Source organism: Leucopleurus acutus (assembly GCF_964270905.1).
Source record: "Leucopleurus acutus genome assembly, chromosome: 2".
Taxonomy (NCBI): Eukaryota; Metazoa; Chordata; class Mammalia; order Artiodactyla; family Delphinidae; genus Leucopleurus; species Leucopleurus acutus.
Window position 1 is genome coordinate 58411837 of NC_139143.1, and position 109441 is coordinate 58521277.

General features: G+C 39.3%; 2 protein-coding genes across 4 annotated transcripts; one reads left to right on the plus strand and one right to left on the minus strand.

Moving 5' to 3' along the window:
* Positions 1 to 434: 434 nt before the first annotated feature.
* Positions 435 to 60326, minus strand: SOAT1 (sterol O-acyltransferase 1). 3 transcript variants are annotated; one of them, XM_082857188.1, is made up of 18 exons: positions 57488 to 57651; positions 45734 to 46027; positions 45258 to 45386; positions 44751 to 44806; positions 31196 to 31255; positions 14419 to 14567; positions 13192 to 13251; positions 12365 to 12472; positions 11213 to 11495; positions 10185 to 10263; positions 9545 to 9626; positions 8965 to 9010; positions 7814 to 7943; positions 6114 to 6211; positions 4920 to 5018; positions 3759 to 3894; positions 3010 to 3155; positions 435 to 1485 (listed from the first exon to the last, which is right to left on the minus strand). In XM_082857188.1, the coding sequence occupies exons 3-18, from the start codon at positions 45376 to 45378 to the stop codon at positions 1429 to 1431; spliced, it is 1710 nt and encodes a 569-aa protein (XP_082713314.1). In that variant the 5' UTR covers positions 45379 to 45386; positions 45734 to 46027; positions 57488 to 57651; the 3' UTR covers positions 435 to 1428. The 3 variants fall into 3 exon arrangements, with proteins under 3 accessions (XP_082713314.1, XP_082713312.1, XP_082713313.1); XM_082857186.1 differs by lacking the exons at positions 44751 to 44806; positions 45734 to 46027; positions 57488 to 57651 and adding an exon at positions 60165 to 60326 and having other exon boundaries at positions 31196 to 31254; XM_082857187.1 differs by lacking the exons at positions 44751 to 44806; positions 45734 to 46027 and having other exon boundaries at positions 31196 to 31254.
* An 11759-nt stretch (positions 60327 to 72085) lies between these two features.
* Positions 72086 to 72789, plus strand: LOC309957392 (transcription elongation factor A protein-like 8). Its single transcript, XM_082832602.1, has one exon. It carries the CDS (start codon positions 72198 to 72200, stop codon positions 72549 to 72551), a length of 354 nt encoding a protein of 117 aa, XP_082688728.1. The 5' UTR covers positions 72086 to 72197; the 3' UTR covers positions 72552 to 72789.
* The last annotated feature ends 36652 nt before the right edge of the window (positions 72790 to 109441 follow it).

Here is a 109441-nt window from a genome sequence, read left to right on the forward strand (position 1 = left end):
TTAAGAAACTTTACTTACCTTCTTGTGAGATTCAAACTAACTTTTTGAAAACAATTTGAAAAAGATTTCTCAAAACTTTCTGGATAGCAGTAGGGCTGCTAAAATACCAAGATAGTTTCTCAAGTTGGCTGCTTCTCAAATTTTGGGTAATTCATAAGCCTCCCTTCTTTGGGTTGAACCTACATGGTCTTCAAAAACGCTTCCAAAGCTCAGTCTTTACCAACATAATCATATGTCATTCAAACAACCAAAATAATTCCTACACACCACACTGTATTAGCTATAGGCATCTGATAACATGGAACATCACACAATAAAGTACATTTTCTTGAAAATGATCACCTATTAATTTATTACAACTAAAGTACACTACCATTAGAAGTATAATAATTGAAAAAAAAGTATAATAATTGAGCAAATGCAGAAGCCAGCTTCTGTATCTTTAATATTCCCTTTAATATTAATGGTGGTGATTAATACTTATGTAACAGACTTACTAGTCTGAAAAATAATTCATGTCAGTATTTATTAGATAAAATAACTGTACCAAAGGTTACTTCTAAATAACTTCAAAGAAGTTATTACCTGAAAGTTTAAACAACAAAAGTTATCTTCCACATAAGTTCCACAATAAAATAATTTAAACACATTATTGACTCTGCAAGTTCTTTTAAAAATTACTTTAGAAATTAAAAGAGGAAATATTTTTCTTTGTCCTGTGCCACTTCTTTTTCCCTTCCTACTTCTGTCTCCCTCAATATATAATATTATGGATGCAAACTCAAGAATTCAAGGTGAAAGGGATAATTTTGCTTCACAGATATCACGACCTACACTGTATAGCAAAAACAAGGTAAAAATAGAACTGAACTTTAAAAAAAAATACAAATTAGGATATATAACAAGATTATCTTTGGAAAAATAGATATTTTCTCTTTACTAGAAATAGCAAAACATTCCACATTATTTTCTTTCCCAATTGCATGGTTAATGAGCATACATTCCAACAATGCACATGAAAAAATTTCTAAGCCAGGGGTACTTAAATGATTTCTTCATCAATGTTTTGGCTAATTCAGTGGCCAAGAAAGCATGATGTTTAGTCTCAAATTAGATGCAATCAAGAAACAAAACAGAATTTCTGAGGTTTAAGCTGATATGACCCAGCAAAAATCTGTCATTATATCAGCTACAAGTCTCCCTTCTCCCAAAAAGGAAAAAATTAAGAACTGCTCAAAAGTGTACAAGCTTCCAGGAAACTTCTAACAGCTCAGCTTCAGGTGACCTAGTAATGGAGTGAGCCATCTGTAAAGCCTGGAGTGGTCCAAATAACACAGATAACTTCAGTAACGGCTGGAAACAGATGCTGGCCCCAAATCAGGTAGAATACCCAATCTTCAGTCAAGGAAGGAAACAAAGTCCAAGCTTCTAAAACACATAACGACAAGTCCAGGAACGTGGCCGGATGTAATCCAGAAATGTGGGCTTTGAGGGGAAAAAAAAGAATGGAAGAGTAGTTTATTTCTGTGCACTGTACGTATGAGATATGGGGTAGATAGGGGGTGTTGATGTTACACATGGCACGTCTCTAAAATGCCTCCCAGCATTTCAGTAACCTTCAAGCTATAAGCAGCTCACTAATTCAAAAGATGTTCATCATTTTTATCTATAGCACAGATTTACTTGATTTAGAAGCTTTACATGAAGCTAAGTCCAGTAAACTCTGCACAACTGCATGGACTCCTGACCAAATTCTAAAGAGGCACTACCTTTTTTCTGTATCTTGCATTTTGTTTTAGCACAGTCCTATTTTTAGTAGCCCTAAATCTAAATGGTGGTAGGTTAAGGATGATAATATACACAAATTACTATAATACAAAGCTTAAATTACTGAATTATCTAAACGAGGAACAGATGAAATACTATGAAAGTTCAGAAACAGAAAAGAGACTAGAGCAGGAATTTTAAAAAGCTTCACGGGGACTTCCCTGGTGGTGCAGTGGTTAAGACTCCACGCAGGGGGCCTGGGTTCGATCCCTGGTCAGGGAACTAGATCCCACATGCATGCCGCAACTAAGAGTTCGCATGCCACAAGCAAGGAGCCCATGTGCCACAACTAAGGAGCCGGAGAGCCGCAACTAAGACCCAGCGCAACCAAGCAACCAACCAACCAAATAAATAAATAAATAAGCTTCCTGGATGACACTGCATCCTAATCAGATCTTGATAAAATCTGACAGGTGAAATCTGAATGCAAAGAGCAGAGTGACCAGAGACAGAGTCCAGAGTCCAGAGCAGGTAGTTCAAATGCACAAAGGGGACTCACAGGAAATAAGGAGGGGATGCGAGGGCAGCATAGCAAAATCAGGGTGGACAGAAGCTTTGGGAGAGAAACTGATTAATTTGATTTTAAACATCTTCAGTTATAGGTATCCGTGAGAAATACCCAAGCAGATGTATCAAGAAGCCCCCCACCCCAAATATTTGGGAGTTTTCTACAAGCAGCCGAAAACTAAAGCTCTAAGAATGAGACTCTTACAAAATTACAAACAAGAAAAATACAACAAAAAAAAGGGAAATGGGCTCCTAGGCATATGAGTCTAGCTGGACATTTTTATAGAGTTTATTACTTCGGGAAGGAAGAGGTAAAAGATGCATATTTGGGGGTGGGGGTGGATACACATGCCACTGGGAAAACCTTGGAGAAGACCTACATTTTCAGGGCACAGGAAGAATATTAGAAGGAGCTACAGAAAAATCAGATAAAGAGAAAAAAAAGAGAGAGAGAACCAAGAACTAGGAGAGTTCAATGGGAAGAAAACCAAAGAAAAGAAAAAGTTCAAGGACAGTGCAGTAAGATAAGTTACTGCTTTTACTCCACATTTCCCTCCCCTTAACATTAATTTATCACCATCTCCACTACTCCCTTCCCCTTAACACTGCCCACCAACCCTCACAATCAGGGGACAAATAGGTTACTTCACCACTCCAGCCTGATGGATGACTCACATTTTTCAAGGGGCAGTGTTGACGTGCATACCACTCTTGAGAATAAAAGCACAGGAGGACTCCATTGCCCGCGAAAAGGGAAGTCCACATCAGAACATTCCAAATTGGCCTTTTCCGACTATCATTGGCAATGAAGTTGAAAGCCACTGAAGTTAGGAAAACAACAAAAAATATATATAGTCATCAAAACAAAATCTACCAGATGAGGGGCCTCAGATATCTGCTACAATCATTTAGTTATCATAAACAGCATCAACTGTGTATATACACGTTCTGTGCTGGCCATTGGTCCCATAAGTACAAATGAAGCTTCACTGTTTAAATTTATTAATCAGTGATTATTTGGGAAGCAATCAGTATTCAGAACAGGTGAAAACATATTTCATGGACGCATTCCTATTCTAACTTGTCCCTCTCCACCCCACCCAAAAAAGGGTTAGTTTTTTTCAGAGAGTGAACACTGAACAGAGTTTAAGAATGGCGAGGTTGTTTATCGTTTTTATGAGCTACCAAGTCAGTGTTATCAACAGTCTTCAAGAGCTTATTTAGTTCATTTCTCTACATCAAAGTGTAAGCATCCTGCAACAGAGTTGTACATAATTACTCAAAATTAATGTTCTTACCATCTGATAAACAAACATTGCCTTGAAATGGTATTACTATCTAGTTTTCTACTTTGATTTTATATTTTATTTTCTGAATTTCTTTTAGCATAATACTCAGTACTCAGGAGATGCCAAGATACTTACTTCCAAAGAACATGAAGAGCACGAAAAGCACTGGATAGAAAAAGTTCAAGCAAACAGCCAAGGCATATTCGTGCACTACAGCAGACACAGCAAAGACAGCTAACATGGCAGCTGACTTGAACTTCTTTGTGAAAAACTAGGGTAAAAGGAAAATATTAGAGGCAATTTTCAGAAAGTAATTAAACATGAAGTACATAAGACTTATAATTAACACACACTAAAAGCACCTATTATATTCATATTTGATTTTCTAAGTCTACTTGGAGTAATCCAATGTACTAAAATAATGACAAAAACATCTACGCTTAAAAATCCTTACTTTACTAAATGACATATTTTCAAAACCATTAATGTTGAAAGATCGAGCATATTTTCAAAAACATTAATAACTTATACTTGTAACTCACTATGGTTGACAAAACATAGTTTTCATTGCTAAACGACACATCAAATCTAGAGTAGCATTGTACGGTAGATTGGGCAGGTACCATTTTTACAGGTAACAAAACTAAGATTTAGAAACAAGGGACTTGCCTCCATAAGTCAAATTACATTTATGAAAGAACATTCGAATACTGTGCTATTTGCACCACAACACACTGTCATTTAACCAAATAGTGCCCTTATTTAACAATTCAAACCTGCAATCCAGAGATACCAACGTTAATCAACCATGAGACTCAAGACTACGTTTCTTCAGTCTAAATAAGTGATGCTCTAAAGAATGTCTCAAAGACATATATTAATAATCTATATCGGAGAGCTGTAAATCCGAACATAGGTGGTTTCTCCACTTCTAACAAAGGAAGAAAAACAAAAAAACAAATGGAAAAAGCTAGGGGAGATTATTTGCTGGCAATGAGACTCCAACAAAATGATCCATTACTGGTGGATCATTTCAACTTCTCCAAATGCCTGCACGCATTCTTACTTTGTAGTCATGTAAAATCAAAATCCAGAGCAAAAACATGGTCTTAGTCCTAGTAACTGTGGATACTGGTCTCTAAGCAGTGCTATTCAAAGCAGGTTTCTTAAGACATTAACGGCTCATAAGAGAATTGAAGACAACTAAGTATAACTTCCTCCAGCTGCACAATAGTAATACTTTCTGGAAAAGAATCTCTATTTCTTAAACAACATTAACTAAATCTCGCTGCTTACCCAGAGAAAGTCCTTGTAAGCATAGTAATATAGCCAGTCATGGACCACCACATTCCAGGTCCTGTAATAGTTAGAGTATGATGTGGAGTTCCACCAGTCCTAAGGAAAAAAGCAAAGGTATACATATACACAGAACCAAAGCAAAACCTACTCCCAGGGAATATACACACATAATATAACACCTAGAGTGTGTTATGATAAATTGTTAGTCCATACACTGATGTCAGAAAAATCTTCAAAGGCATTTTGGTTATTAGTGTCCAATGTGACATTAATCCTAGTTCTATGGATGATTAAGTTCCCAGGTTCACTATCTCTTTATCACACAAGTTATGATGGAAGATACACAACATAATCATTAAATCTAATGTTCATCTAAATAACAATCAGTAAATCCCCCTTACCTTGCTAAAACACAATGAGAGAATTCTAAGGTCACACAGACTTAGATAGGGTGATAACCCTCAAGAGCAGTTTGCTGGTATCATAGACAGCAAAATTTAAGTGAGATGGTGGCTACCTCCAAGTCCTGGTGCTCCTTTATATATATCCTGTTTTTACTCTAAGATCAGACCAATGGAATAAGACATAAAATTTGCAACACACACTCGCTGCTTCTTTGAGAAAGGAGGGGTAGGCTTGGAGTGTTGCCAAAACGTGAACAGACAAAATTCTAGAGGGCTTCAGGTGGGATTACAGAACACTGAGAACCACTCTGCCTCTACTCTACAACTTAATTCCAACTTTGGAAGTGTAAGAATACTATCTGAAGCAGAATTAATGCCTTTCAAAATAAAGGAGGGAAAAGTTACTTCCTTCATGAACTGTTCAACAATCTTAAATAGAATAATTTGCTGAGATCACTCCTACAGCACCAGACAGCCGATTTCAAATGAATAAAAAGTCAGCAAAGTCTCAGAATGCCCTCTGGACACCTGCTTTCCCACTGTAATCACCAATACAGGATCCAGCAGGAACCAAATGCGGTACTAAGGGAGATTTAGAGGTAGAAGAAAAGACAAGACTATGTCACTTAAATCAGTAATAGAATTTCAGACTTAATATTGGTAAAACCTGTGGAAGAAAATGATTTCACAACATTTATGTTAAAAAGCTAGTAGCTAACAATGCTCAAATACTTAACGAGTACACAAATAAAATGTGAAAAGGAAGATGAGTCCAAGTACACATTACCTTATAAAACATCCTGTCACCAAAGCGTAACATCTCAGCAAAGGCATTGAGCCAGCAGTGCAAAAAGGCAAAAAAACTAAGGAACAGTATCAGCACAGCTAAAAATAAGATGAACAATATTAAGACTCTTTCCAAACAGCTCACATACCAATCAGTTAATTATATGTCGTCATTTGCTTAGCTGGAATTATTTTGTAAAATAAAAGCTATTATTCCAGCTTACCCATTCCAGAAATGATACAGTGTATTTTGAAAGTTAATTATTTTAACCTAATAAAGAAATAACTTTCTTCCAAGTGGGTTTTATAGACAAAAATGACCCAGCCTGTTTTTAATGGAAATGCCTAGATGTATGGCTTAACTTGGTGGTAAAAGCCCTTTAAAATCTGGCCGTGTATTCCTCTAAACCAGCTGTTTAAAACTGGGAGAGATTTTGCCCCCAGGAGATGGCTGGCAATTCTGGAGACATTTTTGGTTATCACAATTCAAGAAGCGGGCCTTGTGCTATGATATCCAGTTGTTAGAGGCCAGGATGTGGCTAATATCCTACAATGCACGTGACAGCCCCCCAAAGAAAGAATTATCCAGCCCAAAATGTCAATAGTGACAAGGTTAACTTATCTCTGCCTCTACTCCCAATGTAGCAAACATCATCTGCAACTGAACTTCTGCCATTCCAAAATACTCCATGCCTTTGAATCCACCCCACTACCTGGAAGCAACTTTCCACCACCCCTCTGCCCGGCAAATGCCTATTTATTTTTCAATACCCAATGTTAAATGTCATCTCCACTATGAGACAAAGTTCAACAGCACCTTAGTATATTATATATTACACTATATTTTAAAATACCCATTTACATGCCCATCCTTTTCATTCACTTGTTTTTTCAAAAAATATTAGCCTACTATGTATAAGACAATGTAGGAGAGACTATGACTGGCTATAAGATACAATGCTTAAGCTTATGGAATTTGCAGCTTAGTGAGGAAGACACACATATGTAACACATATCCCATCAGAGGGACAGATAAAATAATTTATTGGAGTAAATCTTGAGGGGCAATCAGGGAGGATTACTAGCAGATGTCTGGGAGAGAGGGAGAGGAAGAAAGAACGTGATGGCAGAAAACAATACCAACATATAATGGGTAGAGGAAAGAGAAAGAGTAAGTAAAGGAAACTGTAAATATAACTAAACTGCAAGCTTCCAGAGAATAAAGAGTATGTATGTCTGGTTCACTGCTATGTATGGTATGGCCAGAAAGACAGGAGAATAAGTGGCAAGACAGACTTCAAAATGTGGTCAACAGCACCCAATGCTTCATGGAGATCAAACAGAATAAGAGCTAAGCCAACTACTGGAGGAGATTAGAGATTTTAATAAAGGTCATTTCAATGGCCTGGTCAGATTAGGAGCAAGATTACAGTGAATAGTGAACGGGAAGATAAAGCATGAATACAGACTATCCACAGTCAGAGAAAGCAAAACTTGAGTGAAAGAAGACAAATGGAAAGACTGGCCAGGGACTGGAAGGATGCTTCGTCTGTCAGATAGATGGAAAGAGGTTAAAGATGGGTATAGATGCATAGATGAGTTTATAGCGAAAAGCAGGTAAATCAAAGGTGCTCACACGCAATGGCTTTCTATTTTCCTTGCAACTTTATGAACAGCCAAATTAACCAGTACCCATGTTACCTGGCAAGATGGAGTTAAATATACATAAGACCAGAACACGAGCGCTGAAGGGCTCCTGTTTGATATTCCGAAACAAGGGGGTGCAGAGCCTTTCAAAGACGTAGTACACATAAAAAAAGCAACCAAAAACCTGGAACACAACAAAGGTAATTATAATAAAGACAGCTTGATCGGGAACGATAAAAAGTGATTTTTTTCCTTCAAAAGAACATATGTATGTGACCTGTAAACTAACGTTTACACACATATTCCATTTAACACTAGTATATAAGATTGCCGAACTGTAATCCTTCAGAGATAGTACTCAAGCCTAATTTCTACCATACCTATTCCCAACCCTTTACCAGATGGCATTTTTAAAAGATCAGACTCTGGAATCTCTTTTTCCTGCTACATGAAACTCATAACAAAAGAACCTATTTCATAAATGGGTATTTGATTGACACAAGATTTTAAAATGGGATCTTCTGGGATTTATGATTCTGATAAGGGGTTGAGGGAGTGTCATACCACATCCACACAGATATACATCCAAAAATAAAATAAAAAACAGAACGGGAGGGGGAATTTAATGTAGATGCATACTGAAGTAACCAGATGGAATTATTTTACTTAAAAAAATTTTTTTTTAATTGTAGAAAATTAGTTTTGATGTATTGGCAAAGCAAACACCATTTACTGAACTGGGAATAGTTTAAAGACTTCAGTAAGAGTTCTAGGGCTTCCCTGGTGGTGCAGTGGTTGAGGATCTGCCTACCAATGCAGGGGACACGGGTTCGAGCCCTGGTCTGGGAAGATCCCACATGCTGCGATCCCACTACATCCCTAGTAGCAATTAGGCCCATGAGCCACAACTACTGAGCCTGTGCGTCTGGAGCCTGTGCTCGCAACAAGAGAGGCCGCGATAGTGAGACGCCCGCACATCGCGATGAAAAAGCGGCCCCCGCTCGCCGCAACTAGAGAAAGCCCTCGCACAGAAACGAAGACCCAACACAGCCAAAAATAAATAATAAATAAATTTTTTAAAAAAAGAGTTCTAGAGCTCCCAGGAGACATGAATTAAACAACACTTTAAATATATTAAATTATTATTATATTCAAATCCCCGTCTCCCACCAGCCAACAAACCTTAGGCACAAAAAAAAATTTACCTGTGCAAACTGCATAGCCACATAACCCCATCTTACAGTGGGAGTCCTAAAACGGAAGAAACAAAATTACTTTCTAAATAAAGTAAATAAGTGAACTTTTAAAAAGGTCCTCACAGTATCTTCCCACACAGAATATCTTTTTTTTTTTTTTCTGTTATTTTTTTTGCGGTACGTGGGCCTCTCACTGCTGTGGCCTCTCCCGTTGCGGAGCACAGGCTCCGGACGCGCAGGCTCAGGGGCCATGGCTCACGGGCCCAGCCGCTCCGCGGCATGTGGGATCTTCCCAGACCGGGGCACGAACCCATGTCCCCTGCATCGGCAGGTGGACTCTCAACCACTGCGCCACCAGGGAAGACCCCAGAACATCATTTTTGACATAGGAAATACTTGTACAATTCTGTCAAGAATGACTGAAATAAAATCAGATTGCTAGAATCACGATTTGGGGTTTCCCATGCCAGCAAGAAAACTAAAACCCATCCCAACTGCTCTGTAGCCCTACATGAACTGGTCTACCTACCCCACCTCCTTCCTGGCACACTCCTGGTGCCACCCCATTTCTGCTTCATAACGCCATTACCTGGGATAGTTGTCACGGTAGATGAGGGTAGGAGCAAATAAGAAGTACAAGTACTGGTTGACTGTGGGTACTGGAACAGTGCCTGGAAAAGGAAAACTATGCTTAGACTGGAGGCTCTTCAATTTCTTTCAGCAAAACTGAAAGAGGAAAATAAGCACAGAATAGGGAAGACAAAAAGCTACCTCTCCTTAGCTCATGTTGTTTCTTCCTGCTCTCCCAAAATGATGACTTCTTATTCCTAAATTAATTGAATATTACCAATCCCTCTAAACTAAGTTACTCCTGTGACTTAGACATAACTTCTAGAGTTTGAAGCAGCAATTCAAGAAAAGTAAGCACACGGGGTGTAATGACTCTATTAACATTCTACACAAATAACGCAGAAGTTGCAAGAGTCTAATGATCAATGTTTTAAATTTGGGGAACCAAAGGTAAAACAGGAACAATCAGGAAACAGTGAGAAGGTCTTTCAGATCATATATACATTTTTTTCCTCCCCTCCCAACAGGTTTCTTTTTTTTTTTGGATCCTTGTATTTAAAATCAAACATAAATGTCTACAGAATGTAATATGCCATCCCAGTAAACACCAAAGGTTGAAATACCCTGTGAATAATCCTTTGACTTATGGAATTACATACTTGATTTCTCCTTGGCTGAATTGAGTACCCGAGGCACATTCTCTCTGACAAATGAGTGGGCCTTCATTATCAAACGAATCTACAAAGCAGGGGGGGAAAAAGATGAATTTTCTTTCACTGTCTTGTCTCTTATAAGCAACCACAGAACAGCACTAGATTATAAACAAAGAACTTAATTTTGTATATACCAACTCAAACTCACTTTTATGGACTAAAACAAATGAAAAACAAACTCTAAAGAGAGACATGTTATTACTCAAATTATTTTGCAACTAACAGCACCATCTGTTACAGGTATATTACAAATTAAGAAATTAAAAGCCTGTTCAAAGAAAGTCTCCTGAAAGGGTCCTTTCCATCAGTCAAAAAGAGCATTACAGACAGCCAAACCGAGCATTACAGATAGCCAATAAAAGTCAGAAAATTCTGAAGGGCGTACAAACAAAATAAATCTTTTAGATGGCTATATGACAAAACAATGAATCTGACACTTCAAAAGTAGAGTTTTTAATTACAAAAATATTTTATACTTTAGATGGCTTCTACAAAAAGTGTTCAAGAACAAAATTTGAATTCATCCAGAACAGTTCAGTGTAATTTATTTCAATTATCAAGAATCAGAGAACACTGAAGGTAGAACGAATTTTAAAAGACAAGGTGATGGAGCTTCCCTAGTGGCGCAGTGGTTGAGAGTCCGCCTGCCGATGCAGGGGACACAGGTTTGTGCCCCGGTCCGGGAGGATCCCACATGCCGCGGAGCGGCTAGGCCCGTGAGCCATGGCCGCTGAGCCTGCGCGTCCGGAGCCTGTGCTCCGCAGCGGGAGAGGCCACAACAGTGAGAGGCCCGCGTACCGCAAAAAAAAAAAAAAAAAAAAAGAGAAGATGATGTAGTTTAACACTTTAATTTTATAGATAATAGCACAAAGAACCAGATATGAAAATTTATCCAACTAATACAACAAAAAATAACAATTATTATTATTATTAACTAAGCATAGCATTGTACTGAGCAACACTCAAAACCTTACCTGTTCGAGTATAACAATGAATCGGGAAGCTGGTGGTAGTGTATACACTAATACAACATAAAGTGGTCCCAAACCTAGAACTCCAATCTGGAAGACCACGAAAAGGAAGCAATGCAAGACAGAATGGACTACTGGATGAGAACTCCTGTGATAGCCTCTGGCCCAGCGTTGAAACAGGAAATAGGGAACTGTAAGTGTACATAAGAACATGGTGCACCACGTCCACATAGCAACAGTAAGTTTGCCAAAAGCGTAAGACATGAGATTGAACTCAAGCACTAGCCTGGGGGAAAAAAGCACAGAGAAAGAACACATAAGTGGATTTTTAATAAGCACTGATTTATAAAATTAAAAACTTTCAGACCCAAAACTTTCAACTTTAGGAGACACAACAACGCTAATAAACAGAAGTCATGAATGTAACACATGTGCTCCTAAGCCTCAGCTTCACAACTTATTTATCTATTTTCTAAAAGCTCTAGGATAATATGGTCTTTGAACATAAGATACCTAAACTACTAACCTAAGGTAACAAGACTCTGAATTTCTCAAAGATTAGATTCTCACATTAATACATTTTAAACTCTAAAATACGCTATGGCAAAGTAAATACTTAAAATATTTAAATAGCAATAATTTATGTACAAAAGATGATTTTCCAGAATGAAATAGTACAATTCGAAAATCCAATATACTATTATGATTATCTCAAATTTTAATTTACTAATAAAGCACATAATTCAATGTATGATTATCACAGTCATTTTTAGTTATAATTTGATTTTTATATTAAAAAAATCACGTTTTTCAAACGTTAAATTCCAATAACTACCTATTTTTAGAAACAATCTAAAATGCATACCATAGCAGAAAAATTGGTAAGTCGTATATACAATATTCTCTCATTTAGGAAAACTACCTAGAAACTACTAAGATGGTCTATTAAAATAGACCATTTTAAAAATAAAAGTCATAAAACTTCTAATATTCTTTATAGTTGTACTTTTCAGGAGGGAGAACTCTCACCCTCAAATCAGCTGCTTTGGGATTTTCTGAAGCAATTTAACCAAATCATCTTTTTTCAAAATTTAAATATAGTGAAAACTCCCAACACCCCATGCATCAACTAAGCAAACAGATACACTGTCTTACCTTCCTTCATCAATGTAATCTACTACAAGTGTGCTGAGAATGAAGAGAATGAGGAGGGCAATGAACATGTGATATATCGTTCTGATGTGGTCCACCTCAAACAGCTCACTGTAAATGTAGTTCCAATAAAATTAATCGATATTTAATTTTAAAACACCATATATTAAAGACTTTACTTCAAAGCAGTTCAGAAGATGCTTAATCCACACTCCAAAAACATCTCAAACAGTAATCACAGAACATTACTCATGAATATCAGTATTCTAATGAAGAAATCAATGGTAAATAATCAACTCAGACAACATTTCAAAAGACACATTCATTACCTACTCAAAATGCACCTTTAATTTTCAATTCACAAATGAAGTTGCCACAATTAATTTACACTTCCTATTTTTTCCCCCATAAAATCTACACAATCGGGGTTCTAAAATAAGTAAATCTGAGAAAACTATCAAGTCTCAAAGTTGGCTAGCCAAAGAAGAGATGAAAAAAATTTATGTATCAAGAAGACAGCACCACCGAAACTCTCTTGAAGTGGTTTACCTAATTAGAAAATTTCTGTTCTAGCAGCACAACTTCAAGGAATTTATCAGAGGACCAATAACCATTCTTACCTCCAACTCCTCCTTTGAAACTAGATACAGAACCAAAAGTTCAGAAAGGAGGAGCAAGAGATGGCAAATGTGCAAGAAGAAGTATCAAAACCAATGTATTACATGAACAAACCTATTAAACATTCATAGAGTACTCAGTGATTCTAACCATCAGAATAGTTTGATTTTTTTTAATGCAAATAATTAACAAAAGCAACTAAAAATACTCACTCTAAGAGAGATCGCCTTATAACAAAAATCTTTCCATGTTCTGGAGGTGCTCTCAGATCTCTGGGAAGAGCAAAAAATTAAAATATGAGTACTTCAAGTATTACAAGAAATTTAAACCTATGGATAAGAAAAGCAATATTACCAACTACAGCTTATAATATTAACTGCCTTCTCACTATGACCCAGGTACTGTGTTAGGGTTTTATGCATGTTTTGTCATTTGCTTCTTCTGAACAATGCTGTGAGGTAGGTGCAGACATATCTGATTAGGAAGGAAGAGATGTTAGACAAACCTAACTAGAGCAGCACTCAAAAGACCCCACAGCCCAGCCCCTATGGAGATGCATTCCTGGCATCACAGGCTGACAACCACTCTTCCTTCTCCTAAACACCCCTAAGGACAAGCCTCCAGCCATACTTTCCTCAGTTCACATACTATTTTGGTCTGTCCTCCAAAACTGCACTGATGTTTATGATACCCTCCCCTAAGGTCTTCCAACAATCCCTAACAGCCTCCTGATCTAAAAGGTTACCTCCAGTTACTAAAACCTCACATTTTAACATCTAACATTATCACCTTCTTTAGGGCTTCTTGCAGTACCATTAGCACTTCTGCTATGGTTAGCTATTCTGGTCAAAACAGTTCTCCAGAACAAGACAGAGACCAAAGAGGCATAAAACCAAGGAAAGTACACAATGGCAAATTAGCACACACTGGCCTTTGATAGCCTTCCCTCTACTGCTCTGGATGACTGACCAATTAAAATAACGTATACTAATTGCACTGTACTTTATTACAAGTACTGTACAGGGTACAATAGAGAGGCAGTATGAGACATAGTGAAGAGCACAGACACTGGGTTCAAATCCCCACTGTGTAATCTTGGACAACATTTAACTGCTTCGCGCTTCAGTTTCCTAACCTGTAATATGCAGTTATATTATGTGCCTCACAGGGTCATTGTTTGGTTTAAATGTAAAGCATTCAACAAGCGTTAGCTATGTTATTTTATAAGTCAGCATGGTCTTAAATGCGGTATGCATGTTTGTTATAATCCACGTATTCAGATGAAGAAACCCAGCCTTCAACTGTTTAAAATAGCAATACATGGCTAATAAAAGGTAGTGCGGTGTGAATCCAGGCTTCTTTAGTGCAATCCACATTGAGACCACTGAGCTGTGCTAGAGTAGACTTGTGCATTAAAAGAAACTATTACTCGTACTTACTTAGCTCTGTGGCTGTTCTCTCCTTCAAGAACAGAAAAGGATGTGAGGGTACAACCACCATTGTCTAATGATGCGGATTTTTCAATGAGATTGGTCACAAAATCATCAAAGTGACTGCCAACTTCCTTCATAAAAAAGGGCTTCAATTCCTAGAATTTTAAGACAAATAAAGGAAAGCATTAGGAGCTAACTAGCTTATGAGTTGTTGACATTTTTTAAAGGGTTCTCCTAAATAGAGCTGGATCAAAAGGAATCCATGATAAGTGAATTCACAGGAATAAAAACAGAAAAGTGATTTCTACAGCTGACCTGTAGTTTCAGAAACTGCTACTGAAAAAGCAACATGATGATTTATCTTTTTAAGAATGTATACCCTTTGGACTTCCCTGGTGGCACAGTGGTTAAGAATCTGCCTGCCAATACAGGGGACACGGATTCGAACCCTGGTCCGGGAAGATCCCACGTGCCACGGAGCAACTAAGCCCGTGTGCCACAGCTGCTGAGCCTGCACTCTAGAGCCCACAAGCCACAACTACTGAAGCCCATGCACCTGAAGCCCATGCTCCGCAACAAGAGAAGCCACTATAATGAGAAGCCCACGCACCGCAACGAAGAGTAGCCCCCACTTGCCACAACTAGAGAAAGCCCACACGCAGCAACGAAGACCCAGCGCAGCCACAAAAATTAAAATAAATAAAATAAAAAATTTAAAAAAGCATGTATACCCTTTTAGGCATAAATCAAAGTAATCACCTACTAAATGAACTCCTACGAATGATATACAAAAACAAAATAACAGAAATGCTAAAAATGACAGTATTTTTCTCTCTTCAAATTTTTGTATGGAAAACAATAATCAATATTATGTCACCATTATATAATCTTAAGTCCCCTTTCTTCTCAAGCAACTCCTTCAGTGCCAAGTGTCCAGTGTTTATATTGAATATTTTAAGTCATGCCATTTCTCTGTGATACCAACATTTATACAATAATGTATACTCCTACCTCCACAGCTGCATATTTATCTAACTATAATACACACTTTTATAACAGATTATACATTTTAACACTTTAAAACTTAGTTTTTGAAAAGTATGAGGCAAAAAAAAATTTTTTCTTCGAATTATAATGGGCTACCTACTGTGGATGCTCAAATTGTAAATTGTGGTATTTTAAAATTGGCAGGGGCTTCCCTGGTGGCGCAGTGGTTGAGAGTCCTCCTGCTGATGCAGGGGACACGGGTTCGTGCCCCGGTCCGGGAAGATCCCACATGCCGCGGAGCGGCTGGGCCCGTGAGCCAAGGCCGCTCCGCAACGGGAGAGGCCACAACAGTGAGAGGCCCGCGTACCGCAAAAAAAAAAAAAATTGGCAGGACTCATCTACACAAAGGAAAACAAAGTGTTACTTACCAATTTTTCAAGAAAAGAAAATGCTCTCTCCTCTAACTATATTATTTAGGTTGAACCTAAAATATCTGAAGTAGCCTTTTTTCTGGATTCTGTTTTTGTTTTTGTTTTTCTGGACTGTTTTAACAAGAGCTTGGCCAAGTCTTTTAAAAGTAAAGCCTGAAAATATTAATGTATCTAATGGAACTATATGAAGGCTTTTCAAACTACTTCCTTCCAGAGTTCCCAAATGTTTTTGGGGTCCCGGGCAGTGAGAACTGGGCACAAAAGGCTTTCTGTGTTCCCCATTTCTTGTTTGTAGGAAATAGGCTTCATTCAGCCTCCTTGACCTTCCCTGAGTTCCAAAGGGAAGGTTCAAACAGCTGCTTATCAGGGAAGGGAGGGGATGCAGAAACAAGGGCGGAGCAGTCAAGGAACAATAGTGCAAGCCTTGGGACAGGGTCCTGGCTCCTCCTCAAGGAATATACTGTATCTTTGAGCTCTTCTGCAGAACAAAGGCCCCCACCCAGATGGAGGATGGCAACCTTAGGCTGAGTGCAAGATTCCTGGAGCACTGCCCTGTTACCTCACCACCAACCAATCAGAAGGAAGCCATACACCCTACAGCCCTCACCCCAAATTTTGCTTATAAAAACTTCTACCTCCAAACTGTAACAAGGAAGAGCCAATTCTGACTCCAAGTTGTATCTGTTTCTTTTACTTTAACCTTTGCGTTTCGTTGCTTCTGTTATTATAATCACTGTCTATAGCTGTAAGCATACATAATGGCCGGCCACAGGGAACCCTGTCCCTCTGTCTGTTAAACTACAAGGCCTTCGTTCAGCTCACAGAGAGACATTCTGACCCTGCCCACCTTCATTCTGAAATTTTTCAATAGGCATGATGCTGTTACCGAGTCCAAGCTCGCTCTGCTCGCCGCACAACAGGCCAGTAAATCGGGAGATGAGGTGTTGAGGCAAAGAATATGACTTTATTCGGAAAGCCGGCAGACCGAGAAGATGGAGGACTGGGGTCTCCATCTTATCGGGGTCTGGATGCCAGTTTCTTTTATAGAAGAGATGGGGAGGAGGTGAGGAAGTAAAGTAAAAAGGCCATTCATCTTGCAAAATATGAGGGGTTGTGTTAATTTCTTCTTTTCGGTAGCCATTCACAGGTGGGCAGGGTCAGATTGTCTCCCTATGAACTGAACAGAGGAACTTTAGTTTAACATTCAGGCAGAGGGGCAGGGTTCCCTGAGTCAGTCCATTATGTATAATAACAAAAGCAACGGAAAGCAAAAGTTAAAGTAAAAGAAACAGATCCAATGTGGAGTCAAAATTGGCTCTTCCCTGTTAAAATGCTTCCCTAACCAAAAACAAAACAAACACCCAAAAAAGTGGCACTCGGAAAAAAAGGAGCGGGAGGTGGTGGTGGTGGTGGTTGTTATTTTCTCATTAAGCTCTAGCACTGGACTGCTTAATAGATGAAGGTTTTCTTCAGGTACAAAAATGCTGTCTCGCGTAGAAATATACTAAAAGAGAAGAAGGGAAAGAATTTGTTCATTCCACTAAGTGCTAGGTGTAGTTCAGGGCACTGCTGCAGGCACTGGAAATACAACAATGAACAAAACCTAGTGCCTGTCCTCATGGAACTTAAAATCCCAGTCGGGGTAAACAGGACATACAGTATGCCAGATGGTGTTAGGGAAAGAAATAAAGAGAAGGGTCTGGGGGAAAGAGGGTGCTATTTTTCATAGAGAGGTCAGAGAAAGCCTCAAAAATAAGATGACATTTGATAAGATGTGAAGAAAGTTAAGAGGGCAAGTTAGTCGATAACTGTGGGAAAAGTACCAGAAGAAGCATAAGGGTAAAAAGCCCTGAGGCAGGAACACCCCTGACGTGTTTGAGTAATAGCAAGGAAATAGGACATTATAGTTGAAGCAAAAGAGTGATAAGAGTTGAGGTCAGAAAAGATGGGGGAGGGTGGCAGGAGAGGGGCTAAACCATGTAAGGTCTTAACACTTTACCCCCTATTCACATTAGTCCACTGAAATTTTATTCAACACTAAAAAAGGAGCTTGGAATCTTTTAACGAGGATTCCTCATACTCTGGATCTAGCACCCTTCCCAATTAAGTATCGGGTCAAGTAGACCAGAGCATGGGGAAAAAAAACAAGCCATAATGATTGTTATAAAAAAATCAGTAAAAGCTGATATTTATCTACCCAACTCAAATTAAAAATACTCAACTTCTCACGGCACAAGTTCTTGTGCTTTACTCACTACTCGCCCACAGATGAGCTGCTGCCATACATGCCCCAACACTTGCAATTTCCAAAGCCTACAGCAACCTCCTTATCCTCACCCTCCTCATCAATTGAACCATTCTCTTTTCCCCTTTTTTTTCTCCCCATATTCCAAAACTCCTACTGTAAGCAAAGAATGTTGCCCACCATTCCAGTTCTACAAGGATCAAGCCACTGCTACTGCAGTCACCCACCCTTGAGGGGAATTCAGGATGGAGAAAACAAGGAAGCATTCTGTGCTTTGGATATACTGACCCCTAGACAGTAAATTGCACACTAAGGAAAATTTTCAAATGGCCCCAGATTCTTGCATCTTCCTATACATAGAAAAGCACTAAAATCATTAATTTGAGATGTCTATTCTTTGTGATTAGCAGTAATCCTTCTATGCTTGACTACATGTTTTTCCCAGGCAAAAATCTCATATATATCCTGGCTCCTCTACTGCCTCTTTTGAACAGTCTCCTCAGAGCCACTAAGAGGCTATTTCTTGGGCTATGAGGTCCCTGAATAAGGTTCCTGAATAAAACTTAACTCACAACTTTTCCCTTTTGAGCTGTTCTTTCAGTGGACAGTGAAACTGAGCAGGAACCTGCGGGGCCCTCCCAGGTATAAAAGCCTTCGTGTTTCCTGTTTCTTGTTTGTAGGAAAAAAGCTTGAGCCTCCTAGACCTTCCCAGAGTTCTAAAGGGCAGATTCATAGAGTTACTAATTAGGGAATGCAGAAACAAAGGAAAAGCAGTCAAGAAAGATAGTTCAACAATAAAACAGAGTCCTAGATCCTCCTCAAGGGATATACATGACAATCTGATACATATCTTCAAATTGTTCTAAAGGAACAATTCCAGGTGGAAGATGGTAACTGCAGGCTCGGACCCCAGACTGGTCTCAACCAGAAGGGTGATTTGAGATTCCTGGAACAGCACCCTGTTACCTCACCACCAACCAATCAGAAGAAAGTCATACACCCTACAGCCGCCACCCCAAATGTTGCCTTTAAAAACTCTTCCCTGAAAACCACCCGGAGTTCATGTCTTCTGAGCATGAGCCACCCATTCTCCTTGTGTAAGCAGATAGGGTAGGGGGTCCCCGGAGAAAGAAAACTAGGCATGGCTTTCTTGACATATGAGAAGCCATTTTTGGCCTGAGTAATATTGTGATCTAAGCCTGGTCACAATGCTTGCCCTTGAACAGATCTCATAATTCATGATCTTAAGGGAAGTAAGGGAATGCAGAACAAAGGAAAAGGAGTCAAGAAACAATAGTCCTAGTTCCTCCTCAAGGGATATACATAGTATCTTTGAGTTCAGCAGAAACTAAGGCCCTCACTTGGGTGGAGGATGGAATAATGACGTTGACCCTCATGACTTCAACTAAAGCTTAGACTCTGTGGACCTTTGGCCCAATTCTATGCTTCTCAGCTCAAGCCCCTTCATGAATATGCATGTACACTTAGCTTAAAAATTCCCCAATTTTGCTGTTGGGGAGACACTGCTTTGGGAAAGATCCCCAGTGTTCTCAAAGGAATAAATCCTTCTCCCACTCTCTGCCTTGGTTGTGTCTTTTGGCTTGACACCCACCAAGCAGTGAACCCAGTTTTTCACGTAACACTTGCTTGGTCCTTGCAATAAACTTTTCTCTGCTCCAAACTCTGATGTTTTGGTTTGGTTTCACACTGCACCAGGCACACAAAGTTGGGTTTGACGACAACAGCATGAAGGCACTTCTTAATGCTGATGATATAAAATTCACATTTTATGGCAAGACGAGAAAGATTTAAACATAATATTTTTCTTTGCCTGTTTGGACCTCCTCCCTCCCCTTTAGTGTGTATTGTGCATGTGCATTAACCAGACCTCCTTAGGAGATAACATTCCCTCTTAATCTCATCAAGGGTCACAACTCCTTAGGAGATAACCTTCCTTCTTAATCTTGTAAGGGGCCCCAAAGACCATGACCTACTACCTGCTTTGTACCTCTAGATCTGGATTGCGTAAACTGTCAATAATCTGTCATTTAAAGTACAGTCCTCTATCTCAAAAACTTAATATAACTGACTATGACCTCTCACAGGCAGACAGTTCTTGGAGCTTTCTGAGAGGCTGTTCCCAGGTTATAATCCTCAATTTGGTGCGAATAAAATTTTCCACTTCTTTCTTAGAAGGACTTACTAATTTTTTTCGTCAACGATGCCTTTGTCTTCTTTCTCTGTTAGGAATTAAAGTTGATTGAAGCTGCTGCCACTGGGACGCAAGGAAGAACTCTATTGTAGACACTATTAAGTTTCCTTAGCCTCCTCCTTTCATGTATCCAAGTACTGATAGAAATAAATAGTGACTGCTTATTACTGTCATTTCCTTTGTAAGAGGGAAACACAGTACAAGAAGTGCTCCACTTCTGCCTTCTAATGAGTTCTTCTATTGCATGAAACTCGTGTTAATTAGAACTTCAAAATGTGACAATAAATCTGTCTAAAAATTCCTATCAGTAACCTGAAAAGGAGACAAGCTTATAGGCTTTCTAATTTACTTATCTTCTCAATCTCATCTCTATTAACATTAATTTCATCCAGCCCATGGACTATATGATTGTCCCAGCACAACAAATAGACAGAAGGACAACAGAAGGAAGGAGGCAGGCAGTTAACTAGAAACTAGAAAAGCAAGGTGCTTAGATAATCTATCAAAGAACCTCATAAAACAAGCAGCTAAAGGAGACAACCTCTAAGATTCTAAGAATGGGGAACAACCACCAAGAAGCAAAGATTCTATGGGTGGAACGCAGTGAAGGCACCACGAGTGATCAGAGACGAGGCTGGAGAAGCAAACAGGGTCTACAGTTCATGCAGGTCTTTTAAGGTTTTTTTTTTTGGTTTTTTTTGCCATGTCACTCGGCTTGTGGGATCTTAGTTCCCCAATCGGGGATTGATTGATTAATTGATTGATTGATTTAGGCCACACCGTGCCTTAGTTGCGGCACATGGGATCTTCAATTGCAGCATGCGGACTCCTTAGCTATGGCATGCATGTGGGATCTAGTTCCCCGACCAGGGATTGAACCTGGGACCCCTGCATTGGGAGCATGGAGTCTTACCCATCTGACCACCAGGGAAGTTCCCCCAACCGGGGATTGAACCTGGGCCCTCGGCAGTGAAAGCAAGGAGGAGTCCTAACCACTGGACCGCCAGGGAATTCCCCCATTTTAAGAATTTTTCATTTTATCCTAAGGGCAACTGAAAACCAATAATGTTTTAAGCACAAGGTTTATAAACATATTCAGATTTGCACTTCAGAAATCGAACACTTCTAAAAAGCCTTCCAAACAGAGGTTGCTTTGGACTGAGTCTTAAAATGTGAAAAGAGCAGGGTCGTTTATGGATAAAGTAACCCTTACAGAGGCATGAAAAAATTATAAAGTAGGCTGAGAGAAAGAAACACAAAATAAACATGTATACTCTGAGTAGAGAGTATAAAATATTATACTCTGGAACTTCCGGGTTGGTGAACCCATGGTGACGCAGGGAGAATGGCTCACTCAGAGAGCATGGAACCTCCGCACCCTTTCCCCATACTTGCCCTGTGCATCTCTTCCACCTGGCTGTTCCTGAGCTATTATATCCTTTTATAATAAACTGGTGATCTAGTAAGTAAAAAAAAATTTTTAATTTTTGTTTTTTAAACAAAAGCATCACCTGCTTCCCTTGTGGCACAGTGGTTAAGAATCCGCCTGCTGGGGCTTCCCTGGTGGTGCAGTGGTTGAGAGTCTGTCTGCCAATGCAGGGGACATGGGTTCGTGCCCCGGTCCGGGAAGATCCCACATGCCACGGAGTGGCTGGGCCCGTGACCATGGCTGCAGAGCCTGTGCTCCGCAACGGGAGAGGTCCACGTACCGCAAAAAAAAAAAAAAAGAAAAAAAAGAATCTGCCTGCCAATGCAGGGCGACACGGGTTTGAGCCCTGGTCTGGGAAGATCCCACATGCCGCGGAGCAACTAAGCCCGTAAGCCACAACTACTGAGCCCTCGAGCCACAACTACTGAAGCCCGCGTGCCTAGAGCCTGTGCTCCACAACAAGAGAAGCCACCGCAATGAGAAGCCCGAGCACTGCAACGAAAAGTAGCCCCCGCTTGCCGCAACTTGAGAAAGCCCACGTGCAGCAACGAAGACCCAACGCAGCCAAAAATAAATAAATAAAATAAATTTAAAAAATATATATATATTATACTCTGACTCCACAAGGTCATATCACTAGTTCATGAATTACTTGTTTCTCTGATTTACCATCTGGCTTTGCACAGAGAATCTTTTAACCTCACAGTGGCATGGAACCAGAAACCTGACCTTTTTGGGCAAAGCAAGTAACACAACAGAACAGGTAATACAGTGTTTAAATTGAATCCCCAAGAGAGGGCTCCCCTAACAATTCACTCTAACGTATACGGCATCTTATTCTTTTCCATCATTGTACTTAATACAATCTAAAATGCTTTATATTTCTATTTTTTGGTGTCTTAATGTCTATCTCCCCCACCTGACTTTAAAACCATGTCTATTTGTTAACCACTCTACAGTCACCTCTCAGCAAAACAACTGCCAAGACTGTAGGTGTTAAATATATTTCCAAACAGCTTTTGATATCAACTCCTGCCCCCGAAACCCCTACTCATACCACTGCTTGCTTTATTCAGTATCTATTATAGAGCAGAAAGTAGATATCTAAAACAAAACAAAACTACATAGCCCTGATTTCTCTGTGGAAAATATAAAGGGAAAGGGACTAAAAATCACTACTGTTCTTATTGTTGATAATGGCTGTTAATAATTGAATGACTGCTTTATGCTAGATACTCTCTTAGGGCCTTTTAAATATTATTTCTAGTCTTAAAACTGTCTTTGAAGTAGGCAATAGAATTCCTATTTTACATATGACAAATCTAAGTGTGAACAAGTCAAGTGACGTGACTTACCCAAGGTCACCACTTGTAGGCTATAGAACTAGGATCAGAACTCCAGTCTATCGGACCTCAGAGTTCGCATTACATTATATTGCTTTCCACTGTACTTTATATAAAATAGTTTCTATATGATTAGCACCATAAGCCAAAAAAGTAAAACCTAAAAAGTCAATGATGTACATACATGTAGCCTGAAAATGGCAGGTCATCTAGTAAAAAGGTGTTGTTTGGCTTAGTTCTATTACAAACATTTCACTTGCAGGCATCAATGTAGAAGAGGTTTAAAGTCCTAAACAGTGCACTGTAATAAATTCCTCCTACATAGTCAAAAAAAGTCTTGAGTATAACTGTTACGTAATCCTTAATACAGGAAGCCAAAGGTTCAAGATAAACCAGGAACTAATCAAATTAGAGCTCTGAATTTTAATCCCTTTTAATTTAAAATAAAATTCATCCTGGGCTATTTCCCAATTTAAGTTAGACTACAATATTCTTGGTATCATATTGTTATCAGTCTAAACTGAGCTGAAACACATTTATTTACCTTAATCTACTTAGGTAGCTCCTGCATCTTAACTATCCAAATGGTATATATTACAGTTTCTCATCATCACTGCCTACCTCCTTCACTTCATTAGCCATTATTAAATGCTAGAAAACCAGAAAGGAGTAAAAATATTACATTCCCAGTAGTTACCATATGATACATCTGTACAAATGACTATCATGAAATAATTTTTTAAAAATCACATTTTCAAAGAATATTTAACACAAAAATGTCACAAAATGATGTTAAGAAAAATATACAACTGAATAGATAAATGGATGCTGATTTTGCTAATGTATCTGACACACATGCCTGCATGTGTCTACTTGGATCTGTGCATACGATATAAGAAGGAAAACAAATTACAGGAGAAAATAAACCAAAATATTATCTCCAAGTGGTGGGCATATGGGTGGTGAGTGTTTCCTTTTTATACTTTGTCTCATAAATTTTCTGCAATGAGCCTATATTACTCCTATAATCAGAAAAAAAAACTACATTAATTAAGAAAATATATTCCTCCTGTTCTTGAAACAATCCTCCTGTTGTGATATGGTATCATAACATTAAAATAAAATCTTTTAAACCTTGCACTTTTTTCCTAAAAGAAAGTACCTTATCTAAGATGCCACTGATCTTTGTTTGGCACTATGGAAAAAAAAAGCTGCCAAGTGAATTACACTACACAGCACAGTGTTTTCTTGTTTCCAGAGACATTACAAAACAGAGAGTAACCATCACCTGTAAGATCTTCAACAGAGCTCTAAAATCATGTAATTTCTTACCAAGAATACCAACTTACAGTGACATCACCTTGTAGCTTTCAATGAACCTTTTAAAGGTATCTAACTCAACTGCTGTTCCTCTTGCTTATCCATTTTATACATAGTACTCTCGGCTAGCACGAGAACAGAAACGACGTCTTCAAAATCTCAGCACCTAATGTAGTGCCTGACAGACAAAGGAACCAAGTAAGTGTTGTTCATGCAACTAAATTACTGAACGTTCCTAAGGGGCAATGCGGCAGGTACATTTCTTCATTTTGTAAATAAGTGATGAAATCATAAAGAACAATGAACTGACTTTCCCAAGGTTCATCAAAGCAGACTAGAGACTAATACATTTATTTATGTATTTAAGTACAATGAGAAAAGGCAGAAAGGGAAATAGAAGAATGCAGTCACACTTACACAGCCAAAAGAAGGTAAGATTTGACCAGAAGATCAGGGGTAGTAAACTACAATGGATAGTTATTATAGTGACTGTTAATTGTCAACCTATCGTTTCTCATCCCCTTCCTTAGTACTAGAACCCCTAATTTTTACCTGGGCACCTAAATGCCCAGAATCAATAAATTTCCCAGTCTCCCTTTGCACCTAGGTGTGGCCAGGTGACTAAGTTCTTGCCAATGAGGTACAAGCAGAATCGGTTTGACAAAACCTCCAGAAAAACTTCCTTAAAAGACAGCTGGGGGGCTTCCCTGGTGGCGCAGTGGTTGAGAGTCCGCCTGCCGATGCAGGGGACACGGGTTCGTGCCCCAGTCCGGGAAGATCCCACATGCCGCGGAGCGGCTGGGCCCGTGAGCCATGGCCGCTGAGCCTGCGTGTCCGGAGCCTGTGCTCCGCAACGGGAGAGGCCACAACGGTGAGAGGCCCGCATACCGCAAAAACAAAAAAAGACAGCTGGTACCTGTTCCTTGCCCCCTTTCGTCCCCTACATCAATTCTGCTCTTTGAAACTCAGATGAAATGGCTGAAGCCACCTGGACAATGAGAAGACAAATCACAGCCTACAAATGGTGAGGCAGGGAGGTAGAAGGAGGAGTCGCTGAGGACCAGAGTCACCATACCAGCTGTGGACCTCTCACCTCTAGATCATTTATACAAGAGGAAAATGCACTTCTATCTTGTTTAAGCCACAATTACTTGTGTTCATCTTGTGTTGCTATTACGGCACAAGCTAATCTCAACTTATACAAATGAAAGAATTTCTGGGCAGAAAATCCTTCGACTTGTCTTTCCAGCAGTCTGCCAACAAATCAAATAAGTTGGCACTATCCAAAAACTTCTTACTTTACTTGAACAAGTGATAAGCCATGAAGAGGAGGCCTCGTTTGCAGACATGCCATTTGAGTCGTACTCATTACAGATTGCTCATTTAATGGTCAGGCAGCTGCACTAGATACTAATATGAAAAACAACACTAGAAATGCTATATAAGAAGCAAGCGAAATATAAATACTTATTTTTAAGAAGAATAGAAAGTAATTTTTCATCCCTTCAATTTTCACACTAGACCTAACATTTCCTCTATAAAATTGTATACATTAATAAAAGTTCTACAAACATCGATAGTAAAGATATCCTCTTTTCTCTTCTCAACATACTCACTTTCCTCTGGAAACTGTCCTCAAAGGTGAGGACAGGCACCCCATGTCCAGGTTGGGGCTGCACTATATGGCCCTGCCCTTCTGAACAAAATTCAATTCTCTCTCTCATAGACCTGAAACTCTGAGCTTAGAAAGCATGACTGGAAACCTTATTAACTGAAAAATTCAGAAATAGCTGAACTCTTGCCATTAAAATAAATATCCTTTCCAAAGCCTGAGTGTGTTCGACTTCTCCTAGGATTCTGTGAGAAACATTAATCTTTCAAATACACTTCCTTTTATGCTTAAATAAGGCAAAGTAGGTTCCTGTTATCTGCAACCAACAGAAAAAATATAAAACAATGTTAAACAAAGCTAATTTCTCTACTAATGTAGAGAATGTAGCTCTGATGCAGCTGGTTGGAACCTAATCATTTGAATCTCCCTCGGACTGTTCCAAGATCTTTAAAGGCTTGTTACAACACAATTCTAAGGATTTCAAAAGGTCATGATTCAGAGTTACACAGTGCTCTATGACCCCACTAGCACCATATTTTTTTTTAATTAAGTACTTCAAAGTTTTTTTTATGACAGCATTTAGACCTAGAAGTGACCTTAAAAAATTCAATCAGTTCAACCCACTAATGTCATCACCTCTCTCATTTCTCTTCCCTTAGGACTAAAGAGCTTGCTCAGTACTGACAACCTTCTTCACACCTTTCCTTAATAGGAGCTCCTCTATCTGTACATATAAATTTTCACTGAATTCTTTGTAAGTTGCCATATTTAGCAAATAAAAATATAGGAGACACCCCCCCCCAATATATATATTTAGGACAGTTGGTTAAATTTGAATTTGATAAACAACTAACTTTTTTAGTCTAGGTATGTCCTGAATATTGCATGATGACCAACAAACTATCTGTGGTTTGCCTGAAATTCAAATTTAACTAGGCATACTGTATTTTATCTAACAACTCTAGTGCCATGGAGCCGAAAGAGTTGCCCAGTAAGAGCTATAGGTTATCTATTCCCTTTACAACAGGAAGTAGAGAATTAGGAGCAAAAGTTTAAGTTAGCTACACAATGATGACACAGATTGTTAGAGCTGAAGGGGACCCCGGAGATAACTAGTCCAGTGTTCTTACTTTAAACATTAGGGTAAGAGTGGCCAGCTGGGTTGGAACATGACACCAAATTACAAATGACTAGAAAGATTGTTCATTTTCATTTGTCTCTAAAATTATTTCTAAAAACCCACAAGGGAAAAGAACAAGTAAATTTCATGGCTCTGAACAATATTCACATACCTGCCACCTCAATGGTCATTGCATATTAGTTAATGTTACTAACAAAGCAAAACAACAAAAGAACATAACCAGTTAGACATCACTGTTATGAATGGGATCATTTAAGTAAATAAGATTACATACATAAAGCACCTACCTAATATAAGGCCTAGCCCATAACAGGACTTCTAAATGCAGTTCCCTTCTCCTCCCTGTCCCTATTTACTCAGTCTAGAATACTAAAATATTACAGTAGCTTCCAATCTGGTCTCAGTGTTTCCAAACTCTATAGAGTATCTTCAACTTTGATATCAGTATAGCATTCCTAATGTATCTCCCTCAAAAACGCTGCAATTAATAATGGCAAGATGTTCAATCTCTTCAGATACCAAATTGCCAATTAAAACACTCCTAAGTCAAATCGTCCATAAGTTCCCCAAAGGAATTTTGGTGATTCACTCAGAACGAGCAGTGTATAAAAAATAGAGTACATGCTAAGACCTTAGAAGTATAAAAGGGAGGACATCATTTCAAGCTGGGGTATTTAGAAAACTTTAAAATTTTTAAATTTAATTAATTAATTAATTTATTTATTTATAGCTGTGTTGGGTCTTTGTTTCTGTGTGAGGGCTTTCTCTAGTTGCGGCGAGCAGGGGCCACTCTTCATCCCGGTGCGCGGGCCTCTCACTATCATGGCCTCCCTTGTTGCGGAGCACAGGCTCCAGACGCGCAGGCTCAGTAGTTGTGGCCCACGGGCCCAGCCGCTCTGCGGCATGTGGGATCTTTCCAGACCAGGGTTCGAACCCGTGTCCCCTGCATTGGCAGGCAGATTCTCAACCACTGCGCCACCAGGGAAGCCCTAGAAAACTTTAGAAGCAGCAGCATTTGAGTGAGAATTTGAAGGATATACAGTATTTTGATTGGTGAAGGTAGGAAGTTAAAGGAAATTTCAAGTAGGAAGAGCTTCATGAACAAGGGCATGAAGATAGGGAAAAAAAGGCTTACAATCTAGCCCAAATTTTATTTTTCTTTCTGTCATGCTCCACCAGGGGCACAGATGCTAATCAAGTGTAATTTCCAAGACACAGTTTAAGTTTCTTTCCTCCATACCTCTGTTCAAGCCATGCCCTCCTTCAATGACCGGGAACAAGTCTTGCACAACACAGAGTAATAAATAATACTAGCTAAACCAACCTCTACCTTTCCCTCCGCTTCTATTCCTTCATCCATTTCTTTCTCTCTCCTTCAAATCTTTCCAACTGACCTAACTAAAGAATAATATTATTCACTGATTCATATATAAAGTAGAGAAGTAGAATATTCTCTTTAAAAACAAAGTTTCAACTTAAATCCTTGAAACATTCCCTCCATTCCCCCTCTCCCCTCCCCTTTTTCTTCTCACTCTACATTCCCTTTCCTCTTTGGGTTACTGATGCTATATTTTTTTTAAATTCCCCTCCCACCTCAGATTTTTAAAATAAATAGCAATGACAGCAGGGATGGACTGCGCTTTCACGAATGTGAAAACGTTCCCTCACAAGCAGAGCACAATAAGGGCTTTGTGTTCTTTCTGGGAAGGGGACAAGGAGCAGAAGAGGAACAGAAGGGGAATCTGAAAAGGAATGGAAGGTGTCCAGCCCGTCTAGAGGAATAAAGGTCAGGAATACTCTGGTAAGCCATAAAAACAAAATTTCTTCATTGTAATGACTAAATTTGCAAAAATGGGCCCTTAAAAATAGCACATATGCCTACAAACTAAAGAGTTTTCTTTTGTTAGCCAAAATTATAAATTAGCCCTCAGAGAAGTGCAAGTGACCAAATCATCAAGTCTTCAATCTCTTATAATGGGACAACAAATTTTTAACTGGAAAAGACATTAACCAGAAATGGCCTTGATCACTGTAGTTTTAAAGGCTTACACAGGTAACCTAATGGAATCAGGAAAAATAAAATGTAACACACTATTAACTAGAAGTCTAGACTCTCAGTTTCAAGTATAGTCAATATACCTTTTGAATACCACTTTATAAAGCAATGTAAAGTGCTTATATTGTAGAAAACACATATATACCTCCGGAACTGGGGTGGGGGGGGGAGCAGGGAGATATCACAATGTTAAGCAAATAGGTACTTGTAGTAAAAGGTCTAGTGAGAGCACCATCCCTGGACTCAAAAAGTGCTGGATCTCCAACAAATGAGATGACAGTGAAAATACCCCAGAACTGGAAATAACTGAAAAACTAGCTCTCACAATTACAAAGACACTAATATCAAAGTGAATGCAAACAATCTTGCATATACTGTTTTATGAAACAGGATAAAAATATCTAAATTTACAGTATTCTATATAAATGCATATATGCATGCATGCATATGTAACTAAATTAATAAAAACAGGGCTATTTCATCCACATCATTGGATGTTTATATATTCAAGTTGGCCAATAATTTTTTTTCTTTTGCTGAGCACTTATGTATTTTTGTACCATATAAGTCATTTGCTTTTCAGGTTTATTATTTATTGACTAATCTCCTGTGTTAGAATGTGAGCTTCCTGAAGAAAGGGCCCTTTATTTTGATTAGTTATGTATCCCAGGGCTAATAACAGAGCCTGACATGTAGAAGGTGTTCAAAACAGTGTCAGGGAATGAATAAACTGATAAGCAAATTGCCTAAGTTCACAAGGTAGGTTATAGAGGTGGGTCCGTCTGACTCCAAAACCCAAGCATTTCCACTAAGCCTATGTTAGTACAAGTTATTCACATGCTTGGAGGAAACCATTCACTGAAATAAATTTTTAAAAAGAATAACAGACATGTTGTATTTCAAAGGACTCTTAAAAACCTTAGAAATTTTGGAAGTGATCTTATTGGGAAAACGAGAGGCTGCCTTGGATTTGAAGTCAACTTACCTTTGGCACACAGAGTATTAGATTGTTTTTATATAAAATTATTTATTTTTTAAATTTATTTTTGGCTGCATTGGGTCCTCGTCACTGCGTGTGGGCTCTCTCTAGTTGCGGCAAGTGGGGGTCACTCCTCACTGCAGTGTGCGGGCCTCTCACTGTGGTGGCCTCTCCCACTGCAGAGCACGGGCTCTAGGCGTGCAGGCTCAGTAGTTGTGGCTCGCGGGCGGTAGAGCACAGGCTCAGTAGCTGAGGCGCACGGGCTTAGTTGCTCCATGGCATGTGGGATCTTCCAGATGAGGGCGCGAACCCGTGTCCCCTGCATTGGCAGGAGGACTCCTAACCACTGTGCCACCAGGGAAGTCCCAGTTTTTTTTGCTGTTCTTTTAAAAGTGTTCTTTGTCCTCCAGAATTTCCTGAGGTCACTGCTGAATTCTAACTTGTAGAACTGTTTGCCCTGCTTGAAACGTCTGTTATTTAGTTATTTTTTGGCTGTGCCGCACAGCTTCCGGGATCTTAGTTTCCCAACCAGGGACTGGACTCGGGCCACCACAGTGAAAGCGTCAAGTCCTAACTGCTGGACCGCCAGGAATTCCCTGAAATGTCTTGATGTTGTTTGTGAGTTGATATTTCTATTTCTTCTACATCCATAACAGGGAATCTACTTCTAAATTCAGATTCAATGTTTATTGAAGGCCTATTATTTACTATGAAACATGACAGATACTTTCATAAAGCACCCACACAAGCACTTACACAAGCATTCAACTGTATCATGTTTGCTAAAATTGAGTTTTACTGGTAAAAGCCAGAAAATGAGAGTGACGGATGATAGTACAGAAAAAAACCAAAAAACAATCTGGTTCTTATGTAGGAAGACGAGATGGCAGACCTTATTTTCCTGTTTCATGTCGACTGCTAAGAAAGGTAAATAACTCTTTACACAGTTTAGCATTAAAAATTGTACTGAATAAAACTCTTTACCCTAAAACTCTACATTTTTGTTTCTGGAAGAGGGAGTTACTTACCTCTGCCTCTGCTGTCAACTGTATCTTCTTTGCTATCAGCTGTTTTAAATCAATCCGACCTAAGGAAAGAAAAAAATATAACTCTTAAGTTGATGGAGATAGTTACCTATCAGCATTATTTAAATCGTGAAGTTGAAAAACAAGCAAAAAATAACGACTACGTAAACTGTGGTACAACCACAAAACATGACACAACTCTTAAAAATGAAACATGGGCAATATAAATAGAAGGAAATTTATACATAAAAATGCTAAGTTGAAAAAAAACAAAACTACTATATGTACACACAGTACTTACAACTATATTAATCATAGGATGCTGACAGTATAGGAAATTCTGACAGGAGAGGAAATTAGTTTCTGTGAATGGATCCTGCAACTATGAGTAGTAAAATGTACAAGCAACAATAGAAAAACTAAGTAAATCGGACTTGGTCAAAAATTAAAAAAAAAAAGTTTCTGCTCCAAAGAAGTAAAAAGACGCAAAACGGGGAAAAACACTTGCAAATCTGATCTGGAACCTGCATCCAGAATATGTAAAGAACTCCTACAACTCAATGGTAAAGACGAATAGTCCAACTTAAGCATCTGAAAAGACATGTCTCCAAAAAAGATATACAAATGGTCAATACCATCTGAAAAGATGCTCAATATCACTGGCCATCAGGGAAATGCAAATCAAAACCACAAAGAAATATCATTTCATACCCACTAGGATGGTTATAATCAAAACACATAAGTGTTGGCCATTGTACACCTTAAGCTAATACAATGTTATGTGTCAACTATCTCAATAAAGCTAGAAAAAGAGTTGCACAAGCAGGAAATTTTGAGAAGAGCATTATATCAGGGATTGGATGTGATAGCTTTTCTGTAATACAATTAGAGAGTGTTAATAAACACTTGTAACAATGATGTTTATAAGTTTGGTACAAATAAAACAGAGTTTATTATTTACTATTTTAAAAATGTTTTTGTTTGTGTTGGGTCTTCGTTGCTGTGTGTGGGCTTTCTCCAGTTGTGGTGAGTAGGAGGTACCCTTCGTTGTGGTGCACAGGCTTCTCATTGCGGTGGCTCCTCTTGCTGCAGAGCACAGGCTGTAGGCGCACGGGCTTCAGTAGTTGTGGCACACGGGCCCTAGAGTGCACAGGCTTCAGCAGTTGCAGCACATGGGCTCAGTAGTTGTGGCTCATAGGCTCTAGAGCACAGTCTCAGTAGTTGTGGCCCACGGGCTCAGTTGCTCCAGAGACCTGGAAGCAACTGAGAAGTTGTGGGATCTTCCTGGACCAGGGATCAAACCCACGTCCCCTGCATTGGCAGGAGGATTCTTAACCACTGCGCCACCAGGGAAGTCCCAAAACAGTTTTTTAAGTGAGGAGAAAAAAGCTTTGACCAGAACATGGAGAAATTAAAACCCTCCTACATTGCTGGTGAGAATGTAAAATGACACAATGCTTTTGAAAAAGTCTGGAAGTTCCTCAAAAGGTAAACACAGAGGTACCATTTAACCTAGAAATTCCACCCCTAGGTAAATACACAAGAGAAATGAAAACCTCCCTCCCATTTATAGAAAATTAAAAATCCAAGCCTCCAAAAACCGATCTAATAAGATCGCTCATTATCCTACGATATTCAAGCAACTAATTTTAACATTTTGGTAAATATTATTTGTCCTTTTACTTTGGCAAAAATTAAATAATAATATTAAATATAATATTATAAATATACATACTATAAAAACAGAGTCATTATGAATACTGTTTGGTAACCTGTTTTCATTTAACATATTGTTAGTATCTTTGCATATCATTATATATTCTTCCACATCATTTTTATTGGTCTACTATTCTATTTTTATGGCTGAAATAGAATTTATTTAATCCTCTATTGGACATTTTGATTCTTTATATCGTTTCACAATATTCCACTTGGAAAAAAGGCATGGAGAATGTGAGGGTCCAAAATGCACCTAATGAAAGCTCTATAAGGAGAGGAAAAATTTGAAGTAATAATGGCCGAGAACTTCCTGGAAGTGTTAAAAAAAGAGCCAATCCTCAAAGGAAGATCAAAGAATCCCAAGCAGGGTAAAGAATCATCAGAGTGAAACTGTGTAACACAGAGGTTTACTTAAAAACAAAACACAAAACAAAAGGACTCTTAAAAGCACCCAGGAAGAAAATATCACCTTCAAGAGAACTGCCATTATGCTGAGTGTCCGACTCATCAACACCAACAACAGAAGCCGGCAAACAGTGAAATAATATCTTCAACTGTTGATAATAGTGAAGTTTATGGCTGGGAAGGAGGCTAGAGGTCATATCACGGAGAGCCTGTGCGTATCACAACAAGGGCTTTGAGGAAACTAAGAATTTTAAGCAGAAGAGTAACTGATCTGATATTGGAAAACCCCACTCTCTGGCAGGAGAGGAAGAAAGGACCACATAAGAGAAATGCAATAAATCCTGACAAGAAATGATGTCGCCATAAGCCAAAACAATAGCGCTGAGAATGGACAGGAGAGGATAAATTTTGAAAATATTCCCAAATTGGTAACTTCTTAGGTAAGAAATATGAAGGTAAAACAAATATCCATTTGATTTTTCCATCAACTGTAAAAATACTTTTATTTAGTTCTCTACCATCTATGATCAGACCATGGATTCATAAATAAGCTATTTACTTCATAAATAAATGAATACAGAAACTTCCTCCCTTCAACTAATTACCATAGGGAGATGGGGAAGAAGACGCCAAAGATTAATTCTCACTACCTGTGCATCATTCCCAAAAGGAATCTGTCTATCCATAAATAACCTAACCACCATTCAAACTGGCTTTGAGGAGTCAGGGTCTGGAAAGCAGGGAAAGAGTTTTTTCTCACTGAGACTAGAATCTCTAAAGGCCCCACTCCAAGTGACATAAAGTTATATAAAGTCAAAGAAAAATATATTAAAAATCCAATTCAATTCATTTTCTTTCACCTTAAAACTAACCTCACACAATATTCAAAATTACTTTCTTGCTACCCACCCAAACTTAAATGTCATAAAAATCAAAAGAATAATACTCTAAAAGCTAACATCCAGTGATTTAAAGAACTATATACAGGGACTTCCCTGGTGGCACAATGGTTAAGAATCCACCTGCCAATGCAGGGGACATGGGTTCCATCCCTGGTCTGGGAAGATCCCACAAGCCGCAGAGCAACTAAGCCCCTGCGCCACAACTACTGAGCCCGCGTGCCACAAATACTGAAGCCCGTGCACCTAGAGCCCATGCTCCACAACAAGAGAAGCCACTGCAATGAGAAGCCCGTGCACAGCAATGAAGAGTAGCCCCCACTGGCCGCAGCTAGAGAAAGCCCGCACACAGCAACAAAGACCCAACACAGCCATAAATAAATAAATAAATGTTTAAAATATATAAAAATAAAATAAAAATAAAAAAATAAAGAACTATGTACAGACACCCAACCACATAAGTCAATTCAAGGTTTCTAAATTTCTAAAACATTGACCATGAAATAGGGATAAGCCAGGACTGAGGGTCATGCAATTTCTGAAATACCTACCTAGATCTATTAATATCACTAACTGATAACTGATCATTAACTGATAATACCTATTAGTCAACCCAAAGATAAATCCTTAAAGAAAGCTCCTCTAGATTTTGTTTTTTTCCTAACCCTCTTATCTCTAAGAAGTCAGGCTTGCGACATTTATCTTCATGAACACTACCTCACACTTGTAAAGTCTACAACATTGAATTGAGTATTTAAAAATTTACTCCTTGAAGTATCAAAAATCTAATTTGAACCAGTTTTGACAAAGACCTTCCTAAAATTACTACATGCTTTACTACCTTAAATAAAAAAGAGAGACTGTACATAATCTTTATGTCGAATTAAAGATCATTTATTGCACTGTGCTATTATAGTGACACCTTTAGTAGGACTGAAATGAGAGCAACGGAGCCCACACTAAACAGCTCCAGAAAGTTGTGCCTTTCTACTAGGGTTGCTTCTTCACGGCTCTTCACCAAATCTGATTCCTGTAACAATCCTATACTTACGCTACTATGCCAAATTTACTGCCAATGTTACCCAGAAGGAAAAGATAAATAACCAAGCTTATTAAATTAGTAATGCACTTATTCATTCAATTATATACTCACTCACTAAATAGAAACCCTCTGAGAACCCAATACATACGGGGTACTAGGCATGTATTCCAAACCCCTCCTTTAGGATCGCAATAGAAGTATGCAAACATAGATAATTACAATACACAGAAGGGCTGTGGGATCATCAGGGTGGAGAGAGCTTTTGCAGAGCAAGTCAATATTTGAGCTGACTCAACTGATAAAGAAAAATCACAGTGCACAAGGTATTAGAAAGATTATTTCAGGCAATGGAAACAGCATGAAGACTTGTAAGGACTTGGGTTTTCTGGGACTTGACCCTGAGTCAAATGCCTTTAAGTGCCAAGCTCTCTTTGCTTTACAATACTGTACTTAATATAGGCTTTTGCCTAAGGGCAGCTTTTAACTCCTTACCTTCTAGGTTACCAGTTACTTTCTAGATCAGTGCTGCCCAACAGAAACATAATGTGAACCACATTCTCTAATTTAAAATTTCCTGGGAACCACATGAAAAACTAAAAACAGGTGCAAAGTGAGTCTTTGAAATGTGGTATGTATTTTACAACTTTGGTATTATCTCAATTCAGACTAGTCACAGTTCGAGTGCTCAACCGGACCAGACTGAACAGTGTAGTTCTAAATCAGAGGTCAGCAATTTTTTTCTGTAATGGGCCAGAGAGTAAGTATTTCAGGCTTTGGGGGCCATATGGTCCAAAAGCACTATACAGCCATAAATGAATGAAAGTGGCTGTGTATGACAACTCCTGTTCTAGATGGCTGAATTTACTGTGAGTCTGGCTGACAAAACTGACAGGTATGCACAGTTATTTTTTATAATCTCACCTGACTGTGGTGAACAACGCTGGTTGCTTCCGCCACAAGGGCATGTGTTTCATTCCCCTTGCCAGAGACTGATTTAAGAATGGGCACGAGCACCAGTCAGATATGGCCCACTCAGGTTTAACTGAGAAGAGTGTAAAGGAACTATTTTATAAATGTGTGGGCAAATTTAAGAAAAGCAGCAAAGGATGGTGTAGCATTCTAGGGCTAGTAACAAGCAACAGGAAAGCTGTTACTATCCTGAAAGGGCAAAGGAGGGAAATGGTTTAGGAAACCCAAAGAGAACTCCCTGGAGAGAACTATTAGATAGAAGAGATGGTTACTCAGCCCAGAGGGAACCTATGTTATAAACACACACCTTACTCTCTGCCCTTGGACCTCCTATCAATGCCACCCACCCCAACCATGACCGAACCCTACCAGAAACCAGAGGGCATGGAAGCCATTTGATTGTGCCCGTGGAGGCTGATGCTCTGGACTCTGAGTAGGGTAGAAAAGAGTAAAGAGGTAAAAGGAAGACAGCATAACTTGTAATCTAGTTCTGGCCAGTGAGACATGAGAAGTCTGTTGGGCAATTTCTAGGAAAGATTTCATTGCTCTAAAGAGAGGCACAGGGAAACGGGGTTCCTTCTGATGGAAATTATTCTTTGGCTTTCCCAGTTTTCTTACCCAGCCTACAGTCACTAACCCTCTGTCATTATTTCTATCCTTCCCTCATCAACGCCACTAATTTCTTGGACCCACCTAGCCACATCCCAATCCCAGATATTGCCTGCTATCTGCTTTCTCTGATTTCAAACTGCCATGCACTGCAGAAATATAATACAGAAAATGGGCCCACTATAAACTGTTGCTGTCTAGCGTTAACCAGGCCTGCAATAAAAATGAAATCTTTGTCTCTGCCTCTTGATGAATTTCTATAACATTCCTCCCAAGCGTAGTTCCAAACATTTTCCACCTTCAAGTCCCAGCCTTACAAAGCAAACTTCAGTTGATCATTTTGGGGACCAACTCCTGAAATGTCTTCTATCTTAATTTTCACTATCTTTAATCCTCTTCTCCACTGTTCCTTTGTCAGAGGAAGGGGTAGCCCACCTCTTTTTCAAGACTACCCCTTTAAACTATATTGCCTTGATCCTTTATATGTCCTTTGAGAAACTGTTCAAATCATTCAACACACTGAGCCATTTATTTTGTCCACATTTCATTCAGCACCAAAGTAGTCTTTAAAAATTTTCTGAAATTATGATATTGATGTCATAAGTGGTACTCAAAATTTATCTGTGAAGTATTACATATTTACTTAACGTTTTGGAAACAAATATGTAACTGAAACAAACTATCACTTCATAGAATTTACTGCTTAGGATGAAGATTCTTCTTTTTAGTGAAATTTTCTTTAAATTACATAATAATAAATATGGTACAGAGATAATGGCAAAATTATAAATAACTGAAATTTTGGAAACAATGTCCTTTGGAAACAAACAACAGCCCTTTCCAATGAACCTCTTATCTTTCAAGACCCAACTCGTGCTGTCTTTTCCTTTTAATATAAAATGTCCTGGAAAAGTGGTTTGTACTTCCTATCTTCACTGTCTCACTAGCAATTCATCCCCAACATGTTTCTGCAACTCTTCCTTTTCTGGAGTCACTATGGCCTCCAAATTTCTAAATTCTCATCCTCATTAAACTTGCTACAAGGAGTTCCCTTGGTGGCCTAGTGGTTAGGATTCCAGGCTTTCAATGACAGGCCCCCAGTTCAATCCCTGGTCAGGGAACTGAGATCCCGCAAGCCGTGCGGGATGATATCATATATCGCTTATATGTAGAATCTAAAATGTGATACAAAGGAACTTATTTACAAAACAGAAACAGACTCACAGACATAGAGAACAAACTTTTGGTTACCAAAGGGAAAAGGGGGTTAGGGAGGGATAAATCAGGAGTTTGCGATTAGCAGATACAAACAATTATATATAAAATAGATAGGGAATTCCCTGGAGGTCCAGTGGTTAGGACTCGGGGCTTTCACTGGTGTAGGCCCAGGTTCGATCAGTGGTTGGGGAACTAAGATTCTGAAAGCTGTGCAGTGCAGCCAAGAATTTTTTAAAAATAAGAAAAAAAAAAAGATAAACAAGGTCCTACTGTATACCAAAGGGAACTATATTCAATATCCTGTAATAAATCATAATAGAAAAGAATATGAAAAAGAATATACATATATATAACTGAACCACTTTGCTGTACACCAGAAACACAACATTGTAAATCAACTGTACTTCAATAAAAGATTTAAAAATTAATTAATTTATTAAATTTTAAAAATCAAGGCCTACTTATAGTGACTAAATTCCTAACGATGACTAAGGCCTACTAGGCAGTGATGAATCACCATTTTTCAAGTTCCACTTCTTTTAGTTTCACTTCTTTTAACTAGCATTTTCTTTGTCTCCTTGTGGTAAGTACAGAATTAGCTAATGTGTAGGCACTGACTAGCAGGTTTTTACTGCCTAGAGAAGTTCAAACTCATTTTAAAATCCTGATAATTTTCTAAAAAACTCTCATTGACCATGCCTTAGAAGATCTTCACCCCAGCTTCACCTTGCTCTCCATAGAGATATAAGTAATCTAAAAGAGTCATGTGAAAGCCATCTTTATGTCTAAGGATGGTTGGGTTTAGGAGTAGTCCTTGAAAGAACCAATCATTTATCAATCTTAGAAGCAAAAGGGGAGATACAAAAAAAAAAAAAAGTATAATCCATCTATAGGGACTTCCCTAGGGGTGCAGTGGTTAAGAATCTGCCTGCCGGGCTTCCCTGGTGGTGCAGTGGTTGAGAGTCTGCCTGCCGCTGCAGGGGACATGGGTTCGTGCCCCGGTCTGGGAAAATCCCACATGCCGCGGAGCCGCTGGGCCCGTGAGCCAGGGCCGCTGAGCCTGCGCGTCCGGAGCCTGTGCTCCGCAACGGAAGAGGCCGCAACAGAGAGAGGCCCGTGTACTGCAAAAAAAAAAGAAGAAGAAGAAGAAGAATCTGCCTGCCAATGCAGGGGACACAGGTTCGATCTCTGGTCCAGGAAGATCCCATGTGCCACTGAGCAACTAAGCCCATGTGCCACAACTACTGAAGCCCGCGCGCCTAAAGCTCATGCTCCGCAACAAGAGAAGCCACTGCAATGTGAAGCCTGTGCACAGCAACGAGGAGTAGCCCCTGCTCGCCGCAACTAGAGGAAGCCCGTGCACAGCAACGAAGACCTGACACAGTCAAAAATAAATTTTTTTAAAAAAGGTATAATACATCTAAATCCTCTATTGCTCCATCGACCTCAAAAACCTTTCAAAATTGTCTACTAATCACATGTCTACACTGCTACAGAGAAAGGAACCTGAACTAGAAATGAGGGTCAGTATATAAATATCATACAGAAAATGAGATTTAATAGATAATGTTGAAACAACTGGCTGGCTATTTTGAAAACCTGTCAAATTAGATCCCTAGCTCACTTATTATTCAAAATAAATTTCAGATGGATCAAATATTTGAATCTTAAAAAACCCAGGGCTTCCCTGGTGGCGCAGTGGTTAAGAATCCACCTGCCAATGCAGGCGACATGGGTTCGATCCCTGGTCCAGGAAGATCTCACATGCCGCAGAGCAACTAAGCCCGTGCGCCACAACTACTGAGCCTGAGCTCTAGAGCCCATGTGCCACAACTACTCAAGCCCACGAGCCACAACTACTGAAGCCCACGCACCTAGATCCCATGCACCGCAACAAGAGAAGCCACTGCAATGAGAAGCATGTGCACTGCAAGGAAGAGTAGCTCCCGCTTGCCACAACTAGAGAAAGCCTGCATGCAGCAACAAGGACCCAACACAGCCAAAAATAAAATAAATAAAATAAAATAAATAAAATAAAATAAATTAATTAAAAATTTTTTTTTAAGTTATCAAATTATCAGCTAGTAACTCCCATTTCTTTTAACTAATCTTCCTAAAATGAACCAAGATATCCAAACTCATTCTTTTGACCTTAAAAAGTACAAAAGGTACTAATTAATATTCAATAACTTTACTGCTGCTTTTAACTATGTCTCATTGTACAAAACCTTTTTCAAGCAAAGTGGAATCTGTCATCTCTCAAAATGCCATAGAGTTTATTTAAAAGGTCACATCATCCATGACTGAAGAAGGTTGAAGAAACAGGCACTCTCATATGACTACTGGGAGTGCAATATTTCCAGACAGCAATTTGGCAATACCCACCCAATAAATCTTATGACCTAAAAACAATTTCTTGGAATGTAGCCAAGGAAAAATCATAAACACTTGAACGTTTGCTTATCTGCACTTTCTAAAACAAATATGTTTTGCTTTTATTCTAAGGGGAAAAAAATGTGTTCTCAACCTACTCAGTTGATCAAAGCTCTATGTGGACTGGCCAGTTTTATGATTAGATGCATAAATTGGATGAAGGGGCTAAATTATAGAACAACAATGATATTAACTTTTTTTCATATATTTTTTCCAAGGGACTCTCAATCTTTACAAAAGGCAGGTTGTTCTCTCTGTTCAAATACTTATGTACATATCTCAAAGAACACTGAAATTGAATAGAATTAGAAGTATATTAACCAAGTTAATATTTGTTAAACACTTAAAACAGTGCCTGGCACATGATAAACTGTTAGCGGTCATTATCATATTTACTCATTAATTAGCTATCAAATGAACAATGCAGCAAAAAAATGGTAGTCAAGAATAGGCATTACCTGTAAATTAAGAGAAAGGTAGAGAATGTCCCCAACCTGATAAAGGGCACCTACAAAAATCCACAGCTAACATAATTAACAGAAAAACTTAAAATTTTCTCCCTAAGATCAGAAACAACACAAGAATGCCTAATGTCCACTCTTGCCAATTCTGTTCAACATTTTACTGGAAATTCTAGCAAGGGCATTAGGCAAGACAATGAAATAAAAGGCATGTTGATTGAAAATGAAGAAATAAAACGAATTCTTATGTGCAGATGGCATGATTTTGTACATAGAAAATACTACAAAACACACACACAAAAAACTCTTAGAGCTAATAAATGAGCTCAGCAAGGTTGCAGGATACAATATCAATATACAAAAACCAGCTGCATTTCTACACATTAGCAACAAATGATTGGAAAATGAAATTAAGAAAATTCCACTTACGACAGCAGCAAAAGGAACAAAATATTTAGAAATAAATTTAACAAAAAAAGTGTAAAACTTATCAACTTAAAACTATAAAACATTGTTGAAAGAAATCAAAGACCTAAATACAGGCATACCTCGTTTTATTGCACTTTGAAGATATTGCAGGATTTTTTGGTTTTTGTTTTTACAAATTGAAGGTTTGTAGCAACCATGCACTGAGCAAGGCTATCGACACCATTTTTCAAACAGCATTTGCTCACTTCATGTCTCTGTCATATTTTGGTAATTCTCACAGTATTTCAAACTTTTCATTATTATATTTGTTATGGTGATCTGTGATCAGTGATCTCTGATGTTACTACTGCAAAAAGATTACAACTTGAGGAAGACTCAGATGATGGTCAGCACTCTTTTAACAATAAAGTATTTTTTAATTAAGGTATGTACACTGTCTTTTTTTAGACATAATGCACACTTAATAGTTTACAGTAGTAGCATAAACATAATTTTTATGTGCACTGGGAGACCAAAACATTCATGTGGACTCACTTTATCGTGATACTCATTTTATTGCGGTGGTCTCGAACCGAACCCACAATATCTCCGAGGTATGTCTGTAAATAGAAAGACATCCCATGTTCATGGGTTGAAAGACTTAATATTGTTAAGATAGTGTATTAGTTTCTTGCACCTGCTGTAACAAATTACCACGAACTTGGTGGATTAAAACAACCGAAATTCTCTCAGTTCTGGAGGCCAAGCTGAAATCAAGGTGTCACGGCAGGGCCCCACTCCCTTTGGAGGCTCTAGACTCCAGTCCTGGCTCTGCAGCTTGTGGTAGCTAGCAGCATTCCTTGGCTTCTGGCCATTGCACTCCAATCTTCAAAGCCAGCATCTACAAATCTCTCTCTGCTCCATCTTCAAATCACCTTCTCCTCTGTGTGTCATCAACTCTCCCTCTGCCTCCCACTTATAATATACAGGACTGCATTCAGGGCCCAGGTGGCTATTCAAGATAATCTCAAGATTCCCAACTTAATTATATCAAAGACCCCTCTGCCCCCTTTTCCTGCCATGTAAAGCAGCATTCACAGGTTCCAGGTTTTAGGGCCTTTTGGGAGAGGGGGCATTTTCCAGCCTACCACATATGGCAATACTCCCGAAACTGATGTGGATATCCACATGCCCAAGAAAGAAGTTGAACCCTTAACTTATACAATATAAAAAATAACTCGAAATGGATTATTGACCTAAATGTAAGACCCAAAACTCTAAAACTAGAAGAAAACATAGGAAAAAACCTTCATGACACTGGCCTTAGCAAAGATTCCTGGATATGATACCAGAAGCACAGGCAATAAACACAAAAATAGACAAATGGAATCATATCAAACTTAAAAACTTCTGTGCAAAGAACACAGTCAACAAAGTGAAAAAACAACCTATGGAATGGCAGAAAATATCTGCAAATCGTATCTGATGAAGGGTTAATATTCAGAATATTATAATATTATAAAACTCCTACAACTCAACAACAAAAAAGCATATAACCCAACAAAACAAAATGGCCAAAGGATATGAATAGATATTTCTCCAAGGAAGATATACAAATGGCCAACAGGTATGTGAAAAAGTGCTCAATACCACTAATCATTAGGGAAACGCAAATCAAAACCACAGTGAGGTATCACCCTACACCCATTAGGATGGCTACTATTAAAAAGACAAACCAACCACCACCAACAAAAACAGAAAATAACAAGCACTGGTGAGGATGTGGTTAAATTGGAACCCTTGTGTGCCACTGGTGAAACTGTAAAATGGTGCAGCCGCAATCAAAAACATTATGTCAGTTCCTCAAAAAATTAAAAATAGAACTACCACAGAATCCAGCAATCCTACTTCTGGGTATAGATCCAGAAGAATGGAAAGCAGAGTCTTGAAGAGATATTTGAGTACCTGTGTTCATAGCAGCAGCAGTATTCACAGTAGCCAAGAGGTGAAAGCCAAGGTACTCAGAAGTACGTGGGCCTCCAGCAGAGAAACAGTAAAACTGTGGGACTTCTCGGCCTCCATCTGAGCCAACCCTTCATAATAAATCTTTTTATATATCTATATATATATCCTATTGGTTCTGCTTCTCTGGAGAACTCTGACTAATACACATCCCAAATGAGAACTGTCACTCTAAGAGCTGTGTCTCAAACTTTAACCTGCATATGAATCCCCCAAGAACTTATTAAAATGAAATTTTTATTCAATAAAGTGTGAGGTGGGCCATTTCTAACAGGCCCCCAAGAGGTGCAGATGCCCCTGGGCCTGGCTGGTAGGCCACGATGACTGGCATGGCGTGGTGTCCTTTAAGCCCTCACTACTCAAAGGTCACATTTTACCCATCTGCTTACTCCCCCAAAGTGAACCAATGTTAAAGTAAGTGGAGAAACACATGCAATTTTCAGATCAGCGTTAGTTACATTAAACCAAGGAGGAGGTCAGACTTCTTGTTTTAGGCTAAACAATTCAATTTTTATTATCTGCATTAAAACCTGGAATGATTAAAACTTAATGAACTGAGGCTATAAGGAGTACTGAAAACATGTGGAAATTAGAATAGTCTAAAAGCTTTTCTTTAAAAAATGGGACATAGTGAGAAAATCATACTGGTAACAGAAAGTTTCAATAAAAAGACAATGTGAATTAGCACCCAGTCCCTAAATCAAGGAAGGGGAAAGTTTCTACCCAATGTTGGCGTACCCTTTTGCACAAATTTCACATTTTATATCACACCGAAACTAGTCCATATGACAATATAAATATTTCATAAATAGCTAATTAAGAGTCCAACAATCAATAAACTACATTATGCAAACTTAAGCAGCAACATTTATATTCCTGGATCCAGCTGCTGTATTTAATTTACAATTAAATTTAAGTAGGAAAAGCAAAAGCTTTTCTTTATGAAAGAAGTCTCAGGATGCCAAAGACAACCTGCCTCAGAAAGTTCCACACCTATTTGTTAATCAAACAAGCCTCAAATTTCAAATCCTCATTGAAATCAAACCTATACAAATGTCACCGCAAAAATAAATAGCCTGATTCAATAGATGACATCAGTTGAAGTTGTGTTTACAGGTCTATCAATCTTAAGCACAAACCTTGACCTTAACAAGTACTGTGTCATAGTCTTCTTTGTATTCATATTAAGCAAACTTGGACATGAGGACTAACAAAACTCCCCCAAGATTTATAACCTAGTATTGAACTAAGTTAGGTACCCTTCTAATTACTCTCATTATGCTCATTACACCTATTAAAAGAGTAATTAGTAGCACTTATTTATAATAATCTAATTATGCTAACGGCAGGAGAGGGGTTCTCATTCACTTAACTTGGAGCTCCATGAGGGCAAACACATCTGTATCAATCACTGCTGTAGCCCCAACACCTAGCAGGACACCAATAATTATTGACAGGTTAGGTAGTTGAAGGAATGAATAAATGAATGAATGATGTCGAAAACATAGTAGATACCCCAAAAATGTTCAATGAGTTAATTTAAAAGGGTTTACTTTCTAGTTTATTCGTTACCAGATATATAAAACTAAATTAAAGCATACATTGCAAACTCCACTTACATCAGTACAGCTCACCTCTATGAGAGGTGCAGCAATTTACACACCGGTGTCACCAGCAGTATCTAAAGCAGCTGTGACTGGCAACTAAACCAATTTGTTCCTTTCTATTCTTTTAATCAGTTTATTTTTCTCCCCTGCACTTTACAGTGCCTACCAGCATATCCATTTATAAGAGAGCTAAAGAGGTGGCAATCCTTGCTCTAGAACACTGAATTTGTTGCCTATTTCATCAATTCACCTCAGAAACAGTAAAAGCCTCACCGTTACTAGGTGTCTCTTGGCACTCCTCTGTACAGTCTCTCTGGCCTTCTTCCTTTTCCTCAGCATGTTTACTGGACTTCGACAGCCGTTTTCTTACAGACATCTTCTCTTCGCCCAACATCGTGTTGTCTAGGAAAGAAGATATAAAAAGCTTTAAGTATCCGGCTTAGGCAAATTTCACAGTATCACCATATTTTTAGGGGAGGCAACAAATGATATAGTCTCTTCCTTTTGTTTTACTTTAATCACATTTAAGCATTTTCCGAGTACCAGATACTATAACAAATACGAAGAAATTGGTCTTTATAAAGTAATTGGCTGGTTTCAAAACACAGCCCCCATTCTTAAAGAAAATTTAGTTGAACAAACAAGGCGTAAGTACATGAAAAATTAAGAATTAAATAAAAGTTAAGTACAAAGATGCCACAAGGTAGAGCACAATCAATAGTCAAGTCAATGGTAAAAACAATACATACCTGAAGTGCAGAGACAGAAGAGATCATTAAGAGGTGCAAAGGTTTCACAGAACAGAAGGTATGTAACCTGAGTCTTGAAGGACGAGAATGGAGCACTTCATGGGTGAGAAAGGATGAAAACAAGGTCCTTGTAAGCCCTGTTCAGGGGACCATGACTCATCAGACTACTTCACTAGAGGACAAGAAACAAGCTTTCGTCGAGTAATTACTAACTACCAGGACTCTGCTAGGTGCTTTAAGTTTTCTCATCTAATCTTCAAAACTCTGCAGAAAACTTGTTATTACTCCTTGTTCCTATATGAGGAAAAATAAGGTTCCAGGTAGTTACTGCCAATGCCTTCCACCCACACACCAGGAGCATACCAATGGCTGAACAAGCTGAGTTTGAACAAGCACATCATGGGAAACTGCGGGGCATCTTGGTAAGAGAATATTAGAAAGGACTTATTTAGGATTTGGATTTGACTACGTGATTCTGGGGGGGAGCCCAAAGAAGCGGGGGTTCACTCTGGCTTGAGTGCTGGCCGAAAGCGAGGACAATGTGATGACTGGGTAGACCAACAAATCTCTAGGGAGGCAGACCAGAGGGAGGCTAAAGCTGTAATTGGTAAAGCATCAACAATCATTCCCAGTAGCCTGGAGAGGGGAATGTTGGATATTTTGTGACTTGGGCAACATGCATGTCTTTACCTGTGTTAAGACATGATTATAACATGGTCTTCTGCTTGTCTTGACCCATCATATTCAAAGAATGGCTTTGTGTGATGCTGATGTTCAGTGAAACCATTTGTGTTCAACAGAACACCCAGAAGGCCTAGCTCTCAAGTTCCAGGCTAGGTCACAGCAACACCACGGCCTAGCTGACTGCACCAGGGCAGCTCCAGGACACCAAGGGCTGTTGGCTTCTTCTCATTACAGTAACTTGCCCAAGTCCACAAAGCTAATGGCAGGGTCAGATTTGAACCTGGGTCAGATCCAAACTACAAACACCACCCACTATTTGGATTTTTTTTTTTTTAAGTTGGTAACAGAAAAGTGGTGAGGGAAAAAGACTTGAAAAAAAGAACTGGGGTCAAACTGTAAAGGCCTAAAAATTAGGACTTTTTTTCAGTTAGGCAGTAGTGAGACATTTTAAAGCCCTGAAAAATATGATCAAAATCAAATTTTAGGCAGATCAATATCGGGACAGTACAAGGTTTACTCCAAAGCAGTGTTTTACTATGTAGAAGTTTTCAGCCGTCTGAAAGCAAAACACAATGAAGTACTCACTACATTACTTTTAAAATTCTAAGATTATGGTCTTTTAAAACGGTTATGTTTAAATGTCCTTTTCTGTATATAATGGAGTACACGGTGAGCTTGATTGTTTTCTTAAATATCACTGCTTGGCAAAGTAAAAATCTGACAAATCTAGATCAGTTTCCTTCTATTTTTTTCCGAAATCAAATGAAACAGAATTATGGAATAGTAAATGAATATATCAAGTAGAAATTTTAGGAGACCAATAAGATCCAGTTAAAAAGAGGAACCTAGGAAAGAGGTCAGGGCAACTGGTAAATTTTAAAATCATTTGTGTAACAGTGACAGAGGAAGCCAGAAGAACATCTAATTCTCCAACAGAAAAGATTAGAGAAGTGAGAACTGACAACTCAACTCTGAGGGATGCCCTCAAGTAAGACAAAAAGAAGTAGACATCAGGGACAAAAACAGAAAAATAAAAGATGCAAAAAGAGCAAAGATGTTTCAAAAAGGAATTATACAGGAGTTAATAGTGTGGAATTAAAAATAGGGACTCCACTTCTGAGCGCTTATGTGCTTTACGTGTATGATTATTTTAATCTCTACATAATCTTTAAAGTAGGTACTACTACTTTATTCCCCCAATATTGTCTTTGGTCACCATGTCTTCCCATACACTCTTTCCTGTCTCTAGAAAGCTGTTTCTCCTCTGCCCTTTCTAGCTAATCTTACTCACCATTCAAAGTAACAGTCCCAGCAGCAGCAGTAACAACAACAGTTTTGACTTAATGAGCAGCTGTTTTGTCCCTACCAGGCACTGTGCTGCTAAATCCTTTAAATTTTCTTATTCAAACTTTACAATTTTAGAGGTAGGCATTAGCTCATTTTACAAGTGAGAAAAATACAGGTTAGGGGGGGTGATTGAATTTGCTCCAAATCATATAATTCTCCAACTGCAGAACAGGGATTCAAAACCAGAACTACTGGATTCTACAGCCTACACTGTAATCACCAGATGGCCTTGATTCACCTCATCTGCTAAGGTTTCTTTGACCACCATCTCTCACCTCACCGTCCTCTGTGGTCCAACTGCACCCAGTACATCCTGTCACACTAAGATACTCAATGAGCAATACTATCTGCCTCTTACACTCAGCATAAGCTTCTTAAAGACAGGGACTAAATGGTATCTTCTCTTTGAATTCCCAGAATCTAGTGGGGCGTATCTGGAATATGATAGGTATATATTAGTACAGAAAGTGATGTACCAGTTAATACCACAACCAATTATTCTGAGTAATAAGTTCTCTAAACTCAGAGGAAAATGTATGCTGGCAGAATGCCAATGAGCATCATCTTCACTGTTAACAGCTTTATACCTTCTACTCAACAATAAGACCTACAACAATCGTTCTTAATTGGGGGTGCGGGGGCCCCCTAGACTAAGGGTATGCAAAACCTACTTTGAATATTTCAGTAACTGAAATAAACAATTATACATTTATCACATAAAGCAAGCAATACAGGCTAACTAAAATAATGTTACTTTGCTTTTGGCTGAGACCGTATCAACTCAGTGAGAAATCAGTTCTCTCTTGCTGACCAGAAGGTGAAAAAAGGGCTTCCCTGGTGGCGCAGTGGTTGAGAGTGCACCTGCCGATGCAGGGGACACGGGTTCGTGCCCCGGTCCGGGAAGATCCCACGTGCCGCGGAGCCGCTGGGCCCGTGAGCCATGGCCGCTGAGCCTGCGCGTCCGGAGCCTGTGCTCCGCAACGGGAGAGGCCACAACAGTGAGAGGCCCGCGTACCTCAAAAAAAAAAAAAAAGCTAAAGCACAGGTACTGAGTTTGCACAATTACACTGCCATAGATCCATCGACATTTTAGAAGTGAGCCAAAGAAGAAAACACAAACTCTTCATAAAAAGCTTTATGTCATAGTCTATGGTATTTGGCCTCAATTTCCTCCGTTAGCAGGAAGAGAGAACCATAACACAGTGGGGAAAGCACAAGATTTGGTATCACAACACCAAGAGGTAAGTTAACATCTCTGCTCCATCATATTGCATCCTCAGGTAAATCCTCCAACCTCTCAATCTGTTTCTTCATCTAGAAAGTTTAAAATACTACTGCACACACACACACACACACACACAAAGATAATACACACTCGAGTGCCAATATTCTATTAACAACCTAGCTTAAAAAATTAAGTGAATCTGATCCCTACATATCTATGCCCTGTACGCTAAATGACACAGTCATATCATCCCTCAAATTCTACTTGTGTTTGCTCTTAATATGTGCTAGATGAGGGTAAATAAAGTTCCATAATTATACACTTTCTCAAATGCAGCTCAAGCACCACGTGGCTTCCAAGAAAGCATTAACAAATTTTGTTATTGTCACACATACAGATGTTAGGAAGGATAACTATTACTTACACCTCACCTCAATTTTAACCAAATCCTCATATCATGTAAATCATAAGATTATGAGATGATGTCTGAATTGAGCTCCTCCTACCATGCATGTCAGTAACAGTACATGGCTGTTGTGGCAGAAAATGGAGGGAAATTACAGTAATGCTCAGTTCAACTGTTCCTTCTCTACACAAATGGATCACTTTGGCCTCTGTGTGGAGAGCAGACCACAAGGAGGGCAAGAGCGTAAAAAAGGGACACCCTGGCAACCATCCTCCTAGCAGACTCCTGCAATCATCCAGGTGAGATGAAGGAGAGCTGAACGTTCTGACCGCTCATTCAGGACTGTGAATCCACCCCCTTACCAATCTAGACACTGGCTAGCCAGACTATTTTAGCTGTTGCAAAGTCAAAAATTCAAACTGTAATTAATTCTAAGTGGTTTCTAGGTGCTGACATGGATCACTGCCCTTATATGTGAGGTGTACCATAGTTTTTTCTTGCCCTCCTATTAACACAGGAGGGGAAGTTATCCTCCTCGTTTCCTCTTACTTCCAGGTCGCTGTTCCTCGTTCCCTTCCTTAAATACCTCAGCCAGATTATTACACCTGATACTTCTCTTTGTTGTATGTTCTGTCTTCCTGATCACTCCCCTCCTTTACTGAGGATATGAACACCTCACTCACTCCCCCTTTCTCCCTTCCACCAATTCTTCCACACTTCTTTCACTTCAACATTTATGTACTAGATCCAAGCTCCTGGCCTCCAAGCTCCTTGACTTCTTCCTTTCTCCAAAAAGCTGTTCTTATGTCCCAGTCACATCTTCCCCTAGAACTTACTGTTACCAACAACTGCACCATGTCCATAATTTTCATTTCTAGCGTCTAACGCTCTGATCACCACCAGTTCACTTACTGTGATACCCTCCTTTCCTCAGCAGGTCCAGACCTCCCTGAGCTCCAGACTCCTATCCAAAGGCCCACCGGACACCTTTATGTAGGTAGATGTCTTACAGGCATCTCAAACTTTTAACATGACCAAAACTGAACTACTGATGTTCCCTCCAATTCCATTCTTCTGTCTTTCCTAATTCCGTTAATGGAACTAGCAGTCAGTCTCTGCCCAGATTAAAAACAAAAAACCCAAAGTTATCCTTGATTCTTTACTTTCCCTTAATCAATCCAACAGCAAGTCCATTTTACTCTCTCTTCAAAATATGTATCACATTCTAAACTTTTCACCACATCCATCACCTTCACCACAGTCTAAGCCACCGCCACCTCTCACTGTAGTAGCCTAACTGGTCTCTCCTCATCTTCTCCCTTCTGGTCACACAGGGCCCAGAGTACCCGTTTTTTTCTTTTTTTGCGGTACGCAGGCCTCTCACTGTTGTGGTCTCTCCCGTTGTGGAGCACGGGCTCCGTACACGCAGGCTCAGCGGCCATGGCTCACGGGCCCAGCCGCCCCACGGCATGTGGGATCCCCCCGGACCGGGGCACGAACCCGCATCCCCTGCATTGGCAGGGGCAGCCCCAGAGTACCCTTTTAAAAGGTATATCTGAGCAGGTCATTCCCCTGGCTCAAAATCCTTCAGGCACTGAATTCTGTTCCAAGCCCTCACCATTGTCTAGTAACTCCTCCATGATCTGCCATTCACCTCCCGACCCTCCACTTCCGACTACAATTCTCATTGCTCATTCTCATTACTTTGGCCTTCTGCTGTTTCTTGGTGAAGCCAAGTTCACTCCCACTTAAAGGTGTCCGCTATTTCCTCTATCTGGATTATCTCCCCCAGACACCCTCCCTCAAGGATTTCCCCCTCACTTCATTCAAGTTCTCAAATGTCCCCTCCCCAGGGACTCCCCTATCGACCCCAACTAAAATAAACACTCTCACACCCTGTTAGTCTTATCCCTTACCCTGCTTTATTTTTCTTCAGTGCACTTATTTCCCAATACATTATAGTTTTAATTGTCTACCCCACAAGACTAATCCCCATGAAAAGCAGAATTTTGACTTGTTCACTATTTTATCCAACTATCTAGAACTTTGCCTGGAACAGTCTGTACTTAATACATGAATGAATGAATAGTTATCAAGCATTTTCATACACGGTAAGGAAATAAAACAACTTCCCTTCACATGTTCATGCAACAATCATCAAGAGGATAGTATGAGAGTTGGAACTCATGTTCATTTCTAACTTTACCTGTTAACACTAAAAGATAAACATAGACCCCAGTTTGGGGTTTAAGTTGTATGGATGTACATAAAAATGATCCGTTCTAGAGCTTAAGACTTTTCATCAGCATCTGCCATTCTGGACCCAATTATAAACCCAGGCTGTCTAACAGACTTTGAAAAACAGTTTGCTAACAAATGCCATGACTTTTACTTCCCTGGAAAATCTCTCAAACTTGAGAGATTTTTCTCCTGAAACAATTCAAATAATTAGAACATTATTAGAATTGCTGGTAAGTTCCTTTTAATGTGTACTTACCACTGGCTACAATTTCTGATAAGATCTTTGTATACATTACCTCCTTTAAACTTAACAATAACCCTGTGAGGTAGGTAATCCTGTCCCCAATTCACACAGAAAAAAGTAGTGACAACCAGAAGCATAATTATAGACAACCGTAAGAAAGAAAACTTTGAAAGTAGGAATCAACTTTAAAAAAGAGAAAGCAACCATAGGTCTTTTCACATAGGGTTAAAGGGCTTATGTTTCTTATGAGTCCCCCAACACATTATTGTATCAAAGCAGACCTGCAGGGACTTCCTTGGTGGTCCAGTGGTTAAGAATCTGCCCCCCAATGCAGGGGACATGGGTTCGATCCATGCTTGGGGAACTAAGATCCCACATGCTGCACGGCAACTAAACCCACGCCTCCACAACTAGAGAGCCCATGCGCTCTGGAGCCCGTGGGCCACAACTAGAGATAAGCCCGAGCACGGCAATGAACGAGCCCCCGTGCTGCAACTAAGACCCAACGCAGCCAAAAAGAAGAAAAAAAAAAGCAGACCTGCTGAATTCATGCTGTTTTTTTTTGTTTTTCGGTTTTTGGTTTTTTGGGCCGTGCCACGCGGCTTGCAGGATCTTAGTTCCCCTACCAGGGATTGAACCTGGGCCAAGCAGTGAAAGCCTGGAATCCTAACCACTAGACTACCATGGAACTCCCCTGAAGTTCATGCTTTAATGACCCTGGCACATCTTGTAAAACGCTATGGTACTTTAAACATAGAAGGCAAGGACAAAAATTTTAATTTGCCTTGAAAAACAATTTTTTTAAGTTTTGACACGTAAAAGGTACGTGTCAATTATCTGAAAATCCATGTATTTTAAGCACCTCTTTCTACAATGATGTTAGATGTAAATACAGAGGTCTACCCCATTAACTGTTCTCACACACTTACGCACACACGGTGTCAAGAGAAGGCACAACCAACCACTTAGAGAAGTTGCATAAGTCCTCATGGAGGTGACATTAGAGCCAGAGTTCAAAGAAGACATAGAAGTTTGCCAGGCATCAAAACAGAACCAGATGAAGAGCACTCTGAAAACATGAACATGTACAGACCTTGGTGACAGATCCATTAGTTCAAACATTTTATTGACATCTACTACATGCCAGGCCCTGGGATACAAAGATGATTAAACAGTCTGAGCCCTCAAGGAATGAAAAACTACTAAGAGAAAGATATAAAAACATAATTATAGGAGTATTACAGAACAGTAATTTAGATGTATGTACATGAAGGGAATACAGGCCTGATGCCCAATAGAGCTTAGGGGCAATTAGGAAAGGTTTCGAGAAGTAGGTAAAATCTAGGTTAAATCTTAAAGGAAGAGAAGGAAAAGGCTGGAGCACAGGGTAAATGGAAGGGCAAGGACAAAAGGTCAAGGGTCCTTAGGGGCAATTCTAAGGAGTTTGGAACTTAACACACAAAACAAAGAGCTGATAGAGGCTTTTAAACAGAGGGTGACTTATATCTGTCTGACTTGATATTTGTCTTTTAGTAAGAACTCAGGTAGCAATGTGGGGATGTGCTATTGGCAGTGATGGGGCCCAGGGCGGGCTGCCCCAAAATATGCCTCAGTGGCATACTGACTATTTTGAAGAAAACAGCAGTTGCAAGGGGGAGACTGTGACCCTCCTCTCTGTCTCCCTGAAGACAGGAAATAAATCTCCCACATAAAAGGTGCCCTTCCTGTAATGGAAGGTAGGAAGACACCCTTATCACCAGAGATGGGGAGTTCAGGGTCCAGAGACCTGTATAAGGAAACATGTGCCACTTCTTTGCTAATTTACTAACCAAGCCCAAACTTTGCTTAAGTTCCTTACTAATTAAGCACCCAAACCTAAGCTTCTTTGTCCTGTCAATTCCTCTCTAATTTATTGTTGGTCTAAAACATATAAAAGCTGCCTACTTTGGCCACTTCTTAGGTCTTGTTTCTATGAGACCTCCATGCACACGAATCAAAGATTCTTTTTTCTCCTGTTAATCTACCTCGTGTCAAGAATTCAAGAGGGGTTAAATCAACTATACTCCAGTATAAAATAAAATTGTTTTTAAAAAGGTTAATTTTATGATATGTATATTTTATCAGAATAAAAAAGCAAATACTGGGGGGGAAAAAAGAGAACTCAAGAGGGGTAAAGGGGGAAATTTTGCCCTCCTGGATAACAGGGAGAACAATGAGCTCTCGCAAATGATAAGGGCCTAAAGTAAGGCTCAAATGACATGTATTTCTTAAATGGACAAATGATTTCATGAAGAAGAAATAAGAGAGATCGGATAAATTTACAAACATTAAGCTGAGGCATCTATGAAATATCCAGGTGCCTACACCCAGAAGGCAGTTGGAAATACAGATCCCAAGTGAGTTTCCTAACTAAGCCTACGGGTGTGCCATTAAGCTAAGTAACTACAGGAGAAGAGAAATGAGTAGGTAAGTTCAATATGATATACCGGTGAGTCAGCCAAGTGATTATCGCCAACAGGCAAATGAATATACAAATCTGGACTAAAGAGAGAGATGTGGGATTCATTGGTGTATAGGCAGCAGCTAAGGCCAAGCACAGGAAGGAAGTCTCAGGGAGAGGCCATAAGTCAAGAAAAGAGATTACTTAGTAAATAACAAAGCTAACATTTGCCTAGTACTTACTTTGGCTCATTTAATCCTCACAACAATCTATGTGGCAGATACTATTAACCCTTTTTTCTTTTGGCCACGCCACATGGCTTGAGGGATCTTAGTTCCCTGACCAGGGATTGAACCCAGGCCACAGCAGTGAAAGAGTCCTAACCACTGAACCGCCAGGGAATTCCCACTATTATCTCATTTTAGAAGTGGTTAACATTTTCCAATATTACAAGGCAATTAAAGAACTGTAAAAAAAAAAAAAAAAAAAAAAGGCCTAGGAAAGATTAGAGGAGAACCAGGAGCAAGCAATGTTCCAAATCAAGTTAGAAGATACAAGAGGTAACCTACGGTCAATACCATGGAAAATTCAGGTAGGACCAAAAAAATACAGGAAGAAAAAAAAAAAGAGCATGGGGCACTGAATATTTCACAATCTGGGGACATTAGTAGCTACAATTTACATGCATAATTAGTTTCAGGAAGAAGGAAGTTTCAGTAAGAGAGAGAAAGAAACATATTGAATTGGGTTGCAAAATGAGTTGAGGAAGTGAAAATCATGATCATAAGACTAGTCTCACAAGAGGTGCAGCAATAAAGGAAATAGGCACTCATGTTTATCATGTCAGTAACATTTAAAAGTGCTGGGTGCCAAGGTCAGTGCATCACATACCTCACTTAAAATTTCCACTTTAAAAGGTGCAAAAGATTCGGAAACACTACTAAACTCAGTCACATGACAGTAAGTGGCAGCAGAAACATTTACACCCAAAGTGGCATAAAGTTGACTAGCTATTTTAAAAATACAACACACTGAGCAATTATTTCTTAAGAATCCAACCAGTTCACTGGTTTTGGAATGTTCAGTGTGGTAGTATCTAACTTGCCTTAAGAAAGCGAAACAAAAAGAATTGGATTGAACCACTAAAATGAATCACGTTGGAAAGAAGTGTTCACGTTAGCCTGTCTGCAGTGTTCCTTATTAATAAAGCTTTCAAAAGCACATTTAAATCTATTTAAAAAAGAAAGAAACATTGAACAGGAACACCTACTCTAGGTGAAGACTTTGTTACATCACTCCCAGGTTCCGTAGGGGTAAAGAGAAACACTTTACAGATACAATTCAAAACAAAAGAATTCAAAACAGATACAATTCAAATTCAAAAGAAGAAAGGTTCCCTCTCTTCTTTCCAAATAAAGGTTTGCCCTAGTACAACCCTATATTTACATATCAAAGAACTGGCTGATCAATTAGCAAAACTAAAGAACACAAATTCTCATTTACACCTGTATGGTCACTATAATCATTTATCCTATGTGATAAATTCCAAAAATAAATTTTGTTAACTGGCCTTTGTTAAAAACTTTTTCCTTTTCCTTCCCAAAGGAAACAGGTAACCTCTAGTTAATATTTTTCATTCAAAAGTTCCCTCCTTGGGACTTCCCTGGTGGTGCAGTGGTTAAGAATCCGCCTGCCAATGCAGGAGACACAGGCTTGATCCCTGGTTCGGGAAGATCCCACATGCCGAGGAGCAACTAAGCCCGTGCGCCACAACTACTGAGCCTGCGTGCCACAACTACTGAAGCCCGCGTGCGTAAACTCCATGCTCCGCAACAAGAGAAGCCACCGCAATGAGAAGCCCGCGCACCGCAACGAAGAGCCAATGCAGCCAAAAATAAAATAAATAAAAGCAATCATTAAAAAAAAAAAGAAGTTCCCTCCTCTGTCCTCCAACTCATTCATTCTCATTGTGCCAGGTGCTGGGCCAGACTGCGAACTAAGACCTAAATAAGATGGACTAGCCCAGCCTTCATGAAATTTACATGCTAGTAGAAGAAACAAAGCATCTAAGTAACTAACGCAGCTCATTACAATTGATGATTAACTGCAGCTAAGAAAAATAGACCGCTAGGAGGGTTTAACCCCCCACAGGATGGGTTTCCTGAAAAAGTGATATTAGGGCTGATATTAGAGGAAATGAGCCAATTAGAAGTGAAGGAAACCCCTAAAGACCAGGAGATAGTAAAGAGAAAGAGGCTTTCTTAGAAGAACAAAAATAAAACCGGTGTGGCTGGAGCCCAGAGAGCTCAAACTGAACTGGAGATAAGAGTGGCAGCAGTGTTTTGATCTTTATCCTAAGAATGTGAAATCTTGAGAGTTCGCAGCACATGATGCAATGAGACACGTGCATTTTTAAAGGAATAGTCTTGAATGCATCAGAGCTCCTTCCAAAATCCATCCTCATGCCTAAACAACACACAACTTCCCTAACATCAATACCGCCCAACTTAAAGCAAGGGGAAAAAAAGAAGAATGCTTCGAGTTGAATTCTACTCGAATTCAAGGGACTCTGGAAAAAAATTAGTTTAAACAGCACCCACCTGAGAGCTTATAGGTGTTTCTCGCTTACAAATAACCTCTAAACATACATATCATTTAAACTGCATAGCTATTAACATTTAAGAATGACAGAAACTTAATCACATCCTAATACTTCAAAATAAAATGAGTTGATTAAAGGTTTTGGTATCCAGATTTCGATGTCTTGAAGTACCACCTATCCCTTCACACTTTTTTCCCCTAAAATCAGTCAGAAGCTGACACTCTGAGTGCGTTTTTGGTTTCGCTTTTTAAGGAATAAAATGTATTCTAATTCATAACTTTCTTTACTACTGGCTTGAGAGATGTCACAGGATTTGGGGGGACACCAAACAAACCTCCAAGGTTTAAAAGGCTGCCAGCCATACCAGCACCCGAAGGTAACTTTCCCGCCCGCCCCATCCCCCAAACTGCCCAGGACTCGCGGAGCCTCCCCCTCCCCTCAGCCCAGGACAAGGCCAGGCCCCCGGGCCAGAGTTGCAGCCGCCACTTCTCTCCCCTTCTTCTCCGGCAAAGGCGGGTGGACCCTGCCAGGAAGTGAGGAGGGTACTGGGGAGCATGGGCATTACCTGGGGCCGGAGCCTGGCAGCGGGGACCTCAGCAAGGAAGGCAAAGCCGAGAAGCCGTCACAGCGCGGCTGGCAAGAAGGTCGGCTCCTAGCCGCTCGCTTCCCGGCTGCCCCAGGCCACCAACGCCACCAGCCCAACAGCAAACGAACGTAACGCGCCCAACTCCCCAGCCCCTCCGCCCCCAGCCTCGCAGCCCGCTACGCAGCGTCATGCGCACGGCCAGCGCCGGCTGAGGCTTTCATTGGTGGTCCTGCCCGCCGTCAGGCTCCGCCCACCGCCCACGGCCGCCCCGCCCCTCCCCGAGTGCGCGGGGTTCCCAGGGCTAGAGACCCACGCTGGCCTTGGCCCACTAAGCGGGAAGCTTTGCGCGAGTAGACCTTGATTCCCGCGACAGTAGCTTGCTTTCCATTTCTACCCCAGCGATTCAATGTTCTGCAGAAATGGGACCGAGGCAACTTGCTGCCTGTCCGAAAAGGAGCCCTGCATGGTAGCGCAGAACTGACGAGTCTAGTGCCTCTTCCAGAGACTCGCAGAATCCGCCTATAGAACTGTGGAATATTGCAGTTTGAACTGACCCCCTAGGACAACTAGAAGCGCTAGCCAGAAGCGTTTGTCATGGGATACTTTAATGCTTCGAAAATTGTTCTCAACTGTGTCCTTCAGCGAACTAGATAAAGAGACAGTAAGGTAAGTGAAATACCGGGGCAATGAAGTAATTTAAAAGGGGACTTCACAATTAAAGAGAAAATAATGATGCAGAGAGATTAGGACATTAGATACAATTAGATTGTATCTGTTTAGATCGCTTAGATTTTATGAAGGCCAATACGTAGGTAAAGGTAGGTGAAAAGGGAATGATGTGGGCAACAGGGACTGAAGGGCCACACTCTCAGCCTGCAAACCAGTACGAGCTAACCTAGCCTGTCTAGTCAATCCAACCCTACACTATCAGGTTGAGATGGCCACCCATGACCCGGTCAGGCTGCCCTGAACAAATGGATCAAGGTTACCTAAACTGACTATTCTCGGTGGACCTTTTAACAAAGAGATTTGTATAAGTTCCCCTGGCCGCCCAGAGCACCCAGCATTGTTCACCCCGAAGCAGAACCTGGCTTCAGCGTTCAGTCAATTCAGGACTGGCAGTCATTGGCAGGCACACCCAGTTTACCTCTTCTACAGTTGTGATTGCTAATTCTGCCACCTGGATGACAATAGGATCTGATACATCACCTCTCCCCTCCTACCAGTTTAAGAGCAGTAGGAACACAGGGACTCCTTTCTGTAAGACTGCTCACCACTATATACACATACTAAAAAGGCTCGTTTTTTTCCCTTGTTTCGTTTATTCATTCAAAAAATAATGTATTTTGTTCTTGGTGCTAGGGATACAGGAGTGAATATAACAGAAGCCCAGCACTTAGATGCTTATATTTCTAGTGGAAAAGATAACTTTTTAAAAAAAGTAAATAAAATAATAGCAGGTAGTGATGTGTTAAGAAGAAAACAAAACAGAGTGGTCAAGAAAGGACTTTTTGAGGAGATGATCTGAACTAAGCCTTAAATGAGGAGGAGCCAGCTATGCCAATTATGGGGAAGAAGAGCATTCTAGACTGAGGACATGGGTGCGGAAGTGCTAATGCTGAACAACGTTGGCTTGTTTGAGGAACAGAAGGCCGGGAGGCCTGAAACACCTTGTGTGGAGGGTATGAGACTGAGGTTGGCAAGTTAAGCAGAAGGCTAATCCTGTTGTTTGGATTTTTTGTTTGTTAAGTTATGTCTTGTCTTGTTTTTTAAGTCAACCTATTTTGTAGAGAATGACTTGCAGGGGGTTAGAAGTGGAACAGGGAGAAGCCAGAGAATGATAGAGAGCTATTGGACAAGTCCATGCAATATATGACGGTGACCTGGATTAGGGTGGTTGCTATAGAAACAGAAGTTGAAGGATCTCAGGATATTTTCCTGAGGTACAGGTGTGAAGAAAGGTGGTAAACAAGGTGACTCCCAGGTGGTTTTCTTAAGCAAGTAGGAGGATGCCATTTAGTTCAAGGGGAAAGATCATTTAATATTACTGGAGGGACCCTGAATGCCTCTGCCCAAACTCCAAGCCTCTCCCACCACTGACCTGAAAATCTCACATCATTCACTCCTTGGGATCAAGGCTTGGTTAAATATGAATGTTGGCTTTATCACATTCCAAAAACCGCACGTACGGAACTTGTATTAGTTGCTAGGAATCTAAAGATGAATAAAAACAACTGTCTATTGGGGAGATTGACAATAAGTTAGCCATTTCAAGACAAGTAGGACAAGTATTATAATAAGAAGGGATAATAAAAGTGCCTACCTTGGTGGCAGAGGTTGGGGGGGTGGGGAAAGGAAGCTGGGACAAAGTGAGAGAGTGGCATGGGCATATATACACTACCAAATGTAAAATAGATAGCTAGTGGGAAGCAGCCATATAGCACAGGGAGATCAGCTCAGTGCTTTGTGACCACCTAGAGGGGTGGGATAGGGAGGGTGGGGGGAGATGCAAGAGGGAGAGGCTATGAGGATATATGTGTACATATAGCTGATTCACTTTGTTATACAGCAGAAACTAACACACCACTGTAAAGCAATTATACTCCAGTAAAGACATAAAAAAATTAAAATTAAAAAAAATTTTTTAAGTGCCTACCTTACAGGGTCACTGTAAGGATGAAATGAGTCAATGCCTACAGAGCTCCAAGTACAGACGCTGGCATATAGAAGTAGTCAATAAATATCAACAGTTATTTTACACTTTTCTACACTGAGGTTTATCATTATTTTTGATGTTGTTATCTTTTGGATTCAGTAGGAGCAGATAGAATGATTATCACAGCCTGCTACTCTAGGAGAGGGAAGGTTGAATGGAGGAAGTCTACCTGACTCTAGCTTTCTGAACCAGTAGGAAGAAAGAGAAATTTAATTGGCAGGCAAGGGAGAAGGGACATTCTAAGCAAAAGAAAAACAAGGTCAAAGGCTAACAAGACAAGAGGGAGCCAGAACTAGAGCCAGAACTATGCAAGAGACTGGAAAGTAGTTGAGTATTGTTGAAGTGTAGGTTACTTACCAAGAAGTGGCAAGAGATAAAGTTGGTGTCAGGGCTTAAGAAATGGGAAAAGAATTTGAAAAAGAATAGATACATGTATAGGGATAACTGAATCACCTTGTTGTACACCTGAAACCAACACAACATTGTTAATCAATTATACTCCAATATAAAATAAAAACTTAAAAAAAAAAAGAAATATGTAGACCATGCTGAGACATTCTGACTCAGACTCCCATAGACAGTGGGGAGCCAGTAAAGGATGTTAAGTAGGGAAGAGTCATGATTTAGGAGACTGTACTGTACTAGAGGAAATGAAACTGAAGGTGGAGAGACCAGTTAGAAGGGCATTACAGTACTATGGATGAGAGATGATAAGTGCCTAAACTAGGGCAGTAGCAAGTGGGGTGGGCATATTTGACAGAGATTTAAACAGACAATTAACAGAATTAGAGAGTGTTTGGATGTGGTGGTTCAGGATGTATCCAGGATTTTCAGCATAGCAGGCTGGGTGGCTAGAGTTAATGCTGACTGAAGTAAGAAAATGCTTCCTGGAGAAGGACGAAGAATAAGCTTTACTCGAGTTAATATTTAAGCTGCACTAGTCCATCTCCAACTGAGACCTAAAGAAACTGAACAAGAAGCAATCAAGATTTGTTTAATTTTACAATAAAAATAGCTCTAACTTTTTTTGCTGGTTGTGTCAATAATGCAGACTTACTGCAGAAAATAAAATCAGGTACAGAAAAGCACAAAGATAAAAGCCATCTAAAGTCCTACCACCCAGGGATGCAGCTAAACTTTGATGTGGGGAAGGAAGAGAACAGTGGCCTCAACCTGGGGACTGAGCCATATCACAAGAAGACACTGGGGTCTACAGGGAGCCAGAACGGGAAACTGAACAGGAACCAAATCGGGTTTTAAAATACAAACATCTCAATTCTTTTTTTTTTTTTTTAAGAAAGGTTTTTTTTTTTTTTAATTTAATTAATTTTATTTTTGGCTGCACTGGGTCTTTGTTGCTGCCTGCTGGCTTTCTCTAGTTGTGGCGAGTGGGGACTACTCTTCATTGTGGTGCGCAAGCTTCTCATTGCAGTGGCTTCTCTTGTTGCGGAGCACGGGCTCTAGGCACGCGGGCTTCAGTAGTTGTGGCTTGCAGGCTGTAGAGCGCAGGCTCAGTAGTTGTAGCACACGGGCTTAGTTGCTGTGTGGCACATGGGATCTTCCCGGACCAGAGATCGAACCAGTGCCCCCTGCATTGGCAGGTGAATTCTTAACCACTGTTCAGCCAGTGAAGTCCAACATCTCAGTTCTTCAAAGAGTCACATCTCCCTTAATGATACCAAACAAGCAACAAATCTTTATCCCATTTCAAATATGTGTAATTTCTCCATTGGCACTCAGGCGTAGTGAAAACATAGACTCATCCGGAGTTAAGGTTTTGTGACTAAGTTAGTACGAGGCAAGAGTGTGAATCAGGACAACCTTGATTGGTATGTCCCTGAAAACTCTTGGAGAGTTGGACTCCTCTCTTTTTTATGTATTCTGGAAGCATCCAGCAAAATATGTAAGAGCCACCTGAAAAATATATTGAATGAGTTAATGAAGCCAACTGAAATATAAGATTGTGGGCAGATCCCAAACTAATGAGAGGTCAGACACAACTTCATTCCTTGTCTTAGTGATTCAGTCATCTTGCATGCTGTCATCACTTGTTTTTCTACAAACAGATTTCTTTATATACAGGGAAGAGTGCCACCTATCCCTGTTAAGTAGACTGCAGCTTGACTCGATAGACTGCCTCTAGCTCTAAATAGCAAAGTATTACATTTTAGGCACTGCCATAGATGTGATAATAGTTCAGGTAATATACACACGTAAGAAAACACCCTCAAGATTTCCTGAATCACCAGATGATTTTTTTTATCTTACTGGAACTAAGTTGGTATAAATCTAAAGAAGATTCTGGTCAGTTAAGATGATATGGTAAGACCTAGAGAAACCACTAAGAAAATAACTCCAAAAAATATAGGGAAAAAATCATTAAAGAAATTTAAATGTTACGCTAAGGAATATTCAATTAAAGAAAAAAAGAGTAAAGTAGGAAGAGATGAACAAAAAAGACATGAGACACAGAAAACAAAAATTATAATGACAGACATAAATTCAACTATATCGATAATAATAACATTGTGTGAATGAATTGAACAGAATACCTTAATAAACAAAATCCATCTATATGCTACCTATAGGAGCAGTTTAGATTCAAAGATACACAGAGGTTGAAATTAAAAGAATGGAAAAACATGAATCATTCAAAAAGCAATCATAAGAAAGCTGGAGTGGCTATATTAATATCGGATAAAATAGACTTTACAGTAAAAATATTTAAGTGGTGCAACCACTTTGCAAAACAGCCTAACAGTTCAGCATATAATTGCCATATGACCCAGTAATTCCACTCCTAGGTATATATCCAAGAGAAACATTTGTCCACACAAAAACTTGTGCAAAGTATTCATAGCAGCATTATTCATAATAACCAAAAAGTGGAAACAAACTAAATGCTTATCAACTAATGAATGAATAAATAAAACATAGTATATCCATATAATTGAATACGATTCATCCATAAACAGAAATGAAGTACTGATGTATGTTTCAACGTGGATAAAACTTGAAAATATTATGCTAAGGGGAAATAAGACTGTCATAGAAGACCACGTATTATATGATTCCATCAATATGGAACGTCCAGGATAGGTAAATCTGTAGAGACAGAAAGAACATTGGTAATTACCCAGAGCTGGGAGAATTGAGTGGAAATTGGGAGTGACTGCTAAGAGATACAGTTTCTTTTGGGGGTGATGGAAGTGTTCTAAGATTGATTGTAGTGATGGTTGTGCAACTCTGTGACTACACTAAAAACTATTGAATTGTACACTTTAAATGGGTGAATTTTATGGTATGTGAATTATATCTAAATAAAGTAATTTTTAAATACAGAAAAAAACTAATATAGAGGTCTGATCGGTGGTTACCTTTTGCCAAGTTATCAGTTAAGAGAAGGCATGAGGGAGCCTGCTGCTGTGTTAGAAATATTCAGTGTCTTGATCTGGGTGGTGATTACATGGGTGTTCACAAATGTAAAAGTTCTTCTAACTATATACTTAAGTCTGTGTACTTCACTACATGTAATACATCAGACAAAAAGAAAAACATTTTTAAATGCCAGTTTTATTTAAATAATATGACTTAAAATATTGATATTCATTAATTATATTTTATTTTTCCATTTTATATTTATATATAAATTATATATATAAATATATATATTTTATATTTTATAAATGAAATAACTTTTAAAACATATATTAAAATAATTTTTATTTTACATTTTACATGTACTTTCCTAATGAAAATATATTCAACACATTCAATTTTTGTACACTTTAAATTCTACTACATTTTGTATACTAATACTTTGAGTCATTACTGTAGATAGTGCACAAAAAATGAAAATCTTGATGATAACATAATTAATGATTTTGTTGATGATGGCAAGATAAAAGTTATGAAATAAATACATGATAATATATGAATTACATAGGTTTTAATTTTATTCCCCATCCAGATATCATTGGATCATCAGCCCAAAATCTAGACACATGCAATAATATTTAAATTGTAATATTTGACATTTTACTTCTCTTTCAGTCATACAAAAGTTATAGCTTTAGATATATTTTCCCATTTGATTTTTATAAAGGTTTGTTGTTGATATAAGAAGATATATTTTCTTTGATAGTCCTGTGTGAACTTGATTTATAACTTTTAAAGACTTAAACATAAGGCACGTGGGCCTCAATTTATTCTTTGGTTCTCAATCCCACAAATGTTATTGGTGGGCCTACAAATAGCATGTGTGATCTGCCTTATTTACAGTTATCTATATACTTTTTTTTTTATGTATATACTTTTTAACCACCTACTTCAACTTCCTGTATACACACACAAACACAAACATACACACACACAAAATTCTCTGCTGTTACTGAAGAACAGAGATGGTCTTACCCATTCTTGATTCCCCTGTGTAGTGTGTAACACAGTAAGTATAGGAAACAATTAATAGATTTTGAATTTAACTGAATCACATACATAGGAAGCGGGAGGTACACCTCAAGAGATTTCTTGAGAAATCATGGATTTAAGAAATCCAAAAATAGACAGGAGTGATAGGTGTGAAGAGTCAAGACTTTTGCCTTCAAGACATCAAAAGCATACGCAATAGAGAGCAAGTTTACCCAGTTTGCTTCACTAATGTACATCCTTTGGCACGATGAACAATCTATGGAGGTGAGAGGTTCACTGACTCGGAGTCGGGCTGGGCAATGTGTGGTAATGAGACATGTCTTTCGGTATATTGTTTTAGAAGAAGACGTAGGAGCACATTAAACTTCATACTCAGGGATGAAAAGCCACTCTGGAACTATATAATATCCTCTATGCAATGTTCTAACAGTCCACCTTTAATTTCCACTGGAATCTAACTCTGCAGAAATTACCAGTAAAAGTTCAAGAAATAATTGTGGTGGTTTTAGCAATATAGTAAATAGCCATCTGTTAGAAATTTGACTAAGATTCCCTAATAGGTTGTCAGGGCTGAATGAATTTTAAATAACAAAAATAATGTCAAGCAACAATTAATTTCACCAAACTGCTATCAGCTGGAAACAATCGCCCTTATTGGCTGAGTTTGTACAGTTGCAGCGTCAGTATGAAACAATGGATCCAGGTCTTCAAATTTTAGGTCATAAGGCAGACTTGCACAAATGTTAGAGGATTGTTTCCCTTCTGTAGGAACACAGAATGTAGATCAAATCGTCCTGGTTCTGGACAAGAACAAGTTGGCTTTTTACCTCCTCTATTTTACCAAGTAAATTTTGTGACTTGAAAGGTTTGGCAGGAGCCAAAGCACGAAGTCAGAAGATACAGGATGTGTTCAGGAAATAATGAGTAATCAAGTTGGCCAGGAGACTCAGAGCTTCTCAAAACTTTTCTGCCAAAATATCTCCTTACAGAGAAAGAATAAACTCAAATGTCCCATTCATCAAGAAATTTAAGCGTTTGTCCCCATATCCCCACTCAATGTCTTTGAAATCTCATGTTTTAGCTTTAAAATCAATGCAAACTTTGCATACCAGTCTATCATATCAATGGTGCTATGTAAATATAATGTTTCAGATGTCTATTATCAGAGGAGAAAACAAGTTTCCTATTTCTAAACTTGGCTAATATACTTTCTTGGGAAAGGAGGTTCATTATACATGTGGCAAAGCCCTTTATATAAATACATATTTTTTGAATTTTGTGAGAATTGTCACGAATATATACATTTATTTTAAATATTATTATTAAACTGTTCTGTTTTCAAACCTAATTCAAATTCAAAACCTAATAAACAGTTTATTATTAAAATGAACAGTAACTACCACTCAGCTTAAGAAATAAAACAGCCCAGAACCTTAAAGCTCCCAGTATACCCCTCCCAAACTATTCTCCTTCTGCTTGTTTTCCCCCCAGGAAACCACTATCCTGAATTTTATGTTACTCATTCCTTTGCTTTTCTCTATAATTTACTAGTTTACCACAAATATAGATACTCCTAAACAATATAACATGAAGTAGCATAAATAGCTTTACTTATTTGTGACCTTGATATAAATGATATATATATTCTACAATTTGCCTTTTCAGTTCCACATTGTTTTTGTGATTCTTTCATATCAATATGTGTGGTTAGAGTTCATTCACTTTCACTTATGAAGAATATTGCCGTATATTTATCCATTCCAGTGTTGCTGAACATGATGTTTTCAGTTTTTTGTAATTACAAAGTGTTATGTCTCCAGATGCATATGGGAAGGAATTTCTGTAAGGTAAATATCCAGGAGTGAAGTAAATTTTAGTAAATAGTGCCTATGGCACATAACATTTTCTAAAGATAGCAACAAAAATATCTTCCATCCAAATGCTCTTTTTACAATGTGACTTTGACATATCTCCCATCAAGACATGGAGTCTATGTCCCCTTTCTTTGATAGTGGGTGAGCTTTTGTAACTTTAAATCAATAGAGAATGGTGGAAGTTACTCTGTGTGACTTTCAAAGCTAGTTTATAAAGGGCCATACACCTTCTATTTTGTTAGCTCAAATACTTGCTCCTAAAAGATTTTAGCTTCCTTATAAGGACTCTGACCAACCAGAGGCCGGAGGCCACCATGCTATGAGCTCAATCTAGCTGCCCAAGTGGAGAGGTCCCAAGGAGGGATGCTGAGACAATATGAAGAATGATTCCAGCCAGTTCCTAGTGGCCCCAACTCCCAGATGACCCACTGGAACTGAATGAATGATTCCAGAGCTGCCCAGCCAAGCCCCTTCCAATTTGTGACCCACAGAAACTGTGGAATGTTATTTTAAGTCACTAAATTTGGGGTGGCTTGTATGCAGCAATAGAACACCAGAAAAATACCAAATTGTCTTCCAAAATGGTTGTACCAACTTTCGCTGGTAGTAAATGCGAGTACCTGTTGTTCTACATCTTCATCACCCTTTATGTTTTGCCTGTACGGTACACATGATATGAAATATGATTATAGTTTTAGATTGAATTTCTCTGATTACTAGGGACTTTGAGCATTTTCATATATTTAGTGGCCATTTGTGTTTTTTCTTTCATAACATCAAGGCTTTTGCTTGTATTTCCATTAGATTTTCTCTGTAGAATTTAAAAATATTATGAGTACTAATACTTTGTCAGTTATATACATTACAAGTCTCTTCTAGGTTGTTTATTGCATTTTCCACTCTTTTTATAGTGTATTTTGATGGACAGAAAGTAGCAATATTTTCTTTTATGGTTTCACCCTTTTCTGTCTTAAATTCTTTCACCATGGGATCACAAAGAAGGTTTTCTGTAATTTATTTTAGAAGTTTTACAAGTTTTGTTTTTCATATTTGAGTCTTTAATCATCCACTTGGAATTTATTTTTGTTTGATACAAGGAAAAAACTTTAAATAGGTCCAATTGAGCATCTTTTCTCAACTGAAAACTCTATTGTATGTCAAGTTCCCAAAGCATGGTCTGTTTCTGTGCTTTCTTGTCAGTTCCATAGACTTATTAATCTTTTTGTCAATACCACATTGTTTCAATAATTACAACTGAATGTTAAGATTTTTTTCAATCTAGTAGGGCATGACTCTCTTGCCTGATTTTTCTTATTCAAGAATAGGCTATATCTCACTATTTATTTAGTCTTCCTTAATGTCTTTCAATAAGCTTTTATAAATTTCTCCACTAAGATCTTATACGTTTTTTCCAGATTATTTAACAGTTTTTGTTGCTACAGTAAGGCTATCATTTTTAAATAAATGTTCTTTTTTGCTGCTGGTATAATCATATCTAGAAGTTTTACTAACTGCTCTCATTAACTGTTCATAGATTCTTTCTCAGTTTTTCATGCAGGAATCATATCATCACCAAAGAATTACAGGGTCATGTCTTCCTTTCAAGTTCTTTCCTTGTCTTGCCTTATTACACTGGCTAAGGCCTGTAATACAATGGTGAGTAGAGTGGGGAAAGTGGGCATTTCTGTCTTTTTCCTGGTTTGAAAGAGAATGTTTTTAATGTTTTGCCATTAAACATGATGATTAGGGTAAGTATTTTGAAACTAGCCTTTATTAGATTTAGAAGTCTGATTGTATTGCTAAATTACAAAAAGCATATATTTTTATACATCCAGATAATAATTCCATGGTTACTGTTATGTTGTACCTTGCCTCCAAGATGTCCCCAAAGGATTCTCACCTCCTGGTACTCAGAGTCTTACGTAATTCCTCTTGTATTGTACAAGAGTAGATCTGTGTAATCCACAGAACATGGCAGAGTGATAAAATATCATTAGATTAGGTTTTAAAAGATATTATGGCATAAGGTTACAAAGGATCATAAGACACTATGAACAATTATATGCCAATAAAATGGACAGTCTAGAAGAAATGGACAAATCCGTAGAAATGTACAATCTCCCAAGACTCAACCAGGAAGAAATAGAAAATATGAACAGATCGATCACAAGTACTGACATTGAAACTGTGATTTTAAAACTCCCAACAAACAGAAGTCCAGGACCAGATGGCTTCACAGGCGAATTCTATTAAACATTTAGAGAAGAGTTAACATTTGTCCTTCTCAAACTATTCCAGAAAAATTGCAGAGGAAGGAACACTTCCAAACTCATTCTACAAGGCCACCCTGATAGCAAAACCAGACAAAAATATCACACTTACACACAAAAATTACAGGCCCGGGCTTCCCTGGTAGCACAGTGGTTGAGAGTCTGCCTGCCGATGCAGGGGACACGGGTTTGTGCCCTGGTCCGGGAAGATCCCACATGCCGTGGAGCGGCTAGGCCCGTGAGCCATGGCCGCTGAGCCTGTGCGTCTGGAGCCTGTGCTCCGCAACGGGAGAGGCCACAACAGTGAGAGGCCCGCGTACCGCAAAAAAAAAAAAAAAAAAAAAAAATTACAGGCCAATATTACTGATGAACATAGATGCAAAAATCCTCAACAAAATATTAGCAAACTGAATCCAACAATACATTAAAGGGATCATACACCAGGATCAAGGGGGATTTATCCTAGGGGTGCAAGGATGGTTCAGTATCCACAAATCAATGTGATACACCATATTAAAAACTTGAAGAATAAAAACCATATGATCATCTCAATAGATGCAGAAAAAGCTTTTGAGAAAATTCAACATCAGTTTATGATAAAAACTCTCATCAAAGTGGTTATAGAGGGAACATACCTCAACATAATAAAGACTATGTATGATAAGCCCACAGTTAACATACTCAATGGTGAAAAGCTAAAAGCATTTCCCCCAAGATCATACTTGTTCCACAAGACCAGGTTGCCCACTCTCGCCACTTTTATTCAATACAGTATTGGAAGTCCTAACCACAGTAATCATACCAAAAAAAAAAAGAAAAGAAAAGGAATCAAAATTGAAAAAGAGGAATAAAAATGTTATTGTTTGAAATGATATGATACTACACGTAGAACATCCTAATGACCCCACCAAAATACTACTAGAGCTCTTTAATGAATTTGGTGAAGTTGTAGGACACAAAATTAATATACAGAAATCTGTTGCTTTTCTATACACAAAGAACTAACTAATGGAAATTGAGAAAACAATCCCATTTACCATAGCATCAAAAAGAATAAAATACCTAGGAATAAACCTACCCAAGGAGGCAAAAGACCTGTATTCAGAAAACTATAAGACACTGATGAAAGAAATAGACGACGACACAAGCAGAAAGAAAGATACACTGGGTTCACGGACTGGAAGATTTAATATTGTTAAAATGATCGTACTACCCAAGGCAATATACAGATTCAATGCAATCTCTATCAAAATACCAAAGGCATTTTAAATTATTTATTTATTTATGGCTGCGTTGGGTCTTCGTTGCTGTGCATGGGCTTTCTCTAGTTGCGTTGAGCGAGGGCTACTCTTTGTTGCGGTGCGTGGGCTTCTCAATGCGGTGGCTTCTCTTGTTGCGGAGCACAGGCTCTAAGCTTGTGGGCTTCAGTAGTTGTGGCATGTGGGCTCAGTAGTTGTGGGGCATGGGCTCAAGAGTGCAGGCTCAGTAGTTGTGGCACACAGGCTTAGTTGCTCCACGGCACGTGGGATCTTCCGGAACCAGGGATAGAACCCATGTACCCTGCATTGGTAGGCAGATTCTTACCTTTTTTTTTTTTTTTTTTTTTTTTTGCGGTATGCAGGCCTCTCACTCTGTGGCCTCTCCCATTGCTCTGGACGCGCAGGCTCAGTGGCCATGGCTCACGGGCCCAGCCGCTCTGCGGCATGTGGGATCTTCCCAGACCAGGGCATGAACCCGCGTCCCCTGCATCAGCAGGCAGACTCTCAACCAGTGCGCCACCAGGGAAGCCCGGTAGGCAGATTCTTAACCACTGTGCCAAAGACATTTTTAACAGAACTAAACAAATAATTTTAAAGTTCGTATGGAAACACAAAAGACCCCAAATAGCAAAAACAATCTTGAGAAAGAAGAACGGAGCTGGAGAAATCACGTTCCCTGACTTGAAATTATGCTACAAAACTATAGTAATCCAAACAGTATGGGGGGGTGGGGGTGGCAGGATGAATTGGGAGATTGGGATTGACATATATACACTAATATGTATAAAATAGATAACTAATAAGAACCTGCTGTATAAAAAGTAAATAAATAAAGTAAAATTAAAAGAAAAACAGTATGGCAGGACTTCCCTGGTGGCACAGAGGTTAAGAATCCACCTGCCAGTGCAGGGGACACAGGTTCGATACCTGGTCCAGGAAGATCTCTCATGCTGCAGAGCAACTAAGCCCATGTGCCACAACTACAGAGCCTGCGCTCTAGGGCCTGCGTGCCTCAACTACTGAGCCCACGTGCTGCAACTACTGAAGACCACGCACCTAGAGCCCTTGCTCCACAACAAGAGAAGCCACCACAACGTGAGGCCCATGCACCTCAATGAAGAGTAGACCCCACTCACTGCAACTAGAGAAAGCCCACGCACGGCAATGAAAAAGCAACGCAGCAAAAAAAAAAACCAAAACCAAACAAACAAACAAAAAAACCAACCATTATGGCCCTGCACAAAAACAGACACATAAATCAATGGAACAGAATAGAGGGCCAGAAATAAATTCACACACTATGGTCAATTAATCTATGACAAAAGAGGCAAGAATATACAATGGGGAAAAGATGTCTAATCTCTCCAATAAGTGGTTCTGGGAAAACTGGACAGCTACATGTAAACGAATGAAATTAGAACATTTTCTCATACCATATACAAAAATAAACTCAAAATGGATTAAAGACCTAAATGCAAGACCTGAAGCCATAAAACTCCTAGAAGAGAACATAGGCAGAATATTCTTTGATGTAAATTGTAGCCATATTTTTTTGGATTTGCCTCCTAAGACAAAGGAAACAAAAGCAAAAATAAACAAACGGAACCTAATTAAGCTTAAAAGCTTTTGCACAGCAAAGGAAACCATTGACAAAATTAAAAAAGGATCTACTGAATGGGAGAAAGTATTTGCAAATGATATGACCAATAAGGGGTTAATATCATATATATATGTATACATATATACACACACATAGACACACAGACACAGCTCATACAACACAATAACAAAAAATGAACAACCTGATTAAAAAATGGCCAGAAGACTTAAATAGACATTTTTCAAAGAAGACATACAGATGGCCAACAGGCACGTGAAAAGATGCCCAACATCACTAATCATCAGAAAAATGCAAATCAAAACCACAATGAGATATCATTTCACACCTGTCAGAATGACTATCATCAAAAAGACCATAGGCAGCTCCCTATTGCTGGAGGAGAAAAGTGCCCCGGATCCTTTCAGGACTCTTGGTCTTTTGGAAGCGACCCAAATAGAGTGAGGGAAGAGGGAGGAAAATCCCTTGGATCCCTGCAGGGTTAATTTATTCAAAAATGAAATAAGAGAAAAATACTCAACATGCAAAAGTCTTGTGAAGAAAATGAAGGAAAAGCACCGAACATGCCAAAGGCTGAGGAAGACCGCCCTATGGAAGCTGTACCACAGGAGGCAGAAAGAAATCCTCAACCTTCTGAAGAAGGTGTAAGCCAGGAAGCAGAAGGAAACCTTAGAGGAGGGCTGACTCAGCCTGGTCAGGGATATAAAGAGGACACTCCGGTTAGGCATTTGGACCCAGAAGAAATGATAAGAGGAGTAGATGAGTTGGAAAGGCTTAGGGAAGAGATAAGAAGAGTAAGAAACACGTTTGTGATGATGCATTGGAAACAAAGACATTCACGCAGCCGTCCTCATCCTGTGTGCTTTAGGCCTTGAATTCTTTTTTTATTTTTTGTCTGATATTAAAATCTGGTGCCTGCTTTCTTTCTGTTAGCATTTTCTGATGTATCTTTGACTTTTGTTTTATTTTTAATCATCTGGTGGAGTTTTGCTTTAGGTAGTGTCCTTATTACCAGCATATGGATTTTGTATTTTGACACATTCTCCAGGTCTGTTTTTCAACTGGGAAGTTTCACACATATGCATGAAAATATGTTCATTCCATATTGTAAAGTAAAACATAACAGGTTACAAAGTAGCATATTTAGTATCAGCTCACATATGTAGGAGAAAATCTCAAATTGCGTGTGTGTGCGTGTGTATACATGGATACATATATCAAAAATTTAACTGTGCTTATTTCTTTTTTTTTATAAGACTTTTTTTTTTTAGATGTTGGTAGGAGTTTATTAATTAATTTATTTTTGCTGTGTTGGGTCTTCGTTTCTGTGCGAGGGCATTCTCTAGTTGTGGCAAGTGGGGGCCACTCTTCATCGCAGTACGTGGGCCTCTCACTATCGTAGCCTCTCGTTGTGTAGCACAGGCTCCAGATGCACAGGCTCAGTAGTTGTGGCTCACGGGCCTAGTTGCTCCGCGGCATGTGGGATCCTCTCAGACCAGGGCTCGAACCCGTGTCCCCTGCGTTAGCAGGCAGATTCTCAACCACTGCGCCACCAGGGAAGCCCAACTGTGCTTATTTGTGTGTGGTGTGAGTTTTTTTCTTTTTGCTCATATGTATTTTTTAATGAACACGTCACACATACAAAAAGAATTAAAGTTTTTTTTTATAATTAAGAGTCAATCAAATAATTTGCAACCAGTTTATAAGGGCAATGGGGGCACCTAAATTCTTGAAGAAAGAACTATTAAAAAAAATGTAAACCTCAAATTACCTCTGGATCTCTTAGCCAGGGGAATAAAACTGGCAGTTATCACAGAAAAAAAAAAAAAAAGACCACAAATGACAAATGTTGGTGAGGACGGGGAGAAAAGGGAACACTTGTACACTGCTGGTAGGAATGTAAGTTGGTGCATCCACTAGGGAAAATAATATGGAGGTTCCTCAAAAAACTAAAAACAGAACTACTTTATGATCCAGTAATTCCACTCCTGGGTATATATCCAAAGAGAATGAAAACATTAACTTGAAAAGATACATGTACCCCAATGTCATAGCAGCATTATTTGCAATAGCCAAGGTTTGGGAGCAACCTAAGTGTCCATCAACAGAAAATGGAGAAAGGAGATGTGATATATATGCTCAATGGAATACTCTTCAGCCATAAAAAAGAATGAAAATTTGCCATTTGCAACGATATGACTGGACTTGGAGGGTATTATGCTTAGTAAAATAAGTCAGAGAGAGAAAGATAAATACTGTATCTTAATCTAAGAAATAAATGAATGAATATAACAAAAATAAGCAGACACAGTTATAGAGAACAAACTAGTGGTTACCAGTGGGGAGAGGGAAGGGTGTAGAGATAAGATACGGGTAGTGGATTAAGAGGTACAGACTACTATGTATAAAATAAATAAGCTACAAGGATATATTATACAGCACAAGGAATATAGCCAATATTTTGTAATAACTATAGGTAGAGTATAATTATAAAATTGTGAATCACTCTGTTGTACACCTGAGGTTAATAATATTGTAAATCAACTGTTCCTCAATTAAAAAAAAACCAGAAAACCATATTATGGTATAAGTTTAGACATATAGATCAATGGAATAGAAGTGAGAGTCCAGAAAAAAAACCAAACCCTACATTTATGGTAAATTGGTTTTGAGAAGGGTGGCAAGTCACTTAAATGGGGAAAGAATAGTCTTTTTCAACAAATGATGCTGAGTCAACTGGACAGCCAGATGGAAAAGAATGAAGTTAAACATCTATCTCAGATCATGTACAAAAAAGAAAGAAAACCTCAAAATAGAGCTAAAACTATAAAACTCTTAGAAATACAACATAGGCCTAAATCTCTGTGACTTTACATTAGGCAGTGATTTCTAAGGTATGACACCCAAAGTACAAGCAACAGTAGAAAAATTAGACAAATTATACTTTGTCGAAAGTACTTGTATTGAAAATATATAAAGAACTCTTAATTCAACAATAAAAAGATAAAAACCCCAATTTTAAAGTGGGCTAAGAAATTGAATAGACATTTCTCCAAAGACCTAATAGCCAATAGCACATGAAAAGATGCTCAATGTCATCAGTCATTATGGAAATGCTAATCAAAACCACAATGAGAGGGACTTCCCTGGTGGCGCAGTGATAAAGAATCTGCCTGACAATTCAGGGGACATGAGTTCAAGTCCTGGTCCAGGAAGATTCCACATGCCACAGAGCAACTAAGCCTGTGCGCAGCAACTACTGAGCAAGCGCTCTTGAGCCCGTGAGTCACAACTACTGAGCCTGTGTGCCAGAACTACTGAAGCCAGCACACCTAGAGCCTGTGCTCTGCAACAAGAGAAGCGACCTCAATGAGAAGCCCACGCACTGCAATGAAGAGTAGCCCCTGCTCACCACAACTAGAGAAAGCCCGTGTGCAGCAACGAAGACTCAACGCAGCCAAAAATAAATAAAATAAAATTAATTAATTAAAAAGAAACAAAAAACCACAGTGAGATACTATTTCATACCCACTAGGGCAGCTATAATAAAAAAGACAAATAGTAACAAGTGTTGGCCAGGCTGCAGAGAAATTAGAACCCTCCTATATTGTTGGTAGGGAGGTAAAATGGTGTAGCCCCCTTGGAAAACAGTTCGGTGGTTTCTCAAAAAGTTAAACAGAGAGTTACCATACACATGCTCATATTCCTTGGGGTGTCTCTGAGGCCTAGGTTTAAAGTGCATTTAACCAGAGAGTATTTGAATTTGCTCTGCAAGGTACTTCTGCCAGGTGGAGAAGTAGCCATCCAAGCCCACTTTAAACTACATTTTTAGTTGGAATCTTTTGTTTGTTTTTTGCATAGTTCAGAAATTTTGCCAAAGTCATGTTTTTCCTCCAACAAAACTTAAGTTGAGACAGACAAGAGTCACTGATAAATCCTTCTGTGTGGTATTTTCTTGTTTATAAGCTGAAGTAAAGTACTGTATCTCCTTGGGGTTCTCAGATCCATGTAGGGATTTCCATTCAATCTTCCACCATAAGGGAACAAGCCTTTAGTTTTCTCTCCTGCTCACTGCACCTGTTAGAACTCAAGCTTTAGGCCATCCATGTAGACAGATGCCTCCAGAGCAAACACCAACATTTGATTATATATATATATGTATATATATACATTTTTAGGTGTCCTATACCAGGAGAGTTTCTCTAGACACCTAATCCTCCATAATGCCCGAAATGAAAAATCTGACAAGCATATCTGTGCAGAAGTTCACATTCCCCATCCACCCCCATCTCTAAGAAAAAGTCTTTAAGTAAACACTAGTCTCTGGGAAAATGTACCTTGTTCATTCTGTGACTTTTTACCCTCTGGACATTCTCACATCAACTATGGTTTCAGGAACACAGTGTAGGAGGGAAAGATTAGATTGAAAAGTTAAGTTGCAGTCACATTAAAAGTCTTAAATGCAAAGATAGGAATATTTGGATTTCCAAATTATCACTTTTTGATTCAATAGGTTGAAATTCCATGACAGACATACTTCCAACTAACAATATATATATATTTTTCAAATAGGTTCTTTCATTCAAACTATTGATGGAAGAAATTTTTACATACTAAGGTATGGGGAAATAATTCTAGCTTATACACAAATTAACTTGAATTTTATGCTAACTAAAACAGCCTGTTTGTGGCCTATCAAACATACGTTGTACATCTGCTTTAATTATTAAAGAAAAGGGTGCATTGACCATAAGTAAAGAATGCGCATGTTAAAAATAACGATTAAATGCCTCCCTTCCTGGGACACCAATACTGGTATTCTTTCAATGATAAAGACTCCCTTCCTAGGTACCAAGGCCACACTGACTCACTGTGTACATGGTGATCTGGTTTTTTGAAGCTTTGAAAGAATGTATCCCTTGTTTGACGTTCTTTGTTCTTATAATACTGCTGAAAACCATGCTTCTCTGCAACAATTCCTCAGAGTTATCTGAGAGGCTGTCTCCTTAGCTATAGTCCTCAGTTTGGCTCAAATAAAACTCTTTTCTATTCTTATTACAGATTGTTTATTGATTATTTCCATCAACATTGCTTGGCATAGTTGGCAGGATATCAGAAAAACCCATCTGAGGTTACCTGGAGTCTATACTGGACCAGCGCCTTGGTACCAAGCACAGCCCCTTGAGCCCCCCTGGCTTCACAGAACCCTTCAGGTGCGTTGGTGAGTTTTTCCTGATATCTAGATCTCCTTGTATTAAGTGACAGTCTATGACTTTTATTTGAGCTGTTATCTTAAGACTTGGAGTCTTAAAGGGGTACTGTTACATTTCCTAGGTGAAGAGGACCTAGGGAAAGATCCTAGGCAGAGGGTCTAGGAGTATAAACTTTAAAAATTGTGAATCACTATACTGTACACCCATAACATATAATGTTGTATATCAACTATACTTCAATTTTAAAAAAATAATGATTATATTTTATGGCCTGTCTACCTAAAAATAGTTTCTCCAATTTTTGGTAACTTGAAACTTCAGAGTTTTGCTAAGTTAAATTGAATGATGAGAATTCATTGAATATCCAGATCATTTCTCATTAAGATAAAATACTGAAACATTAATTGCTAAGCAAGTCTATGTTTACCTACTTTTCTTACTAAAGAAAAACTAAAGATATTTGGATTTATTAGACCTATGTCTTATACCACATTGAGGGAAGAATGTTATAAGAAAATGTACGTTTCTAGAGGTTATAAAATGTGTTCACAGATTTACCAATCAGAAAGTGCTGATATGACAGTTTACAATAGCCTGCTTCTCAAGAGATTAAGGTTTTTTAAGGGTTAAAAATTATAACATAGGTGTAATTAAAGCTACTAGAAGTAATAAGGGAAGCATTTCAGTATACAAGGAAAATAAGATGTGTGTTTTCAGTAAAAGGAGATAAGAAGAATGGAAATGCATTTTGTTAAGGGAAAAGAAAGTGATTTTGTCCTGAAGCACCTCAAAGAGAGATATTAAACTAATTAGGCTTATTTTGTATATTAAATTACATGGGAAGCATTGTCAAATAAAAGGTAACATTAAGCCTTCTTTATGTTGTGTTTATATATAAGTATTTGAGAAATTATATGAAATTCATATAAATCTTATATGTCCTAACATAAAATGTTATTTGTCATCAAAATTTAGGCTCACATGAAAGGGACTGAACCTGAGTATTAGGGAAATACCCTAGGTGACTTTCATACAAAAACAACAAAGACAGGGACTTCCCTGGTGGTCCAGTGGTTAAGATTCCACGCTCCCAATGCAGGGGGCCTGGGTCAGGGAACTAGATCCCACGTGCTGCAACGAAGATCCCACAGGCAGAAATGAAGATACTGCATGCCACAGCTAAGCCCTGGTGCAGCCAAATAAATAAATAAATATTTTAAAAAAACAAAAAAAAACAAAGACAACACCAACAGAATCTGTAAAGATTATGGCACATGTAGATTAAAGTCCATTCTGTTTCTGCAAAAATTTACCCCTCATTGTCAGACTTTTGCCATCCTGATGTCCTGGTAACATGGCAAGAGTCTGCTCCTAGATCAGAGAAATTAAGATGGGTAAACAATAGCTGTGAATTATAAACAGTCAGGGCTATGGGAAACCCAGAACAGCTTGGCGCTTCTTGGCTCCCTGGCCAACCCCATCTTTTTGTTTGAAGGTTAAAGCCTCCCCTTGCTGCAAGCTGATGCCCTCACCATGAAAAAGAAACTTAGAAAATGTGTTTTCCACTTGGGGTATAGTTCTACAGTCTCCAGTGATCAAGGCACCCACTTACTGGGCAAATCAACAAAAACCTCACAAACTTCTTGAAATTATCACTGTCAATACTATCACCCTCAATCATCAGGCAGTGTGGACAGAACTAATGGAAAAAACTAGGCTCAAGTAGAACAAAAATTAATTACATGGCTTTGAATGAACTGATAAATATGATTATAATTTTACAACTTTTTGTCTGAAATATTACTAGCTTTTAATCTTTGTTGTCCAGATGCAAGGGAAATTTTCGCCTTAAGCTAATTATGACTTACAGCAATTTAGTAAATTATACCCTTGTTAAGAGAATTGAAGCATTTACCTTTTATCTCTACCTGATCCCTCCAGAATTTGGAAACTCTTAGGTTCCCAGCAGGAGCTTTCCAGGAAGGAAGGAAGGCCACTTCCTGGCAGGTGCAGTAACCTCAAGATATTTTGGACCTCAAGAAGAGAGATATCCACCTAAATCTGTAGCTATTGCAGATGAGATCTGATGACAAGTCCTTGGCATGGCTCTCCTGGCCTTGAGAGGTCTTTTAAAAGTTCAGTTTGAGATTCCTTATGAAAAGTTCCAGCAAAGCAAAATTTAAAAGAGCCTATACGATCAATTATACTTATGTAAATAATCAGGCCAAATTTACTGAAACCAGACTTATTTAGCAAACAAACTGGTTTTAATTTAACTATATTTGATAGAAATAGGATAAGTTTAAAGATAAAAAATTATGTTTCAACAATATACCTTTATGGATATTAAGTTTTAGTGTTACTATCTTTGAGGTTTGGTATTTTCTGCCTTCTACTCCCTAGTTGGCTTCTTGTTACTATGTTACATTATAATAAAATTTAATTGAATTATTAAAAGGATATTCTAAGCTTGTTTCTGAAGCTGATCACAGTAATGTATCTTTGGATGAAGATCAGTTGCCCCATGACCCACAACCAGGGGATTATACATACTGGAGAAAGACATCAATTAAAGGACTCTCTCTCCAACCTAGATGAAAGTGCCCTTATCAGGTATAGTAGCATATGCACAATAAAACCGAAGGGCATTGACTCTTTAATTTATATTTTCTACTTAAGAAGGGCCTCTGCACTGGACTGGTCTACGGAAAGAACTGCTGACCTCCAACAACACTCACACCAGGATAAGAAAAAGATAACAGCAGTAGTAAACAGCTTACCCAAGAACCCAGACCAGGACTGTGAGACCCATTCTACTAGTTCAGTTGAAAGCTTACCAAATGTTTGTCACCCTATCAAAATCTAAAGTTATTGTTTTACTTCTAGCTATACTTTTTTTTTTGTTTGTTTTTTGTTTTTTGTTTTTTTTTTTTTTGCGGTACGCGGGCCTCTCACTGCTGCGGCCTCTCCTGTTGCGGAGCACAGGCTCCGGACGCGCAGGCTCAGCGGCCCAGCCACTCCGCGGCACGCGGGATCTTCCCGGACCGGGGCACGAACCCGTGTCCCCAGCATCGGCAGGCGGATGCTCAACCACTGCGCCACCAGGGAAGCCCTCTAGCTATACTTTTGACCCTGTATTCAGGATGGCAAAAAAAATTCTTAGTAAATTTATCACAAAGTATACTTCTGGGGCAATGTAACCAATTGTTGGATCTATCATCAAATTCCTCAGTCAACATAAGACCAATATAGGCCCCTCTTAATACCTATCACTGACTTTCAGATGTACTTAATATTGCCATCCCCCTAGACCAACCCCCCTCTGGCCTAACCTTTCACGTTCAAATTCTTCAACATACTAGATGGACACATTAGTGTGTCCATCTAGTATCCTCACATACTATCCTCAGTCCTCAGAGACTGAGCACAACTTACCCCAGGATCCCTTCACTCTGTCTCTTACTCTATTGAAAAATGTCTTAAAGAGAAAAATGCAAATAAATTATGCCAGCAACTCCCATATGTTAAATACCATGCAGATGACTTTTGGAAAGCCTGCAAGAGAAATGACCCATAGTTTAATATTGTGTTGACAAAACTTCCAGTTAATAAGGCTATCAATGAGAGCACTCTGGGAGGGATCACTTGTGCTCCCCCAGGTTTTGTCTTCATATGTGGTACTGGAACTGATCCACTTTCCCAAGGATGGGCATATAAACGTCTTAATAACTGGTAAATAGAAGATTTATATTTATAAGGACATTATGTTACCCCATTTTCTGTACATAAGGAAACAGATGAACTTCCTTCCTTTCTTCATTACAGAGTCAAAAGATTCATGTTAGCAAGAAACCAAGATACCTGGTGGCAAAATCTTTTGGGAATCCTGGTTCCTAATGCAAGAGTATATGCAAACAAAGAGATGATCAGAAATCTATCAGCCACTATTGGTCAAATAGCCAAAAGACTGTAAAAAGCATTTTAGCACAATAGACACCCCTAAATTCCTTAGCCCAAGTAATATTAGATAACAGGGTAGCCTTAGATTTTCTTTCTTTTTTTTCTAAATTAATTAATTTATTTTTGGCTGTGTTGGGTCTTCGTTGTTGCATGTGGGCTTTTTCTAGCTGCGGCGAGTGGGGACTACTCTTTGTAGCCGTGCATGGACTTCTCATTGTTGTGGAGCACAGGCTCTAAGCGTGCGGGCTTCAGTAGTTATGGTGCGCGGGCTCAGTAGTTGTGGCACACAGACGTAGTTGCTCCGCAGCCTGTGAGATCTTCCTGGACCAGGGCTGAACCCATGTCCCCTGCATTGGCAGGTAGATTCTTAACCCCTGCGCCACCAGGGAAGTCCCTGCCTTAGATTTTCTACGGGCTAAACAAGGAGGTATTTGTGCTATTACTCATACTACTTGTTACACATATCAATACCTCTGGAGAAGTTGACACACCCAGAAAAAATTTCCCCAAAAGCAAAATGGTTACAAGATGTAAGAAAAACTAACCCTTTAAATGATCTGTTCAGTAGACTCCCCTCAGGAATAGACAATTTTTTTCTGTTTTGCTTTACAGACGATTATCATTGTCACAGTATGTATTAGTATTCTTTTCCTAGCTATCATGACATGTATCACTGCTTGCTTTAAGCCTACTGCTAAAAGCATGTGTACAATGTTTGTGTGACCATTCAATGCAATTGCTAAAGTGTACAGTCTCTAAAATATTTTCCCATTCGCATACCTGTGTGCTTGTTCACTATATCTGATTAGTTTACCCTCAATGTGGATAACTAGTAAATCTCTATACACATATAAACAAACAAAAAAAAAGAGGCCTAGCCCTGAGGGACATGATGGACCCAGGGCAAGCAGCAATCACTCTGGCATCAAGGGACAAATATTTTGATCATCAATGCTTTCTGTTGAAAGATTTACAATCTAAAGGGGGAAGTGATGAAAGAAATTTTCACATACTGAGGTATGGGGAAGTCATTCTGGCTTAAATGTGAGTTAACTTGAATTTTGTACTAACTAAAACAGCCTGGTTTTAGCTTACCAAACATACATTATACATCTGCTTTATTTTATTTTTTTTTATTGAAGTGTAGTTGATTTACAATGTTGTGTTAATATATCTGCTTAAATTATTAAAGAAAAATATGCACTGACCAGAAGTAAAGAATGTCCATGTTAAAAATAAAGATTAGGGAATTCCCTGGTGGTCCAGTGGTTAGTACTCTATGCTTTCACTGCTGAGGGCCTGGGTTCAATCCCTGACCGGGAAACTAAGATCCCACAAGACACGTGGCATGGCCATAAAGTAAAATAAAATAAAATAAAATAAGATTAAATGGCTCCCCTCCTTGAATGCCAATGCTGGTATTCCTTCAATGGTATGACTCCCTTCCCAGACACCAAGGTGATACCAACTCATTGTGAACAGGGTGATCTCTTTTTTTTGAAACGTTGCAGGAATGTATCCCTGACTTGTTTGATGTTCTTTGTTCCAACAATATATAAAACCGTGTGAAAACCATGCTTCTCCAAAGCAGTTCCTCACAGTTATCTGAGAAGCTGTCTCTGGGGCTATAGTCTTCAATTTGGCTCAAATAAAACTCTTTTCTATTCCTACTATAGATTGTTTATTGATTATTTCCATCAACACAGCTAACTGGTTCATGTGTGGCTGACACTGGTTTCACACTGTATGGAGTAAAAGAAATCATTAAAGACAAGTTCTATCCTTAAGTAGTTTATAAGGAAACGTTTATCTGGGAAACATTTCTTGTATGCAAATAATTACCACATAAAGCAAAAGAAGTGCTAAATTAATGGTGAGAGTTCAGACAGCTAAACAGGTTCAAAGTAGGGAGTAGTACTTCCAACGTGGGCTGGGGGGAGGGTGACCAATGATCCTGGTTTGCTGGGGACTGAAGGGCTTCCTGGGACACAGAACCTTCAGAGAGAAATGCAAGATAGTCCTGGGCAAATAGGCCAGCTGCTTACCTTAATAAAGGCAGTGTTATAGGCGGAGGCAGAGAAGGCCTTGTGGAGGACAGGAGATGGAAATTGAAAAGAACCCTGTAGAATTAGTTGGATTGGATTGGCTACCTTCATTAATACCTTTTACATATATACAAACTAACCCCCTTCACCACTCTTACCAATAGCAGTCCTAACAATTGTGCAGTGATTCCATTTTCGTGAGTACTTTCTTTTGATTGTCATGTGGGTTGAAATCTTTTATCAAACGTTAGCTTCTACCTTCACTATTGTACCTGTGTATCCTACATAGTTTTCTAATTTCCAGTTGCTCTACTTCCCTTCAATACTGTGTTAAATGAGAGCTTTTTGTAATGCCTCCTCCTCTCCAAATGTATTAAATTACAATGGAGTCTGTATGGGTGGGTCAAAAATCAGAAAGAAGGCTGCTTAGAAGCAAAAATGGGTCTTCATTTGAATACAGATTCTCATAAGCAAGAGTTAGCTGACCTTAAACCAGAGAGGGGAAGTGTCCACCTATGTGAAATACTGTAAACGAAAGCTTATCAAACTTTAATGTGTAAAGAAACTACCACCTCCTCCTCCTATCCTGTAAAAATTGCAGATTTTGACTAGTAGGGCTGGGAGGGCCTAGGATTCTGAATTTCTAATAAGCCCCCAGGTGATTCCATTGCTGCTGGTCCTAGTACCATACCTGGGGTAACAAGGCTGTAAAGCAGAAAGGCCCTTTCTGGCACCTGTACTTGCCCAAATTTCCCTCCACTCCCTAAAATTCTTTTACTTTGCTGCTGAGTATGAAAGTCCACCAATTATACTTTCTGAAACAAGGTGCAGATATATTCACTACTTAACATTAACTTGTTTAATCAGATAGTTTTCCTCATTATACCCACTGAGTTAGGAACTTTAAGAATGAACTTTGATTATTGTGGGTAAGTCATAAAGAATTTAGTAATGAGTCACTGTATTAAAGGGTGAGCATAAAGGTGGAACATGAAGAGTTTAGGAAGAAAGGTGGGTATTGGGCACCTGCAGAGTTCTGTGAAAGCAGGGGCACTTGGGGTTCTGCCAAAGGCCATATTAGCAAATAGGAGGAAGTGAAGAGGCGAGAGGCTATTTATAATGAACCTCATAGTTTCATAGCTTTGCCTTGGGCCAGTCTGAGGAAACCTGATCCTAATAAAAATAGCAAGTCTAGTCCTTATTTTTTATAGAAAGATAGTATGACGCCTGTATATATCAGTAAAGATTCACTGTTTTTTCTCAATTTGCTTATGCAGTTGTGAAATTCAAGAAGTTAGTTTGGTAAATGCACATGCTAGTTGAAACTGTAGGAAATGTCTTCTAATAAATATGTAAGATTTCAAGATAGGATTTAGAGCTAAAATTATGACCAGTGACTGACAATACAGAATAATAGTGCTTAAATGGGTCAGAGATCACCGAGCCTTTTTATCCTATGGATGCAGAAACTGAAAACAAGCAGGTTTAAATGGATTTCTCAACTTCGTTCAGGTAGTTAATATAATAGTGTGGACTTGACTACCATGACTGTTGACTTTTAACCAAGGGCTTTCTATAATACTATGTACAAGTTAAAAAACCCAGGTTAACATTTCCCAACAGTTTTCACATTTTAATGTAAGTATTTTTTTTTAATGTATATAAGTGTTTTTTGTTTTTGTTTTTTTTTTAGGCCACACAGCATGTGGGAATCTTAGTTCCCCAAGCAGGGATCGAACCCATGCCCCCTGCATTGGGAGCGCAGAGTCTTAACCACTAGACCATCAGGGAGGTCCTATATAGAAGCATTTTTGTGCTTAATGATCTTGTACTTAATGGTTCAATTACTTTTGAAAAATTTCCAATTTTTTGAAACTTTTCTTTTCTTTCTTTCTTTCATTCTTTCTTCCTTATAAATCCTTGTGTCACGAGCTCCATTTTAAAAAAATTTCTAGGAGACCTATGCAATTTATTATAAATGAGATCAACACCAAGATAAACCCATTTATTTTCTGAACATATTCCAGGTGTCACCAAGAGCCCTCCTTTTTTTTTTTAACATCTTTATTGGAGTATAATTGCTTTACAATGTTGTGTTAGTTTCTGCTTTATAACAAAGCGAATCAGCTGTATGTATACATATATCCCCATATCCCTTCCCTCCTGCACCTCCCTCCCACCCTCCCTATCCCACCCCTCTAGGTGGTCACAAAGCACTGAGTTGATCTCCCTGTGCTATGCAGCTGCTTCCCACTAACTACCTATTTTACATTTGGTAGTGTATATATGTCAATGCTACTCTCTCACTTCGTCCCAGCTTACCCTTCCCACTCCCCGTGTCAAGAGCCCTCCTTTTGATAAAACGGTAAAATCTCCTCTCTTATCCTGAAAGGAAGCCTGGTTTTCTTCTGAAATTCCTCCACCTACTATACACATATTTCCATGTCTGAATTTGGATAGCTAAAGGCAGATGCGAAGTAGACGTTAGAGTCAAATGAGACATACATGTGGGTCCTGACCTCTGATGTTACCCCACCTGTCAGCTTAGCCTACTTGGTTAGGACACACCTTGAAGCAGTTGGAAAGTAAATATTAAACAAATAAAGGTTAGTATGTACTACTTCACAATGGAGATTGTAAAGCAGTGAAATTTCTCACCAGGAAAGTCACAGACTGATATGTTACAGGGCTCCACCTTCCCCCTTGTCAAAAATGTATTATGATATCAGACTTTCATACACTAATGTGAGTTTTTTTGTTATGTTTTTTATTTTTTTTGCGGTACGTGGGCCTCTCACTGTTGTGGCCTCTCCCGTTGTGGAGCACAGTCTCTGGACGTGCAGGCTCAATGGCCATGGCTCATGGGCCCAGCCACTCTGCGGCACATGGGATCTTCCCGGACCGGGGCACGAACCCGTGTCCCCTGCATTGGCAGGCGGACTCTCAACCACTGCGCCACCAGGGAAGCCCTCTAATGTGAGTTTTAACTAAACTTATTGCATTTTCTAAAACAATTTGGATCTTATACCTCTGTGCTACTCTACGTAAGAGTGACAAAAATGTGAGGTCTCCAATCTTATCTGTTACTGACATTGGTAGAGGACAAGAAAGCATTGTTTTAGTGGAGAAGGTTTTCAGAACCCCTGAAATCTCACTTGGTAGAGAACAGACTATTCTGGCATTATGGTTCTGGTGCCCGCAGGTTAAGTCATTAGGTAATAAAGCACAGAGTTCACTATAGTTAGCCTAAAAGGTGAATGCAAAATTTTGGATTCAATGTCTCTGAAAACCTTTTTAGAGGAGTTCTTCAAATACAAGAGAACTGAATTTATGTTATGCCAGCAGGACTTTCTTTCTAGTGCCCCATTCAGTGGAATTTTATTTGGAATACTTCTGGATGTTAATTTATAATGTCTTCAGGACTTATGTTTAAACAACATGTTTTTAAATAGATTACTTTAGAGGCTGATGAATCAGAATAATAAAAATAAGAAATATGTACATTCATTTCTCAGAGGAAAGGCATTAGATAAACCCAGAGTAATATTGGTATTTATTGTCTTAAGATTGCTCTTTCTTTTCCTAGCTCAAGAAAATGTACTTAATAATTTTCTGAATGTCTCTAAAAGTCCGGATGTCATTTCTCTATGTTGAAATTTTGTCTGTTTTAATGAGATTTAATTTATATACAGCAAAACTCACCTGTCAGAGATATTTAATTGTCCTGTAAATCGATCCAATGAACTAATCACTGCTAATGTTTTAACAGGTATGGACTTATCAATGTGTTCTCTAATAGAATTATACTCTGGGAACTTTTTGAAATAGAGTCTTACCCAAAGTCAAGATTCTTCTGGAATGATTCCAAGGATGCTTGCAAATCTGTGGTCAGAGTATTTTGGAACAGACAGTTCTCAAAACAATCTTACCACATAGACCCTTAACTAGCAGCCCAATTCTTTATAACAGTATGGCTGGACTGCCTCTATAAAAATTTTCCCTATAATTACAGAGCTAAATGAGAATTCCCCTTTCTGATGTGTAGAACCTTTTTACAGGTCAAGAATGCGATAGTATAAAGTAAATCCCTTCAGTGTGAGAGACAGAACATAGCATGTAGAAATCTGTGCTTTCCTTTTTTAAAAAAATAAATAACTAGCACACATCCCTCTAATATCTTTTTTACCAGAATACCTTTAAATACAATCATTTGGCAAATGAATAAATATTTACTGAGCACCTACTATGTGTCAGACACTATGCTGTGTGGTTTTAAACGTACACATTTCATTATTCTTACTATACCCATTCTTCCCTTTTATAAAGCCAATCCAGTGTTTACAATGCTTACAATCAAGGCTCTAAATTTCACATATGTAAATATAAATAAAATGGTTATATGATTTATATGTCCATTAGACCATATTACTTGAGGTAAAAGACTACCTGTTCACTTTTCTACCTCTGAGCCTGAGCCTAGTCCAATGCCTGCCACTTAGTACATAGGATCTCATTAAATCTTTTTTGAATAATTCTTTTTTTGGGGGGGGCTGGTCCTGTGGCTTGCTGGGTCTTATTTCCCTGACCAGGGATCGAACCCAGGCCATAGCAGTGAAAGGGCCAAGTCCTAACCACTGGACAGCCAGGGAATTCCCTGGAATAATTCTTAAAGAAATTGTGGAATGGTTTGTTGGACAGATCATTGTGATTAGTTCTTCATAAGTGTATTACTGATATAAATGGTGTTTCAAGTTACTAGGTAAAGGGGAGTAATATGTGAACTTGACCTTCCTCAACAGTGCTTTGTACATAATAGGTACTCAATAAAGATTTAATTAAATGGGGAATTTTAAAAAGCATTGTGAGGGGTACAAAGCTCTATATGACATGGTTTTATAAAAATATATGTAATCAGAGACTCCACTTCCCTAGTCCCCAGGCTTGGGGTTTACTCATGCCCTAGTTTTTCCTCAGAGTGTGAATACTGGATCCTTGTAGTCTAGGACGCTTGGGGAATCCAGGGTAACCAGTGCACAGAATTTCTTGCTGCTATCATGAAATGTAATGCTGATAGCAAATGGCAACTGGCCTCTACAGAGTGCTGGCTGGTCCTCTGTTCTGGCTTCTGCCAAGGCACTGGCAGGATACTTGTTCATAACAATATCCTCTATCCACATGCACTGCTGCCTTATAGGCCATAATCTGGTTCTGGACCCAGAATCAGGATGTGCTCAAGTATTTGCTACTTTATGGACCCAAGGCTCTGGCTAATTTTTCTCTTTTCCTCTTTGGAAGCAGGGCAAATTACTGCTAAATTTAGCTCCAAACGAAAAGATACATTGTTTTTCTAGCCTGAAGTTCCAGCCAAGCCTTCATCCTCAGAGTTATGACCATCTTCTAAGTCCCTGGGCCCCACAGAAGAGAAGAAATAGCTCTTTATTTGTATTTATGGGCCCTCCTTCCTGTACTTTCCTTGGTTCCTGCCATGGGATTCAAAGAATGGACAGTAACTACCTTTTAGGCAGCCAAGTGGACGATGGTCTTGCTTGGACGTGGCCAGCCCCCATACTGCCTATTTTCTGTTGTTTTGTGGGCATTCCAGCCTCTTCTCTCCATCTTGGATCCTTTGCTACCTATGAAAGGAGAAAGAGCTTCTATTAGCCTTGGGATCCTCTTTTCTCTGGGTTCACCTTTGTTTCTTGAAAACTCCAAAACATTCCTTAGCTTTTATGGTTCTCCTTTGTGCAGCCTTCTATAAATACCCATCTTTTCCCGAGCAAATAAAAGCAAGGACATAGCTGGGCAGTTCCTTCTGGGCTTAAGAGTCTTTGATGATTACTCCCAAACAAAGCTCAGAGCTGCTAACATTCCCAATCGACTGTAGGGACCTTAGAGAGGGTCTTGATGGCTCTTTGAAAAGGATTAAGTCTTCTTTTCCTCTTTCAGAATTAACCTCCTTAATTCTAGAAATCTTGGAGGCAGTTTCACAGCTTTAGCCTATGTCTCTGCCCTTCATTAAAAGCAATGTCTCGGGCTTCCCTGGTGGCGCAGTGGTTGAGAGTCCGCCTGCCGATGCAGGGGATGTGGGTTCGTGCCCCGGTCCGGGAGGATCCCACATGCCGCGGAGCGGCTGGGCCCATGAGCCATGGCCTCTGGGTCTGCGCGTCCGGAGCCTGTGCTCCGCGGCGGGAGGGGCCACAGCGGTGAGAGGCCCGCGTACCGTAAAAGCAATGTCTCTGATAACTTGATTTCTCTATGGCATCCATTGGAGATAAGTTTTTGGAGCAAAGCCCCTAAATGTGTATGATGTCTTAATAGTTTTGAATTTGGAGCTTCCCCTTTCTCTGAGTCTAGTCTTAAAACTTTTGACCAGAGAGATCTGACGATTCTCTATATTCTCAAAAAAATTTTTGTTTAAGTCTTAAGGTCCTAAATCCTAATACATGCAACAACATGGATGGATCTCAAAAGCATTATCCTAAGTAAAACAAGACAGACTCACAAAGTTACATACTATATGATTCCATTTATATGATATTCTAGAAAAGGCAGAGGTCATAGGGACAGAAAACACATCAGTGGATGCCAGGGACTGGCAGGGGCTGGGGGAGAGGTTGATTACAAAGAGGGCAGTTTTTTAGGAGACAGAAGAACTGTTCCATATCTTGATTTTGGTGGTAGTTAAATGACTCAAAACTCACAGAAATGTACTAGTGTACAGTGTTAGTAAAGAGTGAGTTTTAACATATATAATCATAATTTTTAAAAATGGAAAAAACTGTTTCACCCAGATACTTTTTTTTTTTTTGGTTTTATTTTTGGCAGAGCTGGGTCTTCGTTGCTGCTTGAGGGCTTCTCGTTGCAGTGACTTCTCTTGTTGTGGAGCACGGGCTCTAGGCGCATGGGCTTCAGTAGTTGCAGCACGTGGGCTCAGTAGTTGTAGCACACGGGCTTAGTTGCTCCGTGGCATGTGAGATCTTCCCGGACCAGGGCTCGAACCCGCGTGCCCTTGCATTGGCAGGTGGATTTTTAACCACTGCACCACCAGGGAAGTCCCCCAGATACTTTTAAGAACCTACAAACACTTGGGGGTGGGGTGGGTGATGGTGGTGGGATGACTTGGGAGATTGGGATTGACATATATACACTATTACATATAAAATAGATAACTAATAAGAACCTGCTGTATAAAATAAAATAAAATAAAATTCAAAAAAAAAAAGAACCTACAAACACTTCACCACATTTATAAAGATATTTTCTACACGGGGTCATCAATAACTTTTAGGGCACCATCACTGGAACACTATATTGATATCTAGTCCCCTTCTAATATCTGCTGCTTTTGTAGGACTTCAGCAATTTGTCCTAAAATTTTATTTCTTTCTTTCCCGGGGGTGGAAAGGTCATTCCAGATAATACCCTCAGATTCTGGAAATCATTACTTCTATCACAGGCTGAATGCCCTTTCCCACAGACTATTGCAACATAACGCGTTAGGCATGTCTCTGATGGCTTACCCAGGCTTGGGGTAATTTGTGTTTTCTTGAACACCAAGACGCCACAGTCCTTGCTTCAAGAAGAGTGCTGTAAATCTTTTAGAAAGTTTTGGAGTCTGAGTTAGAAACTTAATGAACTACCTTCTATATGTCTACATTACACAAAACTCTCCAGGGATGGGGATCACAAAGAAGAAATATCATCATGTCCTCTCTCCTGCATATTCTGCCAACCACTCTATATCTGCCTGGTTTTGAAGCATAGTTTAGAATCCTTTCAAGCTCAGACTCACCACAGACTCTAGTCTCTATCTACCACATTAGCAGGGACTTTAAGTATCTCATCCATCCATGTGCCCTAGCCTGTCTGTAGCATCATAGCCATTGTCTAAAAAATATTCAATACTTCCCACTTTGGGAGTTTCAATTAGTCCATACTATAAGTATGTGCTAGAAGGGAATTCATAGATATCCTGGATAAGGCCCCTGGTAATGTAACATTGTCTCCATGAACACATGATACAAATACTGTCCCACCTTTTCATCTTCCCAAATAAATTGCACTAGTCCCAAATCCACTTATCAGGAAGTCTAGAATTGCTGTCTCTTCAGGTTCCTTTCCTCCCCCTGAATTTTCAATTAACTCAAGGCCTTAAGCAGTTCAAAAGTTCAGTCTGACATCCTGCCTGTGACAAAGACTGTCAGCTGATCACCAAAGCTAAGATTGTTAGATTTAGCATGTAAACATACAAGATGCCCAAATATTATATGGAACATAACTTATACTAAAAAAATTGTTTGTTGTTTATCTGAAATTTTAATTTAACTAGGTGTCCTATATTTTATCTGGCAATCCTACACCAACAATTTCTTCTCTCTGGACATACAGCTCTACTATATTTCCCAGCTTCTCTTGCAGTTAGGTGGGGTCATGTCACTGAGTTCTAGCCATTAAAACCTCTCAAGCACAATCCTCCTTTCTCTTTTTCTTTCTAGCTGGATGGGGAATCCATCTGGTAAAGATGATGGGGCCACAAGATGGAGGGATTCTGGGTACCTACATCATTACTGGAGTGGGAGATGCCCAGGAGAATCACCCAGGACAGTCATGTGCATGACCCATGAACACTGCATTAAATGTTAGTTTTATTGTTAAGCCACTGAGATTGAGCATTAATTTATTATAGCAGATAGTTTTACCTTAACCAATACAGGACATTTGTATCTTGAAATGGATGGAGTGCTGTTATCTTAGTCTGTTCAGCTGCTGTAACAGAATACCATACACCGAGTGGCTTATAAACAACAGAAATTTATTGCTCACAGCTCTGGAGGCTGGGAAGTCCAAGATCAAGGTGCTGGCAGATTCTGTGCCTGGTGAGGCCCTGCTTCCTTGTTCATAGATGGCCATCTTTTTGCTGTGTCTTCACATAGCAGAAAGGAGAATGGATTTCTCTGTGGTCTCTTTTAAAATGGCAAAATCTCATTCATAGAGCTCTGCAGCTAACATATACAAAACCCTAGAATCTGTGACATTAGCTTAGTGGATCAGCAGTGGGAAGTAAGGAAACAGATATCCAAACTTAGAAAAATGGAGATGCGTATTATGTGCTAAAAAAAGATTTGATAAGACGTCACTTGAAATAACTTAGAAGGATGACTGTGTACCTAAATGCATTTGTAATTCTAGGGCAGAGAGGTTAATCTTTTCATCTCTTCTCTTTCTTTTTTCCCTTCCTTCCTTCCTTTCCTTTTTTCGTTTTGGTACCATGTACCCCTATGGCAGTTTGGTGAAGCTGACAGACCCCATTTCAAAGTAATATTTTTAAATGTATGAAATAAAATGTGTACCAGAAAACCAACTGTACTGACAAATGCTTAGGAAAATACTTTTAAAAAGCAAAGATGTTGGGGCTTCCCTGGTGGCGCTGTGGTTGAGAGTCTGCCTGCCGATGCAGGGGACACGGGTTCGTGCCCTGGTCCGGGAGGATCCCACATGCCTCGGAGCGCCTGGGCCCATGAGCCATGGCCGCTGGGCCTGCACGTCCGGAGCCTGTGCTCTGCAACGGGAGAGGACACAACAGTGAGAGGCCTGCGCACTGCAAAAAAAAAAAGCAAAGATGTGATACAGTAACATATATGCATCTTTATTAATCCATTAAATAACAAGATCTAGGAATGTGTGATAGTTAATTTTATGTGTTAACTTGACTGGGCACTAGGTGCCCAAGTATTTGGTCAAACATTCCTGGTGTGTCTGTGAGTGTGTTTCTGGATGAGATTAGTATTTGAATTAGTAGACAAGCAAAGCAGATTGCCCTCCCCAATGTAGGTGGGCCTCATCCAATCCATTGCAGGCCTGAATAGAATAAAAATGCTGAGTAAGGGAGAATTCATTCGCTCTCTGCCTGACTGTCTTCAAGCTGGGACACTGGTATTCTGTCTTGAGGCTCAGACTTGGACTAAAACTTACATCATTGGCTCTCCTGGGTCTCAGGCCTCCAGACTCAGACTAGAACTATACCATCAGCTCTCCTGGGTCTCCAGCCTGCCAACTGCAAATCTTGGGACTATCATAATTTCAAAGTAGTAATGATTATATGAGTGTAAACAGTATCTTGAGGTATGTTACAACATGTATACAACAACTATAATATTATATGAATATACCTGGGACATAATTCACAGGAGCTGCTAATACTACTGTGATTTGTTGCCTACATTCATAACTAAATAAAGGAAATATTAACTTTCAGTTGGGGTTAGTGAAAATAAAGACATAATTTGTTTCCCATGTTGGTTGGAGAACACTGTTGGTTCTCTGCCTGATCTCCTCAGATCCTTTGTAGGGGTTCCACCTGCTAATCCCACAGTTTCTATTACCTTTGCTTTACCAGCTTTCACCTGAGACATTTCAGAGCACTGTCCTTGGGCTATGGGAGCCCTTTGTCTACAGATGTAGAAATTTGGAAATGCATGGGTGCTTAAGTCCAGAGGGCAGCCATGGCCAGTAAGTGACTGGTGAGGATGTATGACAACCCAGCTTCTTTGCTTTGAGGTATAACATATGCTCCAGAGTTCCCCTGTTGGATCAAGCTGAGGTTGGAACTTTGCCTAAAATTGCATCCTATCATTATTCTGTTTTTCCCTCATTCCTGGTTAATCCTTAATAAATCGCTTGCACATGAATCCTCATTTCAGTGTCTGCTTCCAGACAACTTGATTTAATACACCATCCAAGTTACAAATTCTTAGGTCAAGAATCCCTGCTCTAGGGAAGTGGTTGGGAAGAGTTTGAATACTAGTGTATTTGAGTTTTAACTTTCTGCTCTCAGCAAGTTATTCTTGAAAGAGATGAGTGTAGGCTAGAATTGAGCTGGACTCAATTCAGGCAGAGATCAAAGAGGATGAGGAAAACCCAGAGATCATGAGCTTTATAGGGCTGGGAAATCCTATGGCTTCTGGATTCCAAATATTAAGGGATAAGATAAAAAAAAAGCCTTGAGAGAAAAAGGCTCAGCAAGACTACTAAGTAAACAAAATGACAGCTGTGCGGCAATTAGGCAATTACGGATGTTTTTTTCTCTGCCAGCCCTTAAGGTAACCACTTTTTAGGTGAAAGAGCAAATCATGAGGTAAAGAAGCAAAGAATTAAGATGACCCTGAGAAATGGATCTAGATGTAGCAAATAAAAATACAGGATACCCAGTATTTTATCTGGCAACCCTAGGTCTAGTAAATAACTTTGGGAGTAGTTACTGGCACCTGAGTCTCAAAGCAAATAGATCAGAAGAGCCAAGTTCTGGAACTTGGAATTGTATTGATAAAGAACCCACAAGCCTAGTCTATAAAGCTTTTGCCTATCCAGGAAATTTTAAAACAGCTCTCAAGCCTCCACATCTGCGTGGGCAGGGAGCACACTGTGAAAGCCCCCAAAGATGATGCACTCTCTGACGTTGGCTTCAGATGTGGCCATGAAGGATAATGGAAAAGGAAGAGCCTCTTAGAAGAGGGAGCCAGGGACTGCAGAGAAAATTGGGAACAGAAATTCTTCCCAAAGAGCAGGACCATGGTCTAATCAAGGAAATTCTTCCACCCCAAGACAGAGGTCTTCACAGTGCCTGCGCAGCTGGTTTTCACAATTGCAAAGGACTGGCAACTGTGTGTTACCTCCTGTTCTTCTTGTTCCTGAATGGGGGTTGGTTGGTTTGTTTGTTTTACTGTGGATAGTATGTCCTAGCTCTGTCATTGAATGTAGGGGATGGGAGAGGACAATTTACAAAAAACTTGTTTTCCTAATTCTAAAGTCATCAGACCACGAGGAGCTATACCCAGACCTAGTGGAAAATACTGTGTCACCCAGAGATCCTGGATTTTGAGCTTGATGTAATGACTGGAAGAGACTTTGAGTTGTTTCCCTTGGTGCAGAAAGAGGATTGTGTTCTGTATATGGTAAAAAGGGATGAAATGGATATTTGATGGCCAGGAGAGAAGACTGTGGCAGAGACCAAACCCATGTTCTCTTCTTCCTGGGCACATAGTTTGACAACAGTTCCTAGTCTTTCTTGCAGTTAGGTGTGCCCATTTGTCTGAAAAATATAGTAACTTCTAGGCCGGGTCCATAAAAACTTCCCAGGATTGGGGAATTCCCTGGCGGTCCAGTGGCTAGAGCTCGGTGCTTTCACCGCCAGGGCCCAGGTTCAATCCCTGGTCGGGGAACTAAGATCCCGCCAGACATGCAGCATGGCCAAAAACAAACAAAAAACAAACAAACAAAAAGCTTCCCAGGAGTGATCCTTCATGCTTGTCTCCTATCCCCGACTTCTGATCACTGGAAGGTAATGATCCCCAGAGCAACCTTGGGAACACAATATTGAAGGCGGCAGAACCACACGGAGGAACTTGGGTACTTGAGTCACCATTCAGAGGAGAGCTGCCTAAGAGAACCACCTAAGCAGAAACACACACTTTGGACTGTTGGGTGAATGAAGATTATGCTAAACTAGATTTTGCCGACTCACCTTATATTAAGATTAAGCGGCTCTCAAAATATGGCCCCAGACCAGCAGCATCAGTATCACCTGGCAACTTGTTAGAAATCCAAATTTTCAGTCTCTTACCCAGATCAGAACTCCGGAGATGGGGCCCAGCCAGCCTCCAGTTGATCCTGATGCACGCTGAAGTTTGAGAACGACTGACTAAGGAAACAGCTGGTGTTAACTAATACAATATCCAAGTGGGCAGTCCCTAAAGTGGACCAGTTTACTGTTCCTATTGTTTCACAGTGATGCTACTGACCACTGGTCTAACTCTACTGACAGAAGATACTGGTACCCTTCTGACCCTGATCTCAGCACAGGCCATGATAGAACCTTGAGGGAGGATGGTCCTTTTCATTCAGTGATAAGCTCATCTAAGGTTGATTTTCAAAGGGGTTTCATTGGTGCTCGTTTTTCTCAGACCCATTACCTCATAGACCAGGCACCACAAGAGCATTGTGTCAGTTAGGATGATCGACTTGTCCTGGTTTGCCTGGGACTTTCCTGGTTTTAACAATGAAAGTTTCTTGTTCTAGGAAACGATCCCCTGTCTCAGACCATCTGGGACTGTAATAGGGAAGAACCTTCATTCTATTACAAGTTAATCACTAAAGGGGTGCTGCCTATAAGCTTAAATTATACAAAACGGCCCATCTCTGGGAACCCTGCCTTCCAGGTAATAAGCATTAAGCTAAAATACCTTTGTTTAGCTCACAGGAATCATCCTGACCAGGCCCACCTGTGAATGACTGCAAGCAGGAAGAAATGAACACATACCCTCTGGAGGCTGACCAGAACCAGAAAATGTTTGACTTTACTCCCTTCCCTTTTAGTATAAAAGAACCCTGAATTCTGACTCAGGCAAGATGGTTCTTTGGAACACGAGTCCACCGTCTTCTCGGTCTGCCAGCTTTCAAATAAAGTCGCTAATCCTTGCTCCAATGACTCGTCTCTTGATCTGTGGGCCTGTCACACAGCAAGCAGTATGAGCTTGGACTTGGTAACAGGATGTTTGGCCACCTTAGTCAATGTGGGTTGAAATGTTCACCATTTGTGACCCAGAGCCTTTTCTCTCACAAGGGTGATCCATAACTCAACAAGTCAGGAAACTTTTTATTTTCAACTCCCAAACACAAAAGTCCTAATTACACTATCTTTCCAAGATAATTGACCTACTCATCTTTGAAGCCAGTTACCCTGACTGTCTTATAGTTCTCTGCACACCTGCTTTTGTGGATGTGTGATTGCCGGGGTAGGGGTGGGGGATCTCTTTCATGGTCAATGGATAAAGATGACCAAGGTAACTTTCAAGTGCTTATCTCACTAAAGGGAGGGAGGAAGGGTAGGTACATTGATGTGTACCCCAACTTTATTTTTTATTAAAATTTTTTTTTGCATTTTATTTTATTTTTTATTGAGGTATAGTTGATTTACAATATTATGTAAGTTTCAGGTGTACAACATAGTTAAAATTTTTAATGTTATTAAAAATTTATAGTTACTAAAAACTATTGGCTATATTTCCTTTGCTGTACAATACATCCTGTAGCTTATTTATTTTATACTGTATCCCAACTTTATAATGCAAGGTAGAATGTTAACTTTGCTGTGAATAATACACAAGATAAGGATTTCTTGGGACTTCCCTGGTGGTGCAGTGGTTAAGAATCCGCCTGCCAATGCAAGGGACACGGGTTCAATCCCTGGCCCAGGAAGACCCCACATGCTGCGGAGTAACTAAGCCTGTGCTCTAGAGCCCACGAGCCACAACTACTGAGCCTGCATGCCACAACTACTGAAGCCTGCACTCCTAGAGCCCGTGCTGCGCAACAAGAGAAGCCTCTGCAGTGAGAAGACCGTGCACTGCATTGAAGAGTAGCCTCCACTTGCCGCAACTAGAGAAAGCCTGCACACAGCAATGAAGACCCAACCCAGCCAAAAATAAAAATAAAGAAATACACATCCTCTATTAAAAAAAAAAATAAGCATTTCTTCTTTCCTTAATTTCTTTAGGACTCATTCAGAGCACTGGTTTTCAATGGTGGGTGTGGGGTACATATCTAAGTTAAGTGGGGGAGATTTTTTTTTTTTTTTGGCGGTATGCGGGCCTCTCACTGTTGCGGAGCACAGGCTCCGGACGCGCAGGCTCAGCGGCCATGGCTCACGGGCCTAGCTGCTCCGCGGCATGTGGGATCCCCCCCGGACCGGGGCACGAACCCGTGTCCCCTGCATCGGCAGGCGGACTCTCAACCACTGCGCCACCAGGGAAGCCCTGGGGAGATATTTTTTGAAGTACAAATCCTCCAGTGATATGGAGTGCTGACTGGCCCTTAAATCCTGCCTGCTTCAAACTCATTAAAAACCTGGGGTTGGTTCCAGGACCATCTTCGGATTTGGGGTCCAATTCCATTTTAAATAAGAACCTTAATGTTCAGGCTTATGTACAATTACATGAAGTTTTAGCAACTTAGGGAGGGAAATTCTAAAATGCATTCAAATGGTTTGGGTTGATCCAGCACATGAAGATTAAGTGACCTCTCACACTGTTTTGATCCTACATTATGACCTTGTAGCAGTAACTATCTGTGAAGGAAGAGAATGATGACAAATGAAGATGAACTCATTATTTTATAATGGCTCGATAGCATCATTACAGGAAGAAGTCCATGGACTTTGGAGCCAAACTACCTAAGTTTGAATTGTAGCTCTGCTACTTACTAGATATGTGACCTTTGGGCAAGTAATTTCATCTCTGCCTCAATGTCCTCATCTGCCCATTTAACTGAGCAGTTATAACAAAGGCACAATATTGAGCAATAAAAAAATCCTTTTAAAAAGGGATGGAAGTGGGGGAAACAAGTCTGAATACTTACGCTGGTTTATTTGTGCCCTGTGACTTTATTTATTATTCTCACATCTCCCAGTTTGCAACCTAGTTCACGTGTGCCAAATGTTTGTAGAATCATATAAATTGAGCTTATTTATGTTCTGTTTAGAATTCTGAGGCATGATTAGACTCTTTGATCTATGTTGACCAAAGAAAAATGTATGTCTTCAAATAATGACTGCTCTGGAAAAGTCCTCGGTAGCAAATAGCGACAGATTTCTTCTATCCAAAGAGGACACCTAGAGGTTACTTTTGTAACGTGGTTGCCTATCCTGAAATGCTTTCCAAATTCTGTTCTGCACAGATCCAATCATAAATCATTCATCACAGATCCAGTAAGTCCAAGTAGAATAAATGTTAATGTGTAGCTAATCTTTAAGGAGAGAAAATAGACCAAAAGAGGTTACATTTGTTTTCCAGGCACAGTAGAAGTACATTACAAGGTACAGAAGAGCTTTCAAATGTGATAGGTGGAGGGAACAGTTATGAAGGAATGTTTGGGGGACATTTGGGGAAATCTGAGTATTGACTGAATGTTGGGTGACGTTATTGAGTTCATGATGATATTTTAGATATAGTTAGGGCATTGTGCTCCTGTAGGAGAATGTTTCTGTTCTAGGAGATGCAGGCTGACATATTCAAGGGTAATGTACAGTTGTCTGAAACCTAGTTTCAGATGTTTTGGCAAAAGGGAAGTGTCCACATATGGAGAGAGATGAAGCAGGTGTAGCAAGATGTCAACAGTTGGTGAATCTAGGTGGGGAGGAATATGAAGCTTCATTATACTGTTCTTCCAGCTTTTCTGCACACTCAATTTTTTTCCAAAAGTTTCAACTTATAATGAAGCATTGAGCTAAATCACTTAAAATGTTAACTGAATTTGTATCTTAACTTGTGACATCTCTTGTGCTGTTTTGTTCCTGTGTTGATATTTAACTTTTTAAGTCTTATATTCCCACTGTATTGTAATCACTCACATGATTATCCACTGCTCTTTGTATCTCTCATAGGAGACACAGCAAACACTCACAAATATTTGCTGATGCTTGAAAAAAACCTGATAGAAAACTTCATAGCTCCCCACTTGTGCCCTGCTCTCACTGACCTTATTTAGGGCCCAGAGGATGTTTCTTTCTGCCCTTTCTCCAACCCCCAGCTTCCCCTGGCTGACTCACGTTCATCTTCCAGATTCCCATTCTAGTGGAAGCCTTCCTTGCCCCGCCTCTGTGCTCTTAGGTCATTTCCTGTCTCTTAGCACTTCATTATATTATAGTGTCTGTTATCTCAGCTGAATACCCCATTAGACTATAGTTTTCTTGAGAAGGGATTTTTTTTTTTTTTTTTGCCTTTTTACAGCTGTAACCTTAGCCCTGACACAGTATCTGGCACATAGTAAGAACTTAATAAATATTTAGTGACTGAATGGCCAATGCTAGAGTGGCCAACTTTTTAGAGAGCCAAACTGGAATACTGCCCTACCAGATGGCCCCCCCTCCCCAAATATATGTGTGTGTGTGTAAACTATACACATATGTGTTACTAATTTCATATAAAACATTTTAAAATAAGTGTTTATTTTGTATCAAAGTTTTAGGAAAAGATACAATAATGCGTGTTAGTCCATGTTAACTTGTTTGGTATGGCCTAACTAATTCAGTTCAGTCTATTTTAGACTGAGTATTGATGTCTTTGGGGGAGAGGAGAAAACTTATGATTGATTTAGAAGTACTTGCCTTTCTCACTCTGGATTTGTAAGATTCTCAGAGTCAGAGCTTTCACTTCCCTTTCACAATGTTCAATTCCAAATTCTTTTCTGCAGATTGTGTAGTATGCTCTGTTTTGGTTATTTACTTTCTTAATTGTGCTGCATGGCTCCTTCCATCTACCTCTCATTAAAATAACACAGTTGTCTAACTTTCTTTTTCATGTTTAGATCATGCCGGTGTAGGTGTTGTAATTGTTATTTTTCATTACCTGAATTCTTAGAAAATTCACAGTATTCACAGTGTTAAAAGTTAAACTAGTACTATCTTGATACAAAGCATAATAGTTAATCCACAGGCAAAGCCAAAAATGGATTGTTACAAGGCATTTAAATTGCCCACTTAAATTGTATCACTCCTAGCGAGGCAACAATGGATGATTCATTATTGTGAACTGGTAATTAAGGTTGCCAACATCAGCTTCAGGAGTAAAAACGGCAACCAGTGACTACACAGGTGGGGTATTTTGTGTTGGGAGCCATTTGACTCTAAAAACAGTGTTGCTTTCAGACTGTATTTTTGTGGGCTGCCACAAGGCTTTTGCAGGTTTCCCCCAACCTGTTGCACCAGTGTGGAAACTTTGTGTCCTGGGGAGGGGTTTCCCATTAAGTGGGACTTTTCAGTGCTACAACCCTGGCAAACTAGGACCATTGATCACCCTAGTACTGGCAGCAATCCCTAAAATGTCAGAAAGACATAAGCAAAGAGAACGTCAATAATCAATTTTCAGAAATATGTTCCTTTGAGACTGTAAAATCAATTCTTAACCAAAAGCTAATTAATAGGTAACTTGTCAGCATATATCAAAAAAAGCAGTAACCACTGAAGACAGCCATGGTTCATTAAAAACAATTCTAATGTACTGTTGTTCATTTTAAAGTACCCTTGTTTCAGGACATACTGTGTAGCACAGGGAACTCTACTCAATATTCTGTGATAACCTATATGAGAGGAGAATCTAAAAAAGAATGAATATATGTGTATGTATAACTGAATCACTTTGCTGTACACCTGAAACTAACACAACATTGTAAACCAACTATACTGCAATAAAATTAAAATATGAAAAAAATAAAATACCATTGTTTCTTTTCTCGATAAGTTTATTAGATTAGTCAATGAGGGTAACTTCATAGACCCATATATGTTGATTTTTTTTTTTTTTTTTGGTAAGGCATTTAAACTGTCAACTGAAAAAAAATGCACAACCCAAAAGTTGAGAATTATGTTTATGCAAGGACATTACTGAGGACTATAGCCCGGGAAGATGCCTCTCAGACAGCTCTGACGACTGTTCCAAAGAGGTAAGGGAGGAGCCAGGATACATAGAAATTTTTGCTGAAAAAAAACCTTAGTCGAACATCAAAAGATTACTGCTAATCACACACGAAAAACAAACGTCTCAAGTTAATGATTTTAGTGTTTTTCTATGTATGGGAAGATGCAAGAGTCTGGGCTTGTTAAATTTATTCCCTTGATATGCATCTTAACTATCTAGGGCCAGTATCCTGTTTTTCTCCATCCCAAATTCCCCTCAGGGTGCACCGTTGGGGGTGGCTGCAGCAGTGGCTGATGGCTTTATGGCCACAATATGCTTTGTTTACTGAAGAGGCAGGTGACATTCCTTGTCCACAGAGCTATTTGAGAGTACCTTGCTGATGAGATGTGCCATTATTCCTTAGTACATTAGTGTGTATTTCCTATAAGCATTCTCTTGTATAATCACAATACAACTATCAGAATCAGAAAATTAACATGCATACATAGGTACCTTGTACTTCAGACCCTATTCAAGTTTTGCGAAATGTTTCTTAGAATAAACAGACCAATCCAGGATGATGTTGTCTTTAGATTGTGGTGCCTCTTTAGTCTCTCTCATTCTGAAATAGTTCCCCAGTCTTCCCTTGACTTTCATGATGCACTTTTGCAGATTACAGAATGTAGAATATCTCTCATTTTGGGGTTTCAGTGTTTCCTGATGATTAGATCCAGACTCATTTTTGGTAGGAATATCCATGTTCTCTCCTTGCAACCTATCAGCGGGACCATGATTTTGATTAGTCATGGTGACGTTATTTATTTTGATCATTTAATTAAGATGGTATCTGCCAGTCTTCTCCATCGTAGTGTCTCTTGATTAATAATTACTTATGAATAAGTATTTTTTAGGGAGGTTCTTGAAACATGTACATAACTCGTGACTTATCAAACTTTCAAATTATTTATATATTCATTTATATAAGTATGGACTCATGACTTCCTATTTTATTCAATAGTTTTCTCCCTTTCCATATCTCTAACCTCCTTCTCAAATAGTGAGAAACCTGGATTCCATTATCCTGACTATATTTACTTTTTTCCTAATTATTTATTTTGATGCTTGTATTTTCCAGATTTGTAAATGAGAGCCCGTTCAAGCTAGCCTTTGCGTTCTTTTGACATGCCCCACCTTCTCTGAGCGTTGCCTTCTGGCATAGCTCTAGAGTCAGCTATTTTCCTGCCCCAGACCTGTTTCAGACCATTTCTCTAAGAAGTTCTGGTTCCTTTTAGTAGAGAATTGTATTTAGAAGCCAAGATCTAGGCACTAGATGTGCTATTGCTATTGGGGTGTTTCTGATCTCAAATCTTTTCATGGATAGAGTAGGGAATATTATATATTTTAAATTACATATCATATTTCATAATTAGTAATAAAAACAGATGTACATTTCCATCTATGTACATGAATACACCCAGGGCTGGCATCGTGGGCGTGAGACCTGTGTGGTTACACAGGGCCCCTCACTTAGAAAGACAGCTGCACTTGGTTTAATGCTCTGCTCTCACCATCTTGAAATTCTTAATTTTGAACAATGGACCCCACATTTCCATTTTGCACAGAGCTCTACAAATTAATTAGTCAGCTCTGAATACACCATAGGGTTCCTTTTAGTTTTTTCTCTTTCTATTTCTGTAACTCCTTTCTCTGATAGTAAGAAACCTGGCTGAAATTATGAATAAATTTACTTATTTGATTATGCCCCTTCTAGGTAACGGAATTTCCCATAACTACTGCTTCCTCCCTGATGTGGATACTCTCCTCATGGCATCTAGGCTATGACACCCCATGCTGAGCCACCACTTCCACATGGTTGCACTTCCCACAATATTCAGGTTCTGACAGTTCATGCAAGACTGCTTCTCCATGGAGATGCCCTGCTCACCCCACTTGGACTCTGACACTCTCTTTCCCCACTGGCTGGCTGTCCTCCCCACACAAATTCTCCTTTACTTTGCTGGGCCTCTGACAACCCATTCCAAGCTGCCCCTCTGTAGGTATAGTGTTTATACAAACGAAGAAACAAATGGATATAGACTAGCCTAGAATAGAGAATATGAGTATATCACAAGAGTAAGCACTGTTTCCTGAAACTTTTTAAAGTTCAGTCATATATCAATGTATGTGTGTGTATGTGTGTGAACATACATGCATGTATGTGTGTGTATAACTGAATTGTATTGTAAAATATACTTTTTACTATGGAGCAGGGTAAAATAAAATTCAAAAACCACTGGTACATACAGTATGATCCCAATTTTGCTTGAAAAAAGCAGACCCCGCCTCTATACACAAAGTAACAATATGAGGTGATGGATGTGTTAACTAACCTTATTGTGGTAATCATTTCACCTTGTATACCTTAACCTTATATGGTGCTATATGTCGATTATAACTCAATAAAGCTGGAGAAAAAAAGTGAACCAACTTTTAACAACTGAGGGGAGGCTTAAAGGACAACTTTCATTTCTTAATCTATGTTCTGTATTACTTTAATTCTTAGGACAGAGGAAGTTGTGTATTTATTTTAAAGATAAAACTAAAAATGTGTGTGTGTGTGTATATATATATTATATATATATATATATATATACACACACAAACAAAAGAAAAAACTGAAAGGAAAAACACCAAAAATATTTATATCTGAATGGTGGTATTATAGACAACATTTGCATTCTTCTTTATAATTTTATACATTTTCTAAGTCTCCTGAAATGAGAATTTATTACTCTGGTAGTTTTCCATTTACATTTTCAAAAGAAATATATTTGACAAATTATTTGTAGAAATGATAGAAAGTAGAAATTTCTAATGTTCTATTAATAAATACTTAATGGCCACTTTGTGTATACCAGGCACTGTACTAAGTTGTTGGGAATACGCTGGTAAATGAGATCAACCCACTTCCTGCCCTCATGGACTTAGAATCTAATGAGGAAGACAGCTATTAAACAAGTAATTACAATAATGTGGGATAAGTGTTGGTAGCAGGTAGTGAATTTCTTTGAAAGTGCGTAGCAGCGTGAAGGTGAGGTAATCTAACCTAGACTAGGGTTTGGGAAGTCTTCCTAGGGGAAGACTTAGGCTAAGAGCTAAGAGCTAAGTAGGAGTTAGCCAGGCAACCTGAAAAAAGGACTGCATTTTAGGCAGAGGGAATATTAAGAAGTAAGTTCAGCTTGCTTCTTTTGCTGAAAGCAGACTCACAAGAGATGTAGTTGTGGAGCTGGAGAGGAAACAAGGAAGCTGAGGAAGGTCTGGCAAACCCTCTTAAGGGAAACATGCGAAAATGTCTTTGCAGCTTCTTCCATCTGCACTTGCAGCTTTTCTAGATAGCTCAATGGAAAATATAGTAGTTCTTGAAGCCACTAAACTAGTCACTTATTCACTAAAGGAAGACACTTGTGTGTACAATAAAGGACGGCACTTCTATGAGATTTTCAGCTTCTTTTTTTTTTTCAGGTCTTCATTTATTGCTAAAGGTTTCTCTTCAATTGTGAGAAAGTTTATTACTGATCACTTCAAAACATTAACATGCTGGGAAAGATCCTAATGGAGTAGCACAACTTACATGCTCTACAGACATCATTCTCCAATTTGCCGTTTATGGATGAGTAATATGCATTAAATAAACATGGTATTTTATGGCATTTGTATTGACTGTATTGGTTGTATTGATTAGGATTATAACAGAAAAACAGCTCAAACTAGCTTAAGAAAAAAAATGGATTATAAATATAAATGCTTGTTTTTTCTCCCTGCATATCAATTCCCTCCTCTTCTCTGCTCCAAATGAGGGGAAACATGGCTGCCAAAATATCTTGCGCTTTACATCTCACAGTCCAAGTTCTCAAAGAGGGGCTGGCCTCTCTCAATTCCGATTCCAAAATGTCCAGGGGAGGATTGTAATTGGCCAAGCTTGGGTCAGCTGACCATTCCTAGACCAATCACTATGGCTGGGGGTTTGAGAGTGAGGCAATTTTGTGTTGTTCTGAGAGCTTCACATACATTAACTCCTCATACAACCCTTGAAGGTATACATTATTATTAACCTCATATTATAGGTAAGGAAATTCAGAGAGGAGTTTTCAGAAGGAAGGCATAAACATTGTAGCAAATGCTGAAGTTTGCCGAAAGAAAATGGTAGCACTTCTGGTATTCCCCTTCCCGCCTTTTCTGGTATTCCCCTTCCCCCCTTTTCTGGTAACTCTTCCCCATTACCCCATCCAGAGAAGTTTTCATGTTCTTCTGTGACTTGCTGTTTTATTTTTCAGTAAACTTTGGAGATCTTTTTAAGCCCTATATACCTATTTCATTCTTTTTTTTTCAACCAGTGCTTAGTATTACATTAACTATTCCTATGTTGATGAACAGTTACTTTGGGTTAAATTTTTCACTATTAGAAACAATACTGTGGGATGAATTGGGAGATTGGGATTGACAGATATACACTAATATGTATAAAATAGATAACTAATAAGAACCTGCTGTATAAAAAAATAAATAAAATAAAATTCAAAAAAAAAAGTAGAATGAGGAATAAAAAAAAAAAAGAAACAGTACTGTGTGGAACTTCCCTGGTGGTCCAGTGGTAAGGAATCCACCTTACAATGCAGGGGACGCGGGTTAGATCCCTGGTCAGGGAACTAGGATCCCACATGCTGCGGGGCAATTAAGCCCGTGCACCACAACTACTGAGCTGGTATGCCTCAACTAGAGAGCCCGTGTGCTGCAAAGTACAGAGCCCACCCGCCCTGGAGCCTGTGCACCACAACTAGAGAAGAGAAAACCTGCACGCTGCAACTAGAGAGAAGCCCACATGCTGCAACAAAACATCGCACATGCCTCAGCAAAGATCCTGCATGCCGCAACTAAGACCCGACGCAGCCAAAAATAAATAAATAATAAATAAGTCTTAAAAAACAAACAAACAAACAAAACAATACTGTGGGAATTCCCTGGCGGTCCAGTGGCTAGGACTCCAGGCTTCCACTGCAGGGGGCCACGGGTTAGATCCCTGGTCGGGGAACTAAGATCCTACAAGCCATGTGGCGCAGCCAAAACAAAACAAAAAACAAAACAAAACAAACAAAACCAATACTGGGACCATACTTGAACATGTATCTTTGTGTAAATGTAAAAGTAATTTTTAGGAATTGCTAGGTAAAAGAATATATGAATTGTACACATAGCATGTATATTGTGTTTACAAACTGAGTATATGTATTGATAGATACTGCTACAAAGACTGGTTTCAATTTACACATGGGCCAGTTTGTCCTTCATACTAACCTCAACAACTCTAAACAGGTAACTTCGAAAGCCTGGGGCATAGATAAGGGTTAATGTGGGCCCAGAGAAGAGACATCTAATCCAGCATGTCAGTTAAGCCTTCTTGGAGGAGGTGACTCCTAAGCTGAGTCTTAAAAAGACAAATAGGAGTTAGACAGTAAAAGAAGTGTGAAATGGATTAAAAAGTTAAAGGATGGAAAATATCTAGTGTTAGTGAGGATTTAGAGCAACCAAAACTCTCCTACATTACTTGTGAGAGTAAAATTGGTGAAGCCACTTTGGAAAACCATTAGATAGTATCTACTAAAGCTAAACATCACGTATCCTTTGTTCCAGAAAAATACCTAACAAAATGCATATCTATGGTCACCAGAAGACATGTACTAGGATATTCATATGAAAACCATGCTCATCAGCAATAGAATGGATAAGTAAAGTACACTATAATCTCATACAATGAAACACTATACAGCAATGAAAAATAAATGATCTGCAAGTATAAATGAAAATATGAATGAATCTCAAACACATAATATTGGGTGAAAGAAGTCAGACACAATGATTACATACTGTCTGATTCCATTATATAAAGTACAAAAATATGCAAAAATCAATGTATGCTATTAAAGTCAGTATAGGGTTACCTTTGTGGAGTTGGGAGGAAATGCGTAGAGACTGAAAGGGAGCATGGAGAAGGCTTCTGAGGTACTGGTAATGTTCTGCTTTTGGACCGACATGCCGATGACATGGGTGCATTTTAGTTTGTGAAATTCATCAAGCAGTACACACACACATGCTTTTCTATATGAACATTATGCTTCAATAAAAAGATGGAAATAAAAGAAGGGGGTATTTGCTTTCAAGACAGAGGAAACAGCATAAGTACAGACACAGAGGCTTGGTGAGTTCACCTAGGAGCAGCCCTTAGAATGGAAAGAGAAGGAGACCTTGGGAGTGGGAAGGAGACAGAGGAAATTTACTCAGTAGTGGGAATAAGATTGGCCTGGATCCCTTCTGATTCTAAGAATCTATGCTTTTATGATTAGCCCAAGGCCATATAGCTAGTTAATTGTCAAAAATTATAAGACCCTATGGAAGACTGAAAACATGACCATAATATTTTGCTGGTCCTCTTATTAAGAGGTGGAGCCTATTTCTCCATCTTTTAAAACTGGGCAGGCCTGTGACTTACCTTCATTAATAGAAGGTGGTGGGAGTGATGTTGTGAGAGCCTTGGAGACTAAGACTCAAGAGATGATACAGCTTCCGCTCTTGCTCTCTTAGAATACTGAGCCACCGTGCTTTAAGGAAGCTCAGGGTTATGGCTTGAATTTGTTCCCCAAAATTCATATGTTGAAATCTTAACTCTTTTTTTTTAAACATATTTATGAGTATAGTTGCTTTGCAATGAAATCTTAACTCTTAGTACCTCACCATATGACATTAAGAAATAGGGTCTTTACAGTACACACACACACACACACACACACACACACACACGGAGAATGCCATGTGAAGATGAAGCCAGGGATGGGGTGATGCTGTGCACCAAGGAACACCAAAGATTACCAGGAAACCACCCGAAGCCAGGAGGGAAGCAGAGAACAGATTCTCCATCACGGTCCTCAGAACGAACCAACCCTGCTGACACCTTGATCTCAGACTTACAGTCTCCAGAACTATGAGAAAATAAATTTCTGTTGTTTAAGTCACCCTGTGGTACTTTGTTACAGCAGCCCTAGTAAACTAATATACCTCTTGTTCTCCAATAGGTTAGACTGTTTACATTAGCTTGCTAGGGCTGCCGTAACAAAGTACCATAGATTGGGTGAGTTAACAGAAATTTATTTTCTCAATGTTCTGGAGACTGTAAGTCTGAGATCAAGGTGTCAGCAGGGTTGGTTTCTTCTGAGACCTCTCCTTGGTTTGTAGATGGCTGTCTTCTCCCTCTGTCTTCACATGGTCGTCCCTCTGTGTGTCTGTGTCCAAACTTCCTCTTCTTATAAGGACATCAGTCATACTGGATTAGGACCCTCCCTTAGGGCCTCATTTTAACTTATTTACCTCTTTAAAGACCCTATCCTCAAATACAGTCACTTTGTGAGGTAATGGAGGTTAGGGCTTTAACATATGAATAGGGAGGTGGGTATAATTCAGCCCACAAGAGGCCAGTGGAGGAGAACCGAGACAGCAGCACCAAATGCCAGATATGTGAATTGCCAACCTTTCATCTCAGCTGAGCCTCCAGCTGAATGCTGTTACATGAGTGAGCCTAGGTGAAATCAGCAGAAGAACTATTCAGACAATCCACACAATTGCAAGAAGGGATAAATCGCTATTGTTTTAAGCCACTAGGTTTTGGGATTGTTTCTTATTCAGCAATAGATAACTGAAAGAGAAACCCATTTCACATAAATTCTAAGCCAGTCTCAGTTCCACTACACTAGTTAGTGGTAGGCTACATGTTAAATGGATTGTTTAGTCAGCTATTTCATTATTACCATAGAAAAGGAGTGGTACTAATTTATTTTTTTTAATTAAAAAAAATTTTTTTTTTTTGCGGTATGCGGGCCTCTCACTTTTGTGGCCTCTCCCGTTGCGGAGCACAGGCTCTGGACACGCAGGCCCAGCGGCCATGGCTCACGGGCCCAGCCGCTCCGTGGCATGTGGGATCTTCCCGGACCGGGGCACGAACCCGCGTCCCCTGCATCGGCAGGCGGACTCTCAACCACTGTGCCACCAGGGAAGC

What these genes read in the sequence shown, in the direction of transcription:
- LOC309957392 (XM_082832602.1), top strand. Translation starts at nt 72,198, where the DNA reads ATGCAAAAGTCTTGTGAAGAAAATGAAGGAAAAGCACCGAACATGCCA.
- SOAT1 (XM_082857188.1), bottom strand. Translation starts at nt 45,378, where the DNA reads ATGTTGGGCGAAGAGAAGATGTCTGTAAGAAAACGGCTGTCGAAGTCC. An exon ending in TTCAGCCAAGGAGAAATCAA is followed by an intron (nt 9,627 to 10,184) that starts GTATGTAATTCC and finishes TTCCTTTTCCAG; the next exon opens with GCACTGTTCCAGTACCCACA. An exon ending in CTTACAAGGACTTTCTCTGG is followed by an intron (nt 3,895 to 4,919) that starts GTAAGCAGCGAG and finishes CTTTTACCCTAG; the next exon opens with TTTTTCACAAAGAAGTTCAA.